This window comes from Salarias fasciatus, chromosome 5, assembly GCF_902148845.1.
Source record: "Salarias fasciatus chromosome 5, fSalaFa1.1, whole genome shotgun sequence".
Lineage (NCBI taxonomy): Eukaryota > Metazoa > Chordata > Actinopteri > Blenniiformes > Blenniidae > Salarias > Salarias fasciatus.
Window position 1 is genome coordinate 21,371,681 of NC_043749.1, and position 144,179 is coordinate 21,515,859.

At 42.1% G+C, this 144,179-nt stretch overlaps 5 protein-coding genes and 1 non-coding gene across 8 annotated transcripts; 1 reads left to right on the forward strand and 5 right to left on the reverse strand.

Moving 5' to 3' along the window:
- Positions 1-331: 331 nt before the first annotated feature.
- On the reverse strand, positions 332-47,330 carry eif4g3a (eukaryotic translation initiation factor 4 gamma, 3a). Its single transcript, XM_030090862.1, has 37 exons — positions 46,732-47,330; positions 36,019-36,091; positions 32,313-32,480; positions 30,341-30,433; positions 30,035-30,094; positions 28,614-28,646; positions 24,709-24,729; positions 22,804-22,983; positions 22,002-22,113; positions 21,696-21,856; positions 21,017-21,142; positions 19,583-19,817; positions 18,175-18,975; positions 17,219-17,322; positions 15,707-15,995; positions 15,345-15,469; positions 13,926-14,045; positions 13,459-13,614; positions 12,408-12,605; positions 11,374-11,520; positions 11,045-11,281; positions 9,478-9,582; positions 8,695-8,833; positions 8,267-8,379; positions 6,651-6,741; positions 6,011-6,128; positions 5,698-5,918; positions 5,301-5,413; positions 4,794-4,966; positions 4,535-4,660; positions 4,189-4,270; positions 3,916-4,014; positions 3,556-3,702; positions 3,329-3,410; positions 3,038-3,184; positions 1,138-1,328; positions 332-1,103 (listed from the first exon to the last, which is right to left on the reverse strand). Exons 1-36 carry the CDS (start codon positions 46,893-46,895, stop codon positions 1,147-1,149), a joined length of 5,541 nt encoding a protein of 1,846 aa, XP_029946722.1. The 5' UTR covers positions 46,896-47,330; the 3' UTR covers positions 332-1,103; positions 1,138-1,146.
- Positions 47,331-48,922: 1,592 nt separating this feature from the next.
- Positions 48,923-76,147, reverse strand: ece1 (endothelin converting enzyme 1). 3 transcript variants are annotated; one of them, XM_030091250.1, is made up of 19 exons: positions 75,976-76,147; positions 67,365-67,451; positions 64,668-64,806; positions 62,130-62,342; positions 61,883-62,007; positions 61,650-61,796; positions 60,493-60,558; positions 59,040-59,228; positions 58,710-58,852; positions 57,977-58,091; positions 54,419-54,529; positions 54,231-54,329; positions 53,349-53,426; positions 53,134-53,237; positions 52,692-52,802; positions 52,160-52,227; positions 51,825-52,015; positions 51,168-51,263; positions 48,923-49,804 (listed from the first exon to the last, which is right to left on the reverse strand). In XM_030091250.1, the coding sequence occupies exons 2-19, from the start codon at positions 67,449-67,451 to the stop codon at positions 49,628-49,630; spliced, it is 2,259 nt and encodes a 752-aa protein (XP_029947110.1). In that variant the 5' UTR covers positions 75,976-76,147; the 3' UTR covers positions 48,923-49,627. The 3 variants fall into 3 exon arrangements, with proteins under 3 accessions (XP_029947110.1, XP_029947109.1, XP_029947108.1); XM_030091249.1 differs by lacking the exon at positions 75,976-76,147 and adding an exon at positions 71,946-72,139; XM_030091248.1 differs by lacking the exon at positions 75,976-76,147 and having other exon boundaries at positions 67,365-67,941.
- Positions 76,148-79,002: 2,855 nt separating this feature from the next.
- On the forward strand, positions 79,003-93,330 carry alpl (alkaline phosphatase, biomineralization associated). The gene is made up of 12 exons (XM_030091251.1): positions 79,003-79,176; positions 82,745-82,909; positions 84,299-84,418; positions 85,551-85,666; positions 86,216-86,390; positions 87,243-87,418; positions 88,491-88,631; positions 88,754-88,823; positions 88,946-89,080; positions 91,217-91,408; positions 91,506-91,625; positions 92,473-93,330. The coding sequence occupies exons 2-12, from the start codon at positions 82,837-82,839 to the stop codon at positions 92,736-92,738; spliced, it is 1,584 nt and encodes a 527-aa protein (XP_029947111.1). The 5' UTR covers positions 79,003-79,176; positions 82,745-82,836; the 3' UTR covers positions 92,739-93,330.
- A 22,616-nt stretch (positions 93,331-115,946) lies between these two features.
- trnap-agg (transfer RNA proline (anticodon AGG)) lies at positions 115,947-116,018 on the reverse strand. The gene has a single exon. It is a non-coding gene; the product is annotated as a tRNA-Pro (tRNA).
- Positions 116,019-119,826: 3,808 nt separating this feature from the next.
- On the reverse strand, positions 119,827-122,321 carry LOC115388997 (guanylin-like). Its single transcript, XM_030092347.1, has 3 exons — positions 122,250-122,321; positions 121,863-122,049; positions 119,827-119,917 (listed from the first exon to the last, which is right to left on the reverse strand). Exons 1-3 carry the CDS (start codon positions 122,319-122,321, stop codon positions 119,847-119,849), a joined length of 330 nt encoding a protein of 109 aa, XP_029948207.1. The 3' UTR covers positions 119,827-119,846.
- A 10,297-nt stretch (positions 122,322-132,618) lies between these two features.
- Positions 132,619-133,514, reverse strand: LOC115388942 (guanylin-like). The gene is made up of 3 exons (XM_030092267.1): positions 133,363-133,514; positions 132,957-133,149; positions 132,619-132,840 (listed from the first exon to the last, which is right to left on the reverse strand). The coding sequence occupies exons 1-3, from the start codon at positions 133,435-133,437 to the stop codon at positions 132,782-132,784; spliced, it is 327 nt and encodes a 108-aa protein (XP_029948127.1). The 5' UTR covers positions 133,438-133,514; the 3' UTR covers positions 132,619-132,781.
- Between the last annotated feature and the right edge of the window lie 10,665 nt (positions 133,515-144,179).

The window sequence follows — 144,179 nt, forward strand, 5'->3', positions numbered from 1 at the left end:
GCCACATCATTTTTGACTCCGTCTTTGGGATCGTCGGTTCTTCGGAGGACTTTCGTGGTTTCCTGTGGTTCCTCCCACAGGTCAGATCAAGCAACTCCTCTTGGTCCAAGTCAGAAATACCACCTGGCTTTACCAAGGCACCGATATCACACATTAAAGCAGAGAGAAGAAAACCGTACCCTTCGACCCACATCTCCACTGATCACAAGAAGAACTCATGAGAATCGTGACTTTTTTTTTTTAAATACCTTTTTTTGTCTTTAATGTATGTACAAGCTTTAATCTGCTCTGTAGGTCTTAAGTATTACAAGCATTTTCATGTTCAGCAACCCTGGCCATTTGCTTTTTAAAGTTGCAGGTTTTTTTTTTCTTTTTTGTTGTTTTGCTCATTTTGTCTGAATGTATCCGTTTTGTTCGTCTGCGTTTGTGCGACAGTTCTGCAGTCTGGCTTGCATCACTTCTCAAATGCATACCTCTGCCTCGATCGAGGCGTATGTACATATCAACGCAGGGCAAGCCGAGGCCGAGGGAAACACTTCGCGGTTATTACAAGATAACCTGAACCTCAGACAACATTTATAGTTCCTGTGCATTCGCTCTTGCTTTTTTTTTTTTTTTTTGTCTTTGTTTTATCTCTGCTCCCCCCTTCATCCCAAAATAATTTTTGTTTTACCCTGTTGTAAATCAAACAGTGTGGATTCTGGGGCGGCTATTTATTTCACAATTATTATTTTGTTATTATAATTAATTATATTGTTATTTCTGTCGTCATGTTCTCATTGTGAACATCTGCAAATGTTAAATAACTTTTGTATATGCAGTCCTTAAAAAAATAATAAATTAAAGAGTCCAGAACCTATGTATTTTTTAAGTCTCTTCTTAAAAAGTAACAAAAGAAAAGTAAGTTAAAATTTAAAACAAAAATATTTTCTATATATAATACAGGTATTTAGTGCTTCCGCCGTTGGAATCCAAACTCAAAATGGCGGCATGTTTTAGAACCGTACCGAAGAAAAAAATTCCAGCAGTAAACATGTCGTCCTGCCCAAGCATCCATTTTGAAAGTTTGCTCTGCCGTCAGGATGCAGTTCTACTACGCCTCGCCTCCCGGGGGGTGGTGGGGTGGGGGGGTGGGGGTCTCCCTCGTCAATTGTCCTCCGACTCCTCCTCGGCCTCCCGCAGCCAGGTGAAGAAGGCCGTGACGGACTTGAGGGCCACGCCTTTCCCCAGCTGCTCGGCGGGGTCTTTGCTCGTCTCCCACTTGTAGAAAGCGTCCTCCGAGATCACGTCCTCGTCGTACAGACAGTCAAAGAACATCCGGAGGAGGTCTGGGGGGGGCGGCAGAGGAAGACGGGGGTCACCGGTTAGAATCTGATTTAGCTGAAATCACAATCTTATCTGATATTTGTTCCATTTGAAGTCCATTTATGTTTTCACCCTGATCCCACAGTGGTTATTTCTGGACCTGTGTTCAAATCCCCCGGGTCTGTTTTTGCATGATTGTAATTGACGATTAACAAGCTGGTTTCATGTCAGAACGGCTACTTCTAAAAACCTGTCAGAATAACGCAGCTACACAAGATTAAACAGAATTTAAATGCTCATCTTTTCACCTGTAACGCAGCTTTCACTGCTCAATTATCAAGCCCTATTCTCCAATAAAATAAAACAAAATCAGGGTTATAAATGAATAGAAACAAAGCATTTCTCCCCACAAGGAGGGCAAGACAAAAAAATGCCACTTCATCAGTGCTTTAACCATCTTCACACACAATAAAAAAGCTGTTACATTTTATATTTTATCCACTAAATCGTAAAACTATTTAGAAAATGCATCAGCAAATTCACTGCAAGGATCCACTGTGCTCATGAAACTAATGATCCAGAAAAAAATTAAACACTGCATGCTCCAGCTTCTTCTGCAGGAGCACGCATTGCTTTACCCCGCCTCCCACCTTGTCTGCTGGTTTGACCCAAAAGAAAAGTGTGAATAAATACTGTGGCAACTCAAACAGAAAGAAACAAGATTTTAAAAACTTTAGAGTCTCAAGTTATGCTATCTTTCCTCTCATGTTATTTATATTACTTTCCTTTTTGGAAAAAAAAGAAAAAAGAAAAAAAGTGAATGCAGAGTTGAAAACCAGTTTTAAGTGAGGAGATAAGGAAGCTGATCTTTATGCTTTCAACTAAAATGAGGTGATCGAGCAGCTCTAAACAGCAAGCAATGATTTGGAAATCTCTTAAACCCAGATTTTATTCACAAAAGAACATTAACAACTTGACATTTTTTTTGAAAACTCCTTCAAAAGTTAGTTATTTTAAAACAGTTTGATCATTCATCAGAAATTGCTGCAACAATTTTGAAATCCTTTTAGGTAGACGAGTGAACCTGATTGTCCAATATGGCTGATTATAGAAGAGTCATTTTAATTATGTTTCGTGATCAACCTAAATATGTTGGAAAATGTACTTCCAGTTTCTGTTTAAAAAAAAAAAAAAAAAAGAAGAAGAAGAAAATAACCCAAACCTAATCACCACTCTTTTTGAAGTGTTGCTGTATTTACCTGTGTGTTATTCAGGAAAAACAGATTAATAATATTCCCTCAAAAAAACAAAACAAAAAAAAAATTAAAAAATCATCTGATCCAAAGCCCACACACATAAGATATTCCACTGGATAATGAAAGAAAGTATCTAAAATTAATGGTTTGATTTATCAAGCATAAAAACAACTGCGGTCTCGCTTTAAAAACCTTTGTTACTAAATTTCTACATTATTGACACCCATGAAATGCATTTCTTTCATCAACCGGTGTCAATACCAGCAGTAGGATTTAATTCTCCAGTCTCAGAATTTAGTTGCAAGCTCGTAATGTGCATTAGATTTAGATTTCCCTCAAAAGTTGTGTTTAAAAGGCTTTTGAACTTCTTGTAACTGTTGTAGCTGTTTGGGCTCTATTTTTGGAAAAAAGGAAGGTGTAAGAAAGCTCTATCTCTTCGTGTCATTACAAGTAGCTCCCTGGGATGCGGTACTTACTTGGAGGCTGATCGAGGGTAACGATCAGCGCCTGAAGTGCATAAAGTGCTTGCAGCTGTCGCTCAGTGTCTGAGTTAAGGTACTTGAGTAATACAGGCAATCTCCTCTGGATGATGGCCGTGTCCACTCGACAGCTGGCGTTATCGTCTGCGCGGCAGAGCAGGAGGAAGGGTGAGTGCGCGGCGGGCCGCGCCGCTCCCGGTTTTGGCAGGGTGTAAATATTGCAATCAGCGGTTTGCCGTTTCAGCGGCGCGCAGGAGGAGCGTCTCCTCCAGGTGGTGCAGTGCTTACCTTTCACTGCTGCCTTACACACAGCTGTCATCAGAGCCCTCAGGAAGGGGGACGAGCTCATCTGAGATTCATCTAGGTTTGCCTGACGAACGGAGCAAGCGAGGGAGAGGAGGACAAAACTGCTGTCAGTTCCACGTGACTTCAGCGCCGTCACCAGAGAAAAGGAAACTAATTCATGGAGCTGTGTGTATAATCTTCTACCAATGTATGTAAAACACTTTTCGTACCTCGACCCAGTCGAAGATCTGCTCGTCACTGGCCATGTCCTCCAGGAGGAGTCTCTCCAGCTGCTGGCTCAGCTCCTCGGGAGATAAGATCTTTTTAGACAGAGCCGCCTCGGGGCTGGAGCTGTCCAGTTGAACGAACTGGAGTTTCTGTGGGAGTCGAGATGAAGACGTGATTCGTGTGATAAAAAGCAACCAAGAAGCGGGAGAATGACAAAATGAAAACATCAATGAATTCAATATACGAACTGATGTTTCTCGCTAATGTCGGCAGCATTTTTCTGTGTTAACAGTGTTTCAGATGAATGCCAGAGCTTCAGGATGGTGAACATGTTTATATGAATGGAGGGATCAATGATCAACCTGTTGTGAGATGAAGGACTGGACATCCTCTCCCTCTGGTAGAACATCAGTCCAGTTGAGGCCAGATTCCGTCCATAAAGAACCCACGGTCCTATGGCTCTGTGGGAACAAGACGAGAGAGCGTCACACATCTGTTTTCACACACACACAAGGAAAAAAAAACCAAACCAAGTAAATTAACTTGACGTATCGATCATTAAGTCAGAGATAAAACTCGTAAGTTGGCCTAAAAACGAGTGTAGATAAACAGTTAACACGCAGAGTGGTTCTTACCATGTGTTTGCATAGTATGTGCAGTATTTGAGAAATTAAGATCCCAGCTCTTCCCACAGGAAGCAAAGGTTTGCTTAATTCACTGTGGACAAACAGGCAACAGAAATCCAGGTGAGACCAGCTCCATCAACACACACACACACACACACACACACACACACACACACACACACACACACACACACACACACACACACACACACACACACACACACACACACACACTCATACACACACACACTCATAACAATGTAGAACAGATTTTTAAAACCTGAGGGGAAAAAGACACAGGAATTGAGACACCGTGGTTGTATGATTGATTCTTCACCCTGAATCACAGCAGTACCTAAAGAGCTCTCTCATAGAGAAGCCCCCCTCCTTCAGCACGGGGCTGAGCAGCTCGGCCAGGTACAGCCAGATGTGGGGAATGTCGATGGCCATGTCGTCTGCTTGCTCCAGCGTGTCTGCAAACCTGAGAAAAAAAAGACATGTTTACAAACTGTGCCGTACACTAAAATAAAAAAAATGATTACGCCGACTGATGTAATCTAAGAATAAAAGACAAAAGTGGGAGCATATTGGTATTTCCACACAGCTGGACTGACCCTTTGTAGAACTGCGCTTTGGGCAGGATCCCTTGCTGCACCAGCTGGAACAGGAGCTGGCCCATGTGGTCCCGGGTGATTTGACTGCGCTCCAGGGTCGACTCGACCCCGACGCGCACAAAGATGTTCAGCTGGGGGCCCAAGTCCAGCTCGTCCACACACTGGATGGCTTCCTGCAGGGGAGAAATTGCACAAAATCATATATTAACTGATTTAATTGTTAGCACTGTACTCCTGCATAACATTTGTTCATTCAGTCAAGTTCACTTGATTGATGCTTTTAATTTGAAAATATCAACAACTCTTTCCAAAAAACAAACAAAACAAAAAAAAAATCTATTGAAGGAACATCAGTACTTTACTCAATATTGATTTATTAAAAAGTAAAAAGGCTTTATTACCAATTCTTTCATAGACTTAATCACTATTATCATTTCAATGTATTGACGTATCATGGTAAAAATGACTGAACCGGCCTCCCTTCGATTTTCTCGTGAAATTGCGTACCTTGTAATCGTTTATGTGCAGGAATTCGTCAATAATGGACTTGGACTTCCTCTCAATTTCCTCTTCAGACAGAGCAGGTTTGTCTGGTGTCGGGGCCGCTGGCTCAGCTTTCACTGTCAACCAACAACAAGGGGTCACTCTTGTGTTTGTGTGTGGTGTTTCATACATCGTTAAATTCAAAACAACCAATTCATGCTGCCCTGACTTAAACTAACACAACAAATGTGCACAAAAGGCTAAAATATTTAAAAATCTTGATTTCGAACAGCAAGTGCAAAACCCTTAATAACATAAGAACAAGAGAGATCTGCTAAAAGCGACGATGCTTTAGAGGAACTAATATCTTAAACTGTGTATTTGCGTCGTGTAGGTTCGGTACAGAGCAGCGTCTCCTCACCAGGCTCCCTGACTCTGCTGCGCTCCATCTCCGGTTTGTCTTCGGTGACACTTGGTCTCCGCGGCTCGGCTCCCTCCCGCTCCCTCCGCAGCTCCTCCGGGCTTTGACTATCCAGCAGCTCCTTTGAACTGCCTCCCCGAACGAACGGGGAGGGCCGTGAGGGCGGCGGGGCGGAGATCAGAGGCTTCTCGCTGCGTTCTCTGCCCGCACTGCTCCGACTGCTGAGCGGGAGCGAAACGGAACAAACCAATCGGTCAATCGCGACGATTCGGGGAAGATCGGGCGACAAACGGAAGCTGGATCAGGCCTTTACCTTCCCAGAGTTCTCCTGGAGTCGTAGTCTGGGTTCTGTGGAGGCGTGGTGGAGGGTTGAGGCACAGGCGTGGACTGCAGCGCGGAGTATCGGTTCAGGCCAGCTGTCCGGGACAGTTCTAATACGGCAAAGGATAACCGTACGATAACGGTAGCACACACAAACACACACAAAGTGTAATCCTGATTAATTTCTCAGATCAGACATGTGTTGTTGGTATTACATTTGAAGCTGAACATTAAATCCAGAACAGAAAACAACCCATGATTTCAGACATACTCCCTGGAAAAAAGTCAGCTACATCACTGCTGCAATTTCTTCTTTCTAATATTGTTCAATAGTGTTTTCTGTTTTCTTCTGTTTGTTGCTGTTTTTTTAAACATCTGTCAACTTTGTTTCTGAAAATATAAGTTTTATCTCCCGATTGAGAGAAATCGTTTCAGCAGATGTCCTAAATCACATGACTGTTTGCATGATAAGAGTTTACAATAATTTTTTTGTGCAAACAAAAAGGAGACTCTTTGACAGAAGGCAAGAAGCAATTGTGTGAGAACTTTGCTCCATTTCCATAGTTTTGCGTCTGAAGATCGTCAAAAGGCGTCCCGATGCGCTGAAGCCGCGGCTCAGGAGGAGATCTCACCCGAGTCGCTGGCTTTCGCCCCTCCGCTGCTGCCCTTCACCCATGTGACCTGAGCCCGCGGGCCCAGCTGGATCTTCTCATCCATCTGAGGCTGCAGAAAGAAAAATACACACATTTGTAGAGACTTCAGAAATATACTCAGAAAAAGACAAAAAATACCTATTTTAAATGTGGCAGTGACTGGATGTGTCCAGCAGGGGGACTAATGTATATATTTTTCAGCATGTAAACCATAACACTGAGGATCAACTAAAATCAAGGGAGACTTGTGTGCACAGATCCTCCTGCTTCATCCTGCTGTTCTGTGGACAGTTATCTTCCGTGCACATTACGTCTCCACCAGAGCAGAGGAATTCAGCGATGTCGGAGTCTGACACCAATGTGGGAAAAACGCTTGATAGATGTGAGGCAAACCTGTCACAACATGATAAACATCCATACCAAATTAGCTGAAATTTCAGAGTAGACTTGACAACGTGCAGCTCACCGAGTCTACACATTCAGCACAAACCACCAAGGGTCATTATCCGAAGCGCTGCTTTAAAGCGCTCCCTCTGGTTAACTGTTGATTTGTTGTTACTGATCTCTAATTTAACACTATTATGGATACATGTCAGGAGCAGCGTACAGATGTTTTATCTACGTTCCATGTTCAATCTACTGTCCACTTAGAGCCTTCCAACAGGAAGATAACATTTAATTAAATCAAATTCCACTGAACATCCAGGCTGTGGTTAAACATTAACCGACATGAGTCAATATGTCTACAAGCAAAAACGCCGAGAGAGATATTTTATCTTATGCTGACAATCTAACTCAGAATTAGGAAAAAATAAAAAGGCTGGTAAAAATGTTAATTATTTTAGCTCAAGCTAGAAAATATTTCACACCACCTCTGTGTGACGACCAACATCCTCCCACAACTTCCACTTCCTGTGCAGACTATTTATTCCATCACCTGACAGCATGCATGCTGGAATCAAATAAGTGGATGCTGGGTTGGTTGCTCAGTGGTACATCAGCACTGCAGCTATGTTGGACTGGGCATGGTGTCTGTGTTTCATCTGGAAACCAGCGGTTTGTCTTTCAGATGAGAAATCTACTGTGATTCACTTCACAAACCTACAAAACACTCAGCTGTCCTGTCCAAAATAAAAAAAAAAAAACATTTACTGTACATTTTGATATGTACAGTAAATGGTAATTAGAATGTCATAATACTGCAATATAAGAAAGAAGTATGCTAAAATCATAAATACCATCGGTTCACCAGTTATTCTAAATAATGTCTGTCACTGATTGTAGTCCTTATTTTGTAGAGCTAAAGGTGAAGCGAATCCATTTTTCTTAAATGGAGCATATTTAGCGAGCCGTCATTTTAGTCGGTGCAAGGGCAGGTGCATTGTGGGTCACCGTCACCTCTGAAGTATCGAACATTAAAAAAGCCCACGTATGAAACAGCCTCAGATTTTCACCTTAATTTCCAAGTTCATGCTGTGGCAACTTCAATAAATTCATGAGGTGAGTAGGCGAGGCTCTCGCGACTATTTGTACATCCTTCCGTTTCAAATGAGATGTAACGGCATGAACACGACGGGGGTCGGAGTGCGCCTCACCTTGGAGATCTTTGGGATCTTGCTGGGGTCGATGGTCCTGCTGTTCTTGGTCATAGGCACAGTGTTCCAGGTCTCTTCTCTCTGCACGCGCTGCTCTCTCTGCTCCCGGGGATCTGTGAGGGGATCCAGAAACACACCGCCACACACACACACACGCGCACACACACACACACACAGAAATATACATGCCTTTCAGTCAAGGTGGCGATTGAAGGGCATACATTCAACGCTTCAGTCTTTCTGCTATACGTGATGGCATGGTATAAGGCCGCGGCCAGATGGATGGAAGTAGGGGGGCTTCCTGTCTGCTGTTGGGCACAATAGCATCTCTGCAGGCCATAGGGACAGGAAGTGAGCCTGCATGCTCGCAGGCTTCCTGAGCCACCGTGGTTGTAAGCTTTAAAGAGGATTTGGACCGTGGGCCTGACCTGTCCGTCTCTTGCTGTCCTTGGAGAGCAGCTGCTGGTGCACTTTCCTCTGCTCTTCCTGCTCTTCAATCTTGGCCTCCTTGTGGATCTGCTCGATGGTTTTGGGGCCCTGGTCGGCTCTCCGAGAGACCCAGTTGTGCTGAGGAAAAACAAATGTATTTGGACGATGTGAATCGATGAGTTGGAGCTGTGTGTGTCAGATTCTGCAGTTTCAATTCAAATAACCAAAACAAATTCTGAAATATCTTCAGAATTTTGATGCATTTTACCAGTTCACAAACAGCTAAAATAATCGCGTTCACAAGGATATCACTTTCAGCTGATATGATAATCTATCACTTGTTCCAGGTCACATTGCTCAACATGGAGGGTTTGTTTTCAAACAGAGCGGATCCTTGCAAAGGTCGAGCGTTTTTTTTGCTCATTTAAAATTCTAATCTGACAGCGGCGCGGCGTCGCAGGGCTGCAATCTGTGTTTTCTAGCACCCTGTACAAGACAGTGTCATTGATTTAAACAACTCGTGCTGGGTGAGACGTGAAGGGGGCGTGCTCAGGTGTCTGATAGCACACAGACTGAAATCACTTATCCAGATATTTGTACCAGTGTTCTGAGGAACTTTTTTTTAAATGTATTAAAAATTGTAAGACTTCAAGTAGCTGGGCAATCAAAATGTGACCAGAACACAAGTATTGTGTCAAGAGGGCAAAGAAATCAAGAAAATTAATCAGTGCAGGGAAAAGCATGAGCCCTGCAGAACTTCAGACTCTAAAACAAACACTCACCAATCTCAAGTCGATGACGTCCTGCAACATAAACCGTATCCGAGACGACGTCTTGCGCTCCTTGACGATTTTTTCCATCTGGTTGAAATATTGATCCATTCGAGGCTGATTGAAAAAACATGGAGAGGATGAGGCAAAGTTCTAGTTTTGTTTCTCTTTTCTCATAACAAACTGCAGTTTTTAGGGATTTACAACTTGCACTGTGATTACTTACACTAACCCTAACCCCATAAATATGTGCTTGATTTTCCCTGTTTACTAAAACATATTCAAATTAAAGTTATATAACAGACATCAGCTTTCATTTGACATGATCCACATTCAAACTGGACGAAGGGTTTAGGAGTTTCAGCTTCTTAAAATGTGCCATTTCAAGGGGAACAAAAGTAATCGGACCAGTGACTGAGAGGCTATTTTATGGGCAGGTGTGGGAAAGTCCTTCATTATGTCATTATCAATGAAGCAGATAAAAGGCCTGGAGTTGATCTGAGGTGTGGTGACACGGTACAGAAACAGCCAAATTAATTCTGGGGTGTTTCTGAGGTGGGACTGCAGTAAAGCCAAGAAGTGGAAAATTCTCAAATGAACATGTTAGTTACCTGATCTTAACCCCACTGAGGTCTCATTTCACCAGTTCAAGATTAAACCTCAGTCAGAAAGGCCACAAATAAACATCAGTTGAAGCGGCTGCAGTGAAGACCTGGCAGAGCATTAAAGAGGAGGGAACCCGGCGCTGGGACATTTCTATGAGTTCAAGACTTCAGGCAGCCGCTGCCAGCAAAGGGTTTTTAGCCACGTATTAGAAACGAACATTTTGTTTTCAGTTATTTGATTTTTCTAATTGCTTTTGAGCTCCTGAAAATGAAGGGATTGCGTTCAAAAGATCCTTTAGTTCCTGATATTTTTATATAATCTTTCTGTTAAAACCCACTGAATTAAAGGTGAAAGTCCGCACTTCAGCTGAATCTGGAGTGGTTCATTTAAAATCCACTGTGGTCATGCACAAACCAAAAAAATGTAAATAAATAAAACTTTTTTTTTTCCTGCTGCACTGATTCATTTCTATTTGTTTGGTTCACAGCCTGTTCCCTGCTGTTTCAGTTTTGTAGGACGGCTGGCAGATGACAGAGATCAAAAGCAGCTACTGCAGTACAGCACAAATGTAGCATGAAGGTCTCGGGGTCAGTTGTGTCTCTCCGAGCATCTAAGGCCTCCGTCGGTGTCCAGCAGAGAGTCACTGATGTCTGCAGGAGAGCCGGTCAGGCCCAACAAACAGGGTATTTACTGTGGCGACGCAGTGAGGACAGCCCGTCTGCTCGGAACCTACCAACCATTTTCTTCTCTGCTGCACAACATCTGAATCACCAAGTTCTCTTGCAAGTTCTCGTGGATAAGCTAAGCTACCTCTCTTTATGCTGAACCTTCATTCACTCTTTGCAAGTTTCAATCGGACATAAATATTCAGCAAGAAAGCCAACAAGTGTATATTTCTCAAATATCAAACTGGCGCTGTACTTTCAGCACAGGCATTAATCCACCATGGATAAATGGGTTTTCTCAGCCTCACCTTGGCCTTCTCAAAGTCCAGGTCCTTGCCGATGGTGGTGAGCAGCCTGCATAAACACTCCAGTGACTCCTCGTCGTGGTTCTTCAGCAGCTTCACCACACAGTCGTGCATGATGGCCTCCGTCAACATCTTCAGTTTGAAGAGCTCGCCGATGAACTTGATGTTGCCGATGGAGCGCCGTCGGGCCTTGTCCTTGGCTTCTTCCAGCTCCTCCTGGAGCCGCTCGCGCTCCGTCGACTGCAGTAAACAAGACGAACAAATACAGTTATCCAGACACGTCTTTGCGAGATTTGTGATAAAAAAAAATGTGAAGTTGAATCAGCGCAGACCGATGCAGCAGAGTCCAGCTCCTTCTGCTTCCTCTCGAACACCACATCGTCCACTTTGTCCTTCTCGAACTCCTTCTGGCAGCGGTTTAGCAGCAGCTTGCGGAAGTTGACGGTGTTGTTGGGTTTGTCCGTCATCTGCACCTTCAGCTGTGAACCACAGACGGAGGCGGAGGTTAGGAGAGGAAGCAAACCTCCGCCACACGGGTGTTTGGAGTGCTGTTCTCCAGTGTTCTCTTCAGAAAGCAGACATTTTCAGATTTATACAATAGTTACAATATTTTTTTTTTAATCCATCCGTCTTATCAGACAAAGATATTTTTCCAAAGACTCTTCAGAGTAAAGTTTTTCTGACAGGATTATTCACATTGGTAGATAATTACTTCATGTTTAACTAACAAATCTACACTTTTTCCAACATTCATTACTAAATTAATGGGTCTCCAAAACAACGGATTAGTACAATCAGGGCTTTCATTATGGATTAATTTGATTTATCCTCTCAGTTTTACACATATCTTAAAATTCTCATTTTCCCAGCTTGCCCAAGGTGATGATTCCAGACAACCGGTCTAAAAAATTTTTATTTTTGGTCTTCCATACAGGACAAAGAAAGTGAGCCGAACAACTAGAACATTTCTTCAATTAATTCTCTGTTATCTGAGTGGCTTCAACTGCACATTACACAGGACCAGAATCTGACATAGCCGAGCTTCATCAAAAGCTGCAAATTTGTTTCTTTGCTCGTTACTACTCAGCAGTTGCCAACTGCATATTGGAGAGATTTTACTCAAGACAAACACCTACGGCAGATCGCATTCAGTGGGAATTTGGGAATGTTTATTTATAGGAATTTCCATGTCATCTTTAACTCATTTGCACCACAATGGAGGCATTGTTCGAGCACCTCTCCCACCGAGATCATCCGAGAAACTTGGAATTCAAACAAATTTACACGTACAAGCCGACGTCTTCCATTTTAAAAAAGTGCACCGTGAATGTCTTTTTAATTCTCATCAATAATAGAGCATCCTTACGGTGGCAAGGCAGCGGCACATGTTTCCATAGGCCACGGAGAAGCTGGGCTCGTCGATCGCCTTCTCAAAGACCAGGTCGATGACCCCTTTGAGCCTCTCCTCGGTGTCGATGGTCAGGTCTGTCACCTGCTTCATCAGCTGGTTGAACTTCTGAGGGGTCAGCTTGTTCAGGATGCTCCGTACCTTCCTGAAGAGGTCCTGCAGGGTAATCAGTTAGAAAATGCGGTTAATCACTGAGATGATCAGTCAATTAGCCCATTTATGTACACAATGAAATCCAGTCATTATCTGACTTCTGGAAGTATCGGATTATTAGGTGATCATGTAAACACAATGTAACATGCTCTATCAGACGTGACGGTTATCTGATGACAAATTAGACGAATGCACTGAGATCCATCCTCAATAGTCCAATGTCTTCATACATTCTTCCCCTTTTGATTTGATTTATTTTGCTCCTTCTAATCTTCTCATGTACTTAAAAAAAAAAAAAAAAAAAAAAAAAGTAGAAAGCGGAAGTGATGAAATCAGGAGAGCTGCCTGTAAACACAAGATAATCATCACACGCAGCAGCAGGAAGTGGCTGAAGAGCCACTTTTGGAGAGAAGAAAAGATTACATCTGTTTTTAGGGATCATCATGCTCAAGAAGACAAGATCAGGATTTTTGAAAACACTGGCAAGTGTGAGTTTTACGTTGAAATGTTTAAACAAATCCAATAAATAACTGAAATAAACTCCTGACATTTCTGAAGTGCTTATAAACTTGTCAGAGCTGATTGTTAAAATTATCGACTTTATCTGATTTATATGGTCAAGTGAACAGACTCAGTCACTCTTTGTGGGCTGTTGTGGACGAATCTCTCAAAAATGTTAATGCAGTTGTTGCATTCAGAACAACTCATTTTTCCTCCCTTCATCTCTACAGAATCAAGTGTAGATTTATTTTGTTAGCATTTCTGAAATCTTGAAACTCTTTAACTAGAGAGATTTTATCTAGGAGAGGTAGTGTTGTGCAGGTAATGTGCTTCTCTTGTGAACTTTTGCCCTTGCCTGTGTTTTCTGCACTTCGGGGTCCTCTGAAGGACCCTCCCTCTTCAGGCCGGGCTTCCAAGCATTCTCCGATTTTTTCAGCTGAACATCATCGTTTACCGACACGTTCATGATGATCTTCCTGGGCGGAGGCCGCCGAGCCCCAATATTCATTAGCTGTGGAGGCAGGGGAAGGACGGAAAGAGAGAATTCAGTCAATGTGTACAGACAAAAAAAGGAAAATGGAAAAATTCCATGTAAACATTTGGTTTGTTCCTCCACTCATAATATAAACGCTACTAAATGACCACAATGCTAATTCTCAGGGAAAACCTACGCCGCTACAGTCCTCCAAGTGATGACATCAAATCAAACAGATCTCGACAGTGACAACAACTGAAGCGCGCCGTGCTGAAGCTAAACGACAGGCCGTGTGCGTCTTATTTCATTAAAGAGTGTGGCGGCTTGTCGGAGGGAGCGCGACTCACCGCAGCGCCTCGTCCTCCGGTCATCTGCCTCCCGAAATCCGCGAATGCGGGTGTGAAGTCAGGTCCTCTGGATATCACCCTGGAGTCCACCACCCGGGACGGCAACTTGTTTTGGTTCATCTGTGTGACACAGCAATGCATCGTCACACACACACAAAGTGCATGTGCGGGAGGGGACGGCGTGACCAGCAGGGGGAGCAGTGATTCCCTGGTCGCACTGACAGCAGGGCTGAAGGACTCAGTGGAATGAGTGTGTGAGAGGAAAGTGTGTGTGAATTTCTAACTCAGTGGTCCCTTCAAAGGTGACCTGCAGTAAAGGACTGCACGGCCGTCTTTTTTTATTCCCGCTGGATGCATTTCTGATGCGCTGCTAGTGAACCGAGCGCGTCTCGTTCAGGAGATGCTGAGTGAGAGAAGTCAGAACCAGATGTGAGAAGGGGAGGACGGAAGAAAGGAACGCAGGAGAAAGCGAGATAGTTGTGGGGGAGGAGAGAAGAACAAATCCAGCTCTTTGTCTTTCAGCTGTCCTTGAGTTCCGCTCCACTCTTTCCCCAGTGAGATTTCACTTTCTCCCACAGAGAAAATGAGACTTTGGGATCGTACCAATCAACTGTTCGCCAGTCTGGTTGTTCTTTTTTGGAAGAGGTGGGGGGAGGGGCGTGTACTTTTCACACTGCCAACTGTGACATAACGGCAATGTGATTTTAATCAAAGCAGCATTTCGGCGGGCCATATGCTCCGCCCATACATATGTGTGGATCTCGAGACACAACCCCGACTGCTGTATCTTTGATCCAGTGGCGCACGATTTCGCACTCTAAAACAATAAACTAGTACCGTCGGCTGCTCCGCTGCAATCACAATAAAGGCGGTTTTATAAAATTAAAGCTGCTACGAATGATTTTCATTACCGACTGATCTCATCAATCATTCAAAAGCTTAATCGCTTAGTATTTAGAAGCACTCATGAGTAACGGCCATCGCAGGATCCCACAGCCTGAGGTAAGGGTTTTTTAATTGCTTTTTCGTCCAACCCACAGTTTAAGAACCAAACGGCCGTACATTTACAAGGATTATAAATGTCTGAGAGGCTAGAACCACGGACTGTTTCATACTTTCGCTCGATAATTTATTAAATCGAATAAGTCTTGTTGAGGCGGTTGAAGACGACTGATAAGTAATAACCTATAAAATGAATTAAAGACAATCAATGGAAGATCACCATGGTCTGCAAGAAAACATGAATTAAATATGACGGAAAATCAACTAAAAAGCTGCTGTCAGTATATTAAAACACTGACAATGAAGCACTAAAAAAAAAGGCTTCTGTTAAACTATATTATTTAGTTTGACTTTGTTTTGTCTTTCAGGTGAAAGAACGGATAACTGAACGCGACTGCAGGCTGATCTGTGACCTACCTTGTCCAGCACCACGTCGCTGATCGGCGGCAGCCCTTCGGGCTTCTGAACGCAGGCGGGCATGAACTGGAAGCCTAACAGGAAGTCCCTGTCATACTGACGCTTCCCGCTGGGCTCAGTCAGGTCTGGACCACCAAACGGGGTGTAAGAGGGGGCGAAAGGGGGGGAAAAAGGATTCAATATAAACACAGAGAGGTGCTGGGAATAATTACAGCAGATGTTACAATACAGCAATTTGGCAGAAGAATGCAGAAAGAAAAAAAAAAAACAAAAAAAAAAAAAACAGGGCCTTTGTGTTTTCACCGCCTTGTAGAGATAAAATGTTACTTTGTGGTGTTTCTCTCTGCTTTCTGGGGCCTAACCTTCCATATCCTGCGGGGCGCCTGTGGAGTTCTCCTTGTCTCCGGGAGCCGCTCCGCTGTCGCTGCTCTCCGTCTCCGAGGCGTGGCCGGCTCCGTTCCTCATTGGCTCCAGCTCCGCGTCGCCATTTTCCTCCGGAGCGGCGGGCTTCCCATCGGCCTCCGGGCAGGTCGCGGGAGCGGGAGCGGGCGTGGAGCTGAAGACGGAGGGCAGGGGCGCCAGGCTGCCGCTCAGAGGGGCTGGCTGCGAGGTCTGGTCTCCAGCAGGCTGATCGGCTGGTTTGGACTCATCCTGCGAGGAGGCAAGACTCAATGAGCCGACGTCGACACGAAAAGCTCGGTGTTGCAGCAGAAATCTGAACAATGTGTATGAATTCAAGGCACAAAAGTAGACGGCTAACTACAGCTCATCACATATGAATTCAATATGAGCCGCCTCTCATAAAGAAAGACAAGGTTATAGAGAAGAAAGAGGAATCAGCGATTCGTAGCAGACAGCAGAAATGACACAATGGTGCAACACTGGTATAATTTCCTTCAGACTGTCCTCTACAGTCATTTAAAAGCCGAGTCCATTCAGCATTCCTCATCATGTGGAAGCAAATCCATACGGGCAGTAAAAAAAAGCACAGTTGGAAGCAATGGATTTTCTCCCGACTCCTCCAGAAGGGAGGCTGCGAACAACAGCTTGCTTGAAAAAATAAATGTAAATGTATTTTGATTATAGCACAATTTAAACCCGCTCCAGAAAGATGAAGAGTGGGATTCAATCTCTCGGCTGTAACTCCCTCAGTGCTCGTCTGTGTGTGCCGAGGGTGTCTGCGGGGCTTTGTGTAGCACTACTGAAGATGAAGAAGCGCCATGTTGTCATTTGCCTCTGCTTTTCCACCCATGAGCCCTCAGAGGCTTCGGGACTTCGCCGGAGTTTCAATTTCAAAGAGATGTTTCAGTTTGTAAAACAAACCTGAATCTCCTGAAAGTCTGAACTTTCCTGGCAATATTTTGAAATCGTCACTAATAAAAATCACTAGTTCAAGTCGACATTTCGCCTATTTCACAGAATTTATTCATTTTCTTCATAAATTAATTTATCAGCTTTTTGCATTAAACTGTGCTTCAAGCCTTTTCATTGCAGACAGAAAGAAACCTGTAATTATTTTTACTTGCATTATGTAGTGAGGTTGATAATGTCCTGCAGCGACAGGCCGTTGGCAAAACAAATAATCGGGATGAAAACCATCTGATTGGAGACACGGTGGGCAGGCCGAGCAGCGAAGATGACGGATGACTACGACAGTGTTGTTCTCGGACGATAACAACGCCCCAAAGTCATTTATGTCTGCTTTCCTCCGAACATGTGGAAACATTTTCCACTTGAACTATTGCCTACATTGTGCCTTTCCTCTTCTCCGTCCCCCTCGCTTTACACTTTGGAGTCTTGTTCAAAACAGAAATGCTCGTCGTTCCGGGTGTATTCTCCTAAATATCGTGCATCACATGCCAAAGGATTCTTACCTCCACCACCTCCTCCTCCTCTTCCTTTTGAGATGCGTCTCCAGCAGAGACCCCTTCATTTGGTTTTCTCCAGGTCTTTGGTGTAGCAGAAGCAGTTTGATTTACTGCAGGGAAACAGATATGCAGTCATGAAAACACCCAAGCCACAATAGATCACAAAGTCACATTTCATTTTTTTTTTTTTCCAAAAAACAAATCAAAAACAAACAAGACAAGTTAAACATGGTTTTACTTCCATAACCAGGTCTTAAAACTGTTAGTACTAACAATCCTGGCAAACATTTAGCTACAGTTAACAGATGGTTGTCAGTTTGATGAACTACTGCAGAAACTTCCACGGAATGTTTCAACGTTAACTCGATTAAAACACGTTTGTTTTCAACAACAACATGAAAACATTCCCTCTTGTTTGAGTGTCACCAGATTAAAAATAATCTGTATTTAAATATTTGTGGCAGCTTGGGTTTTTTTCCCCCCCTCTGATGTTACTTAAGCTACATTTAGATACAAGTTGAGTCATTTTACGAACTACACTGATTGTACCGGTAAACTGCACTATTTGTTGTCTCCTCTGGGGTTGTCTGCGGCAAACAGAAGTACTAAAAGTCTCCTCCCAATCTGAACATTTCCATGATTTCCTGCGCGCTTGGCGACGGACGACGAAGTCCGTTTATTTAACCTGAGCGCGACTTCCTGAGGATCAACCGTGTCATCACAACGCCTGATGAAAGATGGCTGTATAGACGTGTATGAAACCCTGAGACACGACAGGGCGGCTTTATTTGCCAATTCAGGTATCACGCCATAAAAAAAAAGTAATGGCTTCATAAAACAGCTCCTCATTTTAAAGCAGGCCTGTCACCAAAAGCAGTGTTGTGTTTATAGCACACTTTTTAAAATGTCACATGCAATTAAGTGCATTAAAAACATGGAACCGAGAAGAGAAGACAAAGTACCTGTAGTGGGACTCTTCCTACTGAGTGCTTGTTGCGGAGACTCGGTTTTGCTCTCCGTAATGCCACCCTGTGCCTCTGTCCCTCCTCTGGGAATGAGGTCTTTAGTGTCTAGGGACTTGCTGGGCTCATCGGCCTCTGTCGTGGCCTGCACTAGAGGCGGAAGGCCGGGGGGGAGCATGACTGGCAGCGACGGGATGGGGCTTGAGGTCAGGGTGACTGGAACCACAGCCACGGGCGCCATGGGGGAGAGCGCAGCAGCAATCGGCACCTCCGGCCTCATGTCAGAGGGCAGGTTCTCGGAGGAGGAGGAGGAGGTGGAGGCCTCTCTGTACGCAGGAGTGGAGGCCTTGGGCTGGAGTGCAGCTGGGGGCGGGAGGGAGGGCTCGTGCGTTGAGGCATCCAGCTCGGATTCTGCGAGGCCGTTCAAGGCCTTGGGAGCCGCCGACGGAGAGGCGGCTAACGTTCGCGGCGAGTCCAAGAGAGGCTTGTCTGTGTTGGGTGTCTGAGGTGGTGCCAGGGAGGGTTTGCTCTCCCCGGCCGAAGAGGAGGCAGAGGAGGAGGCTGAAGAGGAGGCTGAAGCAGCAGGCTCCCTGGCTGAGGGGCGATCACTGGCGTTGGCCACGGCGAGCGGGAGAGAGGCGGGCGCGGCCAACGAGACGGGGAAGAGAAGCTCCGGTTCGAGAGGAGGAGAAGGCTCAGATGCAGGAGCGCTGGCCTCCGGTCTCTCCGAAGGGGCTTCGGGCTGCACCAGCACGGGTGAGGAAGACTTCTGGACAACTGGCTCCAATTTTGGCGTTTCATCTATATGGCACAAGAGAAGTGTCGATGGTTTTTTAAATTCGTTCAGGAAAAAAATAATGATCGCAAACGAGTAACGGTGTAAATGGTGCAATAGAAAAAAGAAAAATTGTTTTAGAGAGTCTAAAGAGGTCTTTGATTCTCTGTTAGAAAAACACAACAAAAAGAGGTACGGCTTGAAAATGGTGATACCTGATGATGTTTGTAATGTTTGAGAGGCATTTTTGGCATATAGTATGGAATAATGGAACAAATGCAATGCAAACATGCGGGTTAGTGTGGCAAACGTGCGCTAATCTGCGCTACCCCCCCCCCCCCCCCAAAAAAAAAAAAAAAAAAAAAAGATTGTAACAACAATCAAACTGATTACGGGAGGAGCTGCAGGAAGGAATCCTGACCCATCAGTCTATTTTGGATGTGAAATGAAAGCGGAAGCGTTTGCAAGCACTGTTGCAGAGAAGAAAGTGATACACAAAATATTTGGAAATTACGGTTTTAACAGATTATTTGCAGCGGGCCAGACAGGCAGAGTCGTTATGAATGGGCCGCTGCTTGTCGAGTAGTTTGTTTTGTGCGTTTGAAGGAGAGGAAAGGGCGAGCGGGGGCAGACCTGGCCCTGGTTTGGTGTCTGAAGCCCCAGTTGTCAATGGCTGCTGAGGCTGCTGGGGCTGTAGCTGCTGCGGCTGCTGCGGCGGCTCCAACGTGTAGCTTCCGGGATGGGCTTGCTGTTGCTGAGGAGGCTGAGGCTGCGACTGCTGCTCTGGAGTCTGGCTGCTGCTCAGCTGCTGCTGCTGCTGCGATTTGAGGTAGAAAATGTGAGGATAATGAGGGTGCGGCCATAAAAACTAGCAACACAGAAAACCAGAAAGAGAGGCACAGAGATGTAGGCAAGCGAGCACACAAACAAATAAACAAGCCCAAAAATGCAGGAAAAAGCAGAAACAGGGAGCCCAGAGAGGTGTGGTCAGATAGAGAGGACAGCAATGAAGACAGGGAGGGAAAACAGGCAGAGGATGGAGGATCAATGTGAAAGAAAATGAAGGAGGAGGGATGGAAAGGCTCAGGACAATGCAGAGAAAAGGTCAGAGAAAAGGAGGGTAAGATATATAAAGAAATGAATACAAGATGGCACAAAAAGACAGAGAAAGAGAGGAAAGACACTGTTAACATCCACAGAAGGCACAGGGAGGAAGAAGTCACAACGCTCCTCTTCAGAATCCAGGAAAGCTCTAATTTGGGCTTCTTTTGTTTCATTTTTAGAAAGTTCTAATTAGCACAGCAGATTTTGGCTTCGATTTTTTTCATAAAAAACATGGAAATTTACTTTACAGACACAGTCCCAGTATTAGTATTCCTGGACTAAATTCTCGGGCCACATTTCCATTTTCATTGTCAGGAGTGCACCAAATGAGCTCAATATCTTTGGTTCAGTCAAATCAGAGGATCTGAGTGGATTCTGGAGAAGGAGTGGAGGCATACACACAGTACCATATACTGCAAAAAGATAGTGAATGAATAGAAATAGTGCAGGAGAGAAAGCAGGTGTGAGATCAAAACAAGTTGGTAACAAGACGAAAGTGACTATAATTTGTAAGGTGATACAAATTAGCATAATGCAAAAACAGATTTCACATGTCTAAACGTAACGGCTTTTATCGCTATGTGAATTGTAAATATAAAGACTTGTGAATGTGCAGAACATGACCTCCGAATTAGAGAAGTGTAACTAAAACCGCTCATTACACGACGGAACAATGTAGTTTTTAAATACAAATCCCGAACAATAAACAGCAGCCGTGTAACATTTGGGACTCAAAGCCATCATGAATTTCTTATGAGACGGCTGGATGGCAAAATAAATTATCAAAGACTCGCAGGCCAGATCCTGTCTGTCACACACACGGCGGCATAAAGGAGATTAGAGCAGAGAGCTCAAACTGTGTCCACGCAACATGAGACGCTGCTCTTCTCTTGATTCTCCGCCACTCCGGCCTCAGCTGTTAGTGGGTGGTGGTGGTGGTGGGGGTGTCAATGGCAGCCTTACCTGTGGTGGGGTCGGGGTCGAGGAGGGGGGGCCGACCGGAGGTGTTGAATTCCTGCTCCCTGAACCTCCTGCCATGATCTCCTCTGTGATATCCCTGCCACCCTGATTGGGGTCGCGGATACGGATCTGGGAGGACAATGGCACGAAAAAAACAGACCTCACTAGAGCGCCCGTGTCTCGAAGCGGCCGCGTCACATTTCATGCCTGATTTTGGCTCAAATCGGCGCTTTAGCGTTGCATAATATCAACGTTGAAATCTGTGCTCAGAGACACCGCAGATGTAAATAAGATGTGTTAATCTCAGGAGTTTTCATGAGAAACAGCAGAATATCACAGATTAACACAATTCAAAACAAAATATAAGAGTATTTTTATCAAGAAATGACATACCTTGACTTTTAAAGTTTTAAAATTGTACACTGAGTGTGACAGATTGGCAATACTGCTTGCATTGAGGAATATTACATGGAACTAGCCATGTTGGCCCATTATTAGGATGATTCTCTCTGAACAAATGTTCTCTTATTTGCAGACCAAATCTTAGCCTAAAGTCTAAAGAACTTAATTTGACTAATGTCAAAAAGAGATCAACAACAACAAAAGCCTTACTACTCTAGGCTCAGTCAATACAAACATGTTTTCTCCAGAGAAGAGACCAAGGAACTCCTAAGATACTCACTGGTTTTTTCTCACGCTTGGCTGGTGGAGGTTGCTGTGGTGTAGGCACTATGATAGGGGGTGAGGGGGGGTACACAGTCTGTCCGGGGTAGTAGGGTGGACCAGCTGTGGGGACGGGAGCCGGGACAGAGGGTGAGACAGGTGGGTGGTACCTGAGGGGATCTGAACGAACGGGCCCAGAGAGGAAAAGACAAAGCAGAAGGAGAGAGATTTTAGTAAGACTGTCATGTCCTCTGTGTGGTAAATTCGGATTTTATGGTTGTGGGAATTGCGCTGGATGTGCATCTGTGCTGGATTAATGACTCACGGTATGGGGCAGGGTACTCCCCTGGCCCTGGACCAGGATAGAAGGTGCCAGACCCCGGGGGCTGTACAGAGTACTGCTGAGGAGGTCCCACATAGGGCGTACTGTGGCGATACTGAAAGCGAGGACGGGCAGAGACGTCAGCCGCAAGACGAGGCAGCTCTATTTATGTAGCACATTTCAAACAAAGTAGACTGATGAACTGACAGATAAAAATAAAAATAAGCAAACACAAGCAGGAAAAGAAGAGGAATCAATAGTCAAAAAGTTTTGATTTAGCTCTAAGACGGGAGTGCGTGAGAGGAATCGAAACGGTTCGAGATAAATAACCAGTCTTTTTTTTATTAGCTGAACATATCTCATGCTGAGAGCGAGCGTGATACTTTTCTTTCTGAAACATACAACAGCTTGTAAGATCGGCACAATACAGAGAGAGAGATCCAAGCTTCCCTTTCTTGGGAATACACAGGCTGACAGCAACCTCACTTGAGAGAACAGTCTTTCAGTTTTATCCAACTATTCACTGAATAATTTTAGTTTCTGCTATCAAGAAGCGTCAGAAATGAGTCAGATCTTTTCATTTTTATTAAAGTGTCTAAAAGCAGCTGGAAATCAGAGGAAATTGTTTTAATGACTGCAGCTGATGACTGGTCGATAATGAAGTTATTGATACATGAGACGCCACTGCTGCAGCAGGAGTTAAGAAAAACCACATCATCCCACAAACTGTTTATTATGCATATGTAAAAAAATGAGAAAAGAAGCTAATCATTAAAATTTTAAGAATAGAAGGCACTCTTCTTACCTGTGGGATGTAGTACTGTGCAGCCTGTGGGGAAGGGAAAGGCATGGGTGCCATGGTCATCATGATTGGTTGATTAGTGGGGTAGACGGCGGCGGCGGGAGTCTGCGAGCCAGGCCGTATGGAGGGCGTGTTGGTCGGGATGGTGGGCCTCGCGGTCTGCATTTGAGTCCGCTGAAAAAACTGAAAGTTAAAAGAGAGAAAGAGAGAGAGAGAGAGAAACAACAAGACATTAAATACTATCCCAGAAGTTGCAGTTGTAGTTTCAGCATGCGGCCGTGCTTTATCTATTTTCACAAGCCAGTACAATTTTTCCAGATGTCTTCACTGCTTGTCCAACATGTTTTCTGCAGAGTGAGCTCTGATTTAACAGCAGACTGCTGCAGCCAATAACAGAAAATCCACTCTCAGACAGAAGACAAGCTTATTTTAAGGAGGAGACACACTATAACACTTCCGTAATGAACTCATGATCCCTACTAAGAATCATCTTTCACACAAATTAAGATTTTATCTGCTTACTTGAAGACAACGTCACAATCCTGAGAAATTGTATATGCACAAAGGACATCAACCTGCATTAACCTCTGGACATTTTATCAAACGTTACATAATCCTCTAACAAGAAACCAGACACGCTTAAATTTATTCAAAGAGGCTAAATTTAAGTTGGAGAAATCCGCTGCATAGGAGTTTTACAAGTCCCCCGAAATCAAACCAGCTATCAACCATGTTGCATTATTCACCAGAGCTATCACAGGGTTTCCACGGTGGACACACTGACTTAATAGAGCGATGGATTTGCAAAATGAAGTCTGTCGCTTCACTGTGAAAGGACCATTTTGGCTATATTTTGCGTACTCACTGCCTATCACAGAGACATCTATCACTGATTATATTGCAGAAGCCCTGAAAACCTGGAGGGGAAATGCAGAGGTTTCCCATGTTCCACCTTCTAATCCTTCTCATATTATTTTGCCAAGTCCAGCTGCCACGAAATGCGCAATACAATGCTGTAGGACTGGTGAAAGTGTTCAAAGGGTGCAGCGGAGAGAGACATAAGTCTTCGTGACTGCAGCATCAATAGTTTCTCTAAAGCACAAGTTGCAATCACTTAAAAGTCGCCTATTGTATTGGCTTTGAGTTTGGACAGCACATAAAAGGTAGTGTTAAAACTTTATGCGCTGAGCCTGAAGAAAAGACCACTACCAACAGCTGTGACCGACTTCCAAACAGCGAGAGCTCAAGCTGGGAAAACCCAACCACAGCCCGCGCATGCACCAGTGAAGGAGAGCCAAATAAACAATGCAGTAAAACTGTCTAAAAATACCCAGGAGGGAAATCACCTTTAACACAATAAATCAGCTTCAATAGCTTTATTGTGAATAGCTCTGTGGAAATCTGGGAAGTGACCAGGAAACCTTTTATTACCAGCTACATGAAGTCAAATTAGTTAAACTGGAAGGCAAGAAATATGAAGGAACAAATAAAACAACTTTGCTTCAAATACTCTTTTTAATTAACAGTGTCAATTACTAAAATCAGACGCCGAGTCTCATTTGGAATATGGAAGAAACTAATATTTCCATTTACAACTGGAAAAAAAAAACATACCTTATCTTTTTCATTAGGCATGCTGTTCATTTAACTGTGAGGTTTAACAATGAATTATGAATGAAGAGGGGGGAAAAAAACAGAGCAAAATTATGAACTGAAAACTCGAGTAATTATTCCTCCACAGGATAAAGAGACGGGACATCGGGACAAAATGATAACTCTCCACTGAGAGCACACTGAAAATGACGGGGAGTGCAGGGTTCAAAGTCGGGAGAGCCGGGATCATTTCAGGATGATCCACGTCATGCCATGCACGTCTGCAGACACTGAAGACACAGAGGGAAATGTTACCTGGATGGGCCTGAATCCTCCCTTGGGGTTTGAAAGCAGGAAAGAGAAAAAAGCCAATGGGAGACCGCACTGGTGAGACTTGAGTATCCCACACACATCAACAGGAAACTGTCCAATTATTTTCATTCACCTTCGACCAAGAATGATCCCGAGCCACTTTATTCACCAGAAATAGCTCAAACAATGGAAATGAATCCCTGAATGTGGGGTGCTGTATCACCGAGTGGGAGGTCAAACGGAAAAAGCTTAAAAGTCACAGTCAAAATGTCACATCGGCACTCGACTCGTGACGACCTTGATATATGCACATATATACCCAGCATGCAAATAGTCTCATTCAAAAAAAAAAAAAATTTCTCTTTAGGGAGTATTTTCCTTCCTCCGACTGTGTGGATCGAGCTTGCGGACAGGCTAACTCGCATTACCAAACTGCCTTTTCCCCAGCCCTGCTGCGACCTGGCTGTCACCTGCGACACCGACTTAGCGGCGGGGGATTAGCGTTGAGGGCCGCGTGCCAAGGATGAGCCGCAGACGCTCGTCTGCGTCGCGGAGCTCAGGAATGCATTCACCCTCCTCCAAAGTTTCTATTGTGACTTGTTGATCGTGGTTCGGTGGGTGAATATTTGTATAAAAGACATAATACCACCTGTTGTAACACGAGGAGATAACAAGGCGGACTGTCACAGCGACCCAAAACTTCCTGTCATAAAATATGCCATCTTCATGTTCTGTATGACCGAGTTTTGGTGAATATGCTGAGAGAAAACAGATGAAATGCTTTTTTTTTTAAACACGTCTGCTGTGTATACATACATGTCATAAGAAAGTCAACAAGTTACAGTAATATGAAGCATGATACTTGTTTTAAAGCAGATGTAGACTTTCCCCTGATAAGCTTTCTGACTTGGATGCACTCGTTACAGTGAATGGAGTGTGTTTCAAGGGACAATAGCCGTTTTCTCTATTGGTATAAAAGGCCACTGTTCAGCTTCATCTGCTTTCCGATTCCACTTCCGTGGTGGCACAAGAAATCTCAGCGCCAGTTTGTGACAGCCTGAGCACGCACTTGGGTGTGTATGTAATGCCAACAAACTCGCCCGTTACACTTTGACACCGTACTATTATTAGTCTCTACGAGACGCGTCCGCGCAGCGGCGCCCAGAAGGTGAGCATTAAGACAACAAGTAGCATCGGGCGTCTCTTGGGGGACGTGGAGGTGTGAATAACATGTCAATCTTTAAAAAAATAGGCAGCTGTATAAATCATTACAGTGGGAGAGCAGGAAGCCGCCCGGCCTCAGTGTCTGGACATGTCTGAGTCGGTTAACATCCACAAGGTAACACACAGACGGGACCATAAATACTCGACTGGCAGACACCAACACATTTACATGCTCTTCATAATCCATCCACACTGCTTCACAAAGTGTCAACAGGCTAACAGGACCAGGGCTGTTTACACAAGTGTCAGCCGTGGAAAAGAAGACAAACACCAGGGCGATACACACACACACGCACACAAAATTGTTGTGGCTTCACTGCTGGACCGCAGGCCGTCCATATGACCCATGTAACATGGCTTGACAGTGCATGCGATTACCTCTGGATTCTGAGAGCTTTCATATGAGAAAGACAAAACAATCAGCCTCTCAGCGGATTCAATCAATCCCACAGTCATTTAGCCGCTGCTGAATTTGGCATGTAGTTGTGATTGTAAAGAACTCCAGACCACAAGGCTTTCCCAAGCAACTATAAAACAGCCAAGTTAATTGCAGTACCTTGGTGTTACTACTGGAAACAAAGCAGACCATGAGGTGGCTGCACAAAGTGACAAATTTAGATACACGAGTACCAAAATAACCATGTTCCTATTCTCGTTCAGAGCCGCATCAAGTATCAAAGCTACATACTTGGTACAACTAGTTTGGTAAATAATGTCTCCTCTTTGCATCAATTGGAAATAAATAAATAAAAAAAAAAAAAGAAGAAAAACACAAACTATGGCATTCCAGTTATGAGAATCAGCCAATCCAGGATGTTTTGGATGACGCATATTTACAGAGAAAGTAAAAAGAAACATGCAAAGTCTGAAAGGTAGGCCAGTGGGTTTGCACTCGGCAAATCATTTAGGGTCACACTGTTCCACCATGAGGGAGACACGCCGCACAGCTGCTAAATGTTTCTTGAAAATCTGAACATTGTTTCAAATTATGTTGCGTACAAAATGACTCAGATTATCCATGGGAGGAAGAAGTATCTGGATATCTGATTTGTTTTTAGATACAGACCAAAGCTATCAAAGTAAGCTTTGTTAAACTCTTTTTGGACGTGAAATCTTTGAATCTGGCATACGAACACAGACCAGAAAACTGTACGCAGCCTCAGTCTGAGACAGTATTTCTTTGTCCATGATCAGCATGCGACCTGATGGCTGCAACCTCAGTGGATTCACTACGGGAACTTGGATAAGCCTCAAACAAAAAGGTCAGGTTGCAGTTTGAAACATGGAGAAATAAGGCAGTTTTCAAATAAAGTGAAATAATTAAACCAAAATGCACCTTTCGAAATATCGACTGAGGTGTGGAGAGTAAAAGGAACAATGTAAATCGCCTCGTCTGTCAAACATGGCGGCTGTTCACTGATGACAGAGGCGGCAGGGTGAACGCGGAGGTATACTTGTGTGCTTCTATCCAACCGAATATATCAAAAGTCTTTGAATTTAATTACAACTTTTAACTGAGCAAACACAAAGCAAACAAAAGGGTTTACAGGATGAAGAGGGAAAACATCACCGAGATCTGACCTCAACCAGGATGAAAACAACAGTAAGAGACTTCCCCAAAGAGCCACAACTGATGGAGGCAACAATGAAATATTGGAAAAGTATCATACAGTGTCTGCCGATGACTATAAGCTAAGGTTACTGTTTGCAAAAAAAAACCCTACAACCCAACAAAAGTGTTTCTGTGTCCAGGGAGACACATTAAAATTGGAAACCTGACAAATGAATGACCTTCATGTCAGGTTATGTTTCTAAAGCACAAAGAACCGATGTACATTAGCACAACTATATAACTCTGAAGCCCAATAAAGATAAGCACAAACTGGGCTCTATTTGTGCACAGGGTGAACAACACAACTTGCTCCCAGCTGCGCATTCTGACAATATAAGCAACTCAGAGTTAATACCTATTAACCTCAAGGTCCCATCCAGCGGTGCAACTTATTACCTGACACAGTTCACATTCCTTCACGTACAGGCCGCAGCATCAATAAGTATTCACAATTAGGAGCTGTGCTCTGAATGTAACTATATGGAATATTGTGCATTTCTCTTTGTTTCAGACGGAGTTCTTGTGATGAAGTAGCACATCGTGCACAGACAGTGTGCACAGCAATAACTCGAACTCACGGTCACTAAACTATATACAAAAACTGTAACAAAAGGGAATAATGAGTTAAAAGAGGCTTGAAAACAATCTGCGCAAAATCAGTGTCTTGATTAACCCAGAGCTTGAAATGTGACAAAGCCCACGAGCTCCGTTTACATTTCAGTCTGATGAAGGTACCTACAAATACCTGGGATGAAACTGACCACTCACAGGATATAAATAAATGTGAACTTCTCAAAAAACACGGTCAGGATACAACAGCGTGCACCTGGCTGGACATCATAATGAACTCACACAAAAACAAAAAACGTCCCATGACAATTAAAAAAAAAAAAACTCTTAAACCGATTCCAAGACATTTGGAGGCTTTCAAAGCTGAAACTTTCCTTTTTTTTTTTTTAAGGAACAGCTGACGCCCTAAAAACAGCCCTTTGCCAGCAGGGACCTGCGAACTGCTTTGATGAGGATGATGCAAGAAAGGGAGCAGGAGGGGCGTTCAGCGGGGGCAAATTACCTGATGGTGGGTTGGTCGAGGGCCCGTAGCAAACTGGTGGGGGAGGGAGGAGAGGTCCAGCAGGGGTATTGAAGCAGTGATGGCAAAGCGGGGAGAAGAAAGAGCACAAGAAAGACACAGATACAGTATAAGATGAGCGATGGAGGCCTACCCTTGAAAATATATCACAAAACAACAGAGCAACAGAGCTTTAAGGACACATGGCACATGATGCAGCTCCAGTCCACAGGCGCAGTGTGTATTTGCATTTACCAGCTTGAGCACCACAAATAGTGGGTTCACATGAGGCCACAGTTATTGTTCTGGAAAATGATCAAATACAAGGAGAGAAAAAAAAAAAGTGTTTTTATTCTATGAAGCACTGTATAGAGGAGATAACCATTTTCCGGGGACTTTTCTAAGGTAAACGCACAGTTTGAGCCAAGACTTAGCGTATGTGTAAATACACACTGACTGAGGTCTGGGAAGACTTTCTCTCCTGATGGGGGCTGGGCAAGAGCCTGGCATGACTCATAAATAATGCAAAGTCAATATCATATTTGGATTCTTTTTTTTTTTAAACTAAGCTCTTCATGGAGTAAGATTTTAAACAAAAGGTTATTGTTTTTATGGGCTGTCTGTTTTAAAATGGCTTTCCTAAGGCTACACTCAACAAGCCTAATAAAACTGCTGGATATTTTCGCAAATTTCATACCACCACTAACAAATACCAAAAAAAAAAACCCAAACAAGAAGTCTAGCAAGTCACAACTAAAGCTTGAGCCAAGAAAAAAGGAAAAAGCCATAAATACTTAAGTGCTTTGCAAAAAAAAAAAAAAAAAAAAACCTTTTCAGGGTTAATGATGCAGTTTAAGTTCAACGTCTAGACGCCTTGCGGAGCCGACAAAATAGAAAGCTTTAATTTCCCTTCAAATCTAAACAAAAGCCTTGGATAAACAAAGAAACTGGCTAAACAATGCGCCCAAGTCATTCCATATCAGTCAAGCTTATTCTTATTATTAGGGGAACAAAAGTGAAAAAAAAAGGAACACTAGAAAGACAAATGTAATTGATTTTAAGCCCCAGTGAAATACGTCACCCGACGGGAAGTTCAGCAAATTTTCAAACACTTTATTAGTGCTAACACAACTACTGACCTGGCAAAAATCCTTCCTATTTCCTTTCCAATATCCTTGTCCAATCCAACACTCAGACAGCCAATCTTCCTAGTATTCTCATCTAACCTTTTTAGTCTGTATATATATTTATACATAGTATAACTTTTTAAAACACATTTCCACTACTCTAACGTTTTATTATGAATTACACTACTACATATAAAACAGCATTATGTGTTACATGGTGAAGCATACTGTGTGTGGTCAAATTTCTAGATATAACATATACATGGTAGTAGAGGTAAAAGGTAAAAAAAAAATTACATAGAGCAGACTCATGTCCAGTAAGCCATCAGCGATACCACCACCACCCACAATCAGCTTCTAAGGAGTGAATGAAGGAGACCAAATTAAATAAATGCAACATACGTTCAAGTAACTCACGGCCACAATCAAAGATCAGCCAACAACTGCCAAGCTTGATGTGGCTTCTGAACACTTGCTCAATGAAACTTCTTTTTTTTTTTCTTTTTTTTTTTTTTTTAACCAAATACAGTCACACTGAACCTCAAACTGTTTGGGTACTAAGAGGCAGGTGTGCTGTAAATCTCGGGCTGGAGGAGCACTCACCGGGCGACTCTGTGGCTGTGCATTCATTGGCTGTGTCTGGGGAGAATACACTAAAGGAGCGGAGCCAGCATTTTGCCCAGGGTTGTATGGAGACTGTTGAAAGAAGAGATTAAAAAAAACAAATGGGGAAAAAAAAAGAGCAAAGTATCGGTTATGTTCTGATCAGAATAAGAACAGTTATCAGTCATTTCATTAAGACATACTTAATCAAAAAAAAAAAGAACTAAGTTGCTTTGATTGTTTCTGGGAGAAAGTATTTCAACTGGGGTTTATGTACTGCTTAAAGATAATTGATGCCCTCAAGGACGGCAAATCCTGTGTTCCTTTATTCTTCATCCTGTGTGCAATGGAGCGAGGCAGAGGTGGGTTTAAGCAGATCTGCTTACTCTTCTTCAAGCTGCCGCAGAGACGTTTGCGATAATTTAGGTTTGTGCTGGCTGACAAGACTATTTATAGAAAGCTGGTAAGAGACTAGAGCTGCTTTAAGGTGAGGCAGTGGGCCATTAGGCTATAACCGGAGAGAGGAACAACTAGATTCTGTGCGAGCGCAGTCGCATACTTGGAGAGAGGCGCTGAGTCACGGAGTCAACGTGCTCAGAAACGAGAGCGGCGCATAGATGCCGGCGTCACCCCAACACTAACACTGCCTGGGACTGTTTACGTCTCTGTGATTAGGAGGTTGGCTTTACGCAGCTACCTGTGTATGTTGAGGTACTTTCCTAAAACAACACAGGGAAAGCAATGGATGGAGCACAGAGAGGCTTTCATCTATTGTGTTTTGATCTATTGCACTTAAAGAAAAAGAAAGAAGCTAATCAAAGATTTTTTATATTTTGAATTTTTCTGACTTCATCTCATCTCATCTATGCAGCTAAAATAATTCACCAATTGGACAATGTTCTTAAAACACACACACACATATCCTTCATAAAGAACACTTTCATGATTTAACTTTTTATGATGAAGCACAAAAACTCTACAGTAAGGCGATGTTTTTTTTAAATAATTAAACTAAATTTTTCTATTTTGAGATCGTAATTAACAGCATTGCAGTGGTGGACTGCATTATGTTAAGGAGACTGCTTCCTTTACCTTTTTATTAAGTCTAAAAAGAAACAGTATACTGGTAAAAACTTCTTTGTCCAGAGTGCAACCAAATAACTGAAGAGTGGACAGTGGGAGAGATGTTTACAAAAGAATATAGCTAAAAATATAATGATCATTAACCTGACATCATGCTGCTGTTGACACGCGATCCTGCCATGACCAAAAGGTTGATTTAAAGTAAACTTGACTCTCTATTAATTAAGAATTTTTGTACGCTCAAAAAAAGTTCCACAATAAAAGTCTCCTGGTGCTCTACTTTTTGGCGTTAGCCTTAAAATATATAGGTCAGTTACAAGTGAGTGTACAAATGATGTGTACATATAGTTCTCAAACAGACTTTCACCCTCACCAGGCTGCACTGTTTATCTTTGTCCTGCTACTCTGGGCTTTTCTCTTTCCAGCTCCTTATCAGTAAAAACCAGGTCCATACACAGAAAACTTTAAAGACCTATTTTACTAAATGCAATCATTGTGTTTGAGCCTGATTAAATCCTTCAAAACACCAGAATTCTTTAAAACAATACAGTCATGCACACATTACCTGCTGGTGTATTAAAAAAATGTCATCAAAAAGAAATAAAAATGACAACGAAACAGTAAAACACTGGTAAATGAAGCAATGACAACCAGTAATTGTCAGGTGGAGGGGAAAAAAGAGAAGAAATCAATAGATTTGATATTTTATTACAATTACTGTTACAGTTTTAACACTGGTTCTGCAGTTAAATTCTGAGTTTTTTTTGTCAAAGTTAACTTTGACACACAAAAAGAAGATATGGGTGCAAACAGAAAGAAAGCAGGCGTATGGAAAAGACCGACGGTGAGCATGCAGAGGAGATGACGGCGGCCACAGTGATAAACTCACCCCTCCGCCTGCCTCCCAGCCCTTAGGGTAGCGATATGGGGAAGCTGCGGGTACTGATACCTGAGAGAGCGCCGGGGAGTGGGCATGACCGGGCGGGGTGCCGGCCAAGTTAGGGTGTCCCTTTGTAATGTCGTGAGCGGTGTAGGTAGGGCCAGCGTGCCTGGATACCTGTGAGACACCAACACAACGGAATCAGATGTGCAAAATGAGGAAGGAAATGTCAAGACTGGTGAAGAGGAGGAACAGCAGGGGTGGGATTTCACTGGTCATTAGTTCCCCTGCTGATTATTGTAAATTCAGCACTCAAGCTGCGGGATTAGCCCCACTATGTATAGACCCGCTCTGTGCACGGCTATAGAGGCGTGCTACGGTTGGCTGAAAAAACTCAGATCAGGCCTGTTCTGCAGCAGCACACACTATGCTGTGTAAGGAAGTCTGGGCCTCTCATGGCAAAAAAGTGGATTGAGTAATCACATTACAATGCCCGTTTATCTGTAACAGACAGAAAGCACCTGGTACAGTAAGATACAACAGAGTCACGCTAAGCAAATCTCTTCGATATTAGCCAACGGAGGGTTCTTCGAGTGGGCATCAGGCGGAAACCGTATCCGGTGAGGATGAGATGTCTGTGGCGTGGCAGAGCGGGCCTTGGCTGCTGCAGCTAGGGGCTGGCACCACTGCAGGTGCTGCTTGTTGCTGCAGCATGCCTGCCACACCGGGGAGTGAGACAGGATACTGCAGGAGGAAAGCAGCAAGCAGACGCTGAAGCAGAACGGAAAGCCGGGTAACCCACCTCGTCTCCTCTCTCTCCTCCAGAGTCTGTTCTCTCTCTCACAAAGCCTGGCATCAATGAAGGGGGTTTAAGAGCTCGTGGACACGGCGACTGACGGCAAGATTAAAAAAATCGCCATCATCAAATAGACGTACTTATTCTACCGAGTGATGCAGCCTACGCCGAGTGCGGCTTCTATACGATCACTCCCTTATGCATCCCTGCACCTCCGCTGTGTGGCCCACTTCCCTCAGATGACCTGGGATAAAGCAACTAATCTAGCTGCTGTTGCCAGGGGAGGAGCCTGCCCTGCTTCAGGCGAGTGACTGATTCTGAGGACATGCAGCATGATGCGATGGGGGAGGGGAAGCAAGATTCTATATAGGGGGCTTTACATGAGAGAACGGGGGAAGAGAGGAGTGACCGAGTAAAGCCCACATCCACCCTACAGATCAATCCTATAAACACTACTAGCCTTGGTTATTTTTTCACCAGCGTCTGATGCTTTATGTCAAACTTTCAATGCTAAATATCTCATAAACCCACCAGTGCTCCCAGTCATGTCATGTCGCAGTGAATAAACAGGCTCACAGCGGAATAGCCTGCCTCCGAGCACACAGTGGCACTCCTTGTGCTGTGTGCAGCTACCTACAATGCCTCCCACGTCATCAAATCTGGAAACATCTTCTTTGTGGTGTTGGAAGCCAAGGGGTCAGAAAATGGAGAGAAAAAAAAACCCACCAGGAAGCAAGAAATTCAATATTTTCCCACAAATGACCACAGCAAGTGAAATGCCTCGGTGAGCTGCATGTCAGTTTTTAAAAATCAATAAAGTGAAAATTACATCAATTTTCCATCTCTCTATTGCCTTAAAGACATTCATTCACAGGGTGTGCATCAGCAAATGCAGGGGTCTTTGACTTTAATGGCGGGATTATCGCTAACCATCATCTGACAGCGTCCAAGGCGACGACAAAGCCCTTAACGGGTCTAACCAAAGCCACCAGGTCGTGACACACATCGCTCGTGAAGTGGAGGATCCCAGAACAGGGGGAAGCATAATGAAAGTGCTTCTCCAAACAAAAACAACCGCTCAGCATCCAAACTCAAATATCTAAAGGAAAATAGAATCCTTTCTGCGCGGCTTACCAGGAGCGATATGACAAAACAGTTTGGCTAAATCTATTTATCGACCCGATTCCCCTCACGCATGCTGGTGCTTCACACAGGTTCAAATGAAAGCACTGATAAACATGGGTTAAGAATGATGCTAGAATGTTTGATACAGGAAATGCTAATGAAGCCCTGACGGAGTCAGAGAATGCCAGGGGTCCCCTGAGGTGACATATTTACACAGCGGGCCGAGCGCGGTCACATCACAGCATTCAGTAATACATGCACACAGAGCCTGTAAACAGGAAACACAAAGCTTTTATGCTGCTCAGTGTAAAGAAATCCTTATGTCATCTCTGTGCTAAAAGCAAACTCGGTGACTTGTCCTGTGTTGAACCTCTATAATGCCTACAACACTCCAGACGCCACAAACAACAAAAACACAGTCTGCTGCTTGCTTTCATGCTGTTATTTCAATAATCATACATCAAGCATTTCAGGAAAGAGCATCATCAAAACACGATTATGATAAAAAAAAAAAAAAGAAAAAAAAAAAGAAGGAATATTGCTTGACAAGAGCTTATATGTTCATATTGGTGGAGGTGAAATAAATATAAAACCCTATAGGGCGACTGATAGCACCAAGTTAATTTCTGTGACCAAAATGTCTCTATGACTAAATAAGTGACTCTATTAAAAGAGAGAGTAAAAGACCACAAAAACAGAGTGTGTATCGTTTTAATTGAGAAGAAGAATAACTTGATCAGGCTACTCTTAATTTAACTTTTTCTATGAAAAGTTTTGATTTAAAGTAATTAATCCTTGATGGAGCAAAACATGTAAATTATCACTTCTTATTGCCTTAATTTCAATGCTTTAAAATATCTGTAACTAGAATATCATTCTCACTGGACTCCAGTAAAAGTTCTAAAATATTTTTTTCCCTCTTCCTTAAAACTAATATTTTTACTGCTCAGCAATCTTAGAAGGTGCTATTTACCAAAAGATTCCTCTAAATTTACGCTGCTGCTGCTGCTACACTGGCCAAGTCTGCCTTGTGAAAAAAGGTTTTTAATCCTCAGTCGTACTTGCTTGTTAAATAAATGTAACAAATGGAGCTAAATTTTCAGGCTGAAACCATCAATCAGGTGTACTTGTTGGGGCTTTGCCTGGTTAGAGTGGCTGAACACAGAAATGCTGAGGTCGCCTGGAGGAGGACAAATCACAGGCGTCTACATCTTCACTGATTCCACAAATCCTGCACAAGCAACACTTATCCATGTGTTTGGCAACCGTTTCATCATTTAGTATGTTGTTTATGACAACGTTGATTTCAGAAGAAAGGAGAGGAAATGTGAAAGTTACCAATTGTGGTGAAAAAAAAAAAGTTTATTATTGAGAAAAATATTTCATTATCAACAGTTTGCCAATTACAAATATACTGCTTACTTGGCAATTTCAGATTTTTCAATAATAACAATAGTAGTTAACGTCATTTTGGCTGTGAAGGGCAACTCTGCATTATGATTTAAGAAATCCCAAAACCATAAATCCATAACTCTATACTTAAATACTATCATTAAATATGGCCATGTTTCTGCAACCTTTGTGAGTGTGTGTATGTATGTGTGTGTGTGTGTGTGTGTGTGTGTGTGTGGAATCAAACTTGCAACTATACACACTGGAAGCAGATACTACTGTTGTATGAGTGCATCCGTTACTTTACTCCAAACAAACTTTGAAACGGCGTATGCGCTGCGACAAAGTGTATGCAGGTGTGACGTGCATGTGTCTGAAAATACTCCGCATGCAGTGACTCACGCTGTAGACTGCAGCGACTCCAGGCTGTGTGGGAAAGATTCGGTCGTCCAGTGAGGGCTGAACCCTGGGGATTCTGGAAAAAGGTGCATTAAGGAAAAATCTGCAAAGGCAATTGGAGGGTGAACGCGTCGCGGTGCTAGATAAGAGTCGGGCAGCTCAACAGGTAAGATTCCTGTCATATTTGAGGTATTTGTGTGACTCTCGACTATTGTTGATTAAACCACATGAAGAGAGTCTGAAAGTTTCCTGTTTAGCAAACACTGACCCAGCTCTGCAGAAATGACTTCATGCTGCTACTTTATGCAACACTTCCAGCTCATTCACATCCACCAGGCTTTCCTCAAACCCCAAAAGCCTGCATAGTTTGATTTCAAGGATCCCCCCCAACCACACCACCCCGCCCAAAATGCCCCATCTCTGAAAGTACACTATGTACCTTCACCATTTTGTAAGAGTTCAAGGGAAAAGCTGAAATGGATTTCTGGGCTACTTTAGTCAGGGGACAGCCAGAGCACATGATTAGAGACAAATGTTCAGCCCTTACACAAGAACAGCTAAGGTACACACTGCATTTGCGAATAATTCTCATTGTCTTATTCCAGCAGTAGAATAAAAGGTAAGAAATGTGACAATCTACACAACTTCAGATTTCAACAATTTTTTTTGTTTGTTTTTAATAAAATCATAACAGATGTCACCTTTCTCTACAGCTTCTGAGATATTTAGTGATGAGAAACACTTTTGAGACACTGCTCAGATCTAGGAACAAAAAGAAAGAAAGAAAAAAAACAACGCATAATAGCCACATGCGAGAGGAAAGCCCTGTGGTTAGTAACCTGCTCAGGGAGAAGACTCACTCACACTCTGCTGATCACATGGTTTAAGGGAAACCGAACGTCTGGCTTTCTTCCTTTCACCCAAATCACGCCTCTCTTTGCCCTATAAGCCCTCTTTCCTTTACTCCACTCCAGCCTGCAGGGGCCGTCATCTCTTTTGGCGCCACGCCAGCGACAGATACAAGCGATTGTGGGGTGGGTGGGGGGTGGGGGGGCTAAAGAAAGAAAAGAATCATTTAAAAAGAGGGCTGCGATTCAAAATGCTGGCGCGCAGCAGGAAACATTATCTGTTTCATTGGCGGGGAATATGGAAAAACAACAGGAACACGCCCCCTCCGCTCGCAGACATGCACATATACACACACAAATTAAGGGTAATTAGAGGCTCCGTCTCTTCACAATGGTATGTGAGTCTAGGTGAGGACGAGCACAGAATCTGTGGGAAACAATTTTCACCTGTTCTTATGTTCCCTGAGCAGCAGAAAAAGAAAAGAAAAAAAAAAAAAACACACTTCCCACATGATTCTAATACCAGGAGGAAATACTGCCACAGTGATTCACACAGATATATAATGATCAGGCTATTAGACAGCACATCAGCTGCTTCTAGTGGGTGGAGAATATGACAAATTCATAGTATTTCAATATCAGGAGAAACACAAATCTGAAACATTTGTTTTCAGACTGTAAAACAAACTCTGAGGAAATAGTGGCATCTCAGTATTTTTCTAAATGGTTGATTGCTTAAAGGGGTAAAAAATCACATAAATCAATAACAATAACTAGTGGAAGCGTGAAAGATTACTTGAAATTATTTCCTGACCCACATGTGTGCGTGCGCATCAGCGAGTAAGGCAGGAGGCGGGTCTATCAATAGTGAGACAACCTGATCTGTCTGCTCTACATGGCGGCTGGCTGGCAGGCGCAGCTGTGGCGGCTGCGAACGTGAGCCGGGAGAGCCAAAAGTCGAGATTTGAGACCTAGGTAAACCCTGCCGTGGCAACAGGTGCAATTCCACCTGGAAGCTGGGCTGAAGTGAAGTCACCCCAGGTTGGTGCGGGAAAAGAAACTGCAAAACCAATCAGCTGAGAAGAGGCTGATAAATGTACCGGAGAAACTGGCACACCTGATTTGAATGGCCTCAAGGCTGCATGCAGATTGGTTTTATGTCGGAAGGAAACACCTGCAGCTACGCAAAAAAAAACTGTTGTGTGACAAACTGGAGTCACTGTAGGAAAAGTAACACTGGTGTCATGCCTTTGTTATGAACACTTTCAACACATTATCAGAGAAATCTGGATCACTGAACTGATTTGGTTTGGCTTCCACCGCATCTTAGACACAACATTAATCTCACCTATTTATGAAGTTCAATCAGTTATTTTGGCAATTAAGATTGATTGCTTCCATTAAAAGCTACATTTTATGGCAACTTAAGTGTTTATGGAGTGTCGTATCGAGGTGAACATGCTGAGAAAACAAAATGTCCTGAGGTGAAACATCATTTATTAATGTCAGGCATGGCACACGGGTGGCTGGGCTAACCAGATGGATGAAAACACTCTGCAGTCGAGCTCCGCCGCATGTATCAGGCCCAACCATGAAAGTGGCTGACCGCACTAATTAGACATTAGTCATTTGTTTGATCTCCATTAATTTTCTGCTTTGGGAGAGAGGGCGACCACAATGTCAACCGGGAGACTTCTGATAGTGGTACTGCTTCAGAGTTTCAGTGCTAAAAAAAAAACACACACACACACACAAGCACACACCTGCAACCATACAACTTAGCTGCATTACACAAAATTGTGAGAGTCACAAATTTCCTCTGCTGTGATTAAATAAAAGCAGCCTAAAGTCAAGTTGACCTCAAATTTGGAAACTATTGAGACTGAAAGGACTTTTGAACAGTAACCAGACTTTTTCACTCCACTCTGAGAAACAAGCAAATGTCAACATTTGAGTCAACAGTGCATCTTTATTAGAAGATTGGTTTGTTTAAATGCAGTAATAATGGGGAACTTCCAACTATTTGGAAACAAGCCATTTTGCTGAGTTAGTATTCATTATTTAGATGATTGTTTTATGTGTAACTTGCAAGACAACAAAGGTAGCTACAAAAACAAGTCTGTACTGTATCAGAAAGTTTCCAAAAGGTGTCTAGATGCAAAGAGTTTCCCCCCCTAAATCAGATGCATTGTTTCAGAAAGTGAACAGGAAAATAAAGTTTTTACTGACTAGGCTTAGCAGAACAGTATTCAGAGAGCAATAGTTCACAGAAGAGCTCAGCGTCGAGTAAATAATGAGCACGAAAAACTTAAATGAATTCAAACAATGTGTGAAAATCTACTTAAGTTTATGGCCGAGCCTAAAGCAAAATACACCCTCAGCATGAGGCGAACATAAAATTAGAGGAGAGCAACTGAAGGACAGTGCTTTCAGCTTGAAGGCTCTTAAGTGATTTTGGAATAATCTCACTAATCTAATGGAGTGTGTGAATACAGATGATCACAAATTTGAATTTTCTTAAATTGACAAATGATTTTCCCCAGGGTCCAGTTTAGGGAATTTTTTTTTTCCAATTTTTTTTAAGAATAATCTTGGGAGGGCTGTCAATGCAAAAAACACATTTTTATGCGAATGATGCTGCCATTCACTAATCTCTATTTACTTTTTTACTGAGTCAGAAAAAAATTTCACACTGGTTTCAATTATCTTTTTTTTTTTTTTAATGATAACTGATAGAATGGTTGAAATTTTGATAGTTAGAGGCAGGTTTGGACACTGAGAATTATCATCCAAATTGAACCCACTTCATTGTGCAGCTTTCGAAAAGACTTTCCTCAGCAAAAAACAGATGTGAAGGCCTCGTCCACTCCATGCTTCATGTAACCGTATAGTTTTTGGCCAATCATCCATTTTAGGAGACCAAAAGCGGTGTCCTTTAGACAACAGACTGTTTAGACAATTTTGGAGAAAATTGAAAATGTTGCCTCGCCCTTGACGTGTCGACGGGCAAGAGGCATATTTGCTGAAAACATGGCGTCATCGCGCCGCCTCTCAACACGATGACCCTTTCTATGGCGTCACTTGACAAAAACAGCAGACTACATGCTCCAAATCATCTTTCTATGTTTGTTTACATCTCAAAAGCTTAATGTGCATGCTCCATGTCGTCTTCTTCGTTTTGGTGTAGTTCTGTGGGCAGAGTTACAGCGCCACCTATGGGTCTGGCATATGTGCTACACCGGTTTCAGTTGTGCGGACGCAGATATTTCCTGCACCGATGCCGTGTGCAAGGGAAACTTTTTAAAAACAACAGGGAGAAAAAACAAAAAACAAAACACAGTTTTGGACAAAACCACAGTTTAACATGGTTAAAAAAAAGAAGAAGAAAAAAAAAAAGAGCCCGCCGACGTGCCTTTCCGGAGGAGATCGCAAAGCAGTCTCAACCAATCCCCCTTGTCCCTTGACCCCATAGTGACCTTAAAGTCTCAATTAGGAAGGAAAAGCTGCTGTGGCTCCAGCTTCATCATTAGCTTACTGTAAAGCCACTTAAGCGCTGAGTGTGTGAGAGCAAGAGAAAGGGGAAGAGAGGAGGAGATACGGCCTCGCAAACAGCAGAGGGTCTGATCAAGCGGACGATACAGCTCAATAAAGTGTAATCGACAATCACTGAAGAAATGAATGAATCAAATCTGCAGAGTTAACAACCTAACTTGTAAATAAATCACAAGAAATATCCAGGAAGAAACAACAGGAGAGTCCGTCTGGGTGCTTTGCTTTAGCTGACGTTGCAGGTTCTGCAGACAAATATCACATCGATCAAACACTCCTGTCTGCGCTGCCTTATGATTACACACATAAAATGTGTTTGCCCCAGCAAAAAACGGTCTTGTCATATAACAATAGCATGCATTTCACACAGCAAAAGGAACCTTTCACATCTCATTTGACTGACGCAAACAACCTGGAAATCTCAGTGCAGAGGGCTCGGAGTGGAGGTACAGGAAGTGAGCGGAGACGGCCCAGATGGTGCAGATACAGACCCTCCTTCTCCCTGCTGGCTCAGTGGACACACACACACACACACACACACACCACACACACATACACATACACACACACAGTCTCTCTCTCTCTCTCTGCAGGATAAAAGCGAAGCTCACAAAGCTCTCACTGCCTGCCTGCTGTTGCTGAGACTGCTCTTTCACTACAGTGGGAACAATAGGTGGTAGGTTGGTGGATTCAACTCCAACAAACCAAATCTTGAGCAACAATGGATCCGGATGCCAACAGTCCAGATCCTATTTATTTTAAAGTTTTAAATTAAGGGGGCAGCCCCTCTGCAGAGGGTCATGCAAAACATTACCACAGTAATATAACCACCAAGCGCACGATGAATCAATATTCAAGTCACCACTTTGCTCATGTTTCAGTATTACAAGGCACTTCATCATGATGAAATGATGATGTGGTAACAAGATTAAATCAATATTTTTAAGCTCAAGACAATCACCTATCACCTCTGAGGGAGCTCCCCAACACCACTTCAACATCTGTTAAAGGTTGAATCTGCTGGTGACACTAGCTTACACACATGTTTTAACGATGAAGATATTGGACTCTTTCAGGAGTCTGGAGAAGTTCTTCAACTGCATGTCTACACCCTACATTTGTAAAAGGACAAAAACCCTATTGGTACTTATTATGAGGTGTAGACTCAAGTATATATCCGAAATGCAGCCAAAGCACAGGGAAATGTGAAACTACAGCTCTACTGCTACTAGGTAGCCACAGTATAGAAAGCTTAGGAGCGGAGACAGACATCTGAATGCAGGTCCTTGAGAAAATCTCAATTTCTAAAGAAATGGAAGGCGACTTGTGTTGGTGAGTCTCTGCTCTCAGCATGTATGGTTATGGTTAATTATGAATAAGATGAGTTAAAAGCAGAGAAGCAATTTCCCCAAGGGGATCAATGAAGCATGCTTTATTTCTTTCCTGACAACAGAATTTGAGAAAACGTGATAAGTGGCATTTTTTTATTAAAAAAAACACTGCTTACTGGTATAGATATATTTAGATATACTTGAGTTACAGAAGTAGTAATCACCAGAGATTCTTTTTTAATTATGATTTTCATAGCTAGGTGTCTTACACGGACATGTTTCCAGAGCAATCACGAGGGAACCACCTTCTCATCTGCAAACACATGAAGCAACTGTCAGGTTGCAGCGTGCATACAACACTGCCTTGGTACAGCGATAAAACAAAGTGCATTTTCTTCATCTGAGATGCTACGGACATATTACGAGCAAAAGTTGCATCGTTACTTGCTGAAAAGTGGATGTGAATATTCTCAACTTCATCGCCGACCTTCCAGAATCGGTGTGTGTGGGTGGGATGGCTCCCTGGATGCACCTAACTGTAAATACGAACACTACCACAAAGCATGAGCACTGTTGTCAGAAAATACCAGTGCAAGTTGCACCCAAAAGACTTTTTTCTAGAGTGACTACAGAAACATGTCCACAACAATACGTAAATGTCACTTTATATTAAAACCTGGGGGGGGAATGACTGGCACAGAGTGGGATATCTTCTCCAACCAGGCCACTCCCTCCCTGGAAAGAACAGTCCTGCATGCTGGCTCATAACAACTCAGCAGTTTATTTATAACATCCCACAGTGAGTATGCTCATGAGAATATCTCCTCATGCAGGCTGAACACACCTGTCTTGAAATACAGGACTACTGTGCTGTGTGACCGACCAGCTGGGTACATACATTACGTAGCCCTGCTGCATAGCTGATAGTGAGTGCCACGGCATGCCTGGCCTGCTGCTACCATGAAGCATTACTGCTCGCCTCGGTACTGGGGAAATGCTGCCATTCTTTGTGCTAAAACACAAAGAAAGAGCCCGGCAAAGAAAAAATGTTAAAAAAAAAAAAACTGGCAAAGGTTTTCAGTGAGAGAAATAAACTGGTCTATTTAAAGGGAGATGGAAGCACAATACCATGAACATGAAATGAGAGAGGGGTTCAAGGGGTGCACAGAGAGGAGGGGGGGGGGGGGGGGGGGGGGGGGGGGGGGGGGGGGGGGGGGCTGAGGAGAAGCCTTCAGTTTTCTCAGCTGGGCCTGAAGCGGGGTGAGGTGTGCAGAGGGGGGATGGAAGGAAACTAGGGAGGGCTGAGGCAGGCTGGGTGACCTGGGCCTTTGTTGGCAGATGGTGGGAAGCGCCACCTTGGCCTCTCACTCTGAATGCTAAGCAGCAGTGCTATTGTCTGGAAAGTGCAGCAGCCGACGCATGCGCCGGGTGTCTCTCTGGCAACCAGGAACAGAAACAAACTCCCCCCCCTCCATCCACTGCACGCACACATACACGCCATCGGGGCTCTCGCTCAACTCCTGTGAAATTCTCGGCTCCACAGACACACAAACACACACACCAGCATCCTCAAAGTGGGAATGCCCATATAGCCGGGGCAGTGACCAGACAGGGAGCAGCACACTCCCACACTCGTGACCTCAGAGGCCTAGAGAGTGAAAGGTCAGATCAGTGGCAACACGCCTGTGTTCTTATAGGCAGGAAAATCAAATGCTGCACATGGCTGACGGCGTGGCAACAAAAATAGAGGCCAAGCACTGTGAATGGGGTGTAACAATCAAAGTGGGAATCCTGGGACAAGTTGATTCAGTTCTTTTTTAATTATATTCAATTCATGAGGATCCTTTTTTTTTAATCTATTAACTCTACTCCAACTATTGCAATAATAAGCCAAAATAATACTATCCAGTCAATGATATTCAGCACATAACGAAACTAACAACCAGCTAAAACGCCTCTGCACACCACCTTCTTAGCAGAGCCAATAACTTTAATTACACTAAGTTTGTTTTACTCCTAAGGCATTTTGTAGTTTTTAGAGTCCTTAAAAGTAATGAACTGATTATCTTTTTTCTTGTAAACTGTTGGTGAGGAAAAACCAGGCCCTTGATAAATTGAAAATATCTTTAAACAAAAAATATATATTTTATTAACCAAGCAAAACATTGCATAATCAAGAAAAAATAACAGATTATTGATAAGGAAGTACTTTACATTGTCTGATAGTTGCAAGAAATAAATATACGGTACTGTCAGAAGGGCCCATTTATTACACCTCATCCTGATACACTGACATTTTATGTTGTTGTTGATATATCTAACTTCTTATTAAACAGTAAAACTGTAGGCTAATCCTAATTTAAATATATACTGCAATAAGAATTAGCCTGAAGAGGTGTGCTGCAGTTTGTATTTGACAGGGTGGGAGTCGTTCTGACAGGACCCACAAATCATCAGGAGGGGCAAGAAAATCTAATTCTTATATATATATATATTATATTCTTTTTTCAATTGTGTTGCTTCAGTTACTAAAAAGCATACTAATGCCAAAGAGGTGTGAGAATTTTTATTACCGCTCCCCAACGCCTCTATCTTACACAAGGAGTTCTTGAAGAGAATGTAGAGGGTGCTGTTCTGTACTTAGATGGCCGGCACTTTGCTACCATACAGCTGAAACTAGGTTAAGCAAATTTCACAGTCATTTCAACAGCCTCGAGAGTCAAAAGAGGACATGGCACCTTGGATAAAGAGACCATTATCTTTTATGCAACGTTAGATTCGCTCATGCGATTCACCGACATCTGCAAAAACATCCGAGCACGGCAAGACCAGGAGAGATCTTCACACTGCCACCTGCTATAACTGATGGCTTTACTTATTGCCCCTTACACATGTCACAAACACAGGGCGGCTGTGATTGTGGGTGGCAGGAAATCAGGTTGAGACATCACACCTCAAAGCCTCGCCACAACTGAGGCTGTCAGATCACAAAAACACACATCTCTGCCACTGGCAGGCAGGAGACATCAACTTAATCCTCTCCCTCACACTACTGACACCATGCTGTAAATAAAACAGGAGGTGACATAACCATGGTGACTTCGCTCCACCAAAAGTAGGGTAGAGTGATACTGGGTCAACACTGAATAAGCTCAAAGGTGAAGGTATAATTGAAAAGGCAATGATGACACCAGTGCATCAAATAATATTTGAAAATGCGAGCATAGATTTCTGGGGAAACACCTAAAAGCATACACAGCTAAGAAATATTCACTGTTAATATTAAACAATCATGGTATAAAAGAGTCTAAACCAACAGAAAAAAACAATAACATGGTAACACAGTCATTGAGGTCATTTTTCACTTTTGCAGACTTCTAAAATCTCATTTTAATGGCATTTCCGAGCAATCTTGAAAGCACCATTCACAGTTTCACCACATGTTAGCCACACAACTGTGACTTCCCATCTACACATGCATGACAGAGTATGAATAAATTATATCATATTTAATCGCTGCAGTCGGGATTCTTACCACAACCCAACAAGATATTCTCCTGATGCCATTTCATCTTCTCTTCATTGTTCTTACACTACAATCCCTGCTTGGACTTATAAATGTGATACTTTAAGCAACCTGTCATCTTTGGCCAAAGGCTCTTTTTTTCATCTCACAGTCAGGTTTGAAGACTCAAAACCAATAGCACCTTTACGACTGAAGCCATAGCTTTCCACTATTTGATACCGTGAATCAAAACTTGAGTTGTAATCTATAAAACAGTGGTGACTTAGCATCGATTTTAATATTTTATTCCTGGCCCTGCATGACTGAAACGACTCGCTCATCCAACACATCTGGATAGTGATACATGCACAGCATCTCAGGATGCATCTTTTGCAACTGTTATTTTAAAGCAATTTTAGTGGTCACCATGAGCGTTGGCAAATCCTGGAGTGCAAGGGTCAATGCCCAACATGATCCTGATGTTTACCTGCTCTGGTACACCTGGCTGTAATGAGTGGCTCATTAACACATTCTTTCTGCAAAGCCTGTATCACATTGATCACAATCATAGCAGTAGATCTCTATGTCCAGTATTGGAAAAACACTGAGCTATACGTCTCTGTAAATGATTTGCTGCTTGATTCAATTTCTATAGTAGTTTGTAACAGTTTCTCGGAAGCACAACGCAAATAAAGAATGCACAGTATTATAATAAATTGCTGCTATCAGTCAATGCACATTGAGGACAAACTAATTAAGTACTTTCCAACATTTCCTTGTCATAAAGAGAGCTGGAGGTGCAGAGCAGCACCACTTCTGAAGCTGGTGTATTGTGAAAGAGGGGAGGAGGGTGTAATTCCCACTAGCCGGGCCTTGCACTGGCTATCATTAGCCCCATTACACAGTGAAGCCACAGGTCACCACGGTGAAATGGACGGAGCTCTGCAGCTCTGCGACGTGCTCGCATCCTGTGTGACCCGTGCACTCGCTCGCCACAGAGACTGCTTGTTCTTTTAGCCTGCCGGTGTCTCCCTGTGTGAAGCGGGCTTGTCAACAACCACAACCGAACAATGCCGGTGACCGGCGAAGAAAGCCTGGTAGCCTCCCGGTGATGGGGGGGCTTTCCTTCTCTTAATAAACGATCGATCTCACATATCTTAAACATCGCGTGCCGTTCAGGCCGGGTGGCAGCCGGGCTCGATCGAACGTGCAAGCAAACGCAGCGATGAGGCGTCAGCTGCCAAATATCAACCTGACATTTCCGTTAGCTTTGACAACCGGCTTGAGAAGCTAACATTAGCACACTTCGCTAGCTAATTGTCCCCTCCCCTCCCAGCTCCCTCCAAACGAAACCATCATCCCCACATCCAACCTCTATTATCTCCCCCTAATAAAAACATCGGTGCGCCCCGCTGTCATGAGGCCAAGTGAAATGCATCAAAAACCAACAGAAATTTCGGTGTTACCCACGTTAAAAGGATACTGAGGCGGCGGCACGGCGCCCGGCTGTGGGGCTGTCGGGGCTCCCGGCGGCAGAGACACGGAGGTCAGGGTAGCCCGCAGTTGGCTCGACGGAGAGGGGCCACTTCCAGGTCCGCTAACTGCGACAGCGGCGGGTTTGGGGACCACTTTCGGTGGCAAACTCATCGCAACAAAAATCAACAAATAAAACAATACCTTAATAAATACTGAGACGAGCAGTGCCTAGCTTGCATGCATTGAGCAAGCGTAGCAGATTCTTGAAGCAGGCCCCAAATCCCTTTAACGAACTGGGATAACGAAGCTCGAATAGCAACACAAATGTCTTTTTTTCATGGAAAGTCGCTGTTCGGATCAGCGGTGCTATTCATGGGGACGGTGGGAGGTTTAGCCTCCCTCGCCCGTCCGGAACCTCTGCGGATCCGGCCCGGTTCGTTTCTCTCAAAAACGAAATAATCGCCGCGATCTTCGACCTCCCTCGGCGATCTACCTTTTCTTCTCGGCAAGTGTGTTTTCTATCATTTTTTCCTCACAGAGATGAGAGACTTCGCCAACATGGCGTTGCGGCCGCTTCCAGCAGTCCGGGCAGGACAGATGATTCGGCAACTCTCGGCCAGTTACGGAATCGCTCGGCTCAACAACCAGCCTTCAATCAAACACCGACAGCACAGTTCACATCCCAACAACGAGTACAGAGTCCAATTTGGAACTTTTTTCTTTTAAGCGATTGATTTCCCTATTTATTTTAATTACTGACATGAAATAATATTTTTGTTTATTTACATTGGTGAACACATAAGAGACCATAAACACAAAAAATAAGACTAAGAACAAATATAAAGATAAACGAATAAACCTCCTCATGTGTTTCACGCAATTTATGTATCTTTAGAGTTATAAACAGCAATATTAAGTATTTAACCGTATGATTTCTAACCTGTACACTGCACTAAGCAGAGGACAGGTTATGAATGAAAAGTTTCTGCTGTGTCATCATCGCCATCTACCGTCCGTCTGAAATCTTCGCATCCGCAAAGTGACGACACATTTCATCTGAATAGCTTGTTGGACTTGGTTTAGAAATAAAATCTGATGAGACACTGAATAACATGTCTATCTGTGGCCTTCAGCAATGGTATCATTTTCCGAATTATATCACTGAAGTATAAATGCCTCCTTCACACTTACCACATTGATTTCAGATCAGAAGTCCATCCCAACTGATACTGAGCAGAAAGTGTAGTTCACCTTTTGAAGAGGCTTCCAGATGATCAGAGAAACCAGTTTAGATTTTTACCAAGTACTATTTAACCTCACATAAATGTGTTTGGGTTGCAGGAGGGAGCCAACGTCCCTGGAGATTAAAAAAAATGTAGGGAGAGCATGCAAACTCCACACCCAAAGGAACAGGTACTGCTGCAATAACAAATGACAGTTTGGCTTTTCTTTTTCTTTCTGCTGATTTCAGGCCTGGTGTGTACACTGCAAACAAAAACTGGACATGTTAAAGGATGTTTTTATCTGGAAACCTCTTAAAGACAAAAACAATGACATCATTTTCCTTGAGACATACATAGTTTGGTGGTAACACTTGTGACTTCCAACAGGAAGAGCCTGGGTTGGGCCAGGGAGCCTTTCAGTGCAGGATTTGCATGTTTTCTCTGTGCAAGAATGAGTTTTATTCTGTTACTTCAGTTTACTCCCACAGTCCAAATTCAAAATAAGCGTGAATGATTTGTGTGTGTGCATATGTTCTGTGATGGACCTGTCCAGAGAGTACTTTGTTGTCAGTCATCACTGATTGAAGTGGTACAGAATATGGAGTGATGTACAATCATCCACCTTGAACACCATCTGTACTATTGGTGGAGCTTATGACAATTAACACTAAGTGAAATTAAACTGAGACCCCTTCAAAAGGCTGTCAGGACGTGACAGTTAGTCAGTGACCCATGTACACTCAAAAATCAAACAGATATCTTCTTGCAGTGAAGCAACAGGACTAACTACTGTATCACCAATACATAATACATGTTTTGTGTTTACGATTTCCTTTTTTGGGGGGGATTTTCATTCATTTTCTATGCACATTAGAAGGACTGCAGTTATGTTATTTATCATCAACCTTTTCTTGAAACGTTTAAAGTGCTTTAAGGACTTCAGACAAATGAATAAACTGTACAACATGAGAAAAATCTGGTTTAACGTTGGTTTTATTATACAAAATAATTTTTGACAAACTCTCACTCATAAAAATAGGTATGGCACATCATGGCTTAGCCTGGCATGTTTTGACTAGACTGTACACACATAGTTTTGAAAGAAACATCGCAAAGACAAACAGTTCCTGCAGTAGTAAAACACAGTTAAACTGCATTCTTAATAGAAAGCTTTAAAACTGTCCATTTGTGAACCAAATTGTCATAATTGTTGCGGTTTAAAATCTCACAATGTGTTTGGTTTCATGTAATAAAAATCTGACCTAAAATGCAATCTGATGAAAGTGACCTGGAGCAGATGCAAGCACCATAACTCACAAGGGAAGCCTTGGTGTGCCTATTCTCCACTTCACATGAGCAATTTAAAATAAAATAAAATGAGAGTGGTTATCACATTCCTGTAACCATTTGTCGAGTTTCCAGTGTTCAAAAACCACACTGTGCTAAATTTAACTTGACAGTTTGCGGAAAGCTGTTCACCCAACCAACGGTCCTTGTGGTTAAAATTCCCCACAGCAGGCAGAGTTCGTCTGGATACGGAACCTGATAAGCATTAAGTGGCAAGGCAGTAAGAGTTTCAGTGGTTTTCGGCATTCCCTCCCAGAGAGATTCATCTCCAGAGCTGCTCTCCACAGTGTCCATCTCACATCGGGCTGGAGAGCAGCGCCGAGCAGTGAGGCTTCACCACAGCTCACACTTATGTTTCGGGTTCATGGGAGTGTTTGCTTTGCAGTTAAAGTGCTTGGAGAAGTCATTCGAATTGGAGATGCTGCCGATGACTCTGTATCTTGATGGGCTGTGTGGATCTGTGATAACACCCTCGTGTGAGCTTTCGGGTGTCCTGACAGAGCACCAGACCTGCAAATGAAAAAAAGAAAAAGAAAGAAAGAGTGAAGCACAAAAATAAAGAGGTCGCTGTCCCATGAGGCACTTCAAATTTTAACACTTACTGTAAACACTGAAAAGATTTCAGAGAAATTCTTCATAGTCACTCATCATTTCCTAAATTATTCAACATAAGATTGTTATAGCTACAGCTCTGTGACTTTTTTAAATAAGCAGTCCATATTAGAAAATACCACAGGTTCACTGAAGTGGTGTAGTAGCACATTTAACTCATATCAGGAATACATCTGTCCCCTTTATGTGGATTTTGTACGCTCTCCCTATATGTGCATCAGAGTTGGTGTAGAATGTCTCTGTAATTTGCCCTGTGATGGATTGGTGGCCTGTCCAGGGTGTAGCCTCTGCCCAGTCAGCTGCGATCAGCTCCATCACCTCATGTAAAAAAGATGGATGGCCTGAGACTCAGCTCCAAATCGCTTTGTTTTCAGTGTAAGCACCATTTTAGTTTCACTCTGAGCACCAGAAGGCCCATATTCATCTGCTAAAAGTTTCGCTCTTCGGCTGTATTACGCAATGATGTTGGAGAACGGCTGGTGACATAACAGCTCACTTGGAGCCAATCACAGTGAAGTGCAAAACTTGGACATGTGTGATATTGAAACCCGAGTCCTCCAGAACACACACGGACACTGAGAAAAGGCTTGTCAGATAAACACAAGGCATCTGAGATCCAGTTCTTCGACTTTAGACATTGCTCACACTCATGCCTTCCTTCATTCGTCCAAATTAAAACAAGACATGAGCTATTTTTTCAAACTCTTCAGTTTGAAAGACACACTGCATTTGGCTTTATTTGTTGTAAATATCTGCCGATGGTTGAACCAGAAACGTTCAGAAACAAAAGGTTTTTGAAAACCTAGTCAGACTCCTCTCTGAAACCGATAAACATCTGTTTTAACGTCCCGTCGCTGGCATTGCTTTGAAGGTTTTGTTTATGAGCTGCAAAACAATTTCTGGATGTTAAGTCAGGGTACATCATAAGTCTTCTGTCTCATTACAATCTCTGTCCTGAAGTCCAGGGTCAAAAGTCTGCTCACTGTCCCACAGGTTGAGGAAGCAAACTGTGCAAAATGTACAAACTACTTTTATGCAACATATATAGTACTTTTTATTTGCCAGTTTTTATTTTGTTGCTATATTTTTAATATAATTGTCTTTTTGTTCCTTTATCAGATGAGGGACTTTATTTTTTAAGAGGAAACGTACCAAGAGAAGACTCAGCGTCTGAAGGTCGGCTTTAGATCACTAGCAGCGTTAATATGTAGCCAATAAGGTGAAGTCAGAAGCTCACACTTTGAGTGCAAGGGGTACAAACCTGAGCAAACCCCACAAAAAACAGCTGATGGTTGGTCATTCCCAGGGCCGGCAGCGTAGCCTCCTCACCGTTCTTTTTGATCCAGTTCACATAAGCCTTCAAAGAGGGAAATTATCATGTTACACAGACGCTCACTATTTTTTTTCCAGACAGAAAAATTCAAAGCTTTAAAGACCCACAAAGGAACTGAGGCTCGACTTTAGATCCTCTGCGGTGTTACTTCTATATGATTTGATCTGTTTCATAGCTTGTGACCTTTCATTACACGGAAAGAATGCGTGCATGTGAAGAAGAAACCAGAAGCTGAGAAGGCCTCTCATAACCACCTGTTGCATTTCCAGGCTTCACTGTAAACCAGACAACCAACTCTTTCCAATACAGATTAATAGACGTGACCTGCAGCAGCCATGAAAGATAAACTAAGGCGGGAGATTAATACCAGACCTGTGTGCTAGTTTCCCGACCTTGGAAATGTGCAGTCTGACAATGTTGCAACATAGGAAACATAACAGCAATGCCTCAACCTTTTCACGATACAGTATATTCTTTCACACACACAAGAGAGCCTGTGCCTACATTGTTCACAGAGAGCCATTATAAGAAAAGAAATAATGATGAGAATTCAAGGTGAGTTAAGCTTCCTATCAGACATCAGACCTTGTAAGCAGCTTTGAGTCCGCCGTTGTCAGCAATATTCTCCCCCAATGTGTGTCTTCCATTCACAGGCTCTTGGTTAATGCTGTAATTGCCATACTGCTCCACCATGCACTGAGTCTGCTTCTTGAAGGCCTCCACAGACGAGTTCTTCCACCAAGGCCGCAAGTTTCCATCTTTGTCATATTCCCTTCCTTAAAAGATAAAAACATACATTTTTATTGTACATTCACCAACTTGCGCGCCCTTATGTTACTGACCCATTTAAAATGAAAAAAACAAAAAACAAAAACCAAAAAGCACTTTATATCTGGTCAAATATGTTTTTCTGAACTCACCCTGGTCATCAAAAGCATGGGTTAGTTCATGACCCATAACTACTCCAATTCCACCAAAGTTGAGAGCTCTGCAAAACATAAAACACGGTTGAAAATGTGTGTGTGTGTATTCATGTGCTTGCAGATGAGCCAAGTCACTCTAATCACAAACATTTTCTTTATACTGTTAATATCTGTAGAAATCTACAAACACTAAAATCACTACTGAAACATTTTATGTGTTTATTACAAATAAAATAATAAAATAAAATAAAAGTTCAGTGTGATAACTAAGCTGCTGAATATCTACAGTTCACCACAGGAGGCTTCTGTCTGGTAAAAGAACAGCTGTGAAATCACACTGTCTGTGCATAATGTTGCATTTTTCGGTGTTCGAACTATCAAGAGAATTTCTACTTTGTTGCGTTTATGTTTTTGCTGACCGAAAATAACAATTCCGCTCCATTAAGCGATAAAGCTGCAGGCTGCTTTCTTTCTCTGATGCATGTCTGACATGAATTAGTCAACCTAAAACGCAGAGTGGAGGACATACTTTGGCCAGGAGCGACTGTAGAACGGGGCTTGAAGGATTCCTGCTGGCAAAACCATCTCGTTCTTTGTTGGGTTGTAATATGCATTTACAGTCGGAGGGGTCATGCTCCACCTGCAAAAAAAAAAAGAAAAAAAAAAAAGGCATCACAAAATCAGCACAATGGTGTTATATTAAACTGAGAATATTGATTCTGCACACCGGCTGTGGCTAGCATGCTGTGCATAGATCAGTGTGAAAGGCATGGGAATCCTGATCTAACTCTCCCCACAGTGCCTAATTAGAGACAAGGATCAGCGGAGGGAAGCTGGTTGCCTGGGAACATTTGTGGATGGCAGCATTACTCTGCTGAGTCAGGAGAGCAGGAATGCGTTCCCATCGGAGCGTGCCACTTCCGCCATGGCAAGAGGGGCCGCAGTGACGCAGACTGGAGGGAGCTACTCACTGGTTTCTGTTGGGAGCTTTCCTCAGCTGGTCCGCAGTCACTCTGGCTGAGAAGTTGTAGTATTGCATGACGTTTTGGAAGTAAAGCTCGGACACCACCATAAACTAAAAGACAAGAATCAAGAGTAGTTAAAAGATCTAATGAAGAAAAATGGGAAAGTGACACGAACACAGTTTATTGGTTAAGGCATACAGTACGGCTCTACATTTACCTACATCATTGAATACTTTGTCCAGCTGTGTAGTGTTCATGATGAATTCAGGATATCCAACCATGTTGTAGATTGCGTCTGCCTGTGCGGGACAACACACAAAGACTGTAAAAGACACATTCTCACAGCAGGGGGCAGTGCAGCATTTCCCAGCCTTCCATTCGCACATCTTTAACCACTTTATCTGCTACTATTATGGCTGGAGGCTGTCCCAGCCAGTACACTGCAAAACCCAGGGAACACCCTGAACAGGTCAACAGTTCGTCTCAGAGGCAGACAAACCACACAGGCGTTCACCTTCACAGAGCAAACTGGAGTCACCAGTCGGCCTACAGGAGAGTCTGTGTACTGAGGGAGGATCAGGAGCATCTCCCTCAAGATAAATAATGGTCAGTATGACCTTTTAATGACATTTCACACTATTATCAGAATCCTTGTTAAATTTTCTTTCCTTTATTTACAGATATCTAAATAATACTACTTTTTCCACTCACTCCGATTTGACTTGTTTCATGGAACTGTTTTTGTTGTGCATGTTCGCGCATGTTTACATGGCCATGTGTGTTTGTTTATATGTATCTGGTGTGCATCCATATACAGATGTGGCAGGGGTGGCAGGGGTTCATGTGTGCAACATATGACAACAGTTATAAGTAACTATAAATAATATTCACATGTCTGGAAAGGAGTTATAGAAATTAAAAAAAAATCTAAGAATGATTGATTAAAGCAAATTCAACTCAGTTAAAGAGCTTAAAGTTTGAACCACACAACTTGGTGCTGTGAGACACTGGAATTCATCAATCACATAAACACAGAAAATATTTAAACTAATACAAACTCTTTAGGTTTAGTGAAATATTTCTGAGCAAGTGGTGATTCTCACCTTTTCTTTCGCTGCTCTTTTGGTTTCTGAGTCCATCCAGCTCACGTACTTCAGGCCGTCCTCAAACGCCAATTTGATTTCTGCAACCATATCTTCAGCCTGAAGCATGACAGAGACGATTCAAATTCACATCAGGGCGCACATCAAGGGGACACTTTTATGTGGGAAGGACCTTTAAAAACACCTACAGTGGCTTTGCTGTCTTCGGCGAAGGTGGCTTTGACAAATAAGGCTCCGAGAGCAAAGCCCAGAGCGCTGTCCGTGTCGCTGACACACAGCTTCCACCGGGGAGTGCAGCTCTGCAGAAACAACGCATCGGGACATGTTGGAGAAGAAGAACCCGCATTCTTACACACCTGAGCTCACAGTTTCCCTCGCTCTTCGTTAAACTGTGTGTAAGATGTTTTTCTCACTCTTCCAGGTTTTCTGTCGACTGCACTTAGTCATCGCTTTTCCCTGACCGCACGTGACTAACACAACTAAGCGTGATTTGTTGCAATTAGCCGTGGGCACAGGTGAAAAAAAACAGTGTTCATACTCATAAATACAGGGTTTCTTCCCATTCCTTGAATATACCACGACCAGACGGTGTAATCCCACTGCCTCACGCTGTTTGCTCGTACAGCTGCAATCCCCCGAGGCTCTGAACGGGATGAACACGGATATAAAACCGACAGACAACAAGTTTCTTTCTAAATGTGAAGCCGACACTATTGACTGTGTTTCTGTAAAAGGAGTATAAGAATGTACATTCTTAGACCTTCAAGGCAAAACTGCATCAACAGTTGACTAGAAACTGTCATTACCTTAATAAATGTAGGATTTAGTAAAACAAAGTCATCTAAGGACGAACATCTGCAGATAAAGAGAGTTAGAGGGAAAGGAGTGTCATCTTTATTAGCCTTTGAGCTCAGGTTTTGGAAACAAAAGCTGAGTTGTTATTTCTACAGGCTTAGAGACACAGAGTTCTTGCCACAGGGTAGAAAAGTTTTTGTGGGCTTTTTTTTTTTTTTTTTTTTAACACAATGGAAACAACAGAAATGCCAACACATCAAACTGAAAGTCAAAACATTTTATAGAATGTTGGGAATCAAAGTTGAAGCATGCAAATGAGGCACCAGCAGAAAAGCAATATGGATAACCATGATGGTACTTTTGTTTTACAACAGTTTTCTATTTCATACCGAACTATTTGATGCTGCCATCATTGACAGATAAGTTTAGTTGACATTTCTGTGCTTACATTTTTGTCCTTCTTTGCCCCAAATTGTTTTAAATCCAAACTCAATAACGACAAAAAAGATTTAGCCACTTTACAAAAACCTATTTTTGCACATGCTACTAAAATGCTACTTTCATGAATTATCCTCACTGAATAGATGAAATCTAAACACATACCTTTCACCTAATTTCTCTTAAGACAATGACTGAGCAACAAAAGTATTCAGCTGACGATAAGCAGCCCCTATATGTTACATTTATCGTCAGGTTAAAGGAAGGACAAATCAGTTCCATGCACGTAAAAAGGAACAAGGTCAGTGTGAGGAAATGAGGAGGGCTCTGAGCAAACGGAGCAGTAAAATGTACCAAGGCAGGCAGTTGCAGCAGGAGAGAAAAAAAGAAGACACAGCTGCAAATCTCACATGAACCAGAGACACAAAGAGAGACACACAGAGAAAATTTTGGTTTGTTTTTACAGCTTGACCCCAGTGGAAAACAAGGCAGAGGGAACAGGATCTCCCTCAGATAAAGACCAGGATCACTGGAGCCTTCACAGTCACCCGCTGAGAAGGAAGTACAGCTTACTGAGATAATTTAATACACTTTCACACGTATTCAGACCTGACTGCATCCGAGGGTCCAGTTGAAGGGTCAGTTTTGTCAACATTTTTCAATCAAACGGCTGTCAAGTAGGTATTATTTTTGTAGGATTCACTCTGAATGACTCCTCTTGTCAAACCTTGAATTTGTGTTACTTTTTTATTCTTTCTTTGAATTGAACCAAGCGAGCTGAGTCAAAGTTGAACCCAGAATAGTTTGTGGATTATCAGTCCTTATCAGGTCAATGTCCCTGGTGTCACTGGGTAGAGGAGTTCTAATCTGGGTCAGACCCTTTGTGTTGTTGCTTGCATGCCCTCCGTGTGTTTGCACAAGTTTTCAATGTGTGTGTTTCCTTCCACAACCAACCAAAAACATGCTTAACCGAATGAACCCATTGGCTCACTGCTGGATGTAATCTGATAATTGTCATAATGAAATCATTAAACTTCTTTGCACTCACATTAGAAATGTGATGATTGTAAAAAACACACTTCACTTGTTTCAGTCAATTATCACAATTCTTTCCAGCCCTGCCTGTGGCCAAGTTCTTATTTCATTTATGGTAAGATTTATGGTAAGATGAAATTTTTCTCTTCTTCACTTAAGAAGGTGTTGAATTTCTGCTGTTTTTTTGTCTTTCACGCATATTGCAACTACATACCTTCTGTTTTCTATTTTATTTTTACACATGCGCAGAGATATAAGAATGAAATAAATCAGATTTACATGCACAACAACACCAGAGCATTTTCGAAGGATTTTGATCTGTTTATCACATTTCTCATATTCAGATAAATACTGTGATCTGATAGAGTATACTCCACTCTGTTGTTTACATGATCTCTTGAATAATCTGTTAATTCCCATAATCAGATAATAGTTGGATTTTTAATGTGCATTTAAACCAGCTCAGTGAATAGTTTAAATACATTTGAGATAATTAGATTTTCTTTATGAGTCTCTCCTTTGGCTCCCTGTGGCCCAATGTAGATACATTAACAGCAAAATATATTGAAGAGTTCAAGAGAACCAGATTGCTACACACCTCCACAGATCTCTCTTAGTCACTGCAACAGCAATTAAATTAATTATGCTAATCAAACCTGTAACTCATACAGTGTTGCAGTTTTGGATTTTGCATTTGCAAGCAGCCTAAAAATGGTATCGCACATTTAAACATCATATACCATCACTGCATTTAAAAAAAAAAAAAAAAGCTGATCGCAGCTTATTTTAGATTCTAGATGAAAGGAGAGTGAAGTTTTGTTTTAATAACCGTTTCACTCTGCTGCTCCATGCACTGGCTCTGGTTTAACATGAGGATAAAGACCAAAGTAATTCAGTTTCTGTTACGTATTTTTTGCAAACCTCGCGACGCAGTGAAAGAAACCAAGATTTGGGTGGAGGAGCAGGAATCAGGCTCTGCAGTAATAATAAGCCTAATATACTTGTTAAGCCTTATAACTGGAAAATACTCCGGCTTCTCGGGTTGAATATTTTCATTTATCTGTGCACAGTGAAAACAAATCCTCCATGTCACAGACAGGATCAAGAGGTCAAGTGAAAATCTCGCTAAAGCCAGCTGTTTGGCTGGGGGCCACTTCCTCTGCCAGCGTACACTGGACTTTTAAAAAGCCTTCCTACCCTCCGGCCAATGGCGCTTCACTGAAATTTCCGAGAGTTTTTACCAGCTTTTCTTTGCTTGGCAACAATTCAAATAAACACTGAGTTCTTTGTCTCAGCAAGAAAACAATGGCAAGTGTTCCTGAGGTCTGCTTACAGTTCATCAACAGATGAGATTTTAATCTGGATAAATATCTCTGACTGAAATGATGTTGTGATGTTTACTTTTTACATGCTGAATCCAACCACAACATGTCAATCCATCAGCTTCACGGAAAGAGATTTAAATCTTCATGACTCACCTTTTTAGTCCCGTACATGACCTCAAGGAAGCGCTGCTCGGCATCCTGGAACCGCTGGTCCAAAATAGAAACCATCTTCCTCACCACCTTCATCATCATGTAGTTGTTCAGTAAGCTGCAAAAATTAATTCAAAAACTATTTCAGGACGCAGTTAGTGCAAAGGTTTCCAACCAAAAGCTGAATGACAGAAGTTGACATGAATATCAATCAATAGGTGTGGAGCAAACATTCAGGTCAGCAGTTTTTGAAATAATCACAATACCCTGATTTTAGATCTTATGAAGCTATAATAACTTACACTGGGCAGACAACTATGAAATTGAGCCTCTAATTTATTTTATGCTTAATGAATCATCTCCAGACACTCATCATCAGCAGCCATTATAGTTGCATGTTACCTCTTTAACAAGTAGCAGTGTTCATTTCCTATGTTAGTTTTTTTATACAAACACATACCTACTAACTTTTGGGAGTCATTTTATTTGTCACCCTCAGTTGCTCCTTCTCTATTGTCTCTCTAGCTCTGATTCTGCATGTTCGCAGTCATTGAAAAGATCATATTCATGAACAAAATGTCAACAGCAACAAAACAGTTGAATTACTACTGACATGTAACCTGCTCTCATAAAGGCAGATTAATGTAGATGCAAGACAACATGCATTTGTCACAATGGATCCACTTGTCTTTGACACATAAGTAGACAAGATATGAGTGATTGTTTCGTATCTCACCTTTTATTAGTTTTAGTAATGAGGTCAGAAACTTTCTGGAGGTATTCTCTTGCATAAACAACCACTGGCTCTGACTCATTGAGCTGCACAGGAGCAAACACTTCGTTGAGGAACGGCATCCAGTCCACCGCGGGCGCTAAAGTCTGCAACACACACACACACACACACACACACACACACACACACACACACACACACACACACACACACACACACACAAGTGTACACACATGAATTAAGTCAACAGAAATGATGAAACTCGTTCCCTTTGGCACGGTTTAAACACTGCGGTTGGTTTTAGGTGAGACGGTGAAACCAGGAGACACTCACTGACAGGTCTTTGGCCTCCATCTTATGGTAAATGAGCTCCTCGTCTCTCCTCTCCTCCTGAGGGACGGTGATGTTTGCCAAGGTGGTTTCAAAGTCCACAATCTCCTCCATCATCCTCCGAGATGTTTCCTCTGAGCCACCGAGAAGAACCCCTAACTCCACCAGGAAGTTGAGGTACGCTGTCAGATACTGCGAAGATGAGGCAGCGAGGCGATAAAGAGGAAGAGGGAGACATGAGGTCAAAGAAAAACGTAGAAACTTAAAATACATGCAACAACCAAAGTTGTTTAGAGTTTGTCTTCTGGAATTAAACTCTTTGCAGTATGTCCTGACATCCTATTGTCTATCTTAAGACGGCACCTTCATCAATCCAAGTGTTGAAATTGAAACTTTTGAATGGGAAAAATACATATGATCACTGTCAAGCACAGAAATTCCTTCTGGAAAAGGTGGTAATGATAAGAAAACTCCAAGAATCAAACTTTACACCCTTCAATGTAACAGCATTTTGTGCCACTATATGAGCAAGCGAATTCCTAAATGATGGGCTCAGTTTGGATGGAATGAGGTGTCTCTGGATCCCACACCTGCTAAATTGTTTTTATCCCATAATGAGATAAAGGCAATCTCTCTCGACACAGTGATCAATGTTATTTCACTGGCAAACAAGACAAAGCACATCAAATGAATGCATCTTAAGCAGAGCTGTTGTTTACCATCGAGGGAGAGTGAAACACTCACAATCCAGTTTTCTTTACGCCAAGCAGGACATTTTGGTTCCATGCTGGACCTCATCTATTTTCACATTAAAATACATTGCTGTCAGCTAACAGCTGATAAGAAAGCAATAAATCTATTGACTCTACGTTACAGGCTTTTACTTCATCTACTAAATAAGTCTGTAAATATCTCTTCAACTGTTAGAATCATGGCACTGCATTACTATAAATATTTGAATTTATGTATATCTGTACCACATTCACAACATTAATTCTTAGAAAAAGATTAAGCTACACTTTTCATTTGTAACATTTGTGACATCCTGTAAAAGATTTATTCCCATGCCAGCCTGTAGGAAATAAGACCCTTCTTCTTTGCACCTGTACTCCTTCACATGCCAATCTTATCGCAGTTGAAGTAGTAAATAGTCCGCGTTATTAGCTCAACATTCACAGTTCATTCAAGACAATAACAGAAGCATTGCCAGATGTTTAGAGATGAAATCTCCAAACAATATTGCCTTTGCAAGCGTCACTTCATTTATGTGTTCTCTGAGAACCCTGCTCATCATTTTTCTGCACATTTCAAAGGGGCTGATGAGTTTCCTGTTCCTTATGAGAACAAATCCCCCAAATCTGCCAACTTTCTGAACTTCCCACAGCGTCTATACATACACATATGGATAAACAAGTGAAAAATCACCTTGAGTGGGTGAAATATTTACCAACCCTACCTTTTCATTTGCTGTTTTGTTGAGGTAGTAATCCCGTGACGGGAGGCCAAGGCTGGACTGATCCACCTAAGGCAGAAAGAAACATCCCATGACTTTTCTTGTCACCCAACATTTCTCCACACACACAGAGGCCTGTGTTTTCATTTCTCTACTGCCAACTTGCATGAAAAAAGCAGGGTCTGATGAAGGATAGTATCATACACACAATTTGTTCCAGACACATGACACACTGTAAAGGAACAGACTGATCTCAGAGTGTCTGCTCAGCGTCAACAGCACTGTAATATAGAGTGGACTGTTCCAAGAATATCAACAAAGATAAAAATGTGTTCATAAGGGTGGACAGTGAAAGCTGCAACAGCTGAAAGCTCTGGTACAAACGTGTTTGTCTTGATCTAAATCTACATGTAGATTTTACATAAAGGCAAAAACATTTTAATGCAAATCTACATATGCAAAGAATGGTTTTCAAAATATATCACTTCAATGCGTTCTGATATTCACATAAATGAAGCATGTTAAAGCAGATATTATACAAATGTTGCTTTGCAGATGACCCACAAAACAAACCAGGTGGTGATGATAAAAAAATCAAGACCAGCCATCACAAGTAAAATTGAAGCCTCAAAATGTAACTGGTGGCAGCCTGTATTCATCCCTCCTGACTGCTGCTCACCTGAGAGAAGTCAATGCTAATGTAGTGAGAAGAAGAATAAATAATGCTGTGTCTCAGTTACAGGTGAAGCATTCCCCTGAGGTCTGAATGCCAAGATAACTTTAATGACGTCAAGTTGAAATTTCAATAAAAGACACTGTTGATTGCTTTGTTTTGTTTTGTTTTTCACCACGTTACTGACTTGTGCATGCAACTAGGTCACAATGTTGTTAAAATGAAATGCAGTTTTGTGCTTTCATTAATACTCAGAAAGAAGAACAAAAACAAGCTTTTCCTGAAGGCAGATATTTTGTTTTTCAGACATGTGGTCAACTGGAATACTAAAACCATTTTTTTTCTCTGATCTACTGCAATGTCTCAGTGTTTTACTCTCTTTTTGTTTATTTTAGTCGGTCTCAGCTACTTTTTCACCTTAAAGTCTTAAGTCAGTTATTACAAGGCGGCGACAGCAACGCGCAATAAAAATGATGGACCCCCTCACCTGAATAACGTTACTATTGGAGTTTTTGGAGTCCGTGCTGACAAACACGGTGAAGAACGGAGAGGTGCGTAAGCCCGCCGACACTGTGCGCAGAACTTCCTGGAAGTTGTCTTTGTCCCATGACTCATTCAGAGCCCACCCGCCAATCTGAGACAGAAAAACAAAGTCAAGCGCACACAACGACGGTTGAAGAGGAATCATTTTTTTGAATGAAACTCTTGTTATGTCCGTACCTGATTGATAAGCTCCTGAAGAGGCTTAGCTCCCAATTCCTCAATCTTGGCCTCGTTCATGCAGGCTTCATAATATCGCTGGGCTTTTTCCTCAGCTTTGCTCAAACCTTTTACTGTTGTGTTTTCTGCCAATATAGAAATAAAAAATAATAATTAATTCCCCCAGACTAAGGAAATAAAACACTGAAAAAATACACTTTTTTTGCGATCATGTTATGCAGTTCAGGACACCAAGCTTTATTCGTACCTAATAACTGCTTCATTACGAGCATGTTGTGCTCCCACAGGTTGCTGAAAGGACCCCAGCGAGACTTCCCTTCAGGGAGCGGGTTGTTCTTCACCCAGCCGCCGCATGCAAAGTTGTAGAAGTCATGGCAGGGGTCTACGGATCGGTCCAGGGCGCCCATGACCGCGCTGGCCACTGTGATGCACTGGTCCGTCAGGCAATATCCTGGGTGAGCTGCAAGAAGAAAGACAAACAAACCAGAAAAAACACACGGCTTAAAGAAAAAAGAAGGTTAAAGAAACCTTACACTCAGCTGAGATTCAGTGGGAAACACTGCCACAGTGGATAATCTCAAAATATTTCATGGTAGGACAAATATGCAGGAGGGGTTTCGGACCATCTGGAAAGTGTTATTTTATAAGAGGTAACGGCCAAAATATACAACCTGAAGAGAATGCTTCTCCTTGTAAAAACCTTTTGTAAATAATTAGCTGAAGCATGACAAACTGATAATTCTGCCTTAAGAGGCGACGATGTCTCACATTAATGAGCAGCAACAGACTGAACAGTGAATGGATTAACAGAGGAAGATAAATAGCCCGTATGATTTCACCCGAGCTGTACTGCAGGAGACAGGTTTTACTTTAACAGGGTGGAGCATTCAGTCCCACGGTCATTTAATCACGTCGCCACCTGAATGAGACTCTTATTTAGCCATGAAAGGACATTTTCTCAGTTCTGTTCTCAGAATGAAGTAAAGAGGAAGTATCTGAAGAGGCTTGCTCAGAGGTGCTCTTGCAAAGTTTTTAAAGTCTAAACAAAAAAAGCAGTTCGATGTGAAGCGAATTCAGTGTTTGGGAAAAACATAAGTGAGTCCTCTCAGGCGGGGGCGGCTCATCTTTCTGATACGTGACTTACTGTAAGACTTTGCTCCCTCCGCCCAAATAAGGCATGGGACAGAAATGGAGACGCAGTGATGAGCATTGTTGAGGCCAGTACCCCGAGGATGTTTCATCCTTGTTCCTTTTATTATTTCAAAGTGTGATGTGACATGCTGTGCTGAATGGGAGGAAGTGGTATCAACTTTCCCAGGGTAAATCTAAGGAAACCAACACTGATAAGACACTGCCAGGATGCAATGGCAAACCCACAAACTCTTTTTCCAAAATGATTGAGCTCAGGGGAAAGATTTGACTTTTTTTGAAGACAGCAATGCTTAGGGAACTTCTCATCTTCTGTATTAAACTGCACAGCTCTGGGTTGGTTCATTCGGGTGAAAACGTCAACAGATAAGTAGACGTTCAGAGGAGAGTGGCTCTCACTTGCAGCATCTGGTTTTTGCTTTTTCTAAATCAGAGACTTTATTATTTCCTCCCTATGCAGACAATGAACTTTGATGAAGGAGCCAGAAATATTTTTAAAGACCGGAAAACAATCATTACGAGTTCATTTCCAAGGACGAGTCCAACACTACTGCTTGCCTGTGTTTCTCATCACAGACACAGGTAGTGAATGTTTCAGCAATATGTCCAACTGCTGGGAAATGCTGTCCGTTTTACGGCTGCCGGGAATAAACGCTAATGAAGCTGTCTAGTAAAAGCATAGCTAAACAATGCAAACAAGGAAAAGTAGGATAGGACTCAAGCCAAATGTGAGTCACATGTTCAAACTAAGTTTGCTGTGCTTCATTTCTGCTCGTTCAAATTTCATTTATTTATGTATTTGCCATAGAAGACGTTATTGATATTCTATTTTGTATGAAGCCCGGACTTGGCAAAAGGGTGTGTTTGGAAAAAAAAAAAAAAAAAAAAAAAAAAAAAAAAAAAAAAAACCCACAAGTTTTATTAAAAAAAATTATTAAAAGCAAATTACATTAAACACCTCTTAATAGTTTTAAAAACTGGTAACGAGACAAATGGACAAGTATATTTTTAAAACACTGCATGGCTTTACAGAGGTTTCATAGTGGCTTCCGAGTATGTGTATCACACAGAAGCTGAATTTAAACGACAAAGGCCAAAACCACCTCTCCTTTCTTAGTTAAAGTACAAAACAATACATTTGTTTAACCAGAACTAATGGGGCCCAACCAGTTTTCCCCTGCTGTCCCAGTTTCATTGGCATTGTGGCCACTGACTCATTGTTATCAGGCTTCGCGCTTTTCAGTCTTGATTTGATAGAAGTTCAGGGGGTTTTCCCACCTCATCCACATCTCATTTATGACATCCACAAAGTTTCTACTATGCAGTTGTAGAGCAGATGGTGACTGAACATGGGAATATTTGTTAGATATTTTCATTTTGTTTCATTTTCATTTATATTATCATTAAACAAAAATGAATAAACACTCAGTTTCTGTGTGTGCGTAATGTATTTTCATTTTCTCATAATTTAGATGAAAAGGTTGATGGGTGACTCGTAATTTGTTTGACCACGCACAATTAAAACAACGAAAGGCAAACCAAACTGGTTGTTTATCTAGAGCCCGTTGATCAGTGTTTCTCACAGCGACTGCAGATGTTTGTTTTCAGTGAGGCTTTAAAAGAGATGTAGACTCACCCTGTTTGTAGAAGACTCCTGATGTGATGAGAGATATGAACAGAGCCAAGGACAGGAGGCACACCAAGAACAGCAGCCGCCTCTCTCGCTGTGTCCTGTCAGCCCAACATGCGGGACCACGGCCGCGCAGGAAACCCACCTACACACAAAAATATCTGTCATTTTTTTTGCACACTTCCACATAAAAATACCTCTAGCTACTACTTGCACAACCCTAACCTTTGAGGAAGTCTTGACTTACAGATGATTTTCTTCATGTGGACTTGATTTTTAACACACACAAAGTGCTGGATTTAGCCAACCAAATCAAATTCGTTTGAACTGTTACTAAGTGAAACACAACTGTAGCTTCAAAAACCACGAACACAGTCACAGTCAACTGATCTGACGATGGGGAAATACTTCATGCAGCTAAGCAGTTTCTTAGAAACCTGATGATAGGTGAGATTTCAGAGCACAATGGTTACTCTTATCACCACATTCTCAACTTTCTCCCTCAGAAAAGGTTAGGCATTGTTCTATTGTTTTTCCTCTTCATAAAGACTATTTTTCCTTTCGCCCCAGATTGTGAAAAGACAAAATAATCTTGGTGAAACATTTCTACTGCGTTAGTGGTTCATGTGGACATAAAGGGAGTCAAATGAGGGCAACGAACGGCACAGCAACAGAAGTAACTGGTCTCTAAAATGTCAACTGCCTGATCAATGGCATACAGCTCAAAATCTGGAATAAAATCATTGTTTTTAAAACATGGATGGATGCATTGAATCCTCTTCCCAGTACAGACTGCCTGTATACTTTTCCTGCTGAATGTTGCATCAGTTAAAGGTGCCAAAGAAATTGATTTCCAACAGGAATTACTCCAGGAGCCAATTACAAATCCTTCAATGGGCACATTTAGCAGTCTGGCTGGACTTTAACTGTCCACCTCTATTGAAATAATGCTATCTTTTGGACCTCACATATACGCTGTGGAAAGCGTTTATGCCAGAAGAGTATAAATAAGAACTTGAGTTACTGCTATTAATCTGGATCGGAGGTCAACGGTCAAACTAAACGTGATCAAAGCAAAAGGCCAAAACCACAATGGCTTCATAATCCAAGAAGCTCAGCACGTTGGATCGGTTTGGAACCGAATTGGATTTCTGAGTGTTTGTAGGAGAATCTCACTGCCAAGGCCTGAACGGCCGCCATCTGTGCTTTATCTCCGAAAGCTACAAAAACCAGGCAGGAAAAAACACTGTTAAATTATCAGGAAGGAATCAGACTTAAATCCAAGCGCATTGGGTTTGAATGCATTAAAAAACAACCATCACAAAACAGAGGAATGATCGGGTGAAAACGGTATACTGTCTCCGAAATCATTTCAGAGAAGTTATGAGTGCAGACAGCGAGGTTTTCGATAACAGCTGGGATACACACTTGAACTCCAGAAACATTGAAAACCATGTGGCGTGCATGCCGGGCCACTAGGTCAGGGTGTGCTTTTTATAATTCAACCACGAGAACCAAGAATGTGTAAACATTTGGGCACCTTCATCGTTGTTAAGGATCACTCAGTACCTGCTAAACGTACATATGATAACTGGTAGTAAATGTAGACTATTTTGGGGATGCACTGGCAGTATATGCGCTGTAAGTACTCTAATGCTTCAGAAATGTTGCTTTTCCACTGTTTGCATTGAGATTCAGACCTTTTGGAAACATTGCGCTCTGGAAACAGATTCAGAGACTCATCAGAGTACAGTGCATCTTTTGTGATATGAATCTGGGTCAGCTGTTAATGTGAAATCTCTCTAATGCCAATGTGTCACAGACTTTGTAACCTGTCTCCAAACCAGGTTAATGTTTAGGTGTGAGGGAGAAAAGAATGCTGAGACGATTATATATGGCTTTAAAGAGAAGAGTCATTGCTCCATCGCCATCATGACAGCAAATGTTTTTACACTGCAGCCTCACAAATGCAACAAATAAATCTCTTATGGGGAAAAAAAAAGTTGCCCCAGTGTTGAATGACAGCGGCTTGTGAGTGATGGGTTTTTGACAAAGCACGTTGGAAGTTTTCCTCAGGAGAAAATTCTATATAGAAACAGCTACTATTTAAAATCATTAAAGTCTTGGAGCTACATTCAGAAAATATGAACAGCTTTGGTCCAAATCCTCTGTGGTTCACACAAAAATCACAAAAATGTATCACAAAAATACACACGGGTGTACAAAATAATAAAAAATAACACAAAAAAAAATATTAACTGGTAAATTAGTCAAGTATGAAGACTTGTTTGATTGAGGTTGAGTGAAGGAATGTGCATTTTATACCACATTAAAAAGAAAAAAAAACTTCTGTAACTGCTGGAAAAGCTTGTATCTGAGAAGCCTGTTCTTCCCGTACAGGAACAAGGATGTGTTCGACACACCTGAATCGAATCATGACGCTGATTTAAAAAAACAGGCATCCATAAACCACTAAATTTTATGTGTCAAACTTTGTGTTTAAGTCATGGACAGGAGTGTTAAAGTTAGCTGAAGTGGCTTTCAAGCATGTAACGGAGCTAATTCCTCCTGAGATGTCAGGAGGACAAAACACTTGTTTGAGAAACCTTCAAAACACGTAACTTTTTTTTTCCCACCGGGTACTACATAATAACACAGTGCTGACGTACACTTATTTCCAGGCTGGGGCATTAGTGTGTTTACCTGCATGGGGGATGATGGGTAGATGTCGTCACTGGTGGAGTCCACCAGATCCTCCTCATCCAGCGTCGCCCTCTTGTACGATGACATCTGGAAAGTCAAGTGAAGAAAAGACTCCCTCAGTGCTTCCATGTTTCCCTGCGCCTCAGTCTCGTCCAGCTGACATGTGTTGGAGTGTGTGTGTGACTTCTACTCCTCAGCCGTCTCTGAGGCTTCAGACTCGGGTTGCCCTTTACAATCCATCAGAAGGAATCTGGTTGGTCTGGTTGGAGCTCTTTCACATTTGCATTCAGAAATGTGTCAGTCGCCTCCATTCGGGTCACTTCTCTACTCTCCTCAAACAGTCCTCGCCGCCTCCATGAGCGCAGACTTTTAAAGCGCCAACAAAAGTCTCCTCCCAAAAGCCCTGCTAAGAACTCCTCGTGGGTCCGTTTTCCCACTTTTCCTGGAGAGACTGTTTTTTTTTTTTTTTTTTCCCTCCCTGGACTTCCTTTCCAAGTCAGTCTGCGCAAACACGGCACGAGAGAAGGCGGAACTAGTGAAAAACAGGAAGGAGCTCTGAGTTGAATGATTTACATGACAGGACTCGAGTATGTGGAAGTGATTGTGTGACTCTGTCTGTGTGTGTGTGTGTGTGTGTGTGTGTGTGTGTGTGTGTGTGTGTGTATGTGTGTGTGTGTCTAGTGTGTGTTTGTGAGAGAGAGCATTCCTCGCTGTGGCTTCACTTGGGATTGGGGAGGGAGCCTCACACCGTTGTAGTTCACACCCAGTGTCCTTTCTATAGGACACAATGCAGTTGGGGGAGGAGCAGGGGGAAACATGCCCTCCTCCTCCTGCTGCATGTTGTAGTCGCTTCCCGTGGTAACCGTTACCTGATAGCCACCGCTTCTCCGGTTTACCCCTCACCCAAAAGGGCACATGCAGGCGCTGCCTGTTTAGCCACAATTACAAGTAACACTGAATTTTAAAAAAATGACTGATTTTTTTTCCCCGAGGCAATATTACAAAATTACATCAATAAACATTTTATTAAAAAAAAAAAAAATATATATATATATATATATATATATATATATATATATATATATATATATATATATATATATATATTTCAGGCTTCGTAATAAACAGTTTCATAACCGGTTAGAAGACTGAAATGTGTATGTTACATTCTCCTGGATTTAACTCAATTCTATACATCCATGATCTGCTTTTTGGTTATCAACTTCACTAATGGTTTAGAAAACAAAATCTGCCTAAACTGGGGCAAAATCATCTGAAAAGGCATACTAGCATAACATTTAAGTTAAAAATTATTGTAAGTTTTAATTATAGAGACAAATGTAAACATAGTATTCATTCAAAAATGTAAAATATTGTAATTTCAATGCATTTTGTTAACTTGATTCTTAAGAAATATGATATATTTGTGAGAAATAAAGGAGGGCAGGAGCCAAACCCAGCTTACAGTGAGCAAAAACACTTCTAAACACTTCTAATTCAAAAAGACAAACTTTAAACCTCCAAATTACACTCACGTATAAACCTAACAAGCATGTATTTGGACTGTTGTCGGAAGCTGGAATAATAAGAAGAAAGCAGGGGAAACGTGGGGAAACGTGCAAACTCTACACAGAAAAGCCCTGAACACTGAATTACAGCAGGACATTTTCACAGTGCTTCCATCGCACATATTACTGTCAAAACTGTAAAACATTCACTCATACAACCTCTTATCATTCCCTACCATGTGTTCAGAAAAGTTTTTTTTTTATATCTAGCTTACTGCGCAGACGTCTAGAAAGAACTGAGTTTTGAAGTTAATGAGAAACTTCCTAGGCTAAGTGGGAGCTTCCTCTCACTTGGAGAAATACATAAAGACAACATTCAATGTCAAATGATGTATGATGCAATTTACTTGATAAGTCACAATCACCCATTTGCAATTTAATGAGCGACAACTACCAAACAACCAGGGGTTTAGCGCCTTGCACACGGATATTACATTATAGAATTGAACCAATAACAGGACATTAGGACAGAACGCTGCACTGCATAAGCCACAGTAATGTTGAAATGCTCATTTCATGTCTTCACAAAGATTGCAAAGACTGGTGAGTGTTGTCAGCCAAAGTCAACATTAAAAAAAAAAAAAGCTGGCGTCTTGCATTATTTCTATAGACATGAGTTACACACACACAGCACTTGAAAGCTGCACGCAGAACTAAAACTTCAGAAGTTTGGCAACATTTTACTCCTAAAACAGGAATGAATAGAGTTTCTTGTCACATTTGCCAAGATTACTGAGCCCATGATGGAATTATCTCTGCAATTCGTAAGCACCGCAGCCATGGTTTTTAAAATTTCCAGTGAACATAAAAGCTTCATGGAGATTAGCAAGACTGGAACGGGCGGGTCTCGTTTTTAAATATTGTTCCTGAACATAAACTGTTTTATCAGACATGCATGGCTGCTCTTAATCAACATTTGTCACCAGTGACATTTTATGACGGCAAACTCCTGCTGATGGCGTCACAAATGTGTCAAAATTTGCTTTTCTCTCATGGCTTTTATAAACTCACACAGATTTATGGAAACGCTCCCTGATGTGTGTGTTTACTGTAGCTATAGCTACGCCAGCTTACTTAATCACAAAGAAACCATGTTGTCGCAACTGCACCGATAAAAGCTATCTTTGTGGTTTCATCTGTATCATACAGACGGCAGGCCATCACAAATCTGTTACAGTAACAAACATCTGTGTGAAAGTGGTCTGTTTTCCAGTTCACGTTCAGCCTTTAAGCTATTACTTCTGTCTCACACAGGTGAAAATCCTTTTCATATCGGACTGAAAAAAAACAACACCACCATGCAGGTGAAGAGGGCCACCGTGGTCTTTTGCTGCTGTAGCTCATCAGCTTCAAGGTTCCATGACTGGAGCTGGTCTTCAGCAACTCAAACAAGCTTTTTATAAATATGTCTGGTTTGATTACAGAGCAAACAAATCCAAAATAATGAGGGTATCTTCTATTTCTCCGCCCAAGCAAAAACACAATTTTGATAATAACTGAAAGTGGTTTAATGTTTTTAAATGAAGTTTTAATTCTCTGAATACTGCACAAAGCATCCACTGCAGATTAAACTGCTGGTTTTGTATCAAATTAAAATAAATGAAAGAAAACTTTTCTGTCTTTGTAGGATTTTCAGGGCTGAGCAAGATATGTTCTTTTCACTGTAGCTAGTTTTGACTCCTCCAACATGTTTCCACAACACATCAGCTCGGTCACGCGTCTTGCCTTCAAGGTCTGGCACAAAGTGGGAGTTTCTATAAAATAATTCTCTGAGCTCCTGTAAGATTTTTTAATCGCTTTACCACTGAACCCAAGTGTTGATTGGTCAGCAACTATGTTTTCGGTTGAACAATTGCTTTTAATTACTTTTTTTGGAGCTCTGGTCTGTACTGGAGAATCAAAACAAAGTGTGAACACTGCCACTCACTGCAGCTTTTAATCAATCCAGATGTTGGTAATGCATGCAGTGCTGCAGAGTCATGTTCCAACCTAGTATATATATTATTTCCATTACTTTTCTACTTTTGACTGTCATGGTTTGCTCAGTGTTCTTCTTATATAAGTCCTCATGACAATGAATATGATTTGATTGAACATAATATTGATTTTTTTTTTCTCAGAAATATAATGGCAGCACTGTAAATAAAATCGATCACAAAGCCTGACCTCAGCTGCTTGTTGGCCTGACAGTGAATCAGCGGACTCCCGACTCAGTCCTAAACACAATACAATACACTACAGAGGGAACAATCCAAAGGAAAAAAACAACATTTCACCTTAACGCCAACATTTAAAGCATCAAATCTGCAGTCAGACTTTGAAACAGACTCTTTTTTATCAGTAAAACCTCTGCCTATATCCTCCTGGACATTTATCTTTATGCCCGGGTCTGCGTCTTCACATGTTAATCCCTCCAACAGAGGACAACCAACAGCTGAACATAAATATTTAGGTGATCGGGACAGATTAGATGTTCTGGTAAACAAAGCAAGAGGGGCAGTTCAGCCCCAGAGCCACGCTCCACGTTATGTCCCTGCTTGTTTCTCATAAACATGCCGAAGCAGGAAAAAAAAAAAGAAAAAAAGAAAAGAAAAAAGAAGAAATTCTCACTACAACCATCCAAACAAATTCCAGGGAAACGAGAAGCACAAGTTCTTGTTAAATGTGGTTTTCTATAGTGCGAGATGTTGACAATCCATTCCAGTAACACGGGGAAGTGTGAACCGCTGATCACCTTATCTCAGTGACGCACCATGCATTTCACACTTAGGCCTTCAGAACAGATCTGCCTGAACCAATCCACCTCTCAATAACTATTTTATGTCTATAAAAAAAATATTATGCAGATATGCATATAAAGAGTTGTTGCACAGCAGATAGATACTTGTGCAGCCAGAATAAATGCCTTTGCTGAAGTGCACAAGTCTCCTACTACATCTGTGCACATACAATAAGCATCAACAACTTAATAAAACAGCAATATTATTTAGGAAAAGAGGAACATTTTACTCACCAAAATCTTGATCATTTTCAAACAAAATCCGTCCTCCTTTCCTTCCTCAAAAAGAGTTCAATTGTTCTGTCATACAGATTATCCCTGCGTTTCAGTCCCATAAAGCCAGGGCTGAAAGTCAAGCTTGCCCTGTGGTATTTCTGACCTAAGTTTTATTTCTCTTCAGGTCTTCTTCTTCTTCTTTGGAATAATTGAGGTAGGCGACCAACAACTTAGGTGCATACCGCCACCCACTGTATCTCTTGGTGAATGTAAATCGGAAGGCCTACTGTTGTTAGTGTACGCTAGCGAGAAGGCGCTGAGTCGCCAACTCGAAATCTGATTGGTTGAAGCAACTGTCTGTTTGACGCTTCACTTTACTTTACTGCGCCATCAGGAACGGACAGTGAAGGCCTCAGGCAGATTAGATTTCTTTGACCCTAGCAACAGATGATGCCTGAAATCTGATTGGTTAAATGGTTTAATATGAAAAAAAAACATGTCTGGAAGCAGCGCAACCACGGGAAAACTATGAAAGGAACTGGATCATACCGTTTGGAATCATTTATTAATTATTTATGGACAAAATTTAATTTACATCAGTCTGTAATTCAGATACTTTTTAAGGCCAGCACAGAAGGCCTTGCAGGCCCTGACGGCCCACCACTGCCTCATCTCAACTCTGAAACTATAACAAAGACTGATTCGTACATATGTTCAACTTCCTGGTGGGCGACCGTGTTTGTTAAATTCTTTTCAAGACCAGCAACCGGCCAGCCAAGTCACAGAATCATCTTACCAAAGAGCTGATGGACCAGTGAGGTGATGAGAGAGGCCTGGGGAAGGTTGTGTAGGAAGAGAACACTGATAGTTTAGGGACACGTTCATTTACACAAATGGTTTCAGATGACCTAAAACCGAAAGCGAAAAGGTCTAACAGGGACACTGACGTTCGACTCGTTCCACTTTTGACAGGCGTGCCTCGTTCAGCGCATCAATATCTAATCAACATCTCACACACAGACCACGGTTTCCCTTTTACAACAGAGTTACTGAAAATGATGTCAGTCAACAAAATAAACACATTTAATTTTTTTTTTTTTTAAATCAAATGATGCCAAGAAATCAGGTGATCTGCTTTGGATCATAATGCAGAACAAACTATTGCTTCCAGTACCACAGGCCATGCTGTTCTCTCTCACACACACACTCACATTCCTCAGTCCACACTCGGTGTTTTCCGAACAGTGTGCAGATGTTGTCGCACATGTTGCCAGTGTTGCCACAAGGACTTATGAAGCGGCTTCCTCTCTTCCTGGAATTTGGTGACTAACACCAGGAAATATTACCTCTGCTGCTCTGCCACAGATGCAGAAGGCAGCACACTTTACCGCACACTGGAACTAGAAATCCCATCCCACCCGTATCTGAAGAGCATCATAACCTTCATCAGTGGTCAGGGAGCTGTGAGAAATAACATCTGTCAGAACTGGAGCTCTTTGAGAGGTTCCTGTTGATGCTGGGGTTTCGAGGAAGTCCCACTGCGTGACAACTGGGAGCGGTTTGAAAAAAACAGAATGATGCAGGTCGCACGCTAATCGTCTGTGGTCAGGTTCAGCTGTGGGCAGCATGTGTCGTGTCCCTCAGGAGCTGGAGATGTCTTCCCAAAGAAAGGCCGATGCTATACGAGGTCAGTATCCTGTGATTCTTGGAAACGACGTGAGGCCACAGCCTCTGAGTGGGGCTGTAAACCTCAGACATGCGTCAGTAATTCGTCACTGATCCTGCAAACCAGACGATTATTTGTAGCGCGGGAGGCATTCCTCCAAGAATAACTGGAGTATGTTTGTGTTTGGGATCATGGCGCTGCATGTAATGTGGCGTACTGCATCTGACGGTTTATTTCTGAGGGCAAAAATGAATCCAGGACGTGAAAACTAAAGGGGGAGAAAAATGAGGGAGATGTGTTTGAGAGTATGTTAGAGGAAGGAGGAAGACTAAACGTGATTTATAGGTGTTTCTGACGTAGGCTGGCAGCATAAACACTGAGCATCTGAAGGAAGGCAGCTCAGTAAACCACCATGGTGAGCCAGTGACATGCCTGGTCTAGATGTGGTTCCAGACCACATGAGGTCTGCAGTTAACAGCTACACACCAGCAGGGAGTGACAATCTGAGCCTCGTACTCTGCGACAAATTACTGGACTTCTGTGATTCCGGCTTCACTTCTGCTGAAATCAAACTTCTGCTTTTTGTTTCTACTCATAAAACAGAGATGACTCAGACACTATTACATCAGAAATAGATCAAACAAACCCCATGTCAAATAGCTAAGGTTCACATTTAACCCTTTCATGAGGGGAAACATCAAGGTTGGGAAAACATTCCAGGAATACCACAAGGTCAAACGTAAAGATGACAACACATTTGAAAGCAAAATCTACATCCAGTTCTACATTTTGTTACCTGGAGGTAAACTGACTGCATGTGCTGGGTGCAGCTGTATTACGCATGAAGTGACTGGAGTGATGTTTAGTCTTATATACAAGCTTCTGACCCTGTGCCATTGAAATTAAACCAGCAAAACCATGTTGACAATAATAAACACAACCACTATTAAACTGGAATTAAACCAGTTCAGACACATTATCTTTTTAAAGTGGTCCCCTGTGCTTTTTCCCCTTGAAGGTCACAGATAAGACAAAGTTGCCTCAAGCTCCAAACTTTAGCTTTTGATTCCTGACATCAAGACAGCAGTGGAAATTTCTCCTGGTCACAGTGCAGAAAGGTTTCCTTCAGTAACAACACCCCGATAATGGTGTTACTTTAAAAAAGCTACTTTCCCAGGAAATCGGCTTTATCCTGCTCTGGGATAGGATTGTCAAACTAATCTGACGGATTGTACCGGAATCATTACACTTTTCAATTACGCTTAGTGTTTCATGTGAACACTTGCCCGGAAAGAAATAGCAGTTGTAGTTTCTCTCACATGGGTTTTAATGTGCGCGCTGCAACTCTGAGATTCCCTGAATTCCTGGTTAACAGAGGTCATTATGCCTCTCCACGTTTCAGGTGTTGTGACGTATGCGAAATGATCAAATGTCACCCAGCCAGGTCTTGTGTCACTTTACACACTGCGCCTCCTGCAAACTGCCAACGTTTCACGCTCAGACAGCTGAAGCAGACATGCAGAATGCAAGAAACCGTTCATGTCATATTATGAAATTACAAAGCTATTTGATTACATTGAATAAAATACCAGGAAATGTTCAAGTATAAACAGAGTGCTCCTTGCAGGACTTTTCAAGCTGGTGTCAGGATTAAAGGAGTGCCACATGGAAGCTTGCACAGACACAAACAGATAACAGGAGATTACCTGTTCCTGCTGTTGTTATGGTACCGTGCAACACACTCCTGATCAGGTCTAGGTAATGAATAACTGCAGAGTAAACCAGTCTTCCTGAGTGCAGCACATCCAGAGACATGCAATGTTATTAAACCAATCAATCACTCAAGCATGAGGTTGTACAGACAGTGATAATAAATTAAACTGCGTTATAAATAAGGAAAGCATGTAAAAACGCAGAAGTACACAGATGCACTGAATGTCAATAAATCAAACATTTTTTTAAAGGTTTTGTCGTGTATTTATCTTATGCAGAACTGGAGTCTACATTATAACGCCAAACAAGACTTCAGTGTGTGTGTGTATATATATATATATAAAGGTCAATGAACATGAGTGGACGTTATTAGATAAGAAGAATGTTACTGTGACCATAACACACTTCCATTAATGTGGACTCAACTTCATACAAGCAAAAATCTATGAGAGTGAATCATATTACCACAGCAGTTTCACACTGTGTTTCAAAATAATCTTAAATAAACATAACAAGTACTTTACTGTCAATGACTTTGTCCATATAATGTAATAATCGATTTGGTCGTGCAGCCTTTAGACACGTGATGTGATGTTGGAGGATAATTCAGCGTTTCCGGACTGACTGGACCTGTGAGGGTCGCATGCAGGCGGAGAGCGGTGGTCTTACCTCTGCTGTCAAACTCTCCGCCGCCGCCGAGCCGGGACCACTGCCGCCGCCGCGACTCCGGTTGAGTGCTCTTTCCAACCGGGGACACACACACACCGATACACACACACACACACACACACACACCGATACACACACGCGCGCACACACACAGCCACAACAAGCAAAGAGGCTGCCGCGCGCGTCTCTGTCAAGATGGTTCACGTCCCGCTGAAAGCGCCCTCCCACCCCGGAAACCAGCACGCGCTCGGTGGGAACCAACCTTTAGTGGCCCCCTGAGATGTGTCGGTCAGGAGGAGGCTTGTCTCTATAAATGAAACCCTTAACAAAAAAAAAAAAAAAAATTCTGTCAAGGACTTCCTGGAAGAAATCCTTCCTGTAAAAGTCAAGCAAATCACACCACTTTGTTTTTAAAGTAGAGTCTGGTTTACTTAAGCGGATATCATGAAGGTCATGGAGGAAACCCCCCACCAACTTATGTTCCGTTGAAAATCTTCATTCCTTTTATTTTGGTTTTCAATATTGTTCCAATGGTTTCAAAGTTAATCTGGACAGATTAGATTTTACTAATATCTGAAGAGGGCAACATAAATTAACTTGGTTTAACTTGGATTTATGGTAATTCTGTTTTGCCAGAATAAGAAAGAAATGTAACTGAGGGAGCATGACATTTGTTATATAGAGACCTACATACTTGGTTTTAAAACCCTTGTGATGAAACATTTGAACAGCATCATGTATTTTGTAGGACTATACTTGGGTGTATTCTTCAAACAGTCATTACCAGAGGCGGAAGTGGCTGTGTATAAACCTCAGTGAGTAATAGCCAAACTATGCACAATGTAAGGGAGAAGACAGTTTCCTGTCACAGGTCAGATGCAACAGCATGACTGAGCTATTCCAAGAGATGCAAGGTAGTTATAATGGCAGTTTCTCTCCAAAGCAATGAATGTAAAGTATGAACTGACCAAGGTCTTTTAAAGCGGCACAAAGAACCAGTAAGAAAACTTACTGCATTTTTCTTTCATCTTCAGTTTAAAGAGGATATCACTTTTTGCAATCATTTCAAAAGTAACAAAAGGGACATGAGGAGCAGAAACATGAAAGCAGTCTTCGTGGATAAAGCTGACATATTTCTCATTCATAATTTAAAAAAAAAATCTTAATACAGAAAGCAGAGTGTGTTCAGTGAAAGCTCTTCGTCTCTTCATGAGCCTGACTGCATCTGTTTCTACTCTGCTGTAAATATTGATTGTGTATGTATAGATCATTAAATGCTGTGTGGTGTGTTGGGGGATGGGGTGGGGGGCAGTCCAAATAAATTGGGTTTAAACCGGTTTAAACGCGATCGAAACGTGTTGAAAGGCTTAACACGGACTAAAATCTATTCCAGTGGGGTTTAAATGGGGTTAAAATACCCCCTAACACACTGGGCTGAGGTCGTTTGAACACACACACACACACTCATGCCTCCAGGGCTATTTGACTTCATGTCGGTCGGTGGGTTAAATAATCAGGTAAATGGGGAGACAGGGGTGGGGGTGGAAAAACAAAGAATCAATGAAATAAAATGAATAAAACAGCTCATACCACGACTGGAGATTGAAGTTAAACAAGCATTGAATAAAGCAGGTCTTACAGCGACATCTAAAGGAGAGTGGGCGAACTGCAAGGATTTTACCTCTAAAAGAATCAGACATTATTCACTGTGCACACCACAAACAGCCCGTGGTGTATACAGGTTAAATTATAGGGGTGTCAACCTGAATCCTAAAAAAGCCTGCATGTTCTTGCTCTCTCCCTGCAGCAGCGCGCCCCAGTCTCATGTTGATGTCCCCCTCAGGCTCATAGAAAAGCCCAATCAGGCCCTCATTGCAATCAGCTGTGCCAGGAGAGATCTAAAACATGCGGAGTCACCGGCTGCCCAGGGCTGGAGTTCGACCCGTCTGATCTCTAAGGTGAACACAGCATGAGCAGAAAATTGATTATGTTAACATTTGGTTATTATTTCATTCAATGTTTTATTGCATTCCAGCCACTGAGCTGGGTGGTGCGGAGTACTGAGAATAAAACTGGAAGACATCTGTTGCAGTTGTAGTAGTAGTGATCAGATTCATTTTTTTTTTAAACAAACTAAGGACTTTCCAAAGGATATGTGTGAATTAAAAAAATAACATTTTGTAATATTCTGTTATATCCAAGTTATTTATTCATTTAATTTTGTGCTGTTAGATTGATTACATGTTTTTCATATTAAAAAAATGTTGATTTTAATTGTGAGCTGCTGCTCACTTGGATTTGTTTTTAACTCTTTTCCATTTTGATGTAAATGTATTTTTTTACTCAATTATTTTGTACGTAAATCATTTGGTACTGCATGTTTTCTGTCCGAAACTGTTTGACTGGTTGATTTCAAAGGGAATGTGTATTTTAACAAAATCTGAGAGTAACTTTATTCACCACAAAAAATAGTTTTGCAATTAAAGAGAGACTGTGATACATTCATAAGTCCAACATTATTCATAAAACAGTGTTTGATCAATCAAAGGCTACACTGTTTCAAGTTCAGCTTACAAGTGCACAATGAAATTCTTACATAACAATTATAAAACTATCTACTGGGTAAACCGTGGTGCAAATTAAGGAATTTCTGTCCAAGTGAAACAGGAGAAATCAGAGGAGCATGGCTGCTGTGTCCATGGCTGTGAAGTTTTTAATTTGTCAGGTGGAATGCTCGAATGTGTCAACAGTCTGAAAGTGGGATGTAGCAAATGTAACAAATGTAATTATATATATATATATATATATATATATATATATATATATATATATATTTTTTTTTTTTTTTTTTTTTTTTTTTTTTTTGTCATTTTACAAATGCTTTGTATCTGTGAGGTTCCCTTCCGGTCGCACTGTCCGTGTTTTCCGGCAGGGGGCGCTCTCGGACCGTCTCCTCCCACATCATCAGTACTGAGCATCGTTATTTCTAAGGGCTTTTTTTTTTTTGCCATGCCCCCTCCTCCCCCCACCCTCGTGGGATACAGACCGCTATTCTCAGAGTCAGGAGCCACAGTCGGACAAGTGTGGCCTGATAAAAAGGAGCGTGAAAGCAGGGACGGGGACGCTCATTTCAAGGTGAAAGATTTGAATGGACTGCACGCACACTCGGGTGTGGGTTTGAGCCCCGGAAATCATCTTGCGGTGAGTAAAAACTACAATCAACTTTTTTTTTTCTTCTTGTTCTTCTTCTGACTGCGGTTCCACACATAACATGTAGGCTTGTGCAGAAAGCACGCTGCCGGAGCAGTGATTCATATCTGGGGGGTTCAGTCCGTTTTCTTTACCTTTCCTCTCAGCATCTCCTCTCACAGTGGACCTCTGCTCATGGCTCTGGATCATTAATAGAGGGGGTTTCTCAACTGTTGCACCGACGCCAGATCAGCTTGATCACATTTTCACACACATCGTGTTGGTGGTTGACCAGTTTCAGTCTCACTTTATTTTCTGCCACTATCAATTAATGTAATGTAACAAAGTTACTTTTATTATTATTTTTTCAAACGTCTTACTTTGAGGATCCATTCAATTAAGTGAATGTAATAAACTATTAGTTTTTTTCATCTTTTAATATACATGAATTTACATTCAAATGACCATCTGTGTCCGATTTGCAGGAAGTGAAGTTGAGATGTAAGTTATCCTGTGTGCACGGAGGCTGCATGAGGCAGACTGGCGTGAGAAGGAAAACAAGTTGCCCATTCAATACTGGTGACGGTTTGTAGAGCCTTTGCCAATCAGAGTGAACAGAGAGAGAAAAGAAAAAAAAACACTATCTTGGCAGCCTGGCAGTAGGAGACATTGGGCATCATATCCATTCAATAGAACAGGTTAAGGTAAGCCTTTGTTGTGCCCATCAGCCTGTCATCTTATGAACATAATCACAGGACTAATCCATGCTTCAGAGCAGCAACATGTTGAGTGCTTCAATGATCTGCCTCAGCCTTCTGCAGGAGCTTAGTGAAGAGCTGAGCAAGGCTGTGGAAGGAAATTCAGGCCGTCTGATACCAGCCTGGACACACCGGAGTAGCCGAATCTCCGGTGACAACCATGGCCGAAGTGGGATTTCATTTCATACTGACCACATTGCTGTCTGGTGCCTTGCTGGTGGGCGTTGTGGCACTGCTCTGCTTCTTCACCTGCCGACTGGCCGGCTCGATGCCTCTAGGTGGACCCGGCAGATTCTGATCTACCACTGGCGTGATGCGTCTGAGGCACGGTACAAGGAGGTGTAGTGCAACAGTGACTAATGCTGCTTCTTTCATTCATGTGAATCGTCTTCTGCTTTGTTGGCGCTCTGCTTTAGCACGGCCTGGTTGGTTCAGACTTGTCTGATTCACAATAAATCAGATGGTGCAGTTTCCAGGTCTGTTTTTATTGAACAGTTGACACGCTTATCTCAGCAAACTATTATGTGATTTTTATTGCAGCTATTAAAAAGGAGGAGTTTAAGTAGAGGATTATTAGAGGTCTTTGTGTGAAAAATGTACATCTAAGAACATAGTGGAAAATTGTGAAAAATGCAGTGGTGAAAACTGCACAGGTGGAAGATTTTTAATGGTAAAACGTTAGCATATGGAGGTTTTTTTACTCGGTGGTGGACGTGTCCAGTCAATCATTTGGTGTTAATCGGCTTTGTTATGGCTCTTAAACCTCTCAGTGCTCTGGAGCTCAATCCCATTAAAATGACCTTGACTGTAAGCACAAAGAAGAAAGGAGGAGGGTGTGGATAATTACAGATGAAAGTCTGACTGGCCTGGACCCATAAGGGCCCCTGTTGTGAGTACTTAAATTCACAGCGAGGCCTTGAGCTTAACTTCACCGAGCCCTTCTTTTGTTTCTCCTGCAGCGTGTTTGCAGGCTGATAGATCCACTTGAGACCAACGAACCAATTACATAACTTTCATTCACACGGCTTTTGATGACATTACATGGAGCGTTGGTATTCTTCCTGTGTTTTTTGCCTGTCTACAAAGTCTTTTTGTATCTGTTCCTGCAGTTAGGAAAGAACAATGAGATCAAAGTAATATCACTGCTCTTTCATATGAACATGTTTGTCACAAAATGAGGAAAAAAAAAAAAAAAGCACAGTTCTAACAGGAATCATTTGGGTGTAAACTACTTATTGTAACAACGATTGGACTGTCTGTTCTGAACACTTTGAAAAGAAAGTAGACTTAAAGCATTGCGTTCAACGGATTTCAATTTTTGCTCCTGATTGCTACACAGAGTCCTCTTGTGGAACTTTTGCAAAGAAAACCCAGCCATCCCACATGAGTAAGCGTCTGCAGAACTCAGGGGTGGAGGCCTTTTTCGCCCCAACAGCTGAGGTTAGTGGACTGTCAGGGGGAAAAAAAAAAAGAGGTAGGAGAGAGACAGAGAGGAAGAAACAAGCTAACTTCTAGTTCATTGGTTAGAAATCTGCAGGAAGGCACAGAAAGAAGGGACAAGGAGGAGAGACTACATTGCAGCACGTGCAGTGTTGACATGTGAATGAAAAGAAGTCTAAACCTGTAGCAACTTAACTCCAAAAATGGTCCAGCCCTTACTACAAGTTTCATCAAACAGGGAAGTTCTCAGCTTGATCTTAAAAGTACTGAATGTGCGGTACGCGCCTCCCTAACTCCCTTACGTGTTTCAGTTCTGCACTCCCTTCTACCATTACCGATTCCGTCTGTCTCCTCTTCACTGACCAGCTGTTCTTTTTACGCGGCGTGACTTCTCACTTCCCTCACTGAGCTCACCTTATTTCAGTCCACTAACTCGTCTTCTCACCTTCATGCTAGTCCCGATCAGAGGGGTCGCTCCTTAGTGGAGGTGAAACCAACCGATTACTAAAGCTCATCGTGTTTTGTGTGAAACGGAACATGAACTCCGTCAAACTGAGGCTCAAGGCCGTATTTTTTTAAACGGGGTGAACAAACTAACCTAATATGAGAATGATAAACAGAAAACATTCCACCCAAGGTCATTCCAAGGTCATCCCAGTTGAACTTGTGAGATCATGGAGCAGCTTCCTGCCCTGCTTTAGACAAACCTACCAACCATGTGCCAAGTGTGGCTTTTTTACAGTACAAATTACACCATGTGACTGACTTCCTGATATAAAATCGCTGGTCACTATTGAGTACACGCACTATTAGAGTAAGTGTTGAAATTAAGTATTCTTTTCGTGCAACTTTGAGTGCAACTAGTATTTCTTTTACTTCAATGTATTTCCCCAAAACAGTCTGACTTGTAACTGTTTATAATTTAGTTTGCAGTGCGTTCATAGGTCCCTCTCTATTTTTTATTTGTGTGCACAGGTTCAGTATATGATCCATTGTCAATCAACCATCTGCACTGGAGTTTGCAGGATTTGGGTTGTGCATTGCCAATGATATGATAATAATTTGTTATGATTTTCGAACAGCCTCAATGAACAGTGCTTTTTTTTAGGATTAGCACAGATATCTGCTTACTTAAATGCAAATTGCTATTATAAACCCTGACGTTCAGTGTGGAGCTGGACATTAATGATCAAGGTGATTTTACTGTTTTGCGTGCATGTTTACCCACTTGAAATTTTTCACACAGAAGTGTCATTACCTTGAAACAAGTGTGCTTTATGAAACTATGGCTCGGTAAATAATTATTAAACCCGTATGTCAGAGTATGCGTGCGTCAGTGACACACACGTAATTGCTTGGTGTGTGTCTTTATTCTCTCGCAGCTGTGATCGGACTGCAGACCGGCTCCCTCAGCTCCCCAAAGTGGCACGTTATGGCAGTCTAGAGTGACGCGTCAGCCACAACAGACGACAACATGAAGGTGACGGCCCTGCTCATCATTTGCTCCTGCGTGATCTCGGGAAACTCAGGAAAGCCACAATTCCCCGGTAAGTTAGCGTGTTGTTAGTCAGCTGCTGCAGCGCAAACGCAAACAAAAAGAATTAACTGTCCCCTAGGTTGCTCTCTGGGTGGAGATGCACCGGGACACAACACGGATATCCAAGGTTCTATACAGTTTATCAAGAAAGGTTTCCTCTTTGAATTTAACAATGAAAGTGTTTATTGCTGTGTTCAGACAATAACAGGATTTACTCTTATCAAAAAATGTTCGAGGAAGCGACTGGATTTTAACTTACGTTTCCAGAGTCAAAGGTCAAGATTGAACCCAATTTGGAAAAGATGCATGATGCTACGGGTATGGCTCGAGTATCAGCTGATTTTAATTAACATAGCCTATCTGTAATAGTCTAACAAAAATTCTTTATCCATAAATGTTGGCTTTGATTATTTGTTTACACCAAACTTAAGAGGAATTTTCAATCTTTTGCTTCTTTTGGGATCTTAATCAGGTCAACAGCACATTTTATCCTGTACCTGGTTTCCACTAGATAGTTACCAGGCAGAAAGCGCTGTACAAAATCGTGGTCACTTGATCTCAATATAAGCCCCAGAGGTCCAAAATCCCCCAGAGCTTGCAGGAAAAGTTTTAAAAGTACCCTGAAATTCTGAACCTTTCTCCTTTACTCCATTATTAAAAGGAAAAGGAGTGAATGATTATGTGCCTGACATTTCCATTATCTTTGAACTTCCACCTTTGAACGTCCCCGATGTTCACCATATTTAATTTCACATTTGAAAAAAAGGAATGTATGGCGTGAGGAACATTTAAAGGCCACTGCCTCCTCTTTGGGAGGTTTGACTTGTGGAACAGACATGATGGGATGCTTGCCTCCCTGAAGTGTACTTCCACTTGGTTCATTAAGCCTAGATGTTCGGTTGATCAATACATTTTTCCCCTTAACCTCCAAATTGTTCAGGTGAAATAAGAAGAATATGCAGTTTTCCAGTTTTGCATGTCAGTGTGTAGACTTGAAGTATGATTGTAGGAGTATGTAAAGTAAAATTTCTATTAGAAATCAGCTGAGTAAGTTGAACAATACTGACATATCAGCAAGAAATGCATGAATATTTGATGTAAATAATGTGAATGTGTTAAAGGTTAGGGCAAAATAGCATCATCATCTTTATTTCGTTGGTGGTTATTGGCTCACAGTGGAAAGTCAATCTCCTGTAGATGTACTGTCTGGATTGATCATGTGACCATAACCGGAAAGGCAGATTTTGTCATTTGTCATGAAGGGTTCCAAAACGCCATCATGTTAGTATTCTGAAGCATGTCGTGTAGGTTTCACACTCAAACTAATTGCACTTTCTCCATTATTCTGAATTTTCTCAAAATGCCAAATGTAACCAAACTTGTTGATTGTGATATGCAGAGCGGGAGAAAGATCCCCAGTTTTGGAATACACTGGCTCAGCAGACACTGAAGGAGGCGCTGATGCAGCAAAAGCTTAATCAAAACGTAGCCAAGAACCTCATCCTCTTCCTTGGAGATGGTAAGTCACAGCATCATTATCTTCTCATTTATTTGTGCAACAAAGTCGCAAACATTTGTCAAACGTCGGTAAATATATGTATGAAAACTGGTTATGCCATAGGAAATTATTCAGTTCTTTCAGATTTTTTTAGATCAGCGAGGTGAATGAATACCAGAAAACAAAGCAATCCTGTTGCTGTCAGTTCACTGGGCTTCTGTTTGCACGAGATCACCCATTGGTAGCACAAAAAACTTTTATCCTCCACTGGGCCTCCGGTGGCTCTCTCTTTTTTTCCTCTGTTTGCACTACAGGGGCTACATGGCATTCTTGTACACTGCTGCATTCACAGTCTTGTTAACATAGTTATGGGATAACGGGCAAAAACTAAAACAAAGAAAAAAATTTAAAAGCCAACAGGGAGAGATTATCTAACTGGAAAATCCATCTCCAGCCTTGACTTTATCCCAGGAATATTACAGGATTCTGTTAAAGTAATCAAAACCGAGATGACTGTAAACCGTTTCCTGTGGGAATCACAAAGCCTCGTGTTTCATCTTTGAAATGTGCAAAGCTTCAAACATGCAGAGAACTCCCCAACATTACAAGCAGAGATCAAACTTGACCTGGGTCAAAAACAATTTGTTTTCCCTTGTGAAGACGATGCCCACAAGCAGAATCTTTCTGTCAAGCTCCTTTTCAACACGGCCACGTTTAATTGGCTGTCTTTGACCACAAACATTCTCAACTGCTGGGAATGTTTTTTTTCTAAGATGTAATCTTATCAGCTCCCAAATGTCTGTACGGAACTGGTGAACACAGCTCTGTCTTTTACTTCTTTTAAAAGAGTTAAGTGTAGGGATTAGCAGTCGTGGTTTTCAACAGGAAAGAGCCAGATTGAATCCTAGCTCAAAACCTATTTGTGAGTAGATTTTTATAGATTTTTTTTTTCTTTCTTTCACTTGTAAAATGCATTTGATACATGTTTTGCCTGACAGCAGTCATCCTGTTCTAAAATGTCAATGAAAGCAAGAAGGCTTGATGTGTTCCAGAGTGCGCGCTGCGAAGGAATTGTGAAATTGTTGATTATATGATTTGTTCCTGCTGAGAATGAAAACTGATGGTGAAACTCAGATGCGATTGTGATGTTTAGGGATGGGCGTTCCCACGGTCACAGCCGCTCGAATCCTGAAGGGTCAGCTGAAAGGACAGAGCGGAGAGGAAACGCAGCTGGAGATGGACAAGTTCCCTTTCGTCTCTCTCGCCAAGGTCTCACTGCTTTACTGTATGGCACCGTGTATTGATCCCGCTGCAGACATTAGCGGCTTCCTGACAAGGTCTGTGACCGCGATCAAGGTCACATTCCCTGAGCGTTGTGTTACAGATTAGACAACAAATACTGACACAAATCAACAAATAGCTGGATTACTTCTTCTTGCTCTGGGCCATAGAGCTTTAAATTTCTGTATTGTGTGTATTTAAATAACCGTGAATGGTAGGAGTGTATATCTGTGGGAAGAACTTAGTTTTATATATGTAAAGCACTTTGTGTACCCAATAAGGACATAATTGTACAATTTTTAAATGGAGAATTGACAACAAAAAACAACAACATAGATTTGGAATATTATAATGCAAGTTGGCTTTTTTTTTTTTTTTTTTTAACCTCATCATAAGAATGATAGTAATTTTTTCCTTTGTTCTTGTTCTAAGAATAAATCCAGTCTAAGTACTACCTTCCCTGAATAAATTACAGAGAAGGCCCACGGGCAGAGTGATCACAACCAAACCTGACGGTCCGTCTTTTTGTCCTGGCAGACGTACAACACTAATGCACAGGTGCCAGACAGCGCCGGCACCGCCACGGCTTACCTCTGCGGGGTGAAGGCCAACGAGGGCACGGTGGGGGTGAGTGCAGCTGCCGTCCGCTCCCAGTGCAACACCACCGAGGGCAACGAGGTCACCTCCATTCTCAAATGGGCGAAGGACTCAGGTAAGGTCGCATTAAAAACACAAACAGCAAATATCTATCATGTCTTCTTTTTTAATGACATGGGTGTATATTAGTTATTTTTCAGTCGTTTGGTTGTAGAATTTCATGCATGTCCAATTTCTCCCTGCAGGCTACATTAAGTCAATGTGAAGTAAAGTTAGAAACTACATTTCGTCAAAGAAACACTTTGAAGTGCATTTTCTTTTTTATGCCATGTGCACCTTTGAACTAAAAGGCCCTCAGAGAAATTTGTAAATATAATTCAGTTGACCGGAAAAGTTCATTTGCGTGGAGATCACTTGCATGCAATTCTTTTTAATTCAGTGCCTTCTCTTTTCTGCCTTGTGCCATCTGCATTTCATTAAGATATTGTACTTTCCACTCGTTCATGGAGAATATCATAAGACACCTTTGCGTGTTTTTAATTCGATTATAAGTTCAATGACGTATGCTCAGAGCTGAGAAAGTAGACCGGCTCTGTTTTTCCTAAGTGTTTTCATCAAAAGCTTGAAATGTAGCAGTATTTGTTAGTCAGAACATGCTTTTCTTTCCTTTCAAGAACATGATTTTGCCCTTCAAGGGTGCAGATCATCACTGTGAACATATGTTGTGGGACTCAACACCTTTGGAAGAAAACACTGCAGATGGGAGACAGATTGGAGGACAAAACCAGCTGGGACGAGCAATGTTTTACTTTTTGTGGTTAGCAATTTACAGAAAGACCACGTCTGTGGTAGCACCGGTTCATCCATTCAGCCTCATGGCGGGGCATGTCAGTGTGAAACTTTAACTGTATCTCTTACTGAAATGTGACTTCCCTTGATTAAAAATGAAGCTTTGCGCATACTGCAGGCAAGTCGGTGGGAATCGTGACGACAACGCGAGTCAACCACGCGACACCCAGCGCCGCGTACGCCCACAGCGTGGACAGGGACTGGTACTCCGACGGCGAGATGCCGCCTGAAGCTCTGCAGGCCGGCTGCAAGGACATCGCCAGGCAGCTCATGGAAAACATTCCCAACATCGATGTGAGTCACAGGGCAGCAAACATTGATCCATTGCTGTAATTGCTGCTTTTTTTCTTATTTTAATAGTGCTGCCATCCTGTCTGAATATTGCAGCCGCTATTAGATTGAATCCCATGAAACTCGGCCCAGTATGTAGCTCCAGGACTAAAATCAATCAGTCAATCAGTCAATCCATCCATCCATCCATCCATCCATCCATCCATCCATCCATCCCTCCATCCCTGACATTAGCTCTCGATCACTCTGCAGCCATAGGACCGTGATTGACTATATTATATACAGTAATAAAGCTGAAAGATTCCCATTTAAATTTAGGCAAGAATTGAAATCATAGTCAGACTGACTTATAGGACATTTTTAGAGCTATATTTCCACTACGTTGCTCCTACTGCGATAAAATAACGGCCAAACATTTAGATGACCTCAAAAAAAATACACGTATATGTTAAAAACTAATGTTCAGCACCAGCAAGGTAAGGTTACATCCTAAACACAACAAAGTGATACCTCCGGTACTGACTGTTGTCATGTGTTTTCTGCCACCATTTGATTTTCTCTTTGCATGAAATTAGGAGGCATGTGTAACACCCTGGTAGAGCTGTGTTTCCTCATCCGTTTTTGTGTAATGACTAACAACACAGTTGTGTTGGACATATTTCTTCGTGCCAAGTAACTCAGACTGACAGGTTGCATTTTACAAAGTGCCGCTGCTTGTAAGCACAGCCTACTGCGGCTGTTATTTGTAAGTCACTCAACATATAAAGCAATGGCTTTGCTTTGAATATAAGTTGAAGTAATTATCTTTTATGTGTACCATTTAGGCTCCTAGGAATGATCAACAAAGTCCTGAGGAAATATGTGTCGCTTGGTTTACAAAAATGATTGCATTAATTTGATATTGTCCAGTTCTCTGTGCTCCACAGTGTCAAAAGTTTGTTGTTATTAGGGTTTCTGGTGTGTCGGGATTTGTGTTTTTATTTGCAGATAAATGAACACTGAGACATAGAATGGCTGCGGTGAGGTTGTAATTGTGTTTTTGTGTGTAATTGTGACTCCATGGTGGGATTTGCAGGTGATTATGGGTGGAGGAAGGAAGTACATGTACCCCAAAAATCAGTCAGATGTGGAGTACCCCAACATCCCGAAGCATAGCGGCACTCGGAAGGATGGGAGGAACCTGGTAGAGGAATGGATCGCCAAAAAGAAGGATAAGGTAATCCTTCATTTTCCCATCCAGTCTTTATCTACCAAATTGCGTTTTCATATATTAGTAAAGTTAAAAGTGGCTACTACCTAACAAGTCTCACCGTGCTGCACACTTGTCTGTTTTTGTAGAAAGGCCATTATGTTTGGAACAAGAAGCAGGTCTTGTCCCTGAACCCCAACAACGTGGATTACTTGCTGGGTAAGTGTCGCTGTCGGTATGAGACCGGCCATTGAAGTGTAAATGAGGGTCCATATGTGTTTGCATACGCTGCAGGCTTGTTTTAATGTTTAATATTTTGCCTGTACCATCTATTATTGAAGGCCTCTTTGAACCCGGAGATCTGACTTACGAGTTGGAGCGAAACAGTGAGACTGACCCTTCGCTGACCGAGATGGTGGAGGTGGCCATCAAGATCCTGAGGAAGAACAGCAATGGATTTTATCTGCTCGTAGAGGGTGAGGGTTTAACTCTGTGTTTTAGAACTGCAAAGCTGTTTTTTGCTCTGTGGCCTTTTCATAGAGATGTATCCAACTGATGAATTTCATTCAGCAAGACCTTGAGAGCCACAACTAAAGACGGGAAACAAAACAAATCATTCCATATATGCCTGCATACCAAACAAGTGTTGCTGTGTTTTTGGCGTTGGGCTGAAAAATGTAACTGAGGTCAATACTGTTTGTAAATATAAATGGTTTTTATTGACTAAATGTTAAAAATTAGGAGAGATTTTATGAGACTTTGATTTTGGACAGTGACAGGATAGATGCTGCTTCTTCAAATGGAAACATTTAATTTTGCTTGTAGCACTTTGAAAATTGAAAATAATCGTAAAGTGCTTAATGAATAAATTTCTTATTACGTTAATGCTCAGGGAAAGACTGTTTTGACATTCGGCTTGGATTGATATTATCTTTTTGAATGAAACAATTCTTTATCTACCTTGATCATATTTTCATGAAGTTTATTTGATTACATTTTAGATAAGAGATGAAATATTCAGTGAGTCCTTCCCTAAGTTCTCATAAATTGCCCATCAAGGAAGTTCAAATGAAATGAGGAGACACTGGTATCTTTTTTATTGTGTAAGTGGTATTATATTTACCAAGTTTATCATCTACATAGAATATAGGAGAAAAAGACTGAATAGTGTGGAACATGAGTGCAGTATTTTATCAGTTCAGATCCACTGGTAGAACAAATTTACAGAACGCCACTGCAGCTCCTTTATTCCTGTGGCAATAAGAATCTAACTCCTCTTTGTGAATAGTGTTTTTTTGTGTTTTTCTGTTTAATTCTTCTATTCTTACACCTGTCATTAAGTTTAACCCTGTTTATACTAACATGATGAATTATTCAACTTTACTGATTTTTTTTTTTTTTTTTACTTCTGCTCTGCTTATTCTGTTTTGTTTTCTTTATGGAGCTATGTTACAAGAGAAGAAATTATTTCTATTCTATTCCATATTACATTTGCTTGATTTTATTATCCGCGGTGGTTATTTAATGTATTTTTGAATGATTATTTCTCATAATAGTAGTACTTGCAGTTTTACTATGATGCATTTGAAGTAGTGATAACAATCCAGTAGTTGTTCCCTTTTTCCTCATGGGAAATACAGGTTCACCTTAGGCTGCACCACTCTTTGTCGCTGCCCTCCTCCAAAAACACACAAAATAGGATACATTTCTTCCAAGACCAAGGAAAAACCACAAGAAGCCACACGTCAAAAGAACCTTCTCTACATTCAGGAGCTGTGCTCAGCTTGGCGAGCTTCACTGCCAGCCATCATCTCCCCCTCCCATCACTTCCTGTTCCTTCTTATGGCCTCTTGGCTCCGCCTCCTGATTCTCACTGGCCTGTCAGTGCAGAGCAGACAGGACAGGTGAAACATCTGAAAGAAAATTGCAGACTCGTAATTGACAAACCTCTCATTCAGGCATCAGGAATAAAACATTTGTTCAGATAAATTAAACAAATTATGACAAAAGATCAAAGAAATTGCAGTTCTAGTCTAGATCACACAAGACTAGAGACCAGAAGTACAACAGCTGTAGATCTTTTCCACAACATGCCATGTCTTGGTGACTTGTCCTTCCAGTTAACTGGAAATCTGTTTAAAACCTGTGATTCTGTTTTTACACTGATTATCTGTTCAGGTCAATCAGTGCATGCAGACCAGTGGTTCACAACTTTATGTCTTCGGCGTTCCCACAGAATGTCTTTAAGAATGTCTGTGAACACCCTCTCTGATTTCCAGAAACAATAAACTCAAGACAACCACTGACCAATATTTACATGAGGATGTAAAAACAAAAAGATTCCCATGCTGTATAACTCACAGCCTCGCTGCAAACAAAGATTCGGGCCCCGTCGTCTCTGGCAGTCCCTCCATTGACCACCGATCTGGACAGTCTTGTTTGGCAGTCGTGTGTTCAGAGTGTGTTCTATGAGCAAGTCCTCTTTAGCTGACATTTTTAACTCGACCGTTGCACTTTCTGTGAGCAAAAAAATTTCACTAATTTTCTGGGGGAAACTCGACATCAGCCTTGACATTGAAAGAGTTAACTGAAAAAGTTCACCTCTTTTCCAGGTGGACGAATCGACCACGGGCATCATGAGGGCAAGGCCAAGCAGGCTCTGCACGAAGCTGTGGAGATGGACCGGGCCATCGGCCGCGCTCATCTCCTGACCAGCATCCACGATACGCTGACCGTCGTCACCGCAGACCACTCCCACATGTTCAACTTTGGAGGCTACACGCACAGAGGAAATACAATATTTGGTATGCAATAATGAACATGTAACGGACGCACTGCACACTTTGTCCCTGTGGAGGTTCATGACTTGCTGTGATTTGATTGAAATGTCTCAATCCTCAGGTCTGGCTCCCATGCTGAGCGACGTCGACCAGAAGCCCTTCACCTCTATCTTGTACGGGAATGGACCAGGTTACAAGCTCGTCAACGGAGCGAGAGAAAACGTCTCTACTATTGACTTCGGTGAGTATGATATTCCAATGCCCATGTATGTAATGGAAGGTAAGAAAAAGGCGCCCACTCTGTGTAATTTGGCGTTTCCTATTTTCTCAAAAGGTGTAAACAAAAAATATGCTGGGGGAAAAAAAAATACATGTCTGATTGCCATGGGTGGATTTTTTTCCCCGTTGAGAAATCATGACAGGGTTTACAGGGAAATGAAGCATCATAAAAGCAGAATAAATTCCTGTTAGTTTTGGGTTTCTTCGTCTGAGATTTCCCTCTGTGCGTGTTTGGTCTGTTTAGAAGTCTGAGCTGTGTTTGGTTCATCTTAATTCAAACCACACCGGTTTGATTGGAGGCAGACTGAGACAAACCTTTCAAACTGACTTGGTCTGTTTGATTGTCGCATTCTGTTTTCTATAAAGAGAGCAGCCTGCTGTGTGTTGTGCAGATGTGCTTTTATCTGAAACACCATTTCAGGAAATTGTGATGATTCATTTGTAAATTTATGTTTTAGGTTAACCTCATGCAAGACTAGTCAACTAAGGCAAACAATAATATAAAAGAAAATAAACAGCTTCTTGTGAGAGACAGTGCTTTGCTTGTACTTCACGTCCATTGGTTTAAGAATTTCCCTCTGAAATCAATAAAACATTTCTTTTCCATTGCCTCGCGTGACCTTCATGGTACTTCGCCAACTAAATGTTTATCAGCGTTTAGATCTTTATTCTGGGAGAAGGGGCCTGACCCCGACCTGACCAGACCAGCGCTGAATGCTGATAACCGTCTTCAGGATGGATTTACCACTTTACAAATGGGACTGGAAAATAAAAACTCTCACTTCTTCTCTGCTTCCTTTTCATTTCAGAGGAGAACAATTACCAGGCCCAGGCGGCGGTCCCTCTGAGCATGGAGACCCACGGGGGAGAGGATGTGGCCGTGTTTGCCAAAGGACCTCTGGCGCACCTGCTGCACGGGGTCCACGAGCAGAACTACATCCCCCACGTCATGGCGTACGCAGCCTGCATCGGCCAGAACAGGGAACACTGCATCGCACACGACGGAACGGCCGCGTTGAAGCCCGCCCTGTCCAGCATCGCAGCACTTCTCACAGTCACTCGGTTTCTGTGCTGACCTTCCTCACACACACCTGCTGGTTATAACCACTTTTTTTAACCACTCTTACATTTCAAGATTTTGATTCGTTATGATTTTTTTTTTTTTTTTTTTTTTTTTTTTTTTTTGTTACATCCTCTTTACACAGTTTCTATCATGGGACCACTGTTAGACACATTTTTGTTGTAATGATTAATTGATGAAATCATTAGTTTATTTGCTTTTGTCAGTTTATCCAAGTCTGTTCTAGATAAAGTCATCGACTGATGCACCGAGGTGATAAAGGTTTTTTTAGTAGAGATCACCATAAAATAAAAAAAAACATCTGAAATTGTGATTTGTTTAATAGTTTATTCCAAAAGGCTTTTGTGGCAATTTGACCTTGTTAACTGTGAACCGTTCTGGTTTCAATTGACTGAATTTGCAAATGTTGTCAAATGTGCAGTTATCAACATCTACCTCACAAGCTTTCAAACGATCACTCACATAATTATTATGGCCAGAGGAGAAACTGTCAAGAATGAACTGTATGGTGAAGAAAAAAAAGCACACAACTGAATGTGTAAAATGACGAATCACTCGAATATTTTTTAGATTTCTACTCATCCAATTTGTGCACCACAGAAAAAAAAAATCCACCTACTATCATTCTGTCCAGTAACAAGCTATAAGCTGTCGTCAGTAATAAATGAATGTTTTCTGAAAATCTTGTGATTTTTGTTTTTTTGCGAAGTTTTCTTTCCATCAAATCTCATTTTGATTCCTCCAAACATTTTTGTCTTCATGCTCAACAACAGAAAAAAATCAAATCAGCTTTTTGGGGTTGGAGGTCCACGTGTGTGTGTGTGTGTGTGTGTGTGTTGTACTTTTCCACCTCTTCCTGAAGCCAGTGTGGAATGTGAAAGGACTGGAGCCACTCATTCCTTGGGATCATGTGGCCGCTGGAACAACAGAGAACTCATCTGGCTGAAGCACGAAAAGCGAGATTTTAGCGTCAGCGGTTATGAAATTAAGTCCTCATGTTGTCACTTCTGCTTTCCCTGAATCGGCACTCATAACAGCTTCTTGACGTCCTTTTTGGGAGGGAGGGGGGGGCGGCGTTGCGCTTTTATGCAAACTTTCACATTGTGTTTTACATTTTAGGAATAATCCGATTTGTGAAACGGTGAAACAAAAGGGACAAAGGGGGTAGGTGTGGGAGTTTTTGAAATTGAGTGTGATTTCAGGCCTCTCAGAGGAGACTGGAAGAAGAAATGAATCAATTCATGAAACCACTGGAAGGTTGGCGCAAAGGGGGCCAGGATTTTGAACAAAGCTGTGAATTTGTAAATACTTCAATAGGTGCTCTTTTTGGTAAATAAAACTACAGAGAGTTGCTGTAAGGACATTTTAGTGTTTTAATGGCCAACTTTGATCACTTGGAGAATGCTCCATCATTCGGCGATGGTTCGAAAGGCTGGGTTGCCTGATACCAGAGCCAGAAAAAACGGGGTTTGAAGACCAAAATAGCAATGAAACTGCCTCCAAATTCTCAGCGTGGACTTAACCAAAACATGATTGCAGCAGATGAACAACGGACGGCTCAGGGGAGAATGAGTCAGGCTGACCAGTGAGGCAGGCTTAGTGGACTGTGACTGTGTTTAGCTAAGCTGCAGGATGTTTCTCAAAATGAAGTCAAAACTGAATTACCCTTAAATGAGTTGTCCAGCAGTAACACGTATTGATGGCACAAAGTTGAGTTTCAACAAATCTTTGCATTTTCCCCCCTAACATGAATTCCAATGTAGGTAAGACTTGATGTGATGAACTTTTGAAGACTTGAGGTGAGACAAAAAAAAAAAGTCAAGATCAAATATCACTTCAACTTAAATGTTTATTATTGATGAAAATAAAACAGTTTGCCATCAATTGAATACTGAAACAAAGAGCCAGAGCTACAATGGAGGGGTTCAGATCAAAGCAGAATGCCGAAATCAAAGTCCAGACCTTCAGTTGAAGATCTCTGGAATGAAAATTGCTGTTTACACAAACTCTCCATCCAAACTGAGTTTGAGCTATTTTGCAAAGAAGTATGGAAAAAAAAAATTTAGTCTCTTGATGGGCAAAGCTGGCAGAGACAGACCCCAAAAGACGTGCAGCTGTGATTGCAGATAAAGGCGGCTGTGCAGAGTATTGATTCGGGGTACTTTTGCAGGTCACTGTAGCTCCATTAGGCATCATAATCCTGAAAACCACAGGGAATCTCAGACTGAACTATCCCCCTGGGCCATGAGCGCAGCAAATCCTTCACTTCTGTGAAGCCTGTATTTCTCCCTGACTCCTGATATGTAGGAACAGGAAGAGCTTCTTTCCTTGGTAAAAGGTGCAGGGATGCCTGAGAGGTCTCTCTGGCACAGTACAAAATGTCGTTCCCTGTGGGAAAAAAGTGTAATCTGATAATAAAAGCGCGGGGTGATACGACTTCTTTGGGTTGAGCCTCATCTCAACCAACAGTGTCTTTAAGTGACAAACTCAGTCCTCATGCTGTTTACTCCCTCCAAAGCCTCCTGACTCTCCCCTATAAGTCCCCGAATTTGTTAACAGGTAAAAACCTCTACATCCAGTGCAGTGAATTGGTTGCCGTGGTCCGTAAATCCCTGCTCAGGTTCGGTGATGGTCCAAGTCATGGGAGCTTAGCCTTTTTTTGCAAAGGCTCAATTACATGAGGAAGCTCCTCTAACTACATTTTGGCCGCAGATCTCAGGACAGCCATTCAATTTTAGTGCAAACTTTGCTGTTCAGCAGGTCTCGCATTGCCTGTAGCTGACGGAGACCCGCAGCTCTGGTGAGTTCAGCTCCATCTTTGGGTGGGGTGGTCGGCTCTGCAGAATATGAGGTCTTGGAGCGAGGCCTGCACATCTGGATCTCATTTAACCCTGTGGAGTTGTCATATGTGGTTGAAGTTTGCATAAAGAAAAAAAAAGAAGAAGGAAAACCTAAAAGGGTTAAATATAAAGCTAGAGCTGTTGGGCCCCGGAGGAAGAGTTCTCAGAAAACTATGTCCGGAAGAAGACAGATTATTGTTATGATTGTAATTATTACAAGACAGCAATATCAACCATAAGTAGCGTTATTGGTTGCAGAATTCACTGTTAAATGTTCACGCAGTTCAACATGTTCAGGAGATAACAACGCCCACGCACCAGTGTCTTAAATCATCCCTAGTTATGATGGTTGCGGTTGGCAGGTGACGTCAAAGACCAAAATGGTCTAGTGAGAGTCCAACCCATCTGGAGGGGCAGATCCAGCCCAGAGGAAAGCTGTAATAAAACTGACTGTCACAGAAGTTTCTAAATACCTGCACTGAACATTACCTCTGGCTGTCAGGAAAATAGATAATCTCAGGTCAGTCTTTGGCATTATTCATACAAAATGAAGAATCAAACACGTGGGGGGAGCCGGGGGGAATGCTGAAAGTCTGAGAATCCAACAGTTCAGATGTCTTGATAATCGCAAACTCGGTGAGCAGTGGAGAAACATGTCTTTCATGCCAGATGCTCCAGCATCTGTATAGATCGCCTTGCTAAACCCTCCACTGTTCAGTCCATCAACAGCAATAGTGAATACTCACTGAGGTGACTTTTCTGTCCCAGTTGGATGGTCGGGAGACATGGTGAAGGTGGCCTCACCAGACATACAATTTTCTTGGCCAAGTCATGGTGTTTCTTGACTTTGCATCACAAAGCCATATTTAAGGCCGCTGCAACTGCCGTTGCACCATAATTTCCAGTCAGATGTTGCTCTATATGGTTGTCATCGAGCCAAAATGCATGTAATTTTCACTATGGGTGTACAGTGGCTTTTCTTTTCTTGTTTTTTTCAGCCCTTCTACCACAATTCATGCCTGCTTTAGAGCACACAAACATTTTGCAAAGCTTGGAGCTTTCTTTTTTTTCTTGTCTAAATTTAGCAAGCACCCATGTAATTGGTCTCATCGAGAGCAACAGCTGACGGACTCTCAGTAACTGGTCTTTTCTTGGAGTAAATAATTGTGCGGAAAACTGAGCTTTATAGAAAGGATTGAAAAAGAGGGAAGGTCTGCACAATTAGCAGGTGCATAAAGGTATATAGTCAAAAAAAGCAATCAGCACAGTTCACTTTTTTATACAGGTGAACTACGACCATCATGCTCATGTCTCACAAATTGACATGAAGAGACTTAAAGTTTCATAGAGAAACTGGTCAATATTGACCACTTATCTTTTTTTCTTTTTTCTTTATTTTTTTTTTTTTAACAATTCTTGTTTCCTTAGAATGATGTTTCCTGAATGACTCAGTTAGCTGTTATAAAAAAATCTAAAATCTCATTCATCAGTTCATCCATCTATCCATAAAACTGTAAATTAAGACTGATTCATTGCCAAAGCAAAAATCACTGTAACGCCCCTGCCTGGATTTTCAAAGCTTGACTGAAAGCGGGGTTTTAAAAATCTGCTGTAACACACCCAGATAACTGATTAAAAGTCAAAGGAAGGAGCTGAAGCAGGGGGAGATGGGTGACTGCTAACTGTGAGCGGGGTGAAACCTGGCGGAATTCATTTTTCGACAGATGCAGAGACACACTTTACGCTGTCAACTGTGTTGTGGTCTGCGACAGCAAAGGTCAACAAGAAACGGTACAATATTGAGAGGCCTAAAGCGCGCACATTACCACTACATTCACAGTTGTGAAGGCAACCTTCAATCGATCGCAAGAATAGAACAGAACAGACTGATTTTTTTTTTTTTTCCCAATGAAATATAGTGACACAGGAAGCAGTCATTCAGTTAAACAGCTACACACATGTACAGCCATAGATCCACTCATGCCATCAAGTCGTGGCATATACGGTGAATCAAACAATTACCTGTTTGTGCAGTTTTACAAAAGACCCCACAAACAAACAAATAAACAAACAGACGACTAATGCGACAAAAGCCTGCAAGACTGTCAGAGTGGAGACTCACTTGCTCAAAATCACACGAAGTGGCACAGAGCTGATGGTTGACTGGAAATGTAATTTAGTTTTGAAATAAATGTGGTTCTTGAAACTGAAAAACATGGTGTAATGAAGCAGGCTACGGTTGTCCGCTTGCTGTTACATTATTGTGAAAGCGGACATGAAATTCCCGTTAAAACACACGCTGTGTGAACAGTCTGTAAGATGAAATGAATCAGAGTGGAAGTGGTGGAAATGTCTGCTGAACAGCAAGGAAGCATTACTATGTGACCGAATGAACCACAGGCTGGTATCTACATAGAAACTGCACAGCCTTGTATTTTAAAACAAGATAACTCTGTATTTGAATGCAAAGGGAGATCCCTCGGTTGGGAAAGAAATTAAAAAACAGAGCTTACATGAACAAAATCTTGCAGAAACATCAAAAATGTAGAATATGTAATGTAAATACATTCAAAGGAACACTGACCATAATCTTTTCTCTGTTGTCACTGACCTCAATTTTAATCAAATTGTGATATTTTCTTGGAAAGAGTCCCTGGAAGCCATGGTGTAATGGAAAAGCCGAGTGTTCTCTCCAGATATGGATCTTGATTTATCTCGAAAAGTTCTGCGAGTATCATCAAAGTGTCACTCGCCCCAAAACGAGTGAAATGGCTCATCAAAGACTTCACCCCCCGTCACCGTGACTGCTGTGACAGCTCAATACTTTACATTCAACCCCTCTCTTCCCTTCGTCCCCCGCCCTTTGAATTGGTCACTTTTACTTCGAGTTCTCAATCAATCTTGCTTGTCTCGGTATCGCGCACTGTCTTACAGTCTGTGTCATGATCTCCAGACCTTGAGGGGAGGGCTGAATAATTGAAAAAAAAAGAGAGAGAAAGAGAATAAACAGGAGTGTGTTGGGATTCAGAGGCTCAGACAGATCAAACTAAGAAAGCAAGAGGAGGCTGACAGCTGCTGGACTGCTGTATAAAAGGAGCGGTGAGGCTGCAAGAAGATGCTAATTCTTTTCTTTTCACAGCAGAGATCTTTCTCGGGGCAAAAATGAAGATGATGCCTCCCTCCTCCTCCTCCTCCTCCTCCTCCTCGTTTTTTTGTGATCCGGTTCAGTTGAGTGCATTTAATAAAAACAACAATGATCCCCCACCCACTATGCAAGCCACTCCTCAAACCACGATGCAGTCTCATTTACTCTGTCACTGAAAATAAACTTCTAGCAGAGGGCACCATTCACAGTTATGCCTGCAAGTTCCTTGACTCTGTGCTGTGAGGACATTTATCATCCACATTCCCTTCCACGTTGCTGGATGTGTTTATAATGTCATACTATCTCATCATTTCCTACAGGGAGGAGATGAATATTTCCTCATAACTTTCCCCGGCTCCCCCACAGCTTCCATCGGTCCTCGGAGGGCAGTGACCATGAGGGATAATCCCCACACAGCTAATGAGGGCAGAAAGAATCAGGTCTGGGCCCTCACGTCGCTTCTACACATATTTCCATTTGGTCTCTCCAGCCCTCACGCAGCCTCACAGTCATGGATATAATGGCCCGAAATACCCAAGCGGAGCATGGGAGGAAGGCTGCAGGGAAGAAATGAACTTGAGAGTGAGACCAGCCACAGTGGTCAATTTTATGGAAGAAAAAGTCCGGCAAGGACGTGCTCTGCGAATTTACATACTAACTAGAAGCAAAAGAGACCAAGCTTTTGATGTGGCACAAAACAGTCAGTTCATCCACAGCTTCTTTGGTAAAAAAGGAGAAAAAAGCTATTTCATAAACCATAAAGGCTACATTTCAATTTACACCCATTCACTGCTGTTTTAGGCTGGTGGTTAGCCTGTATTTTTTCTTTTTTTTTTTGAGGTATTTAATGAAACAAAGCCACAATTTTGAGGCTTGCTGGGATTTGCCGTGATTATGCAATATGTTTCAGCTATGAAACATTACGACTGGCTTGTTTGTAATTCCGGTGTGTTGTCCAAACTTGTGTCACCTGCTGTCTTCACCATTATAACATTTCTGTTCCCGTTTCTTCCAGTTCCTGATTTTATAAGAAATTATAAGAAAAAAAAAAGTAATTTGGGTTACACTTTATTTGAAGCCCCGCTGTATAACACATTATAAGTACATTTATAAAGTATTATAATGCAATTATAACACGTGTAGCTATAGTTATAAACATTCATAAATGATCACAATGCCAGGACCTAACCCTAACCCTAACCCTAATCCTATGCTGTATAGTGAGTTATAAAGCATTGTGATCATTTATGAGTGTTTATAACTACTTATAATGTGCTATACCGGGTGCTTCAAGTAACCTGTTACCGTAATTTGTTCACTTTAAGATTAACGTACAGCACTTTAAACTTTAAAATGGAATGAAAATTAATCAAAGTTAAAGCTAATTAATCCCGACTCCACAGATTAAGAGCAGACAACTGAAAAACCAACAACTATGCTGGAGGCTCTATGCTTGACACGCCTCCCGGAGCTGCTGTAATTTAAAAATAATTACAAGTATTTACAATATATTGATCTATAATATAGCCTACCAAATAACTGTGCTGTCATGTACCTGGGGAAAATAGATGAAGAGAGGGGACAGGTGTCTGGTTAAAAGTTTACTCATAGCTAGTCAAAGGGTGATAGCTGGGAAATGACACAAAACTGAAACACCAAGCAAGGAACTCTGGTTTGAGATCATCCATAATATAAAGATGACTTATCAACTGAAAGTCCAGGGTCATATGACATGAAGTGGAGGAAATGGAACACCAAGAACTAAATGAAGAAAGCCACGTATGCTGGAGATATCATTACAGTTGTTGACTGAATGTCAAAAAGAAAGAAAGAAAGAAAAATCTAATAAAATAAAGTTTTTGAGAAGGAAATGAGTTTCTAAACTGAAGGGTTTCTCTTTTGGTTCTGAACCACTACATAGAGAATATTAATGTTTGTCAAAGCGTCCTCTTCATTGTTACGCTATTCGCTGCTCAGTTCAAGGTTTCACTGCCAGGCTGGTAACATTTCCCCGAGTCGACGCTACGTCAAAAACACAACCTGAAATTATTGGGAGAAAACAAGTTGCAGAGTGCTTTTTAGCAAGCAAACAGTTCCATCTACTTGCAGCCAGAGATTTTTTTCTGGAATTTATTTTCCTTGCCAACCATGTGTCTTGCTCACTGACGTTACATTGAGGTCAGGCATCACTTCATAATTTGCCAGCGTATTTAAGACCAGTGTGTTCACTGTGTTTACCAGAGACGTTCTAGACTTAAGTTAGTGCTTGAAATCAGGAAGTGATAAGTTGCAAGCCTGTAATTTATTTGTCTCCAGTTTTCCGTGACTGAAAGCATCACTGTCGGGACATGTTTTTTCGAGAGCCTGCGTCACTTCATTGCTTTCTGTTTTGACCAGGTTGTGCAAGAATAAGAACGACTGGCCCAATTTCACTGACTGACTCATATCAACCACCTTTCCAGGAAGAACCATTCATGTGCCCAAAGGACTGACTAAAAAAAAAAAAAAAACAAATCCAGCATGAACTGACTCAATCATAGCATTATCGTCATTACAACTAAATTTTAATCACTTGAGTAAAAAAAGTTGTTTCTTGATTTAAAGGCCAACGTTTCCTACAAGTTGACGACATGTCGAAATTATTGTAATAAAGCCCCTCAATCTCAACCATCAATTCCACACTAAGAGCTTGGTGGAATATCTCTGGCGTGTCCAGCTCTGACCCTAACTCTAAACAAGTTTGTTGTGACTTGTATCCAGAGGCACAAGCTGCTGTTACAAGTTTTCCTGAATAAACAAAGATCCAATTAAAATCTTGTCATGTAAGCATTTCTGATTAAATTGCCCCGTTTATGATTTGATCAGAGTCCCTGAAAACAGCACATCACATTACTGTGTCTGCAACACACGGCCACTATTTGATAAAGACAAAAATGCTGTTACATAATAAAATTCAAACAGTTAAAATGCTTGATGGACAATAGTGTAATAATAACTCATTTCACCTAATCCATGGGAAGTTAACAGAGCCTGGAGCTAACATTATGATTTCTATCTAGTGGACAGAATAAGTGATATGTAAAGCGGCCATTCTTCAATCAAGGCCATGTTTTCATTAGTTTGGACTCTTTTCAATGATTTTTTTTTTTTTTTTTTCCGGTCTGCTTGCTGTGGTCCCGTGATTCTCTCTTATGTCAGTTGCGCACCAGACATCCTCACCTGCCCTGTATTCTCTTTTCCCTCTGCTCGCTTGACTCATTCAGCTCATCAGCTGCACCATAGATACTCCCAGCCTCCCACTTCTCATTTTCCACTCTGTTTTTGTGGGAGTGCTTCAGTTCTCCAATGTTCTGTTCACCTTCTGATTAGTTCTCACTTGTTTATTGCCTGCTTTTCGCCACGGTCTCAGTCTGTGCTTTTGTTTAGTTTTTTGAAACCATGAACTGACTTTTTAAGTGGTCTAAATAAAAAAAGTTTGCTTCTATAAAGTGTCTCCTGTGTCCAGTGTCCTCCGGACTGACCTTCAAGACTTTGCTGTGCAACACACTGGTAGTTTATTTAATACTTCGAGGTGAATGTTGGGTCAATCTGTCTGATTCTGGCATTGCTGAAAAATCTGTAAAGAGGTGTTTGCTCAATTTTTTACATTTTTATTTCTCTGGATCAAGGAAGTCTCACTGAAGTGAGAGAAAACTGAGAATAAGTTCTCCTCAACTTTAAACATGAATATTTGCAATCATTTAAAGTTAAAAGAAAAATGATTGTCATAGAAAAGGTCACTGTCAAAAAGCCTTTCAGTCTGTTTGGTAGTGTGCTTTTTTTTTTTTTTTTTTTTTTTAAGGATTTCTACATCCACTGTTTATCAAGAAGATAAATTTGCTTTGCCAAGCGACACATCCGTCACAAGCCGGTGATGTGCTGCAAAAAAGCACTTGTATTGTTTTGTTGCGTAAATACTTGATCATCCTTTAACAGGAGAGCTTCAAGCTGCGTCACGGCCGCCAGATGTCTGCTCCCGTGTTAAAGCTTAACACATTAAAACTGTGGTACCGTGCATGCTGGACTGCGGCGACGTCACCCCTCGTGTTGCTTTCACATCCTACATAATGAAATAGCCACTATTATATCTGTCAAATATACTTGATATCGACACCGGTCTTTCCAAAAATCATGTTGCCTTTACAAAGACTGTCGCGATTGCTAAAACAGTCACAACCTGTCAGTTTGATTGATGGATGAGGCTAAACAGCAGAGGTGACACTTGGAAAAAGAGGGAGAAAGGGCAAAAAAACAACAAAAAAAGTATTGCTTTTGTTGTGTAATGCGATGTGGAAAGGGGATCGCTGTTGGCGTTGATGAGGTGTTGGACTCCCGAACAGCTGCAGCTCCCTTCCCTCCCAATCCCGAGTCAACATAAGGACTTTAAAGTGTTTCAGAGTTTTACGTGGTTTTTCAGCTCTGCTGCTCGTTGGCTGTCTTGACAGTGTGAATGCACTTTATGCACACAAACTAGCAAAGCGTACAGGTGATTTAAGACCCCGTGCATTGTTCTCTTGTATCGTCTTCCAAATCACGTTCCTGCCAGTTCTTGGCTGAGCCTGGACTTTGGACTCCGTCTCAGCATGCTGCTTCTGTTTGCCTTTGTAGTTTTTGTTATCTGGAACCTTTTCTTTTAGCTCTCTGACTTGTTTTTTTTTTAAATTTTTCCTCAATAATCCCAGGACTTTCGTTTAAGCTTGGCCTTGCTTGTTTTTTTGCCCCTCTCTGTCTTGTGCTGGCCTCTCAAACTTACTGTAACTGAGACGCCATATCGAGTGAAATACAGATTTTCAAAAGGGCTCTCAGGTTTAAAGAATCACACATTGTGCAACAATTATCGTGTATTTGTGTGATTTAATTCCAGCTGTGTGTCCTGTTTTACAAAACTGAGTTGTGCCTTAGAAATTCCCACAAAATCTTGCATTCCTTCAAAAGTAAAGACTGTACAGTTTACAAGTCACAGAAAGGTGTTGTTTTGTGCCGGCAAGATAAAAACGAAGACGCACTTTTATCTAAAACACTAACCGATGTAATTAAAATAAAAACACACTTCTTCTTGAAGCTTTGAATCCTTCAACAGACACAACCTGGAGAAACTGACTTCTTAGATTAAACTGACAATGTTTTCTTTCCATCAATAAGTCATTAGAAAATACAAAACCTGCACAAGTCACTGTAAAACCTGCTTGTCTTCTACATTGATTGGCACAGTTTGCATGTTTCATCCCTGCATCATGTTACTTTTCTCTCACATCTCCAGAGAGCAGAGCTTTTAAAATGAGGGAGAGCTGATCTCTTTTGTAGTCTCCTGGCTCCCACATATCCCCTCTGCCCTCTCGCTCTGGTTCTCCGTCACCTCCCCCACCCAGTGTCTCCGCTCCCCTCCACCGCTGCATGCATAAGCTGATCTCCAGTGAATGCAGCACTATCCCTCTCCCCTCCTCTCGCCATATACCTCGAGAAACCCTGAGGTACAGAGGACGCCGAGTTAACCTTTAATGAGCTTCTTAAGCCAGATTGCAGTCGCTGCTATAGATTAAGGACGACAGATAGGAATCTAATGAGGCCTGGATGTGGGATCTGGAGCACATCAGCTATACTGCAGGAGCTCGTTCGTTTGCACTAGATCAGGCCGAAGATTTCCTCTGAATAAACTGTATTCTTCTGCAAACAAATGCGGTGTGAAACACAAGCTGAGCATCAAAGCAAGAAAACAACTTAACAAAACTCCAAGGATATGACACATTTAACATCACAAACACCAAGAAGCACTCCTCTCATGACATGGACCGTTTTATCTCTGAAAGAAAATCCATCCGTCTTCTTTTAACCTCGCTATTGAAGTTAGAGTCATGGGGAGCTGGAATCCGTCCCATCTGACAATGGGCTAAAGATAGTGTGTAACCTAGACATCTTGTCATCTTGCGTCAGAGTGTACACAAAGGGACTCACGATCGCTCACTAATGCCTTCTAATTGTGGGAGTGATGCATGCATGGATGCAAATTTTAAATTAAATCAATGTGATTATTTTTAACTAAGATTGAGATTTTTTTTTGGAGCATTGCATTTCCAGTACACCAATCATACATGATGAGACGAGCAGTAGTCAGCCAGAACCTCGCTGCAGCACAAATCTGAAACATCTTGTCTTCAGAGCTCACTGTTAAAAAAAACACTTGAGGGGATGTAATGCAGGTTGTGGCTTAGTAGATTTATCCGATATAGATGAAGTGACCTTTGGTTTCATCCAGCTTCGCAGCATCAATCCAAAGGTTTCTGGAGAGGATCAGCAAAAACAAGACAATGTCTTATTTTTGAGCATTTTCTGGACATTTATCCGAAAGAACTTGGCTCCAGCCAAAGAATTATAGCCAGCGTAGGCCTTTGTCCTTTTTTGTAGTAACAGAATGAAGTGTTTCATCACAACTCGACATTGATCCGAACTGAGATTTCCCCATCCTCGGGTCCCTCAATGCCAATTTGGTTCCAGTGAGTAATCACACATGTGTGGACTACAATCTGGTTTGCAAGCTTTCCGATTTGTTTGCTGGCTTCAGCTGCGAGTTACACTTTGGCCGATGTCCCAAAAACCGCCGCGTTCATCTGATGGCTGCAAATGAAAATGACTTGCCAAGTACAGTTAGTACTCAATTAACCTGACTGGTGAACCCAAAGCGCTTTTCCCCAGAGGCCTCTACTGCTGGTAATGCCCCCAATTAAAAGACAGTATTTGAGGCCTTTGCATTGTCACGTGGCAATTAACAAAAAAGGCCCGTCTGTCTCTTCATTTGTACGGGACAGCTCGGAGCTGCTCCTTCAGAACGGCAGCGTATGAAACGCGGCTGAAACAGGGGACTCTTTGATAGACAATAATGACTCCCTGCTGAGGATCCCCCCCACCCCCCTCCAATTTCAGAGCCAACCTTGAGGGTGAATCACCAGACGTGCTCTCCTCACTTCGATGGACAGGAAACGTCCGTGAAATCAAACTACCAGATTTCTGTCGAACAACCTTCATAAACTGCGGCTGACAGCTGTTCATATTTAACCCTCTGGACCATGAAGACTTCATTTTTATGAACAACCAGAAGATTACGGTTTAAGCCTCGAGGCATTCTCATCATCCCGGTTGCAGCATCCCATTGTCACTCTATAACTTCATCACATCCAACTTAGCCCACATGAGCGAGAGTGAAAAGCCTGCAGCAAATCGGGACTTATAGTGTTTTCAATCACAACATAGCAGCGTGCGACTGAAACAAACACCCATCCCTAATCTGTCCATCTGGATATAAGTGAGATTAATGGGACTAACCGCTGACGATGTTAAGATGCAAAACAGAGAGCAGAAAAGCCTGAGCACATCAGGTTTTATTGGTTTGCATTGACTGAGTCGACTGATTGCCAAAAAAATAAGTAAAAATGGTATTGTAGACTTGTATTTACATTTGCAATTAATTTGTGGGGAAAGGATTTCATTTACATTAAAAATAAGAACACAAAATTCTCCTGGCTGTTTTCTAATTTTCTCCATTGTTCCAGATGGCATTTTGTTCACAGATTAATGAAAAGCTATGTGTGTGTGTGTGTGTGTGTGTGTGTGTTGAATCTGGGTCTGAAATCATAAAACCATCTCTGAGTCATGACACTGTCCACAACATGAGACGCATACTGATATCTTTCAATGTGTTTTACTTTCCCCGACCATCATCGTCGTCATTATCGCCCCCGCAGACGTCGTTTGGGAATAGGATGAAATCTGCTGGGAGGGCCGGGATTGATAGACCTTCTGGCCTGCCTATTTAATCTGGCCACTGGGATGAGATACAATTTATCTCCCTCTCACAGTGATCAAAACCGTTTCACCAGCGGACCAGACAAAACTCTCCAAACACCCGCATTTTAAAATGAGAGTAAAACAAAGCTGTCAAAGCTGTTTCGACAAGCGACATTTTCCTTCTAATCTGCTGTTCCCACCCCACACAACCACTTTGTCAAAATGTTACCTGAGCGATCGGCAGCAACCAAGCTCTGGATCAAGCAACAGGCTGTAACTGATGATGGTGATGCCACGACGATGTGTTGAGAATGACGTCCACATGCAGGAAAAAGTTAGATTTGCGTGTGTCGGTTTTCTTATTAAAGTGTTCTCACTCTTGAACTTGGGTGAAGTTTGTTGTTATGACCAACTTGTTAGGAAAAAGGGACGAGGAAGTAACAAAGGCCAACAATGTTAAATGGCAAATAAAGTTATTTACTGACGAGAAGGGAAATAGGCTCGAAACTAGAGTTCATCATCACATAGAACACAAAGCCAAAAGGTAACTAAAACTAACGGGAATACAACAAAGGTTCCTGAAACCAAAAACACAGAACCGAGTGTCTCTCTGACCAACAAAGTCTCGCTGAACACAGGAGGCACCTGAGCATTGCTGGTCAGTGTCCTGCCAGCCGCCTTTCCTCCCTCAGGACGGGCTGATGGGACTGACGAGCTGCCCTCCAGCCAGGCGCCCCGGGTGCAGGGCGGCGATGAGGCAACGCTCGGCTCCTGCAGCAGCAGCAGCAACCTGGGAACCGCACTCACACACAGACACACAAGTCAGCACACTCACACGCTTAGGGTGGAAGAATGCAGGACAATTTGTCAAACAAACATTTGTCGATCCAAACATCTTGACTGACAGAAACTGAGTCACAGAACAGCCCTGATAAAGAAAGCCATCCTTTATTTCAACTTGAATTTTAAACTGCATGACAAAGAATGTTTTGATTTACTGACGCCGTCATCTGAGTTTAGCTTCTATTTTGGGCCTGGCTGCATGCGCACATGTTTTCTCAGATTTAACTGTCTGTCTCCTCTCCTTGGTCAAAATCGGGGGGATGTTACTGAGAAGCTGAACCAAAATTCAGAAAGAGACATAAAAGAGCATCATGAACGGTCCCTCAGTGATGGCTCGGAGGCCTTTCCCAACACTTCTCTGTCTTGTTGTTGTGTTTAGTGCTTCAGGTTCTGGGCCAGCTGTCGTTAAGGAACTGACGACAGCTGGCCGGTGTCTTGAGGTTAAATAAGAGCTACTCAACCTGCTAGTCTATAGGCTCTGTTTTTTATGAGACCACTTTGTGTTGCCCTTGAAGTTTGAAGATCTCTATGGTTTATTTATGATTATCTGATTCCCTGTTGGTCTGGTTTATTTGTGAGGGAGCAATAAATTAATATCTAGGGTTAGGGTTGATGTTTTGTTGTTGTTCTTGTTGGTGACAATGAATATAATGTAGTATCATGAAATTTTGCTGTGGTTGTTGTTATGTATGTATGTGTGCATGTGTTTTCATTATTTGAGTCTGTAGCAGTACGCATGTTCGACAGGTGGCCAGTTCATAAGCGAACCCTGAGAAACTGATGAATCACCCTATCTCCAAAAAAGAGTTTAAATACCAAAGCTGGAAACAAATAGGTGAAGCAAGCATGTTTAAAAATGTTTAATCCAAACACCAATTTTATTGGATATCAGGTAAAAGGCAACGTTTTTTCGCCAGTCTATTTGGTAATCATTCAGTTATTCAGTAATTACAAGATGCTTCATAAAGCGACGAAAGTGAAACGTTCAACACTCCTTCATCAATGGACAGAACTGAAATTCACTTGATCAAATTTATCTACATTAAAATATTAGGACAGTCAGTCTTTATTGTGTTGATTGCCATTAATGGATGTAGGACTGTCAAAAAGGTTTTTTGTTTTTAATTACAATTGATCACAGAATTAGGATTAGGGTTGATAACTGGCTCAACTTCAATTTCAAAACAAACATGAGAGAAAACACATAACTCAAAGTTCTGAATCTCATGTCTGCAGAGTACCGTTTTGCTTTGTTTTGGTTTTTTTTGTTTTTTTTTTTTTCATTTTACAGTCATTGGGACATTGTCTCTTCAGTCCAGGTGAGTTGTGAAGACTGGATTCTTCATTTCAAGCTTGAAAATGTTACAAATATCCTCCTGTGGCTTTCTGTGTTTTGGCATGTTCCGTTTTTCATCAGCAAAGTACAAATTCCACACCAGTGTTACAAATCACGTTTTCTGTTATTTTTGAAGTAGCATGAAAGAACTGATACATTGAATCTCTCAAATTAATTATGGTGCTCCTTTATTCATTAATACTTAGCCGTTGTTTCCTCCCTCTAAGTCATGGTTTGATGACCAAACTTCTCCAAGACTCTTCATCTGAAAAACCGGATTTGAAGTAGACATTGTATTAAGTTGGTCTAGATGCCACTTTGTTTATCTTGAAAGGAAGTTACAAAAGCTCAAAAATTCTTTTGTGTTCATTTGATTCACAATCAAGACACTCTGGTAAGAGACGCTTTTCATTATGGGCTTGAAACTGCTTTCAAATGCAAAATTAAGAAATTTAAACATGCAATTCAAAATGAAATTAATCACAATGAACCATTTGAATACTAAATTAAAAAATAATCTTATTGCAGCTTATAGAGAATATATACTCCTCAGCTCCAATGCTTTCTATTCTGATCCCATTCCACCGAGGTGAGACTTCAGTATGGTGTTTTGTCAAACCTTGGGTGCAGACAATACCTTTAAAAAAGAAAAAGGCTTTTAGGAGGATTTGTTGTTGCTTTTTATTCAGAGGACAAAAACATCTCCTTAATACTGTGTGGAAGCTTGCTGCAGCAGAACGTTGCTGGTGGTGGTGGTGGTGGTGGTGCGGGGGGGGGGGGGGGGGGGGGGGGGGGGGGGGGATCTCTCAGGATGGCATTCTGCTTCCAGGGAGCAAAGAGGGACGGATTCACTATTCAGTCTTTCAGGCTTCACTTCAATTTACCTGACGCTTTCCAATGTTAATGTAGAAAAAAAAAAAAAGTAAATATATTGTATGTATGTATTGTATGTATTTTGTAAATGTATTTCAACCCAGCAGATTTAAAAGAATATTTTAATAATAAACAGCAACAAGTAGATAAAGAGAAGTTTTCCTGAAGAATCACATTTTTTAAATTTTGTCACTTTGAATCAAAAATTGATGTTTTGATTCTTTTTGGGAAAAGTTAACCAGAAAATATTTATTTATTCATCTATTTTTTTTTCTTATGAATGAAACTCTCCTTTAACATGAAACCTTGATCAAATCTCTTTCATTTGGTAATTTTTTAGTCTTCAGTTATTTCAATTAAGCAACCATTTCCACTGGGAGCATTATACATCTTTTAACACCTTCAAAATCTTTTAAGATCTTTGAACAGTAACCATGCAGTTTTTAACACCACAGAAAATGCTGTTGCATGCCTCATTTCGCCTGTTAGTCCAGTCTCATTTTATTGCTACACTGACAAAGACCCAGTGTTTTTTTGTTTTCTTTGGGAGTGAAACAGTGATTATATGGCATCAGGAGAAGCTTCTCAAACCTCCTATCAGACAGTCTGCTCCTTTTCGGGGAAAGCAGCAGGCCACCTGAACTGTTCCACCGGTGCCCTGGTTGGAGTTGGAGTGCTGTATCTCATGTACATCATTTGGGAACTGATTCAGAATTTCGAGCTCTGACCTTAAATAGTCAGCGACTTCTTTCTCTGCTGAGGAGCTTTCTGTGAGCTGATTCTTTAGATAAAAAAAGCTCATTTGAACCTGGACGAGTGGCTGCTGCAAGAATTCCTTCCAGAACATCATCAAAACTAGTCTTGATTACCTGGAAAATACAATATGATATATATTTATTTCACTATATAATTAATTGTTTTGATTATTTTGTGAGCTTTATTGACCTAAATCACCTCATGTGTTATCAGTGCAGTATTGGACTTAATTTTGGTTGAGTCTGTTTTGACTTCTTTATTTCCATCATCTGTCGATGTTTAGAATATCATTCGTAATTGAAGATGATCAATATCCCTGAAATTTAACGGGGGATTCATAAAAACGGAAATTGTTCTGTATATAAAAAGTAGTTGGATTGCTCACTGGTAATGGGAGGTATAAAGGATGCTACACTACTTATTTAAAAAAAAAGTACAACAGGGATGGAGGAGGACTGGAGGCAGAACCAAACTTCAAAAACTTTATCAATGAAAATTTTGATCAAGTATTCTAAAATCCCTGAGGTACAATTGGAACGCTCAAAAAAAAAATGTTATATGTCAGACTTACAAAGTGATATTTTCAGATATTTAGGGGAGATTTCGGGCCCATTTTGTGGAAGTTGCACAAAGAGTAAAACATCCGAAGGGGCCAAAGCTTCGACCATACTTGTAGCATAATAACTTCATTATTAGGTTGTTGTGTTTTCAGCTGTCTAGATGACCCTCATAAAGGACACAAGCCAAAGAAAAAAGGTTAGTCTAATAATAGCTGTTGTGACTCTTCTATGTGCTACGACGACTGGACGAGTTTTGACCTTTTGCTGACGGATTGTCAATAACCTTTGGAATGAAATGTATTTGCTCTGATGCTGAAATGTTAGAAAAAGGTGGAGTAGTGACTGGAGCCCTCACCTCACAATGAAAATATGTAGTTTTATCAGCAACATTGCTAAAAAAACAAAATTGGATGTAAAATAAAAAAAAATTAAACAATCATCTCTGAGATTAGAAGACAATAACTTCAGTCTATTCTGATCTGCTGCGTAAGAAAAAAAACTCTGTGTGTGTGTGTGTGTGTGTGTGTGTGTGTGTTCAGATTGCTATCAAAACTCTGAAGCTGCAGTACTAACTTTCACGATCTACATAAAGTTGGACCTGCATGCCTCTAATGTGGAGACAGGAAAAAAGAGAACATGGAGCATTTTTTAAATCCTCTCTCCAGCAGCCTTTTGTCAATCTCAGCTTAGAAAGCTTATGCTTACACAGCCGTAAACTTTGCATTCCACAAACCCAAGTGTCCAGGAGGCTTTACAAGGAGAAATATTCAGTTTATATCATTTCTACTGTTTGTATCTCATAAACAAAGCTGCTTGGAATCAATTTAACCATCTTCTTTTATGTACTACTGCAATGTCTCGTTCTCATCCTCCTTCCTAAAAGCACCAAGGTGAGCATATACAAAGACAGACGGTTCACTTTTCACCGCCAGTTGAAATCACTATAGTACATCCCATAATGGGAAACGAGTTCTGTATATCTGCAGGGCAGCTGCAGCACAATGAGTGGCCTGGTATCAAAACAAAGATTATGAGGAAACGGTGGCGGATGGTGGACTGACCTGGCATGGCCAGCAGCATCCTACTCAAGTCAAGATTAGGCTTTATGTTTCCCTTTTTGGCTTTTGGTTCTAAATCATGAGTTTAGTCTGTCAGAAGAACACACTCCCCCTATAACAGATAAATGTGTTAGATAACTTGGGAACTATGCAACATGTAAGAATGTGATGGTGAGCTTTCACGGTTCGGTATGATGGCCCTTATATAGTCTTTCAATGCGCTCTTCTACTTTCAATGCGTAGGCCAAAGCAGACTGACCCTGAGCTGGATGAGATGGACAGTTCAGGAACTGACTGTTTCTTTTGTCAATGTTAAAGTGTAGAGAGGAAAAAAACAAGTTTAGAAGGGAGACGGAAGGGAGTTGAGGGTTTTGCGTTGAGAGAAGCTCACTCTTTCTTATGGCTCCTTGAGAAAGGAAACAGGGGAGAGGTCAGTGTGACCTCTGCAATCTGACTGAGTCAAGGTGAACTCTTGAACGTGTTGTGTTTTTTTAAAGAAGTCTTTTTCGATAGAGCTGTAAACTACAGCATGAAGACTTGGCTAGTTTGTAAAACTCCAGGCATAATTATCACTGATGATAAGAAAGCATGTTTTCTTCGAAAGGAACCAAATTAATCCATTGTTTTGGATAATCTGGAGACTTGAGGTCTTTCTTGACACCGGAAATATGCAGAACAGGCTGCAGCCACACGGAGAAAAACAGCAAATGCTGATGAAGCTGAGGGAATGTGAAACAATTCCGGTGAGCTCTCCAACAAAGACAAAGCCCTGTGTGCAGCGAAGAAAAAGTACTAAAAGCAGATACATCAAACCGCTCCTGTCCACTGTAGCTTACAAAGACGTCTGAAGAATCTAAGCAGAACAGAGAATGCAATCACCTCACAACAATAGTCGATGGTCACGGTGGAGGATATGGGTGGGTAGGGATTACACCTTCCACCTTCTCCATTTGTATTGGTTGCGACCAAATTGTTCAAAAGAGTGAATCTGAGTCACTTCTGGAACTCATTCGTCCATTTCTCAGTTCAGTTGAGCTCAGCAGAGAGTGCGCAATCCGGGAGTGGAACGGTCGAATTAGTCCACGCTCGTGAGTCACGAGGCAGCATGAGGGGAGAGTCTGCCGTGTGACGAACCACTCAGTGAGCAAACCATTTGGTGAACAACAGAAACCCAATCCAGACTTGATTCATAAAAAATCTTCTTAGCGATACACATTTATTATGACCATTTTCTCCAAGATAACGGCTGATGTAGCCAGCAGTCAAACCACATGAACAAAACACACAACTTTGTTTTAGCAGACCTAGTGTCCAGATAAATCTAAAATGAAATGTTATGTCTAAAACGTCTGTTACCTGAAGAATACGAACAACACGTGTGATATATCACGTCTATTCAGATGATTGGTCATGATGTATTTCTGGACCCACCTGTCACATAAACGCCCATAATCCCTCAGTTCAATAACAGCTCTTCACTGAGCCCAGTTGTACTGCGGGGCAAACAAGTGTTCCTCCTGGTTCCTCTCCTTCAAGGAACAGAAATTCTAGACGTAACTTTCCGTTCCCTTTCAGTTTATTTACTTGGTACAAATCAACAGGATGGGACATGTATCCATACCCCGCAGAGCGGATATAAACCAGAGTCTAGCCTGTGCACTGTACGGTAGATCCACTGAGCCACCAAAGTGGCAAATCACGTCCAAACAATAAAACCACACGGACGTGGGCGGAGATGACCGGCCAGCTGCAGCACAAACTTCCATTATAAGTATCTGTTTAAATAGAGTCTTTAATGTTGAAATGCCCCTGATAAAATGTGCTCTCACACTGTGGGGCAAAAGGAGGCTCCTTTTGCCATGAACTGGGGGAACTAGTCTTCAGAATCCAGTGAAAAAGCTCCTGCTTGGACGGCGTCTCACTTCTGGCTGGATTAGCAAACAGACAGATAATTGGTCACATGAATACATAATCTGAGTGCGGTCAGAGAAGGTGGGTAGAGTATGCACAGTAGACAATAAATGCAATCACCTCTGCTCCTCGGGTGATAAAAGAGGGGGTCAAAGTTCCAGAGCTCAAAGGCCATGGAGCTGTAGGCTGAAGGGGTGACCTTCGGCGAATATGCCAGATTTGGGCATGAAGTAAATTTGGAGCCATCAGAGGAAAACTGAGTGCAAGAAGGATGTGTTGACAAGGCATACAGGCTGACTTTATAGAGCAGAAGGTGAGAAGATATGCAGTGTTGTGCAAAAGAAATTTCATAAACAGACTCCATAAACGCAAATGTAGATCCACAAATGACCTGAAGCACCAGTGGCAGATCCCACAAAGGACTCACTGTAGGCCTCAGCGGGCAGATCCCTTTTAAGAAGCACATGGCAAGAGGGAGAGTATTTGGTGTCATTCCATCAAACCCAGCATGGCAGGCAGATCCAGCTGCCAAATAAACTTAACCATGGAGAAGGTTAGACCTTTGTCCAACAGCTCTTCAAGGCCACAACAGAGAAATGGCCAAAAAAATGGCCACAACAGAGTCCTGAAATGGGAGAACTTTATGGTTCTGACAACACTGCTTGAATTTCCACCAGTTAAATGCATACAGGGCTCAAGTGGATGAGGTCCATGCATTATGAAAAGCAGTCGCCACTTTCGGAGTAAATTGACAGATCGTCAGATTTTGGTGTAATCCCTACCAATGTAAAACCTTCACTACAACCACTGCACCTTGTCCCATCTTCCACTGGATGAATTGTGGCTCCGTTGAGGATGCATCATCTGCGTCACATTGGTATTGCATCATTCCCCACCGCATACATCTCAGATGTGTTACCTTGTGGAGCCCCGGTGTAGGAACCGGATCTGTGCTGGTTGCCAGACCTGTCCAGGGCCCTGTGCCTACACTGGCGAAGGACCAGGGTTGCTGAGATGGTGAGATTACAAGATTTCGCCAGAATTGCAGGATCCTGCAAGACGTCACACCATGTCTTGGTTACAGGCACCAATTATCACAGAAAGAAGTTAATTGTCTCATCACCGTATAATTTGCGCTGCTTTGGGGCTGTTGACATGCCGTGTCAAAACAAAAATGCAGCCGTACTGCATCCAGTGCAATAACAGCCCCCATTAGAATGGGGACTATTCATTGCAAAATGTTATGCAGCTGCAACAGAGCCACAACGCGTCCGGTGGAATATGAGTATTTATTTTGTTGAGCACATTTAGTATGTATGATGTTGAATGTGGCAATATCTGGCTAAGTGACAAAAGCAGAAGTGGAGTGACGTCACTGTGAACAGGATGCACTAAATTAATAGAACAATTACTTTCGAAGGGTTCAGTATCCTGAGGAAAAATGGAAATGTGAGTGAAGTGATGAGGAAAGTGCTTGTGAAAGCTGGAAAATCCTCCTAACATTGATCCATTTATATATGTACTGTGCATTTTGGGAAATACACTAAGATGAGGTACAATGCAGACTAATGAAGGAGGCAATGTCTTCAAATGAACTCTTTCAAACCCTCCTTTTTTTATTTAGCAGCAGTAACTGAATAAATAGATTAAAACAGCTCACTTCTTATATTCTACCAAAAGTAAAAAGCAATAGCTCATTATCAAGTTGCTATCTGTGGTGAAAAAAAATATGTTTGTGAACTGTGCCCTCTAGTGGAGATTAGACGGAATGAGCAGGATGATTAGAAAATACACAGAAAATATACAATAAATGACTTCCATTCTGTTCTTTCAGTTGAAAAAGGTGTAAAGCTACTGAAAACTTACGCAAGTACCATATTGTAAATTAGTTTTTTTGTTTTTTACACAGCCTTAAAAATTTCACTTTATGTAGAAAGACTTATGATAATGTGTGGAAATTGACAATGCAAACACAGTGAAATCTGAATAATGAGACATACTCGGAAGTACACACAAACGAGCTATTTGAAGTAAAACTGCTTTTAAAAATTGGAAAAAGCGTGGGCTCGTCCGGGATTTGAACCCGGGACCTCTCGCACCCTAAGCGAGAATCATACCCCTAGACCAACGAGCCATGTGACTTCCCGACAGTTTCTTAGCAACTGAAAAAAAATATTTTTCAGCTCAGGAATCTTTACAAAACTATCAGAGGGCTCAGAGATTTCACAATACAAAAAAAAACCCATGATTGAATAATCTCTCTCTCTCTCTCTCTCTCTCTCTCTCTCTCTCAAAAAAGAACAGGCTTTCATTGCCACAACTTTATGGTGTAATGTTACAAAAATACCACAAGAGGGCGACATTTATCAAGGAGAAAAATAGGAAGAAGACTCAACATGCAAGAGGATTCACTCCTACATACTTCCGGTTTTGTATGTAACACATTTCCGAAATACCAGCAAATTTTATTTTTATTATATCTTATAAGGTCACATTCAAGTATATTCCAAGGATATTTCAGACTCTGCTGTTCACAACAATTATAGTTTGAAGTTTTAAAAATCCCCATTTCAAAACTGATGTTGGTCCATTATTTAATTTGCATTGCACTGGACCGGAGGAGAAAAACGTCACGTGTTTAGACCATGTGCTGACTGCAGCTTTGTTTGTTGCACGATTCCACTCAACCACTACTTTCAGTGTCGTACTATGAAAAAACCTGATCACACTGACAAAAATCACAGAGTGAGACTATAATCAACATGAATAACTTGTATTGCAAACAAAACACCCACATTAAAGTACCGTATTGGCCCGAATATAAGACGACTCCGATTATAACACGACCCCTATTTTTCAAAGATCATTTTGTGAAAAAAAAAAAAAAATGCTGAAGACAATAAGGTCACTCATAAAACAACTTTTTATTATAACATTATTATAAACCCAAAAACTCACCACTGAGATAACATTTCACGAGACATAAAATGAAAAAAAATATTACTGTATTGAGTAAAAAATATATTCTCTTTCTCAAAATAAGAAACAATGAGCAACAAATAAGAAGCCTCAAGGGGTCAAAACTGCATAAATGATGTAAATAACTTCCCAGTTCCTTCAGCTGAATCAGGCTCTGGTGGTGGGCATTCCGTCTTTCCGTTTTTCAGTGACGTATTCACTCACCCTTCTATCAGTCTCTCTGAAGCGTCGCTCTTGGGACCACGGAAAGCTTTTCTCATAGCGTTAGCATTCTGTAGGCGTTTTTTTCTGTGCTCTCCAATAAGAACGCGGCGCTCTGCTACACCAGATCTCCTGGCGGCTTGGCAGTTGTTTGATGACTCTGCTGCGTTGATCACCATCAGTTTAAAGTTGGTATCATAACTTCGCCTCTGTTGTTTGCTCAGTTGTCCAGCGTTCAGCCCCTTTGTTCCAGATGATCCGCCATTTTTAATCAGATCATTTGATCTCATTTCATCACTCCACTCACTCTCTGGTCAGTGATACTTTGGCTCCATCTAGCGGCGCGGATGCGTATTGACCATTTACCGTAAGTCCGCGATTATAACACGACCCCACTTTTGAGGATGCAATTTCTGGAAAAAAAACATCGTCTTATATTCGGGCCAATACGGTATTAAGGGCATGATCTAACAATATATGTACAATGACATGCAGTGAGTTCCATGGCAGATGAGGCACCGATACCACCAGAATCCAATTTACAAATATAAGGACCCAGCTTGCTCATTTGATCAGGGTGCAGGCCAAAGGACTCAAGCTCAGGCAGCACATGGTGAGCTGCAACTCCTCATTGAGGATGACACCAGGAACTGGACAGATGCAGATGACACTGGGAAACAATGGCCAAACAGATAGTGAAGACGCTTCACTATCTGAAGGGCTGAACTGAAGCTGGAGGGATTGACAAACTTCGACAAGGACCTAACAATCACACACAAGAGCTTAAATACACTGGAGCAGATCAAAGAGATGGGACTTGATTGGACAATCAGGTAGGAACATGAGGTGAGGCTGAAAACAACAGGTGAAGCACATCAGACTAATGACACTGGCAACCAGGGAGGGACACGTGCAGCGGGAGGATGGGAGACGCAGGCAGGGTACAAATCCAAACACAGGCAACAGAAGGGGCTGAATCAAACACACATGCACACAAACACACAAAAGAAAATACATGGAAGGGAGAAGGGAGGCTGAGCCAAGTCCTGAGACATTATTTACACATAGAAAGGAAATACTTCACTAATCCCAGGGACAGCAGAAAAAAAAGAATAATTTGTTTATTATATTTTCTCTTCATTTTGAGGATGATTGATGAGGCTCTTCATCCCCTGTCACTGACAAGCTGCAACTAAAAATGAGCTCAGACTACTGGATTTTATGTGGTTCACAGAGAAGTTAAGATGATGTCAGTATGTTTTTCTTTATTCATGAACAAAAACTAAACTGGTCCTGAATGTCTGTGGCTGATTGTGAAACTGCAGGCCTTCAGCTATGTGCTATTTTTCTTTCCTGCAGTGGTTATCATTCTTGTCCCACATACCCCCAGTTTGAGTTTAGCCTCAGTGTGTTGTTCTCCAGTTTCCTTTTGCAGTCTAAAAAGTTCATTTCTGAGGTCAACTGGAAACTCCAAAATCACCTTCAGAGATGGAGCCATGGTTGTCTGAAAGACTGCACTTTTCTCTGTTTTGACCTGTGATGAATCGGTGACCTGTCCTGGATGCAGCCTGCTCTTTCTCATAGTCAACTGGGATTGGCTAAAGTCCAAATGATACTTTGGAGCTGCAAGATGTTTCAAATTATTTTACTTGTGCTGACTCCATAAATGACTCGGGAGTCCCTAAAGTCCCTCGTGTTAGAGGGAAAAGGGCACATAGCTTGTACTGTAAGCTACTTCAATGTCCTCAGAAGTTAGAGATTTTTTAAATTCATTGTACTGCATAAAACATGTATTCAAAGCACGTATTTCGTGTGAAAATAAACTGCACCTCCTGAGCTTCATTTCATCCCATGGTTGGCTCTTTTCTGGATTCTGACAGCAGCAACAGTGTGGTACTGCCGGAGGCGACCATGTTGCTTGTTTGTTGTCGTCCAGTGAACATTGGAATGGAATCTTCCTAATGTGAAACTATCACAGTTTCAAGCTGTATGAACACAACATTAGCACTTTCGGAAAATTTAATTCAATGGAAGCTTTTGTTACTTCATTCAGGTGTAATTTCAGCTTACGTGATTCATTACCCCCCTAAAAAACTGCGTGAAGCATCTGCTTTAAAATGTTGTTATTCTGCTGCACAAACACACACAGTACAGAGAGACTCTGCCGCTGTAATTGCTGTTGTCGGTCACCTCCTTTTGATCAGGCCATTAACTCTTCCATTAAACCGAAATTTTCATCAGGTTTGTAAATCAATGGGGGCAATTTAGAGCAGTGTGTGGAAAACAGGGTGGCTCTCAGTGATGGAAAATAGGGGCTTTGGTAGTGTCTAATGACTACATGTGACGGCTTTGATGGCTGCGAAACACTTGAATCGGAAAGCAGGTTGCAGTGTGTGATGCCAGAGGTGAAAACACACTTTGGTTTGTCACCATATAAATTAGTGGCTCCGTTTGCTCATCAGGCAGAAGGAATTTAAATCCCTCATGTCAAAGTCATGATCAAGAACTGAATACACTCACTAAAAGTTTTTTTTTTTAAGCTTTATTGACAAGTGACTACATCAACATTGATCAACAGATTTAAAAATAGGCAATGAGTGGTCATTATATAATTTCTTTCCAAAATCCAGTAGGTTGATGGCGGAGACATGTTGCCCTCCGGGCTGGGTTGCTGGGTGATGGAGCTTGTTTTGTTTCGTCTGGACGCCTGTGGAAAAACTATAGAGGACGATGCCCTAGAGGGTCTCGGCCGACACGGTTGTGTGCGTAGCAGATGGCAGTCTCACACTAGACATCCATAGCAGGAGGGGTAGGCGCACACTTCACAAGGGTCTATAGGCGTGATGATGTACACTGAGAAGCAGAAAAAGAGTGGCATGAATATTCATCTGACCTGAAACACATTTTAGTCGTACACGAGGGCTTCTCGGTTTCATGCAACGCCGCTAATTGTGATGATGGGAGCCACTTCAGTCTCAGCTGAGCAACAAGTGTGTCATCTGTGTGTCTACTGAGGTTTTATACACCACCCCACCCCCACCCTCCGCCGCCACCCTCACAGGGACAATTTGCTCAGTTTTCAACGGCCCACATATCACATTATCATTTCAATGGCATTTTTTGAAACGGCATGTGCAGCATATGCATGGCACAGTGAGTAAACTGCGGACTCTGGGAAGTCGCTAAAGGCTGTGTGTGTGTCTGCGTTTGCAGTTTCAGCACTTCATCCTGCACACATCCATATTCCATAACTTATTCATCTCTTCACAACTCAACAAAACTAAAACACAGAAAGCAAAACAGAGTATTTTCTTCTACCAAACATTGAGAATGTCACTGCTTATGCAGAATGTGTACAATTTGTGAAAATGGCTGAAGCTCCTGACGCTTCTCATAATAACAAACAGACGGAGATGCTCTTCCTGTTCTGTTACTACTGAAAGACACAGAGTGTTTAAATGAACTGACTTTAAAGATCAAAAAAGTGTTTTGGAAGTATCCTTCAATAGTCAGTTAAACATACTCTGAATTGTGTGAAATTATTATTTTCAGTCCAAATAATCATCCAACTTCACTTTCCCTAACTCATTTAGCTTCTCAGAAGCTGCCGGCCACATTTTCTGGGCACAGAGGTTAATTCTCACTCTTTTCAGTCTGTGTGTGTAAATTAATCTGCAGCTGAATGTCGTCGATACAGATAAGAGAAAATTCTTGTGCCACTCTGTGTTTTCATTATCCTCAACAAACTGCTGTTATTTCCTCCAAGCCAGAAAAGCAATGAGCCTGAAGCAAACTGGCTGACGTGTGGCAGGACTAATCTGTCGGCGGGAAGCTGTCCTCTGTTCTTTCTGTGAATCCTGTACGTACGTTGTGCATCAGAATCTTTCATTTTAAACGTTTACCACTGACTGTTAATTCTCTGCTAATCTTATAACCGCCAACAGATGCTTCATTTGCTCCTGTTTGACTGTATGAGTGTTTAAAAGCCAGCAGTACTATTCAGAGAAATGACTTGACGTTGGTATTTAGTGAAAATGGGGCCATGTCTTTTTACATTTACATAACTTTTGGGTGTTATAAATAGGACATGTATTTATGAACCGAGTAAAACATTGTTGTGTATTTTAACATTCAACTCATAATATTCAATATTGTTTTCATTCATGTAAAGTTTGGTGGAGGATATTTTCACATAGTTTTGTAATTATTTTTTGTTAAATAAGTTTTTGTAATTAATGTACTATTTTCTCCAGTTTGAAGTTTTGCTTAAGAGAAGAGCTGCTGAGGGAGATGGTGTGACGTTTTATGAAATATTTACATCTCCTGTAGGAGTGCATGTGTTTTAGCTAGGATAGCGAAATAGGAAAGTATTGATTGACGTACTCAAAAAAAAAAAAAACACAGCTTCAGTCACTCTATGTGACTTATTGACAAATAATAAAATGAAGAAAATTACAGACATTCTAATACATTATTGATTTATAGCTGAAAATATGAGACAGCAAAGCCACATTATGGTGTGATCACACCCTGTCTTTGATTTTTCTTTGAATTTGGCTTTCCTCCTGCTATCATATTATGAGTGAATATCCAATATCACACCAACACCACCGCTTACCCAAACATCACTCAGAGAGGCGTGCCGTGGAGAGATGAGGGCTGTTTAGGTTAATACATAGACATTAGATTTAGCCCCCAGAGAAACACTTCATAATATAATACAGTAATATGTTTGTGGGAAGGAAAAAAAAAATCTCTTTTCAATATCTGTTTATTTCCCTCTCACACATATTCTTACCGAGTCTTGACAGAACAATTCCAGCTCCTTTTTCCTGACACACCGGCTGAAACACCTGTGGGAGCAGAGGGTCGGTGCAAACGGCGGCGACGCTTGTCTCAGCCAGATGAGGGCTGACACCGTCGTCTAAACCCATCAGCTCCTTCAGCTGCTTCACTGCTTCCAGCGGGAAGCTCCTGTCTCCGACCTGGAGGGGGAACGACGGCAGCAAGTTTCAGGGACGCAGAGGAAGGAAGGACGTTTGAAAGTTCCGAAATGAGAAGAACACGAAGGCCGTGCTGGAAGAGGTGAGGTGTTGTTAGGGATTAGTGAGCATAAAAGGACTGGAAATCACAGCAGCGGGGCTGGAGGCAGTAAACAGAACCTTTATGCACAAGCGTTACTCACCTTCACCTGCACGCCTCGCGACCCGGTGCACAAACACAGAACCAAAACAAGGCCAACACGGAGCGCTCCCATTTCCAGATGATGCAAGACGTCGTTCAGTTCAGAGGTGAGTTTTCTTCTATGGTCGCTGCATATCTGTGTGCCCTCTTATACGGTTTCAAACTGAATAGCTGGTGATTTATTAACAAAGACAACTCATAGAGTGAGGAGAGTAAAGATAGGCGCCCGGCGACTGATCAGAGATAACAAAGGCCATGAGAGTGTGAATGTTTTTGAATCGTCTTTTCTGACAGACGGCCAAACTGCTGTAATGTGTTTAAAACGTCCAAGTGTCGGTTGTGTCCTCTGTCAGGGTGAAAAATCAATGTTGACTTTGGGCTTAGCTGGATTGACCAACGCCTCGGCTTCACCTTATGAATTTCTCACAGATATTCATCACAAGCCATCAGATAACAGCGACCTCATACAAACCGGAACAGCCACAATATTTGCAAAGGGTGGCACTTCAACATAAAGGTGGCGGCATGGTTTGAAAAATAGTTTTTCATCTGTTGCTCCAGATGAAAAAATACTTATTTGAAAGCATTCAGGTAAATAAGAGTATTGATTCTGGTGCCATGGCTTGTAAAAGTTTAATCTGACCCTCATCCTGCACAGTGAGGACTGGTTGTAGATCTCAGCAGTATATTTCAGATGTCACTGCAAAATCATCAAATCGATCCATATTTGCAAATTTTTATATCTTCTTTAATGCTCTTCTTTGGTTTTTGTTTTAAAACCTGCAGACATTGTTCCCATGCATGGACTGCACAAGACTGACCTGAGGAATCGAGACTTTGTGTGTGTGTGTGTGTGTGTGTGTGTGTGTGTGTGTGTGTGTGTGTGTGTGTGTGTGTGTGTGTGTGTGTGCGCGCGCGTGTGCGTGCGTGCGTGTGGGCGTGCGTGTGTGTGTGTGTGACAGGACAGTGATCAGTCAATACTAAACCTCTTCTGGACCGTCCTGCCTCCACAGCCAGAAAAACAGACCAAATCAGCTGTGGGTGAGGTTAGCTTCAGGCAGTTTTCACATAAATTTCCAGTCGGAAAGGTCGTCATTATCCTCCATCCATCACCCCAGGCCCGTCCTTCCAGATGATTTAAAATCACTTTTGCTTCCACGCTGTAAAATTAAGGAAGATAAATAAGGCAATATCATGAGGGTATTTGTCAAGTAATCAGGTGAGTAATGATGCTGTTTTTTTTTTGTTTTTTTTTATAATTCCACAGCCAAAATTTCCTATAGGATAAAGCTATTGATTAAAAAACAAAAGAAAGCTTTACTAAGGTGTAAAAAAAAAACAGGGGAAGCTCCGTAAAGGTCACAGTAAAGGTCATTTGAAAGTGACTCGTTTATCGTCGTGCTTACGGATGTTCAGCTTGGTATATCAAGCTCTTCAGTTCCCTCCTCGACTGTTTCCTGTGATCTGTCAAAAGACGTGTTGATCCTGAAACCCTCACACATACACAGACACATCTAAAAAAACAACTGTCAAGTATTGTTTGGAAAATCGATAAAACCAGCGCTCACTTTTCTTTGATTTTTCAGTAAATAGGCATTATGTAACTGTTAACTGATGGTGTGTGTGTTTCAGAACATTTGGGGCACAACCCGTAATGTGAGTTTGATTTTTAAAGTAAAAGGCCATATTGGTTTTATGCCCACATTTGAAATTCAATAGTTTTTGCTCTGCAAAGCAAAGCATCTGAGAGAGGATTGCCACAGTGGCGTCTTCAGCACCTTCAGTTGTTTTTTTTTTAATGGTTTGTGTCCATGATAGAGCCCTTATGTTACAAATGAAAGCCAATATGTTTGTCTGTTCAATTGATTGTGAATATACTGACAGATCAAAGGATGCTGCTTCCCATTGCACACGAAACTAATGTGAGCCGCTCAAGTTAATTAAAAAAAAAAAAAAAAAAAAAGTTTTGTTCGAGCAAGGGATAAAAGTGAAATAAGGCCAGTTTCCCCTTGTGTTAGGCAACCACAGCCGTAGTGTGGCTCCGTGGCATGTCATTAATACTTTAATTATGTGATTTCAGGGTGTGAATACATTGCAGATGCAGAACTGGTATGCAGCGAGTCCACTCGTATCCTAGACTGACTATCTGTATAATGAGCTGGGTTGGGTGCATGAAATGAATTATTCACAGTAGTGATCATTGACATTCTGTGCTTTTGAGTTTGATATGAAGGTGAAGGGGGCTCGAGAAGATACTGTGTGTTGTGTTCCAGAGGCATGGGTCAAATGCTTTAGAAACAGCCTGTGAAGAGGGTTGGAAATGAACAATTAAGGTCAAAAATGGTGGATAGGACTGGAGCAGTGCCATTAGTGCTGCAGACACAGCCAGTGCTCAACAGGCAGGGCTGGTCAGTGTGTGGACATTACAGGAAGTAAACATGGTCAGTGAACGTACATTTTGACATACCCTTAACTGAATGTTTCCATATCTGGACAAGGCTCCATTTAGAAATAAATGGATTTTGATCATGTAGTTATTGTTGTTGTTGTTTTTTTTTTTTTAAACTAATTCAGCTGTCCCCAAAGCAAAAATTTATAATGTTAGTCAGGGGCTGCTAGGGGCAATGTGGCCAGCACCCAGGGCGCAATCGCTAAAGGGGGCACACCTTCACGATCAGTTGGATGGTCAGGTTCACTCTATGGACTCCGATGGTTTCCTGCGCCCCCTTGTGGGCACATGGAAGAACAGTATTACAGTCCGGAACATGTGCAGGATGGTCGCTCAGGGTGGAAACAGGTTCGGATGTTTGCCACATTCAAACATTCACTTACACCCTCAAAAATGTTGCCAATACTGAAAGCATTGAGCATCATGTGAAGGATATATTACAGTTTAGATTAAAATAAGTAAGATAACATTAAAACAATAAAAAAGTAAAATAAATTATAAGTACGTAATAAAATAGAATAAAATATACATAAATAATGATAAAAATAAGAGGACTATAAAAGGTCAGTGTGGAGGAGGGGCGTGGTTTGCTCTCGGCTGCAGGAGAGAGGGAGGCGGGGAAGTGGCTCAGGGAGCCAGTGTCCAAGGTGCAGCAGGTGCTGGCAATTGATTTGATTACTCTCTCCTGCTTGAAGTAGTGTGCTGGACCGGGAGAGAGAAGCGCAGAGCTGGACTGACAGTAGCAGACTGGAGAGGCCAGCGCATGCAAGCCTGAAAAGGCTGAAGACTGGGACGACCAGGATCGAGGACTGCACGGTGTGGCGGCGGCTAGAGAAGCATGCTGAATTGAGGGGTGGGGATTGGGCCCACTAATGGACAATAAAGGAAGTTCGAACTCACTGGCTGTGGATTCACCTGTGTCTAGCTGACCCGCAGTGGCACTTGTGTGTTACATTGGCACCCAACGTGGGGCTAGACAGACCCAGGTGAGATGTCCGAACCGCAGCCCGTCCAGCCGGTGGCCCTCCTGGCTCAGATGGTGGAAGAATTGGCAAGGATGCACCAGGAGCAGGCGAACGCCAACCGGCAGCAGCTGGGGGCCCTCCATGACCAAGCCGGCAAGCAGACGCAGGTGCTGGAGAAGCTACTGGCTCAGCCCGGCCCGGCGTCAGCTCCTCCGGCGCCCCTCACCAGCCTGTCCCTGTACAAGATGGGCCCAGAAGATGACCCACAAACTTTTTTGGATATGTTCGAAATGACGGCAGGGGCATGCGGCTGGCCGGTGGGGGAGTGGGCTGTGCGGCTGCTCCCCCTGCTGTCGGGAGAAGCCCAGACTGCAACACTCAGCCTTCCAGCATCCACGAGAGGCTATCCGGAGGTGCGGAGGGCCATCCTGAGGACCACCGGCGCAGGTTTCGGAGCCTAAAGCTGGGTCCGGGGGGTCGGCCCTTCGTGTATGCCCAGCAGCTGAAGGATGCAGCTGCTCGGTGGCTGCAGCCAGGCGGGTCAGCCGGGGAGAACCGCATGCTGGAGCAGGTCGTGGTGGAGCAGTTCATGGAGGGGCTCCCTGCCAGGACGTCCAAGTGGGTGCAGTGCCACCGCTCGAGGAACATCGAGGCAGCCGTCGCCCTGGCTGAGGATCATCTGGCTGTCTACTCTGGTCCCGGTGGCCGAGGAGCGGACCCCAGCCCCCCCTCGTCCAACCCCTGCGCCCCGGAAAAATCCCCCGCTGGCTCACCACCGCTTTAAAGCGCCTGCTCTGGAGGCTCCACAGGTCCCAGCCGCTATGGGCGTGGGCTCCCTCCCGCAGGGGGCCGCTCAGATGCCAGGGCAGGAGTGTTGGAGGTGTGGACGACCCGGACACTTCCGTAATGAGTGTCCGCTCATGTGATGGTCACGGTCAAGTGATCCAGGTCGCTGGCTCTCCAACACCCTCCCCCGGCCCAGGAGGGACATACAGCATTCCGGTAAGGATTCAGGGGGGTATACACCAGGCAATTGTGGATTCGGGCTGTCAGCAGTCAATGATTCACCAGAACCTGGTTCGTCCCGGGGCTTTGGTGGAGGCATCGGGGGTGGATATTCGGTGTGTGCATGGGGATGTTCACAGATACCCCGTTGTGCCAGTACAAATCAGACACAGGGGTGAAACGCATAAAGTAAAGGCCGCGGTTAGCTCCCGCCTCGCACACCCCATGATTCTGGGTACTGATTGGTGGGGGTTTCACTGGTTAATTGGGGTGTGCTCACGACAAGATAGGACGAGTCATATGTGTGCCGTGTTCAGTGGTGATGCAAGGTCGTCCGACACTGTTGACAGGGAGGGGGAATCAGTAGGGCCTCCCCCCGCGGCCCCGCAGGTTCCCGAGCTGCACTCCATGGAAGATTTTCCACTGGATCAGTCTCGTGATGATACTCTACGCTCTGCCTTCGACCAAGTGATAAAGATTGATGGTCACATGGTGCGCCCTGACGCGGCACAAACGTGTCCCTATTTTTCATTGATTAGAGATAGGTTGAACAGAGTGAGTCGTGACACTCGGACAGGTGAGGATACCACCCAGTTGTTGGTGCCGAGGAGCCGTTGGGAAAGCCTTTTCCAGGCGGCGCATTACAATCCGATGGCTGGACACATGGGGTATGACAAAACACTCAACCGGATAATGGCCCGCTTCTACTGGCCTGGCATTCGGGATGATGTACGGCATTGGTGTGCCTCTTGCCCTGAATGTCAGTTGGTTAACCATCCAGCCATCCCAAAGGCCTCTTTGTGCCCTTTGCCATTAATTGAGGTCCCATTCGAACGAATTGGCACGGACCTCATCAGGCCATTTCCCTGGAGCACTCTGGGATATCGCTTTGTGCTGTTTCTGGTGGACTACGCAAAACGATATCCTGAGGCAGTGCCACTGCGCACCATCTCTGCAAAGAGTGTGGCGCAGGCCCTGTTTCAGGTCATCTCCCGAGTTGGAATCCCAAAGGAGATTCTAACTGACCAGGGCACTTCTTTTATGTCACGGACACTGAGGGAGCTGTATGGATTACTGGGCATCAAGTCTGTTCGGACAAGCGTGTACCACCCGCAAACCGACGGCCTCGTCGAGCGTCTGAATAGGACTCTGAAGTCCATGATCCGTAAGATTGTCATAATTGGGATAAATGGCTTGACCCTCTGTTGTTTGCAGGGTGGGAGGTGCCCCAGGCCTCCACGGGATTTTCTCCCTTCAAGCTGCTGTTCGGCAGAAAACCTCGGGGGGTCTTGGACCTGGTTAAGGAAAACTGGCAGGGGGGTCCGAGCCCCAGCAAGAGCGAGGTTCAGTACGTCCTGGACCTGAGAGCGAAACTCCACACACTGGGTCTTTTGTCACGGGAGAATTTTCTCAAGGCCCAGGAGAGTTAACAACGGCTGTACAACAGAGGGGCTGAGCTGAGACAATTTTCACCGGGAGACAAAGTGCTTGTGTTACTCCCCTCGTCCAACTCGAAGTTACTCGCCAGGTGGCAAGGGCCGTTTGTGGTCACATGACGAGTGGGGGAGGTTGACTATGAGGTGGAGCGTGCTGATAGGGGAGGAGCAACACAGATTTACCACCTCAACCTCCTTAAAGCATGGAGGGAGGCGGAGTCCGTTGCTCTGGTGAGGGCGGTTCATGAGAGAGATGAGCTGGGGCCTGAGGTTCCAAATTCCACCGTTCGGCCTCACTCCCTTGTGATGACCATCTCTCGCTGTCCCAGAGAGCGGGCGTTGCCGCGTTGCAAAAGCAGTTTGCTGATGTGTTCTCTCCCCTACCAGGACGAACAAACCTCATAGAACAACACATCGAGACTCTCCCTGGTGCGACTGTACGTTCACGTCTGTACTGACTGCCTGAACATAAAAGAAAATTTGTTCGGCAAGAATTAGAAGCTATGTTGGAGATTGGAGTAATAGAAGAGTCCAACAGTGCCTGGTGTAGTCCCATTGTTCTGGTGATGAAGAAGGATGGAACTGTACGCTTCTGTGTGGACTACCGCACGGTGAATGATGTGTCATGATTTGATGCTTACCCAATGCCCCGGGTCAACGAACTCCTGGACCGGCTAGGCACTGCTCGCTTTTTCACGACACTGGATTTGACAAAGGGCTACTAGCAGATTCCCTTGTCGCCAGAGTCCCGGGAAAAATCGGCTTTCTCCACTCCGTACGGGTTGTACCAATTCATCACACTTCCGTTCGGGTTGTTCGGGGCCACAGCCACGTTCCAACGTCTCATGGACCGGGTCCTGCGCCCGCATGCCACATATGCTGCCGCCTACTTGGATGATGTCATCATCCATAGTGATAGCTGGGCGGAGCATGTGCGGCAGGTGTCTGGGGTGCTCCGGTCGCTGAGACAGGCGGGGCTCACGGCCAACCCGAAGAAGTGTGCAGTTGGACGGAGGGAGGTACGGTACCTGGGGCACCTCTTGGGTAGCGGACAGGTGAATCCACAGATAGACAAGACAGCCGCGATTGCAGCCTGCCCGCGGCCCAAGTCCAAGAAGGAGGTGAGGCAGTTCTTGGGGCTGCCTGGGTACTATCGGTGGTTCGTCCCTGGCTTCGCAGACCTGACCAGCCCCCTGACTGACCTGACCCGAAAGGGTGCCTCAGATCCGGTCCGGTGGATGGAGCAGTGCCAGATGGCGTTTGAGCAGGTGAAACAGGCCCTCTGTGGGAAGCCGCTTCTCTACACGCCTAACTTTTCTCTCCCTTTCATCCTGCAGACCGATGCTTCCGACAGGGGTGTGGGGGCGGTGTTGTCCCAGCGGGTGCGGGGCTTGGAGTGCCCAATCCTTTACATCAGCTGGAAGCTCTCTGAGAGGGAGTCGCGGTACAGCACCATAGAAAAGGAGTGTCTGGCCATCCGGTGTGCGGTCGGGGCGCTTCGCTACTACCTGCTGGGACGGGCCTTCACCCCCTTCGGACCATGGCCCGCTCCAATGGCTCCATTGCATGAAGGACACCAATGCCCGGATCACGTGGTGGTATCTGGCGTTGCAGCCCTTTAAGTTTGAGGTGGTCCACAGGCCGGGGACACAAATGGCGGTTGCCGATTTCCTTTCTCGCCCCTGGGGGGGGTGGGTGGTGGGGGGGTGGTGGAGTCGGCCGGGTGTCTCCCCGACCTCAGTCGGGCGGTGGGGGTATGTGGAGGAGGGGCGTGGTTTGCTCTCGGCTGCAGGAGAGAGGGAGGCGGGGAAGCGGCTCAGGGAGCCAGTGTCCAAGGTGCAGCAGGTGCTGGCAATTGATTTGATTACTCTCTCCTGCTTGAAGTAGTGTGCTGGACCGGGAGAGAGAAGAACAGAGCTGGACTGACAGCAGCAGACTGAAGAGGCCAGCGCACGCAAGCCTGAAAAGGCTGAAGACTGGGACGACCAGGATCTAGGACTGCACGGTGTGGCGGCGGCTAGAGAAGCCTGCCGAATTGAGGGGTGGGGACTGGGCCCACTGATGGACAATAAAGGAAGTTCGAACTCACTGGCTGTGGATTCACCTGTGTCTAGTCGACCAGCGGTGGCACTTGTGTGTTACAGTCAGTTAAAAGCCTGAATGAAAAGATATGTTTTTAACCTCCCTAACAGTCTCTGCCGTCCTGAGTTTAACTGTCAAATTATAATTTGTTGTTTCATTTTGTTGTAATTTGTTGGTCAAGCCTAATTGTTACAAATGATTTAATTGATAATTGTTATGTATATTTAGTTATTTGTTATTTATTTTTAGTAGATTTAGTTTTAATTTTATTGTATGATGGGCAATCATACATGATTGTATTTTTCTGTGATTGTTCTTGTAAATAATTTATCTTTTGATTGTGTTTTTATAGTTTGATGGTGACGAATAATAAACGTCAGCTGTGTGAAAAACTATGGCGTGGTCAATTTAACCTGGAGGGAGAAAAACTGAAGTTCTCCAGCAGGCTGTTCCACAGGTGGGGGCCATAGTGGCTAAAAGCCGCCTCAGCATGGGTCCTGGTTCTGGCTTTAGGAACGCACAGCTGCCAGAGGACCTCAGGGCCTGCGAGGGTCAATACGGTAAAAACAGATCGGCTAAATAAGAAGACGCAAGGCCGTTAAGACATTTAAAAACTAATAGAACTTTAAAGGGATACTTCAACATTTTGGCAAATTGGCACATTTAGCGCAATTCCTTAGTCATTTCGAACAGCATACTTACTTTTTTTGTGAGGGCGAGCTGTTGTTTATTCAGAGGTGAGTCGGGGAAGGTTTTCGAGACGGACACAATGGAAGTGGATGATATTTTTGTTCCCCCTCGTCAAACTCATCAAATACAAAATCCAACAACCCCCAAACACTTTGGTGGACACGTTATAATCCGCACATTCACTACGCTGTGGATCACCAGCAAATTATATTGTAGCGTTACGACACAGAAGCAAATACTGGGAAATACTTTTTCTTTTGAGATCACTCCGCCCAGACGCCATATTTAGTAAGTAGTTCTGTCTTAGCAATCTTTGCATAAACAACTCAATCTCATAATTTTGCATTAATATTTCACAGCGTAGTGAATGTGCGGATTATAACGTGTCCACCAAAGTGTTTTGGGGTTGTTGGATTGTGTATTTGATGAGTTTGACGAGGGGGAACAAAAATACCATTCACCTCCATTGTGTCCGTCCTGAAAACCTTCCCCGACTCACCTCTGAATAAACAACAGCTCGCACTCACAAAAAAACTAAGTATGCTGTTCGAAATGACTAAGGAATTGCGCTAAATGGGCCAATTTGCCAAAATGTTGAAGTATCTCTTTAAAATCGATCCTGAAGCGGACAGGGGTCCAATGCAGCGACCGTAAAACCGTTGTAATGTGGGCCCGTCTCCTGGTCCTCGTCAGCACGCGTGCGGCTGAATTTTGTAATAATTGTAGATTTGAAATATTCTTTTTGAGAAGACCAGAGAGCAAGGCATTACAGTAATCTAACCGACAGGAGAAAAAAGCATGCATTGGCACCTCTGTACTGACTTTAAATTCACTCAACAGAACAGTTGATGGATTCTATGACACAATCATGAAATATGTTATGTTTTGTTTTTTTGTTTTTTTTTTTGTTTTTTTGACTGAAAGCATAATTAACATATACTTTATTGCCGTTGCCCATGTTCAAATGAAATCATTCATTTTGTGGAATGGAAGTTTTTAAGTGGGCCTATGAGAGTGCCTCCACAACACTGAGCACACTCAGCCAGAAAATGCTGTTAAGTAATAGGGTGTTATTGAGATTTATTTCTTTTTTCTTTTGACATTGCTATTGGATTAATGTAACCTATTGTTTTTCACAGTATTTTTTTACCACACTTTAATTCCCCATGTGATTACACCAAACTGCAGAAAGACTGAGTGAATATTAATCTCTAGAAGAAGGTCCCAGCCTCAAATAACCCAGGTCTCCATTAATAATCCAAAAACCAAGGAATGTGAAGACATTTTCATCTGGTTATGCTAGGTATATTGATCAGGTGTTTGCCACATGTATTACAGTATATTACATTTTTAAGCCAACATGTGACCTGATGTTCATTCTCCCACTGATAAAATATTTTGAAAAAAAAAAAAAAAAGGGATAATGAAATGAGCTCAGAGTGAATATAAAAAAAATCACAATGTGCATGATTTATCTATGAAGGCTTTTTATTCAAAACTGCGTTAGTAAAAAAGAAGATACATGAAAAAAGGACTTTAAATAAGTAATGAAAGCAAGGCAAGCTTGAAATGTAACAATAAAAAAATCCACAAATATAATGTTTCATACAAAACTGTAAAATATAATGGTGACTGTGGTACAAAGTAACAGTTTTCAAAAACATTCCTCAATTTGTGTGATTTAAATTTTTTCTTTTTTAACTTTTTTTTTAGGATAAAACCTTTTTTGGGGAGGGTCAAACATGCCTAAAACCCTCTATCGGGCTTTAGTCAGAACTCCAAGGATAAAGTCATTGATGCATCATTGCAGGTAAAAATGTCAGAAGTTCCTTAAACCATGAGGGTAGATGAAAAGAAATCACAAGTCTGAAGCTGAGCAAGATGTGTGGCGGTTTGCTGTGTCTGTTCAGCAGCCGGCGCAGGCGGCAAAGGCGCAAATCTCGCAGATGTCCAGAGGAACCACAGCTGAAACAGAGACATGAGAAGATGAGACATCAGCTGTGAAATATTCATGCTCATCCACAGTCACGTCATGTTTCCTTAAAGGTTCCAACAGGCTGTTTAATTCATGATCCTCTCACATAGTCTGGTGAGTGATGCAGACGCTCCTCTCTGCTTGCACAGAGGCAGAAACTCCTGAGGCAGCATGGGGTCGGCGCAGAGGGAGGAAGAGCTCGACCTGAATTTGGGATTTTGTTGTCCCGTGCCATAGTAGCCCTCCGTCAGCTCCTGAAGCCTCCTGACGGCTTCAAGTGAGAAAGACAATCCATTTTCCTGCATGGAGGACAAGTACGTAGCGATATTAAAATGAAAGAACTTCAGCTGAACTTAAAGGCCCTGACTGCAGTTAGATATATGAAACGGATGCATAAATAAAAGTGGTGATTTAAGTTTGCAACATTCTGCAATTAACCAAAAATCAAAGCTGAAAGCTGCACAGGCTGTACATCTCAGACACATCAGAGAAAGGATGAGCTTGAAGCTTACCTGGACTTGCACAGCTTCAGAGGTGCAGCTGAGAGCCAGGACCAGGAGAGCAACGGTGGCGATGGCGGCCTTCATTGTTGATCGCGTAGATCGCAAGTTGTTTTGAAGTCTGTAGTTGTGAAAGTGCTCAGCAGGTGCTCAGCTCGGTGTGTGCCTTCCTTCTGTCCACAAGCCTCCTTTTAAAGTCGAGTCTCCTCGTGGCCCGGCAGTCATGTGACCGGCTACAAATGGGAGCAAAGTTTTTTCTCATGGGTTAATGAGTAGTGACAGGGCTTTATGAGGGTGTGAATGCGGAATCGTAAATTTTGCTTTGACCTGATCTACTATCTGATGACTTTTTATCGATATTTTGCAAACTTGTGGTGTTGACTGCGTTCAGCTGATCACACCTATGAAGCTTAAAGACTCCAGACACCGGCCCGTTGCTGAAAAGTTCATCAGTCCTCTGTGATTTATCTTTATTGCAAGGAATTGTGACACTACTGACAGACAAGGAATTATCTGTCAGTAGTGAAAGGCTTATTCACACCATTTTTAGTTAAATCTCAGTTATTGAGGCATCACCAAACAAAGTATGCATAAAATTAGCATTTTGTTTTGACCTTAATGAGTAAAACAGGACATAATCACGTAGATAAAGTCAAGCACATCTCTACCATTAAAAACCAATCAGATGTTCTTATTGTAGTAGTGCCCTGAATGTGGTAATAAATAGTCCCATCTTAATTAAAACTACTAAAATAACCAGCAACACACAGATTGGGTTTACTTCCTGGGGAACATGTTGGCAACATGGAGAATCTCACACACTCTTACAGCTTTGGAGGCCCTGAGTTGTTTTTTTATACACCCTGCTGAACTCAGGAAGAAGGAACAGGGTTCCACATAAACATAATAGGAACAAACACTCATTCATCCCGGTGTCAGTCGGCTCATTAATGAGCAGATTACCAGAATGACCAGGTAGACAGGAAGTCACTAAGGTCATCCAGATAGCAGCATGTATAACAGTGGAAGAAGTGTGTTCTGTTCTGTATTATACATAATGCTGAGCTTGCACGTTGCACTTTCGTTTTCAACCATCATAATGATCCATTTCACTGATTTTATGTTTGTTTTTATTGTTGTATGAGTGATGAGTTGTATATGCATGTTTGATAATTTATAAGAAAAGCTTCATCAAATCAGTCTGAAATAAATTCCTGTAAAGAGAAAAAAAAAAAAACCAAAACCTGCTCAGCTCCACCTAACTAGGCTGAAGCAAACAGTTCGGTTTATCTGCAAGTATTATGTTATTCCATTCTGTGCGAAACACCTGCAGAGTTGTTATTATTCTGATGTGCAGAATACTTGAACGATATTTACTGAACACTGTTTTCAGTCAACTGTCTGCTGCAGAAAAAACAAATTAGGTTTATTTAATTAGCGGGCGAGTTCTGATAAATTTTAATGAATCATTTGTAAAAGTGTATATAAGAAATGTGTTTACTCCCTTAATTGTTTTTCGGCCTGTTTGAAAATTGCTTTGAGGGCAAGAGCTGCTGGAGGTTTGTACAAGTGGATGTGTGAGAAAACATAAGCAGAGAAATTGCAAAAATAATTTATCTACAAATGCATCTCCAGTTAAGCTCTGGCATATTGCTTTCAGTGATCAGCAGCTCTTCAAACTCATTTAAACACATCAGCACCTGTGACCTTCTATCAATGAAACAACGACCTGATCAGAAGACGCCACAGGGGCAGGAGGGGGGCTGTGAGAACAATCGACTCATTTCACTTCAGTATCTTCAAACGTGCACACACACACACACACACACACACACACACACACACACACACACGCACACACAATAGTCTGTGTGAACCACTTAAAGCCAAAAGATTTTAATGATCTCATCAAACAGGATTTCACACACAGAGTGTGACAGATCTATTTACCTAGCGAACACACACAGATTCACTCAGCAGGTCTGGGAACTGCTGCTGTCTTCTCCCTCTTAAGAGAAGTATGCTTCATACCTATCAATATTATGATTGAAAGTCAGGAGTCTACTTGTTCGAAACTCAATGAAGGCTCAGAGATGTTGTAACTTCATGAATACTTACTAAATGTGAAATTACATTCCTCATGCATTTTGCATTATTACATTAAACTGAAATCTGGATTCACATCCAGACTGGGGACTTTGATTTTTTCTTACAGTACTTCAGTTTAATCCAGCAGTCCAAAGACATACTTAGAGTTACTTCAGTTAAGCAATTAGTGACTGTAAGTAGTCGAACTCATCATGTATATGAACTTTGTGACTGTCAAAAGGTGCATTTGTCCCACAGTGTTAACTTGGACTGACTCTCTCCAGAACACCTGAAAAAAACACACTTGCACACTGAAAACATGCAAACTCCACACAGAGCACTTCCCTCTGATTATAATAAAACAGCTCCCCCCGCTCTCAGAGAGCCCTTCTTGATATGACGGTCAGTTTTTTTGGACAAGCACATGCTGTTTACATCTATAAACGGAACCTTTCCCCTACGAACTGATTGGCTCTTAAAATACAATATAATAATAAATATAAAACAGTTTAGTCCAGCCGTGAGAAGCTGGTAAACCATGGTGTGAATTCAGTGAGTTCCACTAGACCAGCTGTCTAAACATTGTTTATGACACTTCCTTTGTTTTCCCTTTATTATCATTGCCAGGGAGATCCAACTGTTGGCATCGAACTTTATTGGAAGTATCTTTATCTCACCCGTGCACTTTTCATGGGCAGACGAGAAGGAATACGTCATCAGGCTACTTTCTGATGAATTTATGTGTTGATTTTCATTTGCACATAAATCCACTGACTTCATACAGTTGATGGGATTATAGACCTGAAACTGCTGCTTCTTTTTTTTTTTCCCTGACATCTTAAATTATAACCAAAGAGTACTTTCACCATTACCTGAAAAACTCAATGTGCTTTAAATATCAAGTTTAAATGATGAAAAGGAGAGAAAAACTATTCTTGTCTTTTTCTTGCATGAGTGTTCATGTTCATGACGACACTGGCTGAAGGTGTGTTTGCAGGAGTAGCTGTCAGGCTGCTGGTCTCTGGACTAGAAGCTGGCTGGGTTTTGGTTAGTATGGTACCATCTACAACTGACAAATCGTAGCATTTCAAGATAAATAGTGAGGTTTGACTCTAAATGTCTAATCAGCTAAAAATCTATTGAGAAAAGTAAATACGGTGCTAAATGTTTTGCATGGGTCATGTTATTTGTTGTAATTCACATTGCATGAGTTTGTACGTTTTTTTGTTGTTTTTTTTTAACTTGTAATCCTGTAGTCGATAATGCACTAAGTTGTCTAACACAGCATTAAAGCCAGGATGGAATGCTGGGAGAAAATTGCAGAGGATCAGCTCTCTGTGTGAGCAGATTTTTTTAGTTGGAAAATCGATTCTTCACTGTGACGACATGAGTAGTTGTCCGTTCCATACATGAATGGATCTGCAGTTATGCCATGAGTGACCATAATTATTAACATTTCAGATGAAACCCGAGTGCAGCTAAACGGGTTTGGGATCCAGGCAAGAACAAGTGGAAAAACATACTTCAAAGCGCCCAGTGGGCAATAATTTTACTATTCCAAAGGATTTCATCTCTTTCTAAAAACCTTCTCTCGAGCCACGCATCAATCGGGATTGAGAGGGTTGAGATAGTCGCGATCCCAACTTATATAAAGCAAGTGTAGCTGGATGATTAAAATATACATCTATAATAGTCTTAGTTTATTCATTTGTATTAATTTGAACTATTTTCAGATTGTTTTTTTTTTTTTTTGCTTCCCACTACGAACTGCCTTTCCTGTTTTTGGAAATTGGTTTGGAGGCCTCAAAGAAAAGGGAGACAGTATGTAGCTGCTCATGTGCATGTCCTGGATTTTCAGAGCAACACAACAAGTGGACCATGAATAGTTTTCAAGCTATTTATCATTTATTGGCTCTCTCCTAATCATTTCCCAATAGTGTGACAGAGGTCCATATAAATTTTCATGACCCATTTCAGGGGTGTGCAGCTCTGGTCATAACAAAGGCTAAGCTATGACTGAGCACTTTCTTCTCAGGATTTTAGAAACAAATTCCACAATTAGGCATTTAATATTTTTCATTGTAAAGTTAGTAAGTGTGACTCGACACGATCATGGATGTGTGGAAGCCAGTTTCTCTGTTTCTGCATGGATCACTTCTGTGACAGACTGGCAAAGTTCATTCTGCCTCTCCCCAGTTTACGATTGCCCCCTGTGACCCCTGCTGGGTAATGGATTTATAACACCTGAGGACCTACAGTCAGGCCAGCGTCATCCTCTGAGGTATTAGACAATTGTGAATCACACAGCTGCAGTGGAAATCTGTAAAAAAAAAGGCTATCCGGCGGAAACGTGTGGGCGGTGCAGTGTCACATACAGCTGAGAGACAAAAAGCTAAAGATGTTTGATTTTATTGTTTGTATATTGATTTCCAGTGAGCTTTTATCCACATCTGTCAAAACAGACGCGCCCTTCAGCTCCATAAGGTGAAAAATAACCTCAGAGTCGTGGGAAAGGGCAATTCATTCAGAAACAGAAGAGGAATGGCAACTGTTTAAGAACATAGGGAGTAAATCATCAGCCAAAGGTGTCAACAGATTATCTTTGAGTTTCTATGGGGACCCCTGCATGACAGATGTCTTCCTGTTGGCAGATGCCTGATTTAATGTTTGGAGCTAAATATCGGCTTTAATTTTATAGAAAGAAAGTGCTTTCTGCTTGGAGGAGAGTCAGTTCAGGAAAAATCACAAAATAGTTTGATATTTTTTTTACCAAAGGCCGGTAGACTGTACTCCTGTGTGTGTACTGAACCTACTGAACCTCTTAGTTTGAAACGACTCAACCTCCTTCCTCTTTTTTCTCTATGACTAAACTCTATTCATCCTGACAGAGACATACTACACTTCTGCAACAAGAACTGCTTAAAAGTCAATAAATTATTAATGCTAAAATTAGTGCTTGACAGAATTTCGATAGCAATATATAACGCGGTATATTTTTATCCAATAACGGTGAGATGAGTTTTTTAAACAAATTTTCGATATTTCGATATAGTGCATTACAGTATGCGTTTTACAATCACTAATTGCAGTTCACGGCATCACCGATTCAAGCCGAACAGAAAGCGCTGCAAGAGAGCAGTGTTGCCAGATTGGGCGGTTTTCTGCCCAATTGAGCTACTTTTGATTACATCTGGCGGGGAAAAAAAGCATTGGGCGGGTATGTAATATTTGGGCTGCTTTTGCCAACATCTGGCGGTTTTTTATATTGAGGAAACAGCACAACAAACTTTTATTTTATGGTTTAAAAACAGTACAAATACAAAATTCAGTATACTTCATTCACTCGTATTATTTTCAATTGAAAACACATTTATTTGCAGTGAGTTATTCAGTCGCTATCAATGTCGCCATAACAACCTAGTTCTACATAGTACATAGTTCTAAAAGTTCTTCAAATCAAGTTCATGGAAGACGCTGATTCTGCGTAAAGGTAAGATGATTTTTATGTTATATTATCTACGCCATGACAACTTTGTTAATTCCGTCCACTGTTTTAATGCATTTACTGACCGTTTTAAAATATCTTTTCACGGCGTTGTGTGCTCTTGATCTATGATCATTTCGCTGTCATACTGCACAGCTGTAGTGCTGTGCGTCTTTCAGCACCACTGGTGTGGAAGGTGGCTGTTCATGTAAACCTATGGTCTCCATATTCGTGGTAATCGTTTTACCGGTGTTCTGGTACGTGTAAATAGCAGGTGGTTGATGTTACTGCTGCTGTGTTAACTTGGGCCTGGCACTGGGATACAGGAGGTGCACTTTTTCCACATTTTCTGTGACATGCACTGTCTGTAATAAAACTTGCCATTTGGGCTTAAATGTTTAATACTGTAAATGCATTTAAATCCACGTTTAGTAAAGTATTTAATGTTTTCGTGTGTAAAACACTATTGCGTGGTTTTTTGCGGAAGTGGGCGGGTTTTGGAACGTGATTGGGTGGAAATAGCTCAACCAAATCTGGCAACACTGCAAGAGAGTGATCAAGTACTTGGCAAGCACACCACAGCTGGTTGTCCTCACCTCATGCTACAAGCTAAGCTCCACCGCAGTAAGTTTGAGCTCCAAAATGAGAACTTGTGATGTGAACGCGACTGAACAAGCTTCCACAAGCTAATTTGTGGCCACGAAATGATAAATCGTGCGTGCGAAATACCAATTCGTGGCCACGAATTAGGTATATCATTCACTGAACAGTCCTTTAAAGGGGCTGTATCATGCAAAATTCACATTTTGTATGTTTTAACCTTGCTATATAGTTATGTACTCACCAAAAGCATCCCCAACGCGTTTTTTTCCCTTTGTGCCTGTGTGTTTGAGCTTTCCTCGTTGTTGTGCTGCTCAGAGAGGCAGCCCCTCCCGCACCCAGGAAAAAGGTCTGCTTTCCCATGTTGACATCACACGGAGAAGATGGCTCCCCTGAGCCCCCCACCCCCCCCCACCCCCACCCCCCGCAGGCCCTCGGCAATCAGTGTTGCTGCTTTTTGTATCTCCAATTACGGAGATAAACTTTAACCATCATCTGAAAGAAACAATCAAGCAGGAGCAAGGGTCTGAAGGGTCTCCACTTGGTGAGTTTCTAACAGGAAAAAACGTTGTTACGTGTCTTTGTGTGTAGAGAAGTTAGAGTTAAAGAGCTAAAGCTAGCCAGCATGTTTGTTTTGAAGCACTGATTGGTTGAAGTTCGCTATCAGTCAAAGTCCACAGGGGGAGAGGCGGGATTTTCAGTGAAACAGAGCGTTTTCTCTTCCGGGTTTCAGAATTAGCCCCAGAAAATCTTATTTCACACAAAATTACTTTTCCTTAGCGCCAAAAATAAACTATTACCATGTTAATGCCATTTCTAGGGTTTGGACTAGCTAAAAAAGCATGATGCAGCCCCTTTAAAGTTAGCAGCATATTGACAGATGTGGACTTTCGGTCTCAATAACTCCTTAACAAAACGTCAGTAACATACAAAGGGAACCTCCAGCCCATCGTTGTGAGGTGGACTACATGCTACAAGCTCATTTTTATTAAAAATGTCTGTCTATCAAGCATCAGAAACAAAATTGATTTATATGAGCAGCCATAGTGCTGTGGGGTTAAGGGACTGTCTACAATTTACAAGATGCTGAAACAGTGAAGACAAATACCACAAAAAAAAAAAAAAAAAAAAAAAAAAAAACAGTACAGGGATTCACTGCAGTGTCACCATAATCACTACAACCTTAAGGAATTCTGCACTTAACCTAAGTAATTCTGGGCACTTTTATTTTTCTTCCTGGTTGAAGCACCTTTGTTTAAATCTATAAGAAAAACTATGTTGTAGTTTAAAAGTTAAAGCTATTAATATTGAAAAGGTGAGCGTATGGCAGTTATTTCACTTCCCTGTAATATTTATGTTTGTTGTTGCTCACTCTTTTTATCTGTTTATTGCAGTAATTCTGAGCACTTCTATTTTTCTTCCTGGTTGAAGCACCTTTGTTTGAATCTAGAACAATAACAGAACTGTATTTAAGTGTATAGTTAAAGCTTTTTATATTGAAAAAGGTGAAACTTCTGTTTATTTGACAGTGATTTCATATTTCTTAAAGGTGCATTAAGGAGTTTTACACCCTTAAAAATACTTATTTTCCACCATAAATATTTTACACATTTTTAATGATGTGTACAATGTGCCCTGACATATTCATTACAAGTACCGCTAACAGCGCTAAATTGTAACTTGAAAGTTGCAGTGCCGGTCCGGCACCAGAATTTTTTGGGGGAGAATTTGAAAGGAATGACGTAATGCGCGCTCCGATTCGTTAAGTTTCGTTTTGTCCGCCATTACTCTGCCAGATGCTTAGTGAGCAACAACTGAGCAGGAGCTTCCAGAAAGTAAGAAAAGACCGGCTTCTAGCACTGCCACAGCTCCAGCACAGACTCCACCAGGTAAAAGAAACTTAAATCTTACTTGAGCGCTACTAAACGAGCGAAGACGGAGTTCCTCTCTTCCGTGCATGCAAGCCACAGGCACGAGTTTTTCACTAAGCTGCATTACGCCCAAGGCCTGCAGGGGGCGCTGTTTCGCATAAAACGTGCAAACTCCTCAATGCACCTTTAAATAAAAGGGAAACATTTAATTTATTGTAGTTTTTATTTCTAAAATTTTATACTGGAGGAGCTTCCTGGATAAATAATTTCTAGTTTTACAGGTAGTACATTATATGCATGATTCTTAACAGTTTTTCTGAGGCTTTTGTATTATTTATATCGATATCGGAATTATATTGTATCAACCGAAAATAAGACCTATATCGTGTTAACATTTTTGGCCATATCGTCCAGCCCTAGCTAAAATGAAAACTGATAACATGAAGCAGTGCATGGCGCTTACCTTTTTAAGTTTCAGTTTCCTGAGGCTCAACCGTTGCACCTGCCACGTTTGAAGATTACATAAACTGGGCCAGGTTAATTTAATTCATAATAACAGCCAAATCAAAATGGTATTTGTCCTGTTGTTATACTGTGAAAACAAAGAGGACTTTGAAGTTTGACTTGGTGATTTTGGTGAGGTGGCCCTGTTTGCCTATGGTGTGACTCCTCTTAATATCTAATAATTCAGTTTGCCAAAGGTGGACTCTAATCAAAGTCTCAGCAGATAAAAACAAGTAGCATGCCTCTGGCCATGTTTCCTCCCACAGTCACAAGAACATGCATGTGAGGCTATTTGGTGACCCTAAGTTTCCCCTGGGTGTGACTCTCTGTCTGCCTGTACTGGATTGTGTAGCATGCCTCCACTCTCAGTGAACTGTGTGAGCTCCTGCAGCCTGCAGCCCTGATCAGGATAAAGTCTTCATTATAAAGAGTTATGGAAGATGAACGTACTGATGAAGAAGAAATCCTCTTAGTAAATAATAATAGTTTGTGATTGTGGCACATATGTATTATAAAAGTAATCATTTTTAGCAAGTAGATTGATCCAACATTACGAATAAATGAATGTACCTTATATAGCACATTAAAAAAAGTCTAGGGTCATGAAAACCACCACTGTAAAATGAAGGATGTAAGGTATTAAAATAGCACCACTACTTTTTTATTTAATACTTTTGTGGTAGCTGAAATCTGTGTTGCAGTGCAGCAAAGCTGCTGTCTCTCTCTGTCCTGCTCAGTTAGCATGAGTGTCATCTGAAGCTCTGTTACTGTTCACTTAATGTTTTCTGTGACAGCAGCATCAGAGGCCTCTCTGTATTGTTCACATCGAATTGTATTAAAATCCTGGAGGGAGACTTTTTATTTTACCCCTTCTGGAGAGAGAGAGAAAGAGAAAAAAGATAAATTATTATCTCAAGCCCATACATTGGTCCTTTTTCGAGGCCGCCTACTTCTAGCATCCTCAACCCTGTTCTGTAGGCTGTCCCCGAAGTTCAGTTTCTGGATGAGCTGCTAAGACTTCACCCCCAAAACCACCTGGGTGAGCGAGATCTTTTCTTTTTACAGACTGCAGCGTTTATCATCGTGGCCCTTATTACAAATTTCACTCTGCACAGCAAATGTTATGTAGAGGGATTTTTTTTTTTTAAACCAATTTCAACGCTATCCTGTTTCTCTGCCCTGTAAAGGGCTTAAAACTTTTCTCAATGCCCATAATGTCCTGTCTGGTCCTTAATCTGGCTTATGACCTGGTTATGCCTGTGTCACAGCTGTTCACTTCCGCTTTGGATTGCAAGTAGCACTGTGAGCAGCTATCACTGATTTAACTGAGGCCCTGATGGATTTTTCTTTCCTTTGCTTTCTATACAGATTGCACTTTTTGTCACGGCCTCTTCTTGATTATTCCGTGCTGACAGCTCAGGTAATGTATCACAGCAACACGAAAATCATACAGTGACAAGCACAATGTTCACACAAGTTTTTGTCAAGCTATATTTTTAATAACTTGCATGACTGTGTGGGAAACGTAATGACAGTCTGGCATTTAGTCATAGCTACTACACTCGAGATTTAAATGATGCTGATATATTGTTGCTTTAAGTAAACATCTGCATCTTTAAATCTTTCCTATGTTACCTAACGGTGAGATTATGGGCATCACTGGATGCATATAAAATCAATCCTGCAATTAAGCAGTTGTCAAAATCTTGACTTATATAGCCACTTCCTATCTGAGTGTTTTAGTGGTTTAAGCAGGCTTTTGTTGACATATGAGGCTATAAACAGAACATATCATCTCAGCTGGCAGGTTATGTCACAGCATGGTCAATAAAAAGATAAACTACAAGGTGTAGCTCCTGATACACTCCACAAAATTTATATTGTTTAATTTTTTTCTTTTTAATTTGTTTGACAAGAACGTTTTCTCATCAAATGATGATCAATCTGCAAGTGAAAAGTTCGTGGGACTAATTAATGAGACATTAGTTGGGATATAAAAATGCTAATGAACGTGTAGTGATTTGTCTGTGTTATTATTTCCTACCTTATCCTGTTTTTTTTTGTGATCTATTGTTCAATATTATCTCCGTTAATAACTATTATCAGTTAAACGTGCAAAGGTTCACTGACTTTTTATGACTCCGGTCGCATTACTTAAATGTTCTTTGCTACTGTTACAGACAGAACGGTGAATCCAGTGTGGACTGTGAAATTCAGAGTGAATAATTAGTGAAAAAGGAGGTATGAAACAAAAGCAATGAATTGAAGGCCAGTGCTTGAAA

What these genes read in the sequence shown, in the direction of transcription:
- ece1 (XM_030091248.1), bottom strand. Translation starts at nt 67,493, where the DNA reads ATGGAAGCACTGAGGGAGTCTTTTCTTCACTTGACTTTCCAGATGTCA. An exon ending in TGGAGGCCAAAGACCTGTCA is followed by an intron (nt 58,853 to 59,039) that starts GTGAGTGTCTCC and finishes TGTGTGTTGCAG; the next exon opens with ACTTTAGCGCCCGCGGTGGA. An exon ending in TGGACAAAGTATTCAATGAT is followed by an intron (nt 53,238 to 53,348) that starts GTAGGTAAATGT and finishes CTTGTCTTTTAG; the next exon opens with TTTATGGTGGTGTCCGAGCT.
- alpl (XM_030091251.1), top strand. Translation starts at nt 82,837, where the DNA reads ATGAAGGTGACGGCCCTGCTCATCATTTGCTCCTGCGTGATCTCGGGA. An exon ending in CATCCTCTTCCTTGGAGATG is followed by an intron (nt 84,419 to 85,550) that starts GTAAGTCACAGC and finishes TGTGATGTTTAG; the next exon opens with GGATGGGCGTTCCCACGGTC. An exon ending in CTTTCGTCTCTCTCGCCAAG is followed by an intron (nt 85,667 to 86,215) that starts GTCTCACTGCTT and finishes TTGTCCTGGCAG; the next exon opens with ACGTACAACACTAATGCACA.
- eif4g3a (XM_030090862.1), bottom strand. Translation starts at nt 46,895, where the DNA reads ATGAGTTTGCCACCGAAAGTGGTCCCCAAACCCGCCGCTGTCGCAGTT. An exon ending in CCGAAGTGCAGAAAACACAG is followed by an intron (nt 12,606 to 13,458) that starts GCAAGGGCAAAA and finishes ATTACCCTGCAG; the next exon opens with GACCTCTTCAGGAAGGTACG. An exon ending in GTGTAAGGCAGCAGTGAAAG is followed by an intron (nt 3,185 to 3,328) that starts GTAAGCACTGCA and finishes TCTGCCGCGCAG; the next exon opens with ACGATAACGCCAGCTGTCGA.
- LOC115388997 (XM_030092347.1), bottom strand. Translation starts at nt 122,321, where the DNA reads ATGGGAGCGCTCCGTGTTGGCCTTGTTTTGGTTCTGTGTTTGTGCACC. An exon ending in CGCGAGGCGTGCAGGTGAAG is followed by an intron (nt 122,050 to 122,249) that starts GTGAGTAACGCT and finishes TTCCCCCTCCAG; the next exon opens with GTCGGAGACAGGAGCTTCCC. An exon ending in AATTGTTCTGTCAAGACTCG is followed by an intron (nt 119,918 to 121,862) that starts GTAAGAATATGT and finishes TCTGCTTCTCAG; the next exon opens with TGTACATCATCACGCCTATA.
- LOC115388942 (XM_030092267.1), bottom strand. Translation starts at nt 133,437, where the DNA reads ATGAAGGCCGCCATCGCCACCGTTGCTCTCCTGGTCCTGGCTCTCAGC. An exon ending in CTGAAGCTGTGCAAGTCCAG is followed by an intron (nt 133,150 to 133,362) that starts GTAAGCTTCAAG and finishes TCCTCCATGCAG; the next exon opens with GAAAATGGATTGTCTTTCTC. An exon ending in TGCATCACTCACCAGACTAT is followed by an intron (nt 132,841 to 132,956) that starts GTGAGAGGATCA and finishes TCTCTGTTTCAG; the next exon opens with CTGTGGTTCCTCTGGACATC.